At 42.2% G+C, this 108,581-nt stretch overlaps 3 protein-coding genes across 10 annotated transcripts; 2 read left to right on the top strand and 1 right to left on the bottom strand.

Moving 5' to 3' along the window:
* Positions 1–19,244: 19,244 nt before the first annotated feature.
* Positions 19,245–54,111, top strand: WDR26 (WD repeat domain 26). Of its 6 annotated transcripts, none has more exons than XM_083434492.1 (15): positions 19,283–20,400; positions 22,220–22,319; positions 22,531–22,587; positions 35,412–35,459; positions 36,985–37,121; positions 38,247–38,344; positions 38,951–39,107; positions 39,915–40,053; positions 42,008–42,148; positions 42,615–42,734; positions 43,622–43,767; positions 44,062–44,140; positions 44,636–44,765; positions 47,493–47,678; positions 49,606–54,111. In XM_083434492.1, the coding sequence occupies exons 1-15, from the start codon at positions 20,027–20,029 to the stop codon at positions 49,629–49,631; spliced, it is 1,938 nt and encodes a 645-aa protein (XP_083290618.1). In that variant the 5' UTR covers positions 19,283–20,026; the 3' UTR covers positions 49,632–54,111. The 6 variants fall into 6 exon arrangements, with proteins under 6 accessions (XP_083290621.1, XP_083290620.1, XP_083290618.1 ...); XM_083434490.1 differs by having other exon boundaries at positions 19,292–20,400; positions 53,554–54,111; XM_083434495.1 differs by lacking the exon at positions 35,412–35,459 and having other exon boundaries at positions 19,245–20,400.
* On the top strand, positions 19,875–108,314 carry NVL (nuclear VCP like). 2 transcript variants are annotated; one of them, XM_083434434.1, is made up of 24 exons: positions 19,875–19,885; positions 69,108–69,175; positions 69,994–70,067; positions 71,754–71,806; positions 73,427–73,523; positions 74,247–74,295; positions 76,337–76,603; positions 79,891–80,002; positions 80,209–80,285; positions 81,139–81,273; positions 82,128–82,229; positions 83,678–83,795; positions 84,691–84,835; positions 86,069–86,339; positions 87,600–87,818; positions 91,207–91,311; positions 92,709–92,771; positions 93,321–93,440; positions 94,602–94,701; positions 96,368–96,474; positions 102,042–102,118; positions 102,652–102,740; positions 106,336–106,406; positions 106,795–108,314. In XM_083434434.1, exons 2-24 carry the CDS (start codon positions 69,113–69,115, stop codon positions 106,837–106,839), a joined length of 2,559 nt encoding a protein of 852 aa, XP_083290560.1. In that variant the 5' UTR covers positions 19,875–19,885; positions 69,108–69,112; the 3' UTR covers positions 106,840–108,314. The 2 variants fall into 2 exon arrangements, with proteins under 2 accessions (XP_083290560.1, XP_083290559.1); XM_083434433.1 differs by lacking the exon at positions 19,875–19,885 and having other exon boundaries at positions 68,585–69,175.
* On the bottom strand, positions 51,966–68,561 carry CNIH4 (cornichon family member 4). 2 transcript variants are annotated; one of them, XM_083434591.1, is made up of 5 exons: positions 68,402–68,561; positions 65,671–65,739; positions 62,409–62,521; positions 59,145–59,285; positions 51,966–57,265 (listed from the first exon to the last, which is right to left on the bottom strand). In XM_083434591.1, exons 1-5 carry the CDS (start codon positions 68,468–68,470, stop codon positions 57,238–57,240), a joined length of 420 nt encoding a protein of 139 aa, XP_083290717.1. In that variant the 5' UTR covers positions 68,471–68,561; the 3' UTR covers positions 51,966–57,237. The 2 variants fall into 2 exon arrangements, with proteins under 2 accessions (XP_083290717.1, XP_083290718.1); XM_083434592.1 differs by lacking the exons at positions 65,671–65,739; positions 68,402–68,561 and adding an exon at positions 64,797–64,820 and having other exon boundaries at positions 57,081–57,265.
* Positions 108,315–108,581: the final 267 nt, after the last annotated feature.

Raw genomic sequence — 108,581 nt, 5'->3', positions numbered from 1 at the left:
AGCCCTAGGCGCTGAGGCTTTAACCCACAGCGCCACCCGCGTCCCTTAAATAGGTAGTGGGATAAATAGGTAGTGGGAAGGTAAACGGTGTTTCCATGTGCTCTGGTTTCCATCACGGTGTTCCATTGCACCAGAAGCAATTTAGTCATGCTGGCCCAGAAAGCTGTCTGTGGACAAACACCGGCTCCCTCGGCCTGAAAAGTGAGATGAGCGCTGCAACCCCATTGTCGCCTTTGACTGGACTTAACCGTCCAGGGGTCCTTTACCTTTTTTTTACCTTAGCATTACTACTATTTGAAATGCATTGGTAAGACAGAATAATCCTATATTCACAATGTGATGAGGGGAGATACGCTGCCACTGTGCTGGTGGAATAGCTGGTGGAATATCCAATTCATGCTCATCCCAGGAAAAGAAAAAATGCACAAGCAGAAAACACAAATAAGTCATAAAAGCAACAGGCATCCCATTCAGCCCTGGACACTCAGTTTCAGCAGCAGACCGAGATAATGGAGCATTTTTCTTCCACCAAAAACTGTTAGGCGCACAGGGGATATTGGAGGAACCCTAGCTGAGTGGAGCAGCTCATGTTTTAAATGCAGGCGCTCTCAGCTTAACATCTCTAGGGTATAATTCTCCAGGTCCAGCTGACCCAGGAGGTGGGTAACACATACCGATAGCCCTGCTCCTGCATGGGCCAACTCACCCTTTTGGCTTTATCCATCACCCTGGCAACACATGTGATCCCTTCTTACTACATTTTAGTTCTAGTGTAGACAAGGGTATTGCATGCACTTGTAATAAATTTTCACAACCTCCTTTAGGGATGGGGAACCTGTTGTGACCCTCCAGATGTTGTTGGACTGCTCCCAGCCAGCACACGTAATGGATGATAGGACATGGAGACCCAAGACATCTCAAAGGCCACAGTCAATAGGCCACCCAGGAGGACTCGTTGCCTCCGCCCCCATCCCTCTTTGCATCTGACTCATGCACTCTGACAGCAGCACCCAACTCACCTGTATACCCTGAGGGCTTCATTAACTAAAAAACCCCCAAATTTGGGATCTCCTCCAAACAGGTGCCAAAGCTGTGTAATAGTTTTCTAACAGCCCCAAACGTGAATAACTGATACATCAAACCAGGGTTCATTGTTAACACCCCCAAACCCACCATGCTCTGATTCACGCCAAACTGGTGCCAAAGTTTTGCAGTAGTTTTGCAAACTTTTTGTAGCGAAACCCCCGCAGCTGAGACACAACATAGTAATAACATAGCACAAAGGAGTGGGGAAGACACTCGCAATTCTAATTTGCAGCAAATGTTTATCCTTCCCTTGCTTATGTGGGGTGCTCCATCCTGACATGGCCAATTGTTGGAGGGGAGGTTTGGTGTTTGTGTCCTGAGTCTCAAGCAGTACCGGATTACCGAATAGGCAGAGTAGGTACTGGCCTAAGGGCCCCACACCTTTTAGGAGCCCCAAGACAACGGATCAAAATAATATTGATTTTATCTTGAAAGAAAAAATTACAATCAAGTTTTCTTAGTTTTAGCAGATAATTTGAGAGCCCCTCACCCCGAGATTTCAAGGGACAAGCTATCTCCTTGCTAACAATTCTGTGCCAGATGCTAGGCACTTGCAACCATCGCTCCACTCCCTGATCTGGCCAGAGCACTGTTGGGCTGGGGGCAGCAGGAGGCCCTATACCATAAGGGAATCCCAGCACAGCTGGCTCTTGCAACTTGGAGAAGAACACGCTCACAATATTGGCCCCGCCTGCTCTCAGTGGAATAGGGCACACAAAGGGAATGACAGAATTCTGCAGTTGGAAGGGACCTTGGATGTCATGTAGGTAAAGCCACTAGTCCAACAGTAGAACATCTGCTTTGGATTCAGAAGATCCCAGGAACAATCCCCAACATTTCTAGTTAGGGCTAGGAGATTCTCCTGCATGGAACCCTGGAGGAGAAGAAGAAGAGAAGAGGAAGAGTTGGATTTGATATCTCGCTTTATCACTACCCGAAGGAGTCTCAAAGCGGCCAACATTCTCCTTTCCCTTCCTCCCCCACAACAAACACTCTGTGAAGCGAGTGGGGCTGAGAGACTTCAGAGACGTGTGACTGGCCCAAGGTCACCCAGCAGCTGCATGTGGAGGAGAGGAGACGTGAACCCGGTTCCCCAGAATACGAGTCTACTGCTCTTAACCACTACACTACACTGGATCTGCCAGTGAGCTGCTGCCAGTCTGTATGGACCTGTGTCACCACTGCAGTATGCACCCACTTATGCCCACAGACATGCCCCATGTCCCTGTACATGCCAGGCCTCACCTTTCTCCCAATTCCTAGTAAATGTTCCCAGCAGAATTTAAACTCAGATTTCTAGGTTCTTCTGCATTCGGTGGCCCATGACAACCTCCTGAGCATCAAATGGGAAAGCAATCGAGCACAACTCCGTGTCTGCTACTCTTCAGCACATTACATTCATCTAACCAATAATTATTAATTGCTATTAGTTGTTAAGAGCTGTGATGGAACAAGACATTTCTGCCTCAACTACTTCGACTTTTGCTTATGTGTCAGTTCCTGCTGTTGTTACATAAAAATGTTCTAGTTTTTTCATTTGTACTGTTTGACATAACAGTTGGAACAAAGATAGCATTTAATAAAGGAGGGATCAATTGTACAGTATGTCTGGTCCTTTTAAACAACAGAAGATGTACCAGACTGGAAAGGAAAGCTTATAGAATTCTCCTATAATAGTAGCAGGTGCTTCGCTAGGTATTTAAAGACTCAGGGTGCAGGACCATGAAACAAATTTGCATTAAATTTGCACATGATGATTTATATGCATAGCCACAAATACTGCATTCTATCCAACACTGCTGTTCCGACACAAAAGACTTCCGCTTACACAATAGAACAGTCCTCTTCTGTGCCCTGAAGCCACCTGTGCACCTTCAATTTCTGCTCCAGAGGATTGGGAGACCCTCTAGAGCAAATATTTATGGGATGGGGCAAGAAGAGGTAGTGGAAGTCCCACTGCATTAGTAGATACATCATCCCTGAAAATGGAGTGGTGGTGAGGAGCCCACAACCCAACATTTTAATTTGAGGGGGAAACCCTGGCCAAGAGAATGTCATTCAAAAGTTTGGGTATATGTACAGGAATGACTAATTTTGTAATTGCTCAAGCAATTGTCAGAATTTGTTGCTGTTGTTTTTTTGTATAGTAAAAGCTAAAGTACCTGAAGTAGAAAATGCAAAATTTTCATTTTTCTGCTTTCAAAGGGAGTCGAAACAAATGAATCCCCAGCTGCTAGGCTGCAATGACTAAATTATTTCAATTTGTTGCTGACATAATGCCATGATCAATTTTGATTTCCAAACAGAACTAGCATCTACAATTCCCTGTGAAAGTGGTACAGAAAAAGAAGCCAGGAAATGGTGAATTGGAACAAGTTTATTTGGAATTAAACCCAATGACTTACCTGTTTTGGACATATTTTCATGGGACTTTTGCCTCTATACTCTTAAATACCATGGTTATCCAGTAAAAGAAATTGAGGTGCAATCCTGTGCACCTGTGTTCAATATGGCTTACTCACTATTAAATTTTTTTTAGGATTGCAATCTTACCCAGCTGCAATCCTGTACACACTTACCTGAACGCAGTAGTGATTATTGTGATTATTGTGATTATTGGGATTATTATTATTATTATTATTATTATTATTTTACACCCTGCCCATCTGGCTGAGTTTCTCCAGCCACTCTGGGCAGCTCACAACAGAATTAATGACAGTAATAATTAAAAAGTGATAAAACATCAGACATTAAAAGCTTCCCTAAACAGGGCTGCCTTCAGATGTCTTCTAAAAGTCAGATAGTTGTTTATTTCCTTGACACCTGATGGGAGGGTGTTGCACAGGGTGGGTGCCACTACCGAGAAGGCCCTCTGTCTGGTTCCCTGTAACCTCACTTCTCGCAGTGAGGGAACCGTCAGAAGGCCCTCGGCACTGGACCTCAGTGTCCGGGCCAAACGATAAGGGTGGAGACGCTCCTTCAGGTATACTGGGCCATATATGATTAGACATATATAGGATTGTACTTAAAACCTAACTACATATTATGTTAATAAAATTATTAACAAGGCCATGGTTTTTAAAAAAGTACCAGCTATAGGGGAAGCATTAGCCATTGGCACTGTAGCATGTGGGATGGAGAACTTTCCTCCTCAGATTTGATGTCAATAAAAATCCGCCTCACCACATAATTAACATGGGAAGCAATTCCCATTGGTACTAGTGGCAGTTCGGGAAGGTAGCTTAAATCTCTCTTCCCCAAATGTTGTGTTGTTGATGAGTACTCTCCCCACCACCCGACCTAGTATTTCATTTTTTAAAAATATGTAATTATCACATCATTAATATAATGTGTAGTTCAGTCAGTTATTTTTTTATAAGTTTTAGCTGATGAATTAATAGTCTGCAAAATTTTGCATTACAATTGCACAGCATAAAACTGTAAAAAGCAAACTTCCTGTGTTTTTTAGAATATGAAAGTATCTCTGCATCTTAGAAAAGCTGTCCCGCCTTCTCTCACAAACCAGAGGGAATGTCTCTTTTAAGATTGCGCTTGCCATCTGCAGGTTTCATTAAAGCGTATTAGTAAATGTGCAACTCTAAGTGGGGTTTGGAGGAGTGAAATGACAGACAGTTCACCAATTCTAAAGTCTGTTGTTTGGTGTCACCAGGCCAGAAAGTGTGGAACAAGACTTTTCCATCCCCCAGCAGCTCATTATTATTATACCCCCCCCCCAATTGAAATTACTTATACCAGCTCTAGGCTGGCATAGATAGTGAACCCAATTTTGGGGCCTCTCGGGGTTACAGTGTTGCAGATATTAATATTGTGCAGTTTGAAGTAACTGGATGCATGAAAACTGACTCCTTTTGGAAATGAAGCATTGTCCAGGCCCATAAAAATATTATTCAAATTTTACTAGCAGAACTCTTCAAAACAACACAGAACCATCAACCGATACATCCAAAATATCCATGCAATGTTGTCCAGCACAGGCTCAGAATCTTACAAAATATGAAATAATTCCAACAGACCTAGAAGCAGAGGTCTGTCTCTTCCCACAGCATTCATTTTAACCTGTTTTCTGTCTCTCAGCCAGACAGTGTCATTTACATGTCCTTACTTCATAGAACCTTGAGACAAAAGACACAAAGGTAACTCTCTTCAAAATGGAGATTTGCAACCCAATATCTTCTTCACATGATCTAAGGTTGCAACACTCACATGTTAGCTACCAGAGAACAACTAGTTAATGATCAACTCAGCAAGAGCTCAGAGTGCTCTCCTTAGTTTTAATATAACCCCATGTATAATCTCTATATTAAATCTTCAGCAATATATATTTAGCCATTTTTCATTTTAAACCTTCATTAATGCACATACATTTTCCATTTCTGTCTCAATTAAATTTATTATACTTAACATCCAGGTGGGCTTTGGATCCAGTGGATTCAATGCCACATCTCTCTGACTTCTCCAACTACTTAAGACTGTTCCAGTCTTAACGGTGGTGATCTCACCATGGAGTTTTCTGCTGGCGTAGTAGGGACATCTGTGGTGGACATGGTCCTCCTGCCAGCAGAATTACTCTGCACAGGTGGGAAAGGATCTCTGCCCCTTTATCCAACAGATCTAGGATTTCTGTCTATGTGTATAAAAATAATTGACAATCTGATGCCTGGTTAATAGAAGTAGGCTTTTAATCAAGAGTACCCCAACCTGGGTGCTCTCATCTGTCCCAACCAGCATGGCCAATGGTCAGGATTAATGGAAATTGGAATCCAAAACATCTGGAGGGCACCAGATTGGGAAAGGGTATTTTAGTCAATGAAAATGCTTTGCATCTAGGTTCATAAGTGTTCCTTATGTTCCTATTTATGACCTCACCAATGGTGCAGCAATGCTAGCACATTTGCAAAGCTATATGGTTCTATATGGTTTCAAATTGAATGGGGGACCACATGTTGAGATTCCTGCATTGAAAGGATTTGGACTAGATTACTCTTGGGGTCCCTACCAACTCTACAGTTCTATGATTCTATGATAGCAGGACTAACACCATCAGTAAATAGATCTTCCTTGCATAAGTTATATTCATGAAAGATGCATAAGTTCAGACCTCCCAAGAGAAAGTAAGAGTTTTTCCCATTTCAGATATATCTATATTTATTTTTACTGTTTTAATCTTAAAACAGATTATGGGGAACATTTTGGGAGCTTTATTTAAAACGGCTGCATATTTAAAAGCAGCTTGTTGATTTCATCGAGAATTGGTTAAGACATATAACACATTTACACAAATCTGCACTATTTGTAGGAGGAAAATAATAAAGGAAGACAGAACTTAACCTAAATTAGGATTTTATTATTTTCTATAAATCTCTTTAAATCTGTCAAGATATTGGGGGTCTTCTACGAAGCCTTGTCCACAAATGTTGGCTCAGTCAGGAGATTGGACATTTCTCTCTCGGCTAGTTGTTAGCACTCTCATTAATTGCACCTGTGTTATCTTGCCTGTGCCAGGAATTCGAGGCTGAAGATGGCCAATCTGTTAATTGGGGAAAAATCCACAGCTGTGGAGTCACACATACATACATCCTAACTCTTAGCTCTGGAAAGTTACAGCTTAGACATCTTCCGATTGGCTGGGGAAATTCCAGTTGGTTACTAAGCAAAAGAGTATGTTACTCATATGCCCGGTATGAGCTGCCTCACCTGTGTAACCTTCCTGACTAATACCAGCGTTACATCTATATGGGGTCATGGATTTGCTGGTAATGTGCTAAACAAGGTTAACTTTATTTATTTTTTTGTTGTCGCTTTGTGATTTCCCAAATGGTCCTATATTCGGAACAGAGTTTCTTTCCTTGTTTTTCTTGGTTGGTAGACAGGTTTTGCGCTATGCTGCTATTTTAATTACATATTATTTATACTATATATATATATCTTCATTTTTAGGTGTTTCTTTGAATTTAACCTGGGTTCTAAGCCAGTTCCTTGGACCTCTGGGGTCACAATGGCTGTGTAATTTAGCTTCTTTTGCCTGTGGTCCCTGAAGAGTGGTTCTTTAGCTCTTGTTCCTTGGAGTCTTGGCGGTGTCCACACTACAGTACAGCCTGAGATGTCCTGGTTCAGGCTGGCTGGCAGGATTGGTTTTACTCCCTGGGTGCATCATCAGAACCACCAAAAAAACACTGGCCTGGGTTTTGGGTCAGGTTTGTTTGACAAATCCAGTTTCATAATCTTCAAATCTCAAATATCTGAAATTAAACATCTGTTAAAGGTAAAGGTAAAGGTACCCCTGCCCGTACGGGCCAGTCTTGACAGACTCTAGGGTTGTGCGCTCATCTCACTCTATAGGCCGGGAGCCAGCGCTGTCCGCAGACACTTCCGGGTCATGTGGCCAGCGTTACAAGCTGCATCTGGCGAGCCAGCGCAGCACACAGAACGCCATTTACCTTCCCGCTGGTAAGCGGTCCCTATTTATCTACTTGCACCCGGGGGTGCTTTCGAACTGCTAGGTTGGCAGGCGCTGGGACCGAACGACGGGAGCGCACCCCGCCGCGAGGATTCGAACCGCCGACCATGCGATCGGCAAGTCCTAGGCGCTGAGGTTTTACCCACAGCGCCACCCGTGTCCCGCGTCTGTTAATTTCTCCTATTATTTAAACGAAGAAGATTGAATGTTTAGATTAATTTTTTTAGTTAACTGTTCGTATTTTCTCCCAGTTTATCTACTTAAACTGCAGAGTGTGGTTTTTTTACAAAGGAAATTTGTGGATATCTGTTCAAAGAACCCAAGCAACCATACTTTTGCCATTCAGCATTTTCATAAAACTATAGTTTATGAGTGGAGGTGTTCGGGTTTTTCTTTTCTTTTTTTTAAAAGAAGAAATAATTTCAGAAGAATTATGCAGATTTGGTGCCCCCTGCTGTCCTTTTTAACTATGGGAGCATCGACTAACAGAAATGGTGCACTAAAGATTTCTAACTGCACAAAACAACCCGTTGAAAATCTTAGGAAACATTTGGCACGTAGGAATAAATTGCCACAGAAATGATCCCTGCTTTGCCCTCTTTTGCAGTCTTCCTGCCTTCTCCTCCAGGTCCATAAAACAAAATGTCCCTTCAAAAGAAAAATCCAAATGCTTCCAATTAGGACTACCTATTGTTAGGTTTACGCATGTTCAGTGCTATTTTTCTAGAAAAAGAGGTGCCGGAACTCACCACAAACACCTCCCTTGTTCTCTTATAATGGCTATGGGGCCCACCCAGAAGGTGTCAGAACTGAGTTCCAGCTGGGGGTAGGGGGGAAGCCCTGATCCTTAAAAGTTATTTTCTGCTAGGGCCCAAAAGTTATGGGTTGGGAAATAAAATGTTGGACTTGACTGAATCTTTGAACTAACTCAGTGAATGAAAAACTCTCTCTCTCTCTCTCTGTGTGTGTGTGTGTGTGTGTGTGTGTCTGTGTGTGTGTGAGAGAGAGAGAGAGGGAGAAATAGGAGCATGGCAGCATACCCCAACCTTGACCCACGTGCATTCATTTGAAAGTCTGCATAGGAAGTACAGGTGTACACATGTATAGGCACCTAGGGAACGATCTATGCAATAAAAAGCAGGGGATCTGATTCCATGTACTGCATAGAGTCCTATAGGGTGCAGACTTCCAAAAGAATACATGTACTCTAGGGGGCAGGGATAGTGCATATGATCCCACTACCCACACCCACATTCATTCAATTTGGATACAATAATGGAACTGGAGGCCCCTTGAGTGTCTTCGGGTCCAGTATCAGACCACTTCAATCAGATACTCCCAGCCGATGTGGACAGATTCCTCCAAGCCGGAAAGCCCACCACTTGCCCTCTGGACCCGTGCCCGTCCTGGCTGATTAGAGCGTGCCCAGACGAGGTGCGGGTCCCCCTGGGTGACATCATCAATTTGTCCCTTGGCACGGGGACATTGCCTGGGGAGTTGAAGGAGGCAGTGGTGCGTCTCTTAAAAAAAAATCATTAGATCCTTTAGAGCTATCCAATTACCACCCAGTTTCGAACCTTTCGTACCTGGGTAAGGTGATTGAGAGAGTGGTTGCTGAACAGCTTGGTGGATTCCTGGATGAAACGTCAGCTTTGGATCCATTCCAGTCCGGCTTCCATCTTGGTGATGGGACCGAGACGGCTCTGGTCGCCCTAACAGATGATCTCCGTGGGCAGCTGGATCGAGGCGGGGCAGGGCTGCTGATCCTTTTAGAGCTGTCAGCAGCCTTCGACACGGTCAATCACAAACTTTTGGACAACCGCCTTGCTGACGTGGGGATTCAGGGCAGTCCTACAATGGCTGCACTCTTTCCTTTCTGGTCAGGGACAGAGGGTGGCGCTTGGGGGGGAATTGTCATCCCGCCACTCCTTGGTGTGCGGAGTGCTGCAGGGTGCAATTCTCTCCTCGATGCTTTTTAACATCTTTATGCGCCCCCTCGCCCAGCTTGTCCAGAGTTTTGGTTTGGGCTGCCATCAGTACACTGACGACACCCAACTCTATCTGCTGATGGATGGCCATCCTGACTCGCCCCCCCCCCCACACTGATCAGATGTTTGGAAGCTGTGGCTGGATAGTTACGTGGGAGTCGGTTGAAGTTAAATCCTTCGAAGACAGAGGTTCTTTGGCTGGGTTGGGATGATATGGGGTTGTGGGGCCAATGCCCATCTCTTGTGGGGGCGCAATTAGTGCCAGACCTTCTGTCAGGCGTTTGGGTGTAATAGACGCCTCCCTTTCTATGGAGGCACAGGTTGCAGCTACAACAAAGGCGGCATTTTCCCATCTCCGCCGTGCTAAGCAGTTGGTCCCTTACCTCTCTCGCCCTGATCTCGCCACTGTGATCCACCGGACAGTCACCTCCAGGCTTGATTATTGTAACTCACTCTATGTGGGGCTGCCCTTGAAGCTGACCCAGAAACTCCAGCAGGTGCAGAATGCCGCGGCAAGACTCCTTATGGGGCTTCGCCGCGGGATCGCATTCATCCAGTGCTGTATCAGCTGCACTGGCTCCTGGTGCAGTACATGATCAGGTTTAAGGTGCTGGTTTTAACCTTTAAAGCCCTATATGTGCTAGGACCCTTGTACATACGGGACCGCCTCTCCTGGTATGTCCCACAGAGGACCTTACAGTCTGCAAATAATAACAGCTTGGGGATCCCAAGTCCCAGGCAGATTAGGCTGGCCTTGACCAGGGCCGAGGCCTGGTGGAACGCTCTGCCACAAGAGATCAGGGCCCTGCGGGATTTGACATCTTTCCACAGGGCCTGCAAGATGGGAGTTGTTCCGCCAGGCCTTTGGTCAGGGCTCAGCCTGACTCCTCTTCTTGTATAAGAACTAGTATGAAAGAGGCCTCCCAGCATTCTCACAGGCCCATATAAGAACAGTGTAAACAGTTGGGCCTGATGAACATTTACTGTTCCCAACCCTAATCCTGTGGAAAGCCATTTAATTAGATTTAAATTTGATCCTGACTTGTTTTTAGGAGGTAATTTAATTATTGTTTGATTTTATACTAATGTTACCAGTATATATTTGATGTTAGCCACCCTGAGCCCGGTTTCGGCCGAGGAGGGCGGGATACAAATAAAAGTTGTTTATTGTTGTTGTTGTTGTTAACTTCTGAAAGGGAATAAAGTATATGGGGTGTGGTTGGGAAGAGTCCCCAGGGACTGTTGTAGGGAGTCACATGTATAATAGTATGTTTTGGGACTTCAGGTGGGCTTTGATGTCTTTCAGGTGAGCTTTGGGATGCATGGCCTTCCTCCATCTCCACTTCGCAGGATTCCTCTCGAATGACAAGTTCTTCCGCATGGCTTTCCTCCATCTCCACTGTGCAGGATTCCTCTTGAATTTCAAGATCTTCCGCATGGCTTTCCTCCATCTCCACTGCGCAGGCTTTCTCTCAAATTTCAAGATCTTCCGCATGACTTTCCTCCATCTCCACTGCGCAGGATTCCCCTCAAATTTCAAGATCTTCCCCATGGCTTTCCGCCATCTCCACTGCACAGGCTTTCTCTCAAATTTCAAGATCTTCCACAAGACTTTCCACTATCTCAACTGCGGAGGATTTCTCTTGAATTACCAGATCCAGCAGAGAACCACACTTCGAACAAGTAGTTAGACTCTCACCTTTTACTGCACTTCCTGGGGTAATCACCACTACAGTTTCTATCTGATATGTATCTGCTGCGATTCTGATGCAACATCTCTCCATCCCAACCAATGCTGCACTCAGCAGCTGGAAACCTGCAGCGATATAGCCTAGATAAATAGAAGGTCCAATATGCTGCTCGCTGGGAATTTGAGGCAATTCAAAAGTTTCTGGGAAGACCATTTCCCCATTTTGCAAGACAGCAGACATGTTCCATATCACAGAAATCAGGACCAGTATCCCTGCAAGTAAGTTCAGGAGAGCTCTAAGCCTAAAAAAGGTTAAGACAAAATCCTTATGTTTTCTGGGCTTGAACACACTGTACAAGGCAAATGATATTAATCCTAGGGCCGCTGAATTCATGTCTGCCATGTCTACCTCTCCTCTCCTCTCCAAACGCCCCCTGCGGGTGAAAGAAGGCTCCCTGGTGGTGAGATGACTGAGCTTGGTTTCTTGCTTCCAGTTATATGCATTCTTGATGAGTATTTTGGCCTTGCTGATGTGCATTGCCTCAACAGTCAGTGTCAACTGGAGAGTGTGGCATGTGGAAAACATCAAGGGAACCGGCTCTGGAAACGTCTGGATTGGAATCTGGGATGTCTGCTTTTGGAAAGACCCTTTTAACAACTTTCCTGAGCCTCAAGAAGACTGAGCTGCTGGCCACTGAACTGACGTTCGCCTGAACGGCCGGCCACAGCAGCAACTGCTCTGCAGCATTCTTAGGTCAGTTACAGTCCAGTTAGAATCCTGACAGCAACACAAATCATAACTCCAGGGTACTGGTCATTTGGAACATCAGGAAAGTGGAAAATGGGAGGGAACTCAGTTCCCTTCTTTCCCAATACAGAGTGTCTTTTCCAGGACACTTTGCAGTTAAAACACATTCTTCCTGATGTCATATTCAGACAGAGTGTCTCCACCCCCATCATTTTGCCCAGACACTGAGGTCCAGCGCTGAGGGTCTTCTGGCGGTTCCCTCGCTGTGAGAAGCCAAGTTACAGGGAACCAGGCAGAGGGCCTTCTTGGTAGTGGCACCCGCTCTGTGGAACACCCTCCCACCAGATGTCAAAGAGAAAAACAACTACCAGACTTTTAGAAGACATCTGATGGCAGCCCTGTTTAGGGAAGCTTTTAATGTTTAATAGGTTATTGTATTTTAGTGTTCTGTTGGAAGCCGCCCAGAGTGGCTGGTGAAACCCAGCCAGATGGGTGGGGTATAAATAAATTATTATTATTATTATTATTATTATTATTATTATTATTATATATATAGTGTGTGTGTGTGCGCGCGCGCGCGCAGTGTCAGATTTACATATAAGCTAAACAATCTATAGCTTAGGGCCTCACTCTCTTGGGGCCCCCAAAAAAATTTAAAGGGAAAAAATTGTATGTACATTTCCAAAATATAAGATAAAAAACAAATAAAATAAAACCTACAATTATTATTTCATGTTATAGCAAGTTTCTAGACACTAGATTATGAGTCTTTGTAAATTGTGTTTCTAAAGGAACTTTTGTTCTTGCCAAATGCCAATGTGTTTGCATTATTAAGCTTGTTATGAATAAAAAATCATTTTAAGTTAGACCTTAATAATTATTTCACTATTAATATACTTCTTCTTAATTGTATTTCACTATTAATATACTTCTTAATTGCATTTCAGTTCAACAATTACTTTGATAAATTACATATTTTGTTATGTGCAAATGGCTTTAGATACCTATTAGGTCCATAAATTACCGTATAGCATATATTCAACACACACACAAAAGTGACAATTTGTTGTTGACAAAGGACAGCTGGACATATAAAGGGCCCCGTTACCTTCAGTAGCTTAGGGCCACATCAAACCTAAATCTGGCCCTCTGTGTGTTTGTGTCTGTGTATGACCTTGGGCTTCCCCCAAGTCTGCTGACGCATTCCCCTTTGTGCATGGTTAGTGCCACTCTTTGGCTACATAAGCAACAGCACTCAAAGTGCACAAAGCCAGAGCAAATGATACACAGCAGATGTGCTTGGTGCAATAAACCCACGTTTCTGAACATAACCCTAGAGAGTTCAGTGCTAACATTCATGGACTCTCGTTTTCAGTCATGTGAATGTTCTCTCAGATTTATTTTTTGTCCAGAAAAGTCCAGAAAGTCAGAGATATATCAGTGAATGTTGCCTATCACTGGGATGAGATCACTCACATTCATCAGTGTACATCCTATAAGCAGTACCATGCATGAGGAATACCAATATTCACAAAAGATGGTCAATATTAACATGTGTTGATAGACGACAACGGGGAGGTTGTCGTCTGGGTGTCCCAGGACCTCTATACACATTGCCCAGGCTTGAGACCCTGGGAGGTCACTTTGGTGCCACTAACAGACTCCAATACTTTGGCCACCTCATGAGAAGAGAAGACTCCCTGGAAAAGACCCTGACGTTGGGAAAGATGGAGGGCACAAGGAGAAGGGGACGACAGAGGACGAGATGGTTGGACAGTGTTCTCGAAGCTACGAACATGAGTGCGACCAAACTGCAGGAGGCAGTGGAAGACAGGAGTGCCTGGCGTGCTCTGGCCCATGGGGTCACGAAGAGTCGGACACGACTAAACAACAAACAACAACAGACTGGTTTGATTTCACCGCTGGAGGTACACTCCATTCTCTTTTGAGACAGACAGGTGCCAACAATTTCTTAAACTAAACTTCCACTGCCACTTGTTCATCACTGGATGAGGATTTTCAATCAATTTTGGAAAGAGGCCGGTTTTTAAGGTTACATATGATCAATTTGAACCAAAACATTACCATCCTGAGCACCATTTTGTATCATGCATATTCAGTATAACGACCCACAGCAAATGCACAATAAGATGGTAGTGGGTGGATAATGAAGTTGAGCTGTAGGTTTGTGTCAATGGCAATGTGTCATGATTCTCATGGCTGTTTCTCCTGCTGACATGTCTCGAACTCCACTGCATTTATAATTTTCTGCTCCTGCTTTCATCCTTCTATTCTTTCCTTTGTATCCCCTCCCCCCTTCAACAGAACCATCCATTTCTTATGACAGGTATCAAATCTATAGTCAATTATATCAGTGTATGAAAAAGAAAAAGGTTCTGACCTCCTTTTTACTCCTTTGCCTAGTCCTCAGACCTTAGTGGGCACAAAAGAGTCTTTGAGAAAGAGGATTCTTGCAAAGTATTGCTGCTTTTATTCTTAAAAAGTCTTCTTCTTCAACCATGACCGACAGCTTTTACACACACCAAACGCAAACAGCTTTCTACCATCAAACCAACACACACCAAACACTAGCATTGACCACAGGTACAATTTGGTGCATGAGCCATTGTAGGCCGCTGACTCATGCTGACTTAGTTCTTTTAGCATTAAAGAAACAGCGGCCAATTTTTAGCTGTGACAAATTATTTAAAAAATTATAAAAATAAAATATGTAGAAATAAATAGGTTAAGCTAACAAACAGTGACAGGTCCAAGATCACCAAGTGCTCTTCATGGGTGAATGGACATTTGAACCCTGGCCTCCCAGGCCCTAGTCCAACACTCTAATGCATCAAACAAGAGTACAGTTGTACCTTGGAAATCAAATGGAATCCGTTCCGGAAGTCCGTTCTACTTCCAAAACATTTGGAAACCAAAGTGTGTGTGTGTGTGTGTGTGTGTGTGAGAGAGAGAGAGAGAGAGAGAGAGAGAGAGAGAGAGAGAGAGAGAGAGAAATTAGAATCAAACCTATGGAGCTTCCTAGTTCTTCTCATTTCTACTGTGTACCATTTTTAACTTATAAGATACCTATTTTGAAAATTAGCTATATGGTACTACTCAGGGCTTTTTTTTCAACTGGAACTCACAGAACTCAGTTTCGGCACCTCTCAGGGGGGCACCATTGCCATTCTAAAAGAACAAGGGAGGCGTTCATGGTGAATTCCGGCACCTCTTCTTCTAGAAAAATAGCCTTGATGTAATCATAGAAACCAAAAAAGTTGTTCTCAATTGATGTTTATCAGACAAAACTTTTACAATTCTATTTTCTATATGAATCCAAGAAACCATGACAATCCCAGTTTATAGGCGAATAAAAGTTAAAAGGAGTGCCAGGATGCACTGTAATGCCAGGGCAGGCTACTCAGGTTATAATTGGATCTAATTAACACCTTACAAGTTGCAGCATTAACGACTAGTTTGTGCATCATACCAAAGAGTGAGGCACACTTTCCTGTCTTTAAAATTAAAACTTTTTTTTTAAACTGTCTTTGATGATTGCTACTCTAAGCAACAGCTCTGATCCAATATTGGTATATGTGAGTAACAAACATTAACTGAAACCAGTTTTGAAAGGAAAGCTGTAGTGTAACACAGAGAGAGAGAGAGAGAGCGCGTGCAAGAGCATTTCACTGACAAAACCACAATATTTGATGATTTTAAAAAATATATTGGAAAGAATTCTAACCCTAAACATTTCTGTTTAAGAGGTTAAATTCCTCAAACAGATGCAGTTACAGTTTGACTATATTTGAAAGTACAGTGGTGCCTCGCAAGACGAAATTAATTTGTTCTGCGAGTTTTTTCGTTCTATGAGTTTTTTCGTCTTGCGAAGCACTGCTGCGTATTGACGGTTTCCCATAGGAATGCATTGGCGGCTTAAAAAAAAAAGGCGCAAGAAGTTCCGTCTTGCGAAGCAAGCCCATAGGGAAATTCGTCTTGCGAAGCAACTCAGAAAACAGAAAACTCTTTCGTCTTGCGAGTTTTTCGTCTTCCGAGGCATTCGTCTTGCAAGGTACCACTGTAGTGGAATGTGACTAGGAATACAAAGATATGTTCTTAAACGGTAAAGGTAAAGGGACCCCTGACCATTAGGTCCAGTCGCAGAAGACTCTGGGGTTGTGGCGCTCATCTTGCTTTATTGGCCAAGGGAGCAGACGTACAGCTTTTGGGTCATGTGGCCAGCATGACTAGGCCGCTTCTGGCGAACCAGAGCAGCGCACGGAAATGCTGTTTACCTTCCCGCCAAAGCGGTAACTATTTATCTACTTGCACTTTGATGTGCTTTAGAACTGCTAGGTTGGCAGGAGCAGGGACCAAACAACGGGAGCTCACCCCATTGCGGGGATTCGAACCGCCAACCTTCTGATTGGCAAACCCTAGGCTCTGTGGTTTAACCCACAGCGCCACCCGCTGTTCTTACCCAGGGACTAAAAGAGAAAAGAGGATCTCACCCCTGTTTTAGAGAAACTGTGAACATCTTCCTTGTTGAAAGCTATGTGATCAAGTACAATAATGTCCTTTCTTCTGGTCACATCTCTACAGATCTTGAAAGAGCATATTTTTAGGCTGCAGTTAGGAAAAAATTGTGTCATTCTCAGCACATTTGCCACATTCAACTTACTTTTTTGTCACTCACTGGCCTGAAGTGATAGTGCAACTTTAACCTTGCCACACCCCTAAAAGAAGGGAAGACGCTCTGATAGTGAAGGAGGGATGGGACAACAGTCAGGAAAGAGTCAATATTACATTCCGTATGCTCCAGTCACTCAAAATGTTTTCCTCTCTAGTGAGATACACATTTTTGCATGAAAAACTGAAAAGTGGAGAAGTATCAGCATTTGACTGTGTGAACACCTGAAACTGCAGTTAAAGTCAGAAGACTTTACCCACCATCAACCTCAATAAATACTCCTCTAATATTTTATGAAGAAAATGGATTAGGTTAATTTAGCAGGACATAAATGGTATAATAACAAATGTGTATTTAACAACAACGGGCACAGTAAGCCCCTTCAGTGAGGAGGAGTGGCATGCTTTAGTTAAACAATATTTCAATATTAACCTTTATACTGTACATTTTTATCTCTGATAGTTGTGAGTGAAGTGCTCTACCAGTGCAATCTAAAGATATATACTGAGGTAAATACCATTAGAATTGCAGCCTAAATGTCTGCTGTTACCTGAAGAACTGTGGGGAGGGGAAGCTGCTGCTTCATAGCATTTATGGGTGGTCTAGAAATTAAATCAATAATATTTTAATAATAATAAATTTAATATGTGATAAATTTTAATAAATAAGAACTTTAACAAATAATAATGCTGTGTTTTTGTTTGTCACTGTGGTACACATTTATGTGTTTTTCTGTTGTAAACCACACTCTGATCTTTGGATGAAGGGTTGTATAGAAATTTGATAAATAATAATAACAATTTATAGTGAGAGACCATAGGCATTTTGAATGTAATTATTGTTCATTATGTATAGACATTGGCTGTTCACTGCTACTCAGTGACATTACACAACAATATGGCAGGAAGTGAGAAATAGCATTGTATTCGTGGTACTATTTAGGTAGGATGCTTGGATAATTACATTTTATAAGTTGGAATTAGGCACGGCACAAGGCCAACGCCCATGCCTTGTAAAAAGTACCATAGGATATTTGTTGAGAAGGAGTAGCATAATTGTTTTCTGATGTCTCTTCCAAAAAGATGGTAACTAAACAAGACTCACCTGGTGCAGCTGGGAGGTCAGCATCATATAGAGAAGCTTCATATCTGAATCACCAGTCACCAGCATTATCAGGCCAAAGACCATAAAGATTATTGTGGCACCTTCAAGACTTAAAAACAAATTTATTATGGCAAAAGTTTTTGTGAACTGGAGTCCATATAATTAGATGCATGAATTGTTACCCTGAGTTACATAGGTATAGTTGTAGGTAGGGGATGGCAAGGGTTAGTTTCAAGACGCCTAATGGAAAGGCAGACCCAGTTGTAGTTGGGTCCTTTCGAGACAGTTTTCAGCACTATCAATAAGCAGTTGTTATTCATTCACTGTGTGGATTTCTGCAAAATCAGTAAGATCCATACATCAAGCTGCAATATTTCTCCATACGTCAAGCTACAATATTTTGTCACGGAGAAAAACACAATTCCTGCCCACAGTATATCTTTTTGTGATTGTTAGTGCTACTTGGAATATATTGGCATGAGAGCCACAAGCATCTACTGGATAGTGACTGGGCTGTCATGGGGTTTACTCCCTCCCTCAATGTTCTGTTGCCCTTGAAATACTTTTAATTTTAATGCATTTCACAACATTTAGTATTTTTAATAGAAAGCAGTACTAAAGCTAACCCCTGCTCTTTAGGGGGGGGGAAGTAGTTTACTATATATATTGTTACTCAAAGGCTATACACAACTGCCGTCTAACACCAGAGCCCCATTTCCCCCCATTAAATGGGAAATGCTGTAATTCCTGCGGTAAGGCAGGGCTTGCCACTCCTACTCTATTGTGTGGGGGAAATAATATTGAAGTTCTACCTCAAGGCAGGGGCACAAAAACAAGGGGGAGGCATATTTTTCTTAGTCTGAAAACACTTTATGCAAATATGTTTGTGTTTCTTACAAACACCTGTTACTTTGATGTTAAAGGTATATCCATCTATCTATCATCCACTGCTTTTTTTTCCTTCTTAAAAAATGTTTAGGGATAACTCTCATTTTCCTACTCATATTGTAATTCTGCCCCTCAATGAGGCCAAACTTAGATTCAAAAAATGTTTAGGGGTATGCGTACCCCTGCATCCCCCCCAGAAAAAGCAGTGGATCTACCTACCTACCTACCTACACATACATATATATACATACAAGCCAGAAAGGGAAGAAACCCACTCAGAACTGAAACAACAACTTCCAGGACAGTAGCCCTATTAGTCTTGCGGAGCCTTAAAAAAGAACACAACGGCCACAGGGCTCTTTTGCTGTTTTGAATACAAAGATTCAACTCACTTCCCCAAAAAAAAAGAAGTAATTGGTAACTATAGAACAATGTTTTCGGAGCACATCAACATGCTAGTTCCCGTTTATGTGTGCCATTTCGGAGCACGGGGAAATGAGGGGTGTGTGTATATATTTACATATACCTCCAGCCTTGCCCTATATGGGCATATGAGATAAGCAAGGTGGAAGCATAACAAGCCAGCCAGCCTCACGCAAACAGTCAGGTGCGGTGACAAAGCGCCCACCTCAGCCACCCCGAGCAGGGTCTGTGCCCGCCCAGCGGGTGGTGCTGTGGAGGCCAGCCGGAGCCCCTCACGCCACTGGCCCTAGGCTGCCCCCTCTGCACTCTGCACCCCCAGAGCCTACCCCAGGCGGCGGCGGAAGTGAGTGTAGGGGGCAGTATAGGAATTTCCTGTGACGTCCCGGCCCGGACTCCATTAGGCTGCAGCTAGGCAGAGAAGCCACAAACCCAGCGGGCTAGTGGAGAGGAGTGGGCCGGGCGCCTGGGGCTGCCAGGCGGTGGGCTTCGGGCAGCGTTAGCTGGAGGGACCCTAGAGCGGGCGGCGGCCGCCGCTGCTGTCTGAGGGGCGTCGAGGAAGAGGGACCAGGGCTCCCCCCCACCCCGCTCCTCACCCCCGCCACCTCCCCCACCCCACTCCCACCCCCGCCTCCCCTTCCTCACTCCCCCCCCCCCCCGGCTTCCCACCACGGCCGCTCTCGGCGAGGAAACTCTGGCCTCCGCTTCCTCCTCCTCCGACTCGGACACCGGCGGAGCCTCCCCGCCACCGCGGAAGAAAGCGCGGGCCTCCCCGGCGGCGGCGGCGGCGGCGGAGGGAGCAGGAGAGCCCGGGGCTTCCGCGGGCAGAGCAGGCCTCACCTCGTCCCCGTCCCCCTCGCTCTCCGCCGGGCTCGCCCCCCCTGCTGCCAACCCCCTCAGAGCCAGCGGCGGCAGCAGCAGCAGCAGCAGCGCCATGCAGGCCAACGGGGCAGGAGGGGGTCAGCAGCAGCAACAACAACAGCCGCCGCCGCCGCCGTCATCGTCGCAGGGTCCGGAGCTGGGCTGCCTCAGCGCCCAAAACGGCGAGGCCTCTTCGGGCTCGAGCGCCGGGGAGCAGCTCGCTCACGCCAACGGGCTTCTGCCGTCGGCCAACAACAACAACGGCGGCGGCGGCGGGCCGAGTGTCAACAACGGGGTTTCGGCCCCCGGGGGGTCCGCCGTCGAGATGGGGGGAGGCAGCGGCGTCGGGGTCGGCGGCAGCGCCCTGAAGAAGAAGAAGCGGCTCTCGCAGTCCGACGAGGACGTGATCCGGCTCATCGGGCAGCACCTCCACGGGCTGGGCCTCAAGTAAGTGGGGCAAGCTGAGGACGACAGTCTCCATTAATGCCCTTCCCAACTCAGCGCTGTGTGGGGCGCGGAATCTTCCGTGGGGTGCGGAAGTGGGCCCGAAAGACGAGATTTCACACACACACACACACACACACACACACACCGTTTTGGCTGACCCCATCTCCAGAAACCTGTTTTGGCTTTGGCTTTCTCGTTGTTGTTTGTGCTTTCCCCCCTTTTGAGTCACTGCGAGGCTCGCGTTTGAGGGAGACCCAGCTCTTGGGGTGGGGTCGGGGGTATTGCTCTTGTAAAATGCCTTTTTATTTTTTATTTCCATCCAAATCTTTGAGTGGGGGGAGGAGGATACAAAATAGACGAGGGTTTGTGCTGATGAGAATAATAGCCATGGCCGACTTGTTTATTTTAGGGCACATTATATGCCCAAGGGAGAGAATCCAACACTTTTGTGTGGCTGCCTTGGCCCATATTTATCCTAAGGAGGGGCACTTTTTGTCAGATTATTCTGTCGCAGTTTAATATCAAAGAGAGAGATGGGGGGAGAAGAGATAAATCCAGGGAATGAAGGGATGAAGGCAGTGAAACTCTGGGGCCTATTTTTTCAGGCCTAGTCCTGTGTGGACTTCCTACTCGGAGAACAGGTAGAGTCTTCTGTCAACTATGACAGTATGAAGGCCCAAGAACATAGTAATAAAGGTGAATTGGTGCATAGATGGTACAGATAAAATAGCATTTTCAACACAACAGTGTACGGAAATCTCTTTGTCTATAGTCTTAAAACAAGTATATTGAGTTAAAAAAGCAAACCAGTATATCAAAATACTTATGTTTGTACAGTCTCTGTCGTTGGCTAGGTGTTAAAATAAACAGTATGTTTAAAATGTAATTTGGATATAACTATGTCTAATGTAGTCTTTGAATATACTCTGTGTATAAGTACTTCAGAAAATTAATGTCAAATGTGTTGACTCTTCTGTTGCTTGCAGCACTGCAGTACTTTGAGCTGAGTAATAGGCATGCAGCTGGGGTGGGGGAGGGTGAAAAGCAAATAAATGCAGGACATCAGCAGTTGGATTAACAAAACAAACCTAACAATAGTACAATATAATAGCAGCTAGAGAATATTGAGATGTAGGAATATGTACTATAGGAAAATTATGGCCCCTTGTATGCCAAGAGCTTGTGTTATTGTGGGAATGGATTGGTTTTAATTAACTCGGTGCACGAAACAAGCACACCACTGAAATAGGGCAAGTTTACAGCAGCAGGTGACAACTCGTGACTGTTCATAGACTACACCATAGTAAATGTGCTATTTTTAGTTTAAAATGTGAAGGGGAGGGTTGTAGGTTATAGAATAGTCTATTTTATTTTATTAAGATCCCAGCCTAATGGACAACTGACTTGAAGGCAGATAATATATTGGTAGGGAATAACACTATGCTCGCTGCATCAACAAAATTCCAGTTGCTATAGGTAGTTCTAATCCCGTTATAATCTAATGTCAGTGTTTGTGTTTTCATATGAATAACATGTTAAAACAGTGTGTTTTTATGGAGCCATGTTTTTCTTGATCATCAAAATAGTTGAGGAAAAATAACTTTGTATTTGTGAAGTTTATGCTCCATATGTAACTTGTGGATCTGAGGGCACAAGTTTGTTTGCTGGAATTCATTAAAACACATTCCAGCATCTTATTTTTCTTAAGGTGGAACATATTTTTTTAAACAATATTTTGGATTTATGGCTACATGGATGGCTTCACTGTAAGAATAAGATTGGTCAGCTTTTTTTAAAATACTGTACCTCTCTCCTGCAGCCAGACTGTTGATCTTCTAATGCAAGAGTCAGGATGTCGTTTAGAACATCCTTCTGCTACCAAATTCCGCAATCATGTCATGGAAGGAGAATGGGATAAGGTAATGGAAGAGGCATGCAACTGCCTAATTATCACTAGAACTGCAATCCTATACACAGTTACTTGAGAGTAAATCCATTGAACGTAGTGAGATTTAACTTTGAATAAGCTTCCATAGGTCTGAGTTGCAGATTTGTTGGTTGGTGCTGTTCATAATCCTTGGTTTATCTCTTTTTTCTCTCCCTTTCTATTTTAAAAACTGCTACTTGTAGGCTGAGAACGACCTGAATGAACTCAAGCCTTTAGTGCACTCTCCTCATGCAATTGTGGTAAGAGAGATTCTTGAATTGTTTGATATAGTTTAGTTTATTTGTAGTAATACTATGCCTCCCCCTCCCTCCAGATTTGTGTTGGGGTACACATGTGTCTTAATAAAATAAGTATATACACCAGCCTACCTGATATTTGTAATGAAAAGCCTAAAAAAATTAAAGTGTCATGTCTCTCTCATGTCATGAGTGTATTTGAACATCCTGCAGCAGTGTGGGCATAGATATATAAGTATCTCTTGTAAGTCACTGATGAGAAATGTGTACATTTTTGTGTTCAACTCTTTAATCTGTTCTTGAGTGAAATTGTTCTGGGTATGCCTTTCAGGGGATGATATATGGTCTCTATGAAGTGGCATATTTGAATAAACATTAGTGAAATGCAATGACTGACAGCAAACAGTACTCTTTTCAGTTGACTTTTGCATTTATGTAGCTGTCTAGAACTTGGGTCATTCTCTGTAGTGTTCTGTTTAATTAAAACAAGGCAGTCTTCTGATCATTTCATTGAGATGATATAGCTCAAATTTATACATTGGAACTAAAACAATTGTGTGCGTACACACACAAAATAAGGGAGACAATGTATTGTGTTTACGGGAAACATGAAATACTCTCTTAACCACTCCTATCACCTAAACTCTTCTGTACTGAGGGTTGCATGCATCTAAGTCATACTCTGAGTAGACCCATTCAAATAAATTCAAATTAGTAATGTAACGTAAGTACTTTGATTTCAGGGGCTTTCCTCAGAGTATGGTTCAGTTGGATACAACCCTGATTTTTTTTTCATACATTCAGCTGCCCTGTCATTATAGTGGTGTATTTTTCCTCTTATTCAAGTGGAAAATACAGCATTACTACAAAAGTGACTATGAAAACAGTGAGGAATTGGTTGATGTTGGTTTAGCTTTCTTCTGGTTGATTTATTTGTTGTCAAAAGGATATTTTCCTGTTCTCTCTTCCCTTCCCCCATCAGACAGGAAATGAAGTATGGAAAAACAGATGTTTTGTTAAACTTCAGTTGCTGCCTGAAAGTATTTGTATCTTGTTCTTTTTAATCAAATCAAAGTCTAATCATGCATAAACTTTTCCTCTCAGACAAGTAGAACTGTGTTACTTTAAGAATGGACAGCTGATAATATGATAGTCAGCACTTAGATAATATAACCAAACAGAACAAACAAATGCTATAAAGTGCAAGAGTTGTGTAGGAATAAATAATGTAACTGAGGTGAATATAAATTGAGGTAAAATCTTGTGCTTTTATTGAGCACATTGCATAGAAGTGGACTGGCATTCTTTGGAGTATTACATTTATTGGAGCAAGGAGTGTTTTCACCATTCATATGTCAAAAAAGCAATTTTGGGAAAGTGTATTGAAGTAATTGGGAGAGACTGGTATTTCCATTTATGTACAAATATGGATAAGATGAATAAGAAATACATTAATACATTTTCATTTTTTTAATTAAAAGACCTGTACTGTAGTACCTTTGTCCCCTTCAGATTTTTGAGAATAAAATTTATCCTTAAATCTTATTCAGAACATTTCACAATGAACTTCTGAGAATGAAAACCAGAGTATTTTTCCTAGAAAATAGGTGTTTGCCTTTATATTTTGAACAACTGGTTTCTCATTAGAACACACAACAAAGACATTTAATTTATTGGGATTTCAACTGATGCCTCTGGTGATATTTTATGGGTCATTTGGGGGGGGGGGATCCATAGGTGTTAAGATGAGAGAGAGAGAGAGAGAGAGAGAGAGAGAAGTTAAGGGGTGGAATACTTCTCACCTTAGGTTTTTATGTTTGTAATAGGAGACCCAAAAGATATACATGACTAAGTATTTATATTTGGATTATATTTTGGTCAGTCCAATTTAAAACTATGTATCTGCTAGATGCAGGCAACAGGGGTGAAACTGCTAAAGTAGCCATTTTAGCAAATGCTGCAGTTAGACAACGTTATGGTCTTTTTTGATAATATCTAGTATATTGCTTTCATGATGGCATATTTTGATTTTACATTGTGCCATCACTTTTCCTTTTGTATACATCTTATGTGTTGCTTATTTGTTCTGACAGCTAAGCCTTCACAATAATTTGAAATATGAAATAACTATGAGAAGCATATAACTTACAAATGGGAGAGATGCTCCAGGTACCTCAATACGTTGATAAAAGAATCTATGAATTTGGAGTGTGTTTTCAAGCTGGACCTTTCTTTGAACAGTCCTACTATATAATTGCTGGTGAATCAAAATAATAATTAATATGGGAAGATGTATAGTAAACTTCATTTTAAAAGTAGTATTTAGGAGCTGTATTTTTTTCTCTCCTATATTAAATTTGTACACACCTCATCTAGAAGACTATAGATTATATATTTGCAAAATATAAAAGAAAAATGAATGATGAAGTATTAACTCCTCCTGCAAGCAAAGTTAGCATCAGAGCCTGTGTGTGTGTGTGTGTGTGTGTGTGCGTGCACATGCATACGTGCTACATGTATACACTCACAATACTTTCGAAAGATGTTTAGGGCTGGGCGATAGTAGATCTTCAGGAAAGGAATCCTAAATTAGAGCAATTACAGAGAAATCCCCTGTATATGCAAACAAATCTGATAATAAACAAAAAGGTATCATGATTAATAGCTTGTGTTTCTGTTGACCTTTCACGCTAACAATCTCACGTGAGATTGGGAAAAATTTATAAATAGGGACCGCTTGCTAACATCCAGCATCATGAAGAGAGCCACCCCAGAGCAGGCAATCAGGCCAACATCCTATTTCTAACAGTTGCCAGCCAGAACTCCCTGGACAGTATAATAGTGAGACATGAATACAGCAGTCGTCCTCCTGTTAAACATTCAAAGTATCTGGTATTCAGATGTATACTACTGTGTGTGTATTTTCAGTCATGGCCAACAGAGCAATAAGATTGCAGGTTCCTATTTATCTACTTGCACCCGGGGGTGCTTTCGAACTGCTAGGTTGGCAGGCGCTGGGACCGAGCAACGGGAGTGCATCCCGCCACGGGGTTTCGAACCGCCGACCTAACGATCGGCAAGTCCTAGGAGCTGAGGTTTTACCCACAGCGCCACCCGCGTCCCTGGAAAACTTCTAAGGGGATAACTAATACTCCTTTCACCTTCCTACATGTTCTTATAAAAACAAAAAGGAAATGGAACACTTGAGCAGCATCACAGCACTAATCAGACCCCATAGTCATGTCAGCAGTGATCACTTGGTATCAAAGGCTACAGAAAGGACTAACAAGATTGATGGAGTTCCATTTCTCCTCTTGATCTCTAAGCAAAGCAGTGCTTATCATTCACTCTAGTGTTTGTCATACCCAGGCTGAATGGTGGATTGGGAGAGACTCCAGAAAAAATGATAGCTCTTTCCATTTGTCTTTTTGGATTAGCTGAGTGACCACTTGTTCAACAAATGACTTTGAAAAGCAAGACTGCAGAGAGGGCAATACATGGATCAAGAATCTAGAATTAATCAGCTAGGATGATCATGGGTCTATATATAGTCACCTATATATATGCCCCAGTACATCTTCTAGTGATAGAAAATATTATCTGAAGTTTAATAACTTCCTCTGTTTCTCTGAATAGTTATTTTAATATTTTGTTTTAAATCCTATATTGCTGTTGGAAACAGGATTAATCCAATAAGTAGACAGTTGAAATTATTGACTCAGACTAACGAGTCTATTCTGAGTATGACTTACTTGGATGCTACTTGATGGATATGGCATGGCAGAAAAGGGGTAAAGTAGCCATCTGTGTTCATCATTTTCAATGTTGTATTAAGTATCGTATATTATTTAGCATATATGCCCCTGAGGTTGATCATTGCTATCTGTGCATTTAACATGGATAACTACTACTTGCCCAAAGCCACCTCATGGGTCTATGCCTGATCTGGATATTCAGTTATACCACTTTGATCCAAGTCTATTAATTGGATTGCAATAACAAAATAGAAAATGCATCATTCTTATATTAAGATGTTACTGATACAATATTGATAATATCTTAATTCTATTCCAATCCACCATTGATAATCTTTCAGATATAATCTAATAATTATCGCAAATTAAATAATTTCTTCTGAAAGACATTGTGCTTTATTGTGTATAAAACTAATAAACTTGTAATCAATGCTGAACAGTCTCCCCAAGTGTATTCCGGGGTATAGTGTGTTTCAGGGATGTAGGAGACTAGTTCCAAGCCAAATTTAGGTGGCGACAAAAGTCCTGTGCTGCTTGCTCATTTACACATTATTGTAGCGGCTGTTCTTCATGGTCTTCGAGTGTGAAGTGAAGTGAACTGCACTAGAAGAGAGGTCATTGGGACAGCCACAGGTTTCTGACCCTTGACATATGCTGCTTCCTGTGCATGGTGACAGTATTGGGAGAGATTCTGTAATGGGTGTGCCTCCAAATGCAGTGACATATTAGGTTGGATTACCCTCATTCTTTCCAGACTTTTTACTTCCTTGATGAATGGCTATAATTATAATGGATATTGGGGAGGCATGCACTCTCATACCTCACCTGCCATCAGATTTTGAAATGGGAATATTATTAGCTGTTTCCACTTCCTCCAGGTTATTGTTATTTGAGGGCCTGCAATAAGAGCACCAATTTCTGTTTTATTGCTGAAATATTCATGAGAGTTTGAGTTTTGTATTCCTGTTTTGAAGTTGAGCTTTGGATGTGGGAGGTTTTTGTCTTAATTTTGAAAAACAGGCTTTCTGTGTGCTGTGGGATAAAGCCCACATTTTAAAATTCCTTATTATAGAAAGGGTAACATCTTGAGGGTCAACATGGCACCCTTCAGATGTTGGTGTATTGCAGTCTCCATCTTCCCTGACGATTGGCCATGCTATTCCAACCTGATGGCCTCTAATAACATCTGGAGAGCACCCCTGCATTGGCTGCCGCTGCTGTAGAAGGTTAGTTAGCACATGTGGACTAAAGGGGGCCTGTGTTGTCCTTGTTTGCATTTCATTTGTTTCAACCTTGATTTGACACTTGGTCATGGATGCTTTAGTTGAGATTCCTGCATTGCAGGGGGTTGGAGTAGATGACCCTCAGGGTCCCTTCCAACTCTGTAATTCTATTATTCTATGTAACTATTCACAGGCTGAAGTGTTTTTAGAGACTAAAGTTGTAATTGCCAAGAGATAATTTTAAATATATGCGTACCATTTGGCACATACTTCTTTCTGATTTATGCTTACAGAACAAGTTTTTAAAATTCCCTGGGAACCTATAGGCATTTTTAGGCCCTGACAGCACGCTATTCAGTGTACACAAGGCTTTAAAATGGTTGATATGTATCCATATTTTAAAAATTATTTTTATTAGTTTCTCAATTATTAGGGAACCACAAGCAATTTACAGAATTTAGTAATGTATCTAACTAAAGGCAGGGCAAATAAAACATAACCATATTAAATAATACCCAGTCTGAAATGGTAATCATATTTCTGTAAATGGTTTGGGGAGAGATACCTGTAAATCTGTAACTAAACTATTTGAAATAAAATCCCAAGAAACTACAGGGGTACCTCGGGATGCGAATGGGATCCATTCCAGAGCCCCGTTCGCATCCTGAATGGAACGTAAGATGCGATGACGCGTCTGCGCATGCGCGGGTCGTATTTTGCCGCTTCCGCTCATGTGCGTGACTTCATTTTGAGCGTCTGCACATGCACGAGTGGTGAAACCCGGAAGAAGGATGTTTAAGCGCAACCCGAAAGTGCTCAACCTGAAGCACATTCAACCCAAGGTATGACTGTACTGTATCTCTGGGGCCAGCTGAAGGATGCATGGAAAGGCGGCTGCTACACTACTGCACACATCAGCTGTTAGGAGGGGAGCCTGAGGAGCCTAAACAAAGCCCTGCTGCATTTCCAGTCTCTTCGAGGCTTCCTCTGCCCTCATTGATGTCCCGCACCAGGCTCCAGGGAGGGTCTCCTTGCGAGCCACAAGGACTTTCCATCTCTCTCCCACCATTTCCAGGTTTGAATCAGATTATTTATTTCCCGGTGCCGTGTGTCTATAATGCAGTTGCGTGTGAGTTGATCATGTGTGAATGAGAGGGCGCCTGTATTCAATTTTGAATAATCACTTCTGAATTCACACAAGTGCATGTATATTGTGTAATCATTTTAACCAGGTTGGACCTCAAGGATGTTTAATTTTTGAAGAGAGACTATACTGTTCTGGAATGAAGGGCGGAGCTCTTTCTGCCAGCAAAGGAAATGGGGGAGAGGATACAGTTAGTGACAACTGTATCGTTCCAGTTTGAAGAGCCAGAACAAATGCCCTTCGACTCACACAGGAGTCAGTCAGAGGAAGGGAGTTGTAGAGTGAGCTGTGTGATGACATTAGCCACTGGCTGTCCCTTTGGAATGCAACCCTACCAGGCCTTCCCATGAGTCAGCTGATGAATTTGAATTTATATAAAGAAATCAAGTTTCTCTTTCCTCATAGAAATTCAGATACAGTCATACCTCGGGTTACAGACCCTTCAGGTTGCTTTTTTTCGGGTTCTGGACCCGCCAAAACCTGAAAGTACCGGGTTACTTCCAGGTTTTGGCAGTCGCGCATGCGCAGGCGTGCCAAATCGCAACTCACGTGTGCACAGACGCACCGCTGCATGTTGCGAGCATGCATCCCGCACAGATCACCTTCGCAACCCGAGCATCCACTGTATTTCCTGACAACATACACACAAATGGCTTGCTTTATGCATATGTTTGTAACTAAACACTTTTATATGGTCACAAAGCCAAATTCAAAACTTCTGTTTGCATAATTGCCATGACTTTTTCCCTACTGGAATATTAATGATTCCTTGCCTTGTACAAAAAGTCTTAAGGAGAAGATGAAATAATACAATACAAAAATTCAAATTCAAAAATAAACAAAGTAATAAACTAAAACACTGCAAATGAGCATATGATGGTTTTCAGTATAGTGATAAAAACCCCACCTTCAAAAACATGAACTACTAAATAATTCCCTTTCAGTAATGGCAATATTTGTTAAGAATCAAATATTTAGAATAAAAGATGGTAATGTTGGCACCTGGTTTGTCTCTTTAGGGGGTTAGCACTTGCCACTCTGAATGTCTAAGGGAAGGTGCACTCTGAGAAAGGCCTCTGAAGCTGACCTCTGAGTCTAGGTAGCTCATATGAGATGAGGTGTTCAGTAAAGTATTGGGGTCTCAAGCAGTGTAAGGCTTTGAAGGTTAAAGCCAACCTTTTACATTGGTCTGGGAATGTATTTGGAGCCAGTACACATGGTCCAGAATTTATTACTGCCCAGAGACAGGAGATCAATAGTGAAATTAAAAGATTTCTGTTTGGCTTACTCTTAGGACTTGCAAGGATACGAAGCAAAAACATTCAATGGCAGTTATCTGGCTTTTTTTTTTTTTAAATAAGAACTGCCAGTAGCTAGGGAGTGCAATGTTGTTTCCATGTGTTGGGAAGCAAACTATACTAGACCTTTGCTGGTGCTACAGCTGTGATCTCATTAAAGAAATCTTAGTTAATTTTAAGTGTTGATTGAGCAATTAATTTAATCTGCATATGAGAACAAAACACAATTGTTCTAAAGCAGGTGCATGTTTTTTTAAGGCGATGCACACATTTTATGTAGCAATAATATTTTTTAAAAAATTAAAAATCAGATTTTTAGAAAATTGCTAACCAGGACACTTTTTAGTCTATCAAAATCTGCCTGTCAATTTCTCCTACTGATTTCAACAATAAATGTTGCAACTCTCATTAATCTAAAAATATTCATGGTTCATAGCTTGTACAATGATAAAATCCATTGTATATGACTTTTGTATTAAAACTGACTTTCGATTTGTTCTCTTTCATACAAGAGGGTTATGGGTGTAATTTTTAGCAATTATCAGTGTTAAGATGCCTTACTTTTGCATATAAAATCTTTCCTTCTAATCAATTTTATTTGTTTTCCTTTTTAAAAAAGAATTCTATCTTACCTCCTGCACTTCATTTGTCTATGTATTCTCTAACTTCAAGCTTTGTGGTTAGAATCCTAGCAGCCTATACTGTTTTAAGCCTTCCTCGTTTTGTGACTTTCTCCCCCCTCCCCATTGCACCCTCCGCTGTCTTGAGTTTGAATGGCATATCAGGCCTTGTCTCAGTCTTGGACTTTGCTCCCTTGTGTTGTGCTGCTGCGCCCCCATTTCCACCTTGATAAATGAGATCATTTGTACATGTCGCTGCAATAATTGCACATTCCTCCCCTGTTTACTTTGTACTTGTTTTAATTGTGACATTCCTCCATTTCCTTCCCTTTCTTCTGTAGTTTATTTAGTAAAAAAAGTCACAGTCAAAACAAGTAATGGTTACATTGAAATCATAAAATAAAACCACAGAACACGCAATGACTAGATAACAAAACAGCACAGAACAGCAATCTGTTGTCTCTTTCGTGGTGTTCTGAAACGCTAGGGGTGTGCAAAAATTAGATATTACACATTTCAGTGAGTATCTTAAAGGAAAGGATATCTGCTTGGATTGAGTTTGACTTTACGGAGGCAGAAATAGTATCTTGAAAAACTACTTCAGTATTATAAAAGGATGATAGGAGACTGGGTGTAAGGTAAAGGGAGATGCAGTGTGTGTGTGTGTGCTCTCTCTCTCTCTCTCTCTCTCTCTCTCACTCTCACACACACGTGCGCACACACACACATATACCCCAAGCCTGCCTGTGATTTGTCAGTGGTAGAAAGCAAGCCTGGGCTGTTGAAGGGGACATTTTTAGTGAATATTCTAAAATGGGGTGTCAAAGCTGTCTGGTTGTCATACTTAGACACCTCTAAACATGAAAGATACTCTTCTTGATACCAGACATAAGGAGGCTGGTTATTTGTGTACATGCTCTGTGGGTATTTACATTTCCAAGATGGAGCTTTGACATTGAAATAGGATCTAATGCTATACATCCTGATTCAGAGTATACCCTTATTTTTGTCCATGTGACTGAAATAATTAGTTCAGTTTTAGGGGAAGAAGTGGTTTGGAGTTTGAGAGTCTGCATGATGGTGGTTCTTGAAGTGGGTGTTCCCTTTCATTTTAAAGGTGTGATAGATTTGATTTTCAGCAATATGGCATATGTATGTTTGCCTAAAAGCCCATACATTCAAGAACGTATGCCATATGCTATGGTTTAACTTGTACATGAGAAGTTTAACTCTTTATATCACCAGCTGTTCCATGAACAGAAGGCTGCATCAATAGGAGTATAGCATCTAGATCAAGGGAAGTAATAGTGCCACTGTATTCTGCTCTGGTCAGACCTCACCTGGAGTACTGTGTCCAGTTCTGGGCACCACAGTTCAAGAAGGACACTGACAAACTGGAACGTGTCCAGAGGAGGGCAACCAAAATGGGTCAAAGGCCTGGAAATGATGCCTTATGAGGAACGGCTAAGGGAGCTGGGCATGTTTAGCCTGGAGAAGAGGAGGTTAAGGGGTGATATGATAGCCATGTTCAAATATATAAAAGGATGTCACATAGAGGAGGGAGAAAGGTTGTTTTCTGCTGCTCCAGAGAAGCGGACACGGAGCAATGGATCCAAACTACAAGAAAGAAGATTCCACCTAAACATTAGGAAGAACTTCCTGACAGTAAGAGCTGTTCAACAGTGGAATTTGCTGCCAAGGAGTGTGGTGGAGTCTCCTTCTTTGGAGGTCTTTAAGCAGAGGCTTGACAACCATATGTCAGGAGTGCTCTGATGGTGTTTCCTGCTTGGCAGGGGGTTGGACTCGATGGCCCTTGTGGTCTCTTCCAACTCTATGATTCTATGATTCTAACCCTTCTGTCTTTAGAATAAACTGATTCTGTGTTTTTCTCACTGTGATACACATAAGACATAAAGCAAACAGTGGGATGTTTTGTTTTTAATGTAAAGGTTATGTGTCTGGTGATGTTAGCACAACAAAGTATGTAAGGTGGAGCCTTTTTGTTTTACTGATTCAGGAACTAAACAAAACTCTTGCACAAAGTTCTGCAGTTTCATCATCAAGGGCCATAGTGTAAACAATGTGGGAGTTGAAAGGCAAATGATCATAAGTTTATGGGCTGCCAAAGTAAGGATGACATTAGTTAGCATTGATCAAATATGCAATTGTCTTTAATCTGGGGGCATTGTGATTCTTGCAGGTTTGAAGTAAAAACTGAGGTCACCATTTCATTTTAAAAATAATTAGTTGCTAGTAGGATACAATTGGTGGTTTTGTAAATAGAAAGAATAATAGCAAATTACATTGTTGGCTTAATAGTTAAATTCTGCTTTGTTTCATTAAATTATTGAAATACTGATATTCCTTTTTATGTTAGTATATCATAAAAATAAGCATGTAATCTTCCTGTGAGTATGTCACAATCGCTTGACAATCTGAAGGCAGCCCTGTTTAGGGAAGTTTTTAATGACTGATGTTTTAATGTATTTTTAATCGTTTATTGGAAGCCACCCAGAGTGGGGAAACCCATCCAGATGGGCGAGGTAGAAATATATTATTATTATTATTATTATTATTATTATTATTATTATTATTATTATTATTATTGCTGCTGCTGCTGCTGCTGCTACAATCGGGGAGCAGACCTACAGGAAGACTAAGCAAAGAGGGACTGGCTGGCCCTTTCTGGTTTTTCTCCCAGACAGCAAGACAGGGAGAGGGAGGGGGAGTTTTGCCTGCATCAGTTTGTTTGTCCTGTTACATATCTGCCTGCAGGTAAGAGAGTGTTTGTACTGATTGCAGTGAGTAGTACTGCTTGATTGCTGGCTGAGTGCATGCAGCTAGGGTGTGGTTCTTAGCCTGCCTTATTGCAGCAGATTCTTGCCATATGTGGTGCGGTTGTCCCCAAATGGGTTGACATAAAAAGGAATCTCTCTCCCCTTTAGGTTATCACTGAGCGGGGGGGTATCTCCTGTCAATCAGGATATGAAATTGTAGGCCATGCACTGTGGGAGACAGGCATGTGACCATTACCTAGGGTGAGAGCCTGGGAGAGTAGAGGTTTGGCTTGGTGGATTCCCCCTGAGATCCAAAGAGAGAGATGGTGAAATTACTGTCTTTCACTTAACAGTAGAATATGCCTACAGCTGGGCCTTTGTTTATTACCTGTGGCCCTAACCTCAAAGCTGTATAGTGTGATATTGGATGGTAGTTCTAGAAGGTGTTGGGAGGGGGGAGGTAATAGGGAGTTACAAAGATATTGTCCCACTTCCAGAAATGGTGTTTGGCAGGGGAAGGTATAGTTGTAGTGGAGTGGCTGACCACATTCTGGGATGGAGACCTAGGAGTTTGGTTTGTAGATCCTTCTGGTGTGGCGGTGCTGTTATTGTATGCCAGGTCCATCACTAAAAAGGCCATGTTCATCCACAACTTGATCATGGATGATCAAGGGATGGCTTGGCTGCTGTTGGACTGGCTCAGAACTTCAAGGTCTTCATGACAACCATGGAGCTGTCTCAAATACTCATTTGTCAAACTCATTGGGAAAGGCACACCCTTAGTCTTTACCCCCCCCCCAACTTTATTGCGGTCCATAGACCCAAAGATAGGGGGAGCAGTGCACTCCCTTGCAATGCATTTCACCAGCTAATGATGAAGCCTGGAATAGTAGTGGCAAATTCCTCTGTTAGGGTGGTGGGCCCATTTGGATGGCCCTCCCTTAGAGATGGATGGAACTTGATGGGTTCCAGCAGAGAAAGCTGCTGATCCTGTTGGAGCCCTGGTCTTGCTATGAAATCACGAGATAAATAGGGTGGTTAACAGGATCATTCACAGACCTACTTTGACCAACTGGCTGCACGTTTTGAGGATAAAGTCGCTCAACTTCAGAGTGACCTTGACTGTGCAGTTATTGCAGTTCCAGACGAAGTATCCAGCAGCACTGTCAGTGATGTGTTGTGGGATTGGTTTCAGCTTATGCAGTCAGATGACATGGATAAAGTGCTTGCAGCTATACGCCTGACCCCTGTGCCTTTTTGACCCCTGTCCCACCTGGTTTATTTAAACCTAGCAGAGGAAGTTTGACTGCTTGGGTCCAGAGCAAGGTTAATACTTTGTTGCATATAAGGAAGTGTTGTCTTTTGCCTTAAAAGAGGCAGTGGTACAGCCTCTCCTAAAGGAACCAGCCCTGGATCCCTCGGACTGGAAAAACTATCAACCAGCTGCAAATAACCCTTTCTTGGGGAATGTAGTAGCGAGAGTTGTGGTGGGGCAGCTGCAAGCATTCTTGGATGATGGAGATTATTTAAATTCGTTTCAATCTAGGTGCAATCTTGCTGCTGTTTCTTGATCTCTCCATGGCTTTCAATACCATTGATTATGGTATCCTCATGGACCAGCTCTATGGATTGGGAATTGGGGGCACCGTGTCACAGGGATTCTGGTCTAACCTATGGGACCAGGTCCAGAGAGTAGTACTGAGAGAGTGCTTTTTGATCCCCAGGCACACTAATAGATAGATAGATAGATAGATAGATAGATAGATAGATGAAGCTGCTGGGAGCGGTCAGAGGTTTGGGGGCAAAGTGCTTTTCATTGCACTGATGATACCTGGCTCTGTTTCTCCATAACATCTGAATCAAGAGAGGCTGTGTTTGGTGCCTGAATGCAATGGTGGTATAGATGACAAAAAATATGCTGAGCCTGTATCCTTGTAAGACAGACAATGTGAGTGGGTAGGTCCCATGTCCGGAAAATGTATTATATTTGTTACGTCACTTTTCTCACAGGGGGAACCAACGCAACTTAAATGGGAATGCACTCCTCTGAAGGAACAGGTATGCAGTTTGGGAGTGGTTCTTGATCCAGCTACTAGGTCAACTTCAAAGCATTACCATTAGTATATTCCCTTAACAGTTTGGGAACAGTCTACTTGCCTAACCCATATATGCACTCTTATCTCTTCAATCTGCAGAACTGGCAATGTTAACTGGTGCCACATAATACTGATTCTACACTTAGAAAAAATTGATCTTTTAGTATGATAGCACTTACCATTTGGAGTTCCCTCTCTATTGACATCAGGCAGACGCCTTCACTATAGTCTTTTTGGCGTCTGCTTAAAAAATAAAAACCATTCTTGTTTAGGCAGGCCCATCAAGACACGTAGAAGTTACATCTTTTTCTAACTACTATTGATTTTTATAATCTTCTGAATGTTTTAAAATACCTGTTCCTGTTTTCTATTTTGATGTTTCATTGTATATGTTTTTGTAAACCACTTAGAGATTTTCTTACAATCAAATGATGCATAAATTTCGTTAAATAATGGAAGTTTGAATAAAAAGAACAAGAAACTGTTTGTAAGGAATTGTTTCCAATAACTTAAAACACAAACAGATATTCAAAAATTGATGCTTATCACTACTGGTATCAAAGCCTAAGTATACGTAACAGAATAAACTCCTTTGTCCCTCACACCTCATGTTCCCCACTCCTTGCCCCTGGGACAAAAGTGTAATTCAGCAGTTCTTCTGAGCTGAGACTTTTTTGGGGCATGAGGGAGGACATTGCCTGCTACCAGGTGAGAGACAGGCACAATACATTGCAATGCCATGCTACAAATGATATACTACTGCCACTTGAGCTTTCGATAATCTGTGCCAAATATTTTTCTCCTTCCTTCCCCCTTACCTTAAATTCATGAATTTGTTATGTTGGTCATGGCTATCAATGAGAGGTCCAATTTTTAAAATATATGAAGGTAACATTGCTGCTGAAGGTGCATATATTTTCCATGGACATGCCTGCTAAGTGAGTTCTGAATGTAGAGAGTGGATAATCTTTGCTTTCCATGAAGACCAAAATATATACATCAAGTTAAGCCGGGTCTGTGTTTTGTTTTGCAGACAAGCAATGTTTGCTTTTGCATATAATATATTTGGAGGTCCTACATGCTCTGTATAAATCTAGTTTCTGGGCAGATCCCTACTGGGCTGGTGTACTGTAGTGTCATTGTACCTAGCGTGATAATCGGGGGGGGGGGGGTTTCCCATCCCTAGCTTAATAGGATTGTTTGAGAGTATGGGTACTTGGTATAGGAAACTGGAGGAAGATTGAGAAGATAATTTGGGGTTCCATCAAGTGTGTATTCTTGCAGCTTGATGACTTATAGTAAACAGCACGAATCAGTGTGTCTTGCAAATGCTAAAAGGCTGTTCAAAGCATTCCTATGTCATGAGAGCAAATGTATTGAAAAGGCAAATTGGAATGGTGTATACTCCCTTGTTTGGGCTCAAATGTTTTCTGAAATTTCAGTCATCCTTTTCTCCCCACCTGACCTGCTGCTTTCTGTCATGTCAGAGGATGAAGTTTTTGCTGCTGCAGCAAAAGTACCTAGAGTATCTTGAGGATGGTAAGGTTCTGGAGGCACTTCAAGTTCTGCGTTGTGAGTTGACACCACTGAAATACAACACAGAGCGCATTCACATTCTCAGTGGGTAAGTACTTAGGGTTGCAATCACATGTTTACTCCAGAGTAAATCTCATTGAACTAAATAACTTTTGACTTGAATTGCATAGGATCCTACTACCAGTTTTACACCAGTGCTAGTGTTTTCTGGGATTCTTGAAGCAGAGGCATGCCAAAAGGATATGATTCTACATTATTGAGTATATCGCAATAGTAAACTTATTATCCAAGCATTGATCCTTGCATAACCGAAATAGCATCACCCACATACAAGAGGCTGAGAGGAACGTCCATATTTGCAGAAGTGTCAAAGAAATTTATTTTCTCTAAAGGAAAGGTGAAACCCTCAAACAGCTCTCTGAAGACTGAGCAGAATGCTAATTGATGAGGTGAAAGAAACAGAAAACTTGGGCGGGATGGGGAGCATGTCAGCACTACAGTGTTTTGTTGCAGGTTCTACTATATTAAAGTAAACATCCACCTGGGAAAACGCCTATAGAAAGAAGAACTTCCTGGATGCCTCCTTTCAGAACTCTCACATTATTTTTAAATTAAACGTGAAATTAATATATTCTTATTAAATAGAATTGCATTTTTACTTAGTAAAAATCTTTTGCATTCTGAGATTTTAATGTGCTTTTATCTTCACATCCTGACATTTCTCAAGGAGATTCAAGGGGAAAATGTGTGTACCAGAACACAGACTGATCAGTTGTGTAGACAGAACATCTGAACTGATCAGTTACTGATTGGTGCTGGAAGTTGAACTCCGTGGGATTTTTTCATTGATCTATATAAGGGAAGTCCTGTCAAACAGTTTTTAAAAGCAGTTTCAGGAACATGCCTTTGAATTCTCATGGCTCTGCTTCCTTCCCACCAACTGCATACTTCAGCAGCGTCTTTAATTAGATATGCTAAATTCCTTTAAAAAAATATGTATTAGAGCTTTATTAAACAGTGAAAGCAGAAGTTTAAGCCATATAGACTTAACATAAAGTCTGGTGTTAATAGCTTTTCTACTAAACCCATCTCCCTTTTTCTTGCTCCAAAGAAGACTAAATATGCTCTTTTGGTTCAAATGCTGTTGCAGTTGGGGAAGGTCAATATTTCTGAAATATGTAATCTCATGTGTTTCTCTTTTATATACAAACAGATATCTGATGTGTAGTCATGCAGAAGACCTGCGTGCAAAAGCAGAATGGGAAGGGAAAGGCACAACTTCCAGATCTAGACTTTTGGACAAACTCCAGAGTAAGAAAAAACTTAGTTTCCACTGGGCATACAATGTTTGCTCATCTGTTTATCTAGTATATTTCACTCTAAATCTTCCTTCCCTAACTGGGTGCCCGTCATATGTGTTGGATCCTTCCTGGCTGAGGTTGGTGGGATTTGTAGGTCAAAACATAGGAAGGGTAGTAGGTTGGGGAGACCTACTTTTAAGGGGGAAATTTATGAAGGGGGAAATGCAATGATTTAAGAATTGTTAGCTGTAATTAGGTTAGCATAATTCTGCATAATGGTGACTTAAGTGTCTCATAAAATCAAAGTATAATGTAGTCTGCTATTTTCTGTGTTTTACTTCCATATCGATGACACCTAATAAGATACCATGGCGCTGTGTGATAGAGTTTAGGAACTGACTTGTAGTAACTAGCATTTTCTTAATACTTTTATTGGCATTTAAACAATCGTGTGCTTCTTTGCAACAGCAAAGGTTGAGTTAAGGTCAATGTGAGAGGATTTTATTAATTTCCCAAAGTTATGGGTAATTTTTAGCTTAAATTAGATCTGATACAGATTTCTTACATGCTGTTTCTTATAAGATTGCTCTGAAATACTCTCTTTAATTTTTTGAAGCTTACCTACCACCATCAGTGATGCTCCCCCCAAGGCGTCTGCAGAATTTACTGCGTCAGGCTGTGGAACTACAACGGGACCGGTGCCTCTATCACAATACCAAACTAGATAATAATCTAGATTCTGTATCACTGCTGATAGACCATGTTTGCAGTAGGTAAGAGAACTGCTTCATTTTAATGAGAATGGAAATATGTTTTAATGTAACAACATTCCTTTAAATAATTTTTACTCTCTCATGAAGGCTTTAAAGAGCAGTTTTCTTAGGCAGCTGTCTTGTTAAGAATGTTGTATTTTTGCAGTGTTAGGGGGTGTTTGGAACGTTTGTGAAAGTACTTGGTCAATTTAGAAACATGTTAACAATATGAACAGAGAAGTAGTCTTTATATAGCAGTAAATCTAAGTGTAAGGATCCTAAAATAGTCAAAATAATTTCAAATCTCTGGCAGTTTTTTCAGTTTCAGAACTTAATGCTGATGGTCTTGGCTTCAGTCCTAATTGCAATCCTATGCACATCTATTCAGAAGTAAGCTCTGTTCAGTTCAGCAGGGCTTACTTAAAAACAAGTGTGCATGGGATTCAATATATTTGGTAGCTTGGACTGCCATTCTACACAGTTATTGTGTTGAATCCCATTGAACTCTGAGATCTAAGCAGACTAGTTATGTGCAGGATTGCAATAATAGGTTCCAGTATCAGACTGAATGATAGTCTTTAATGACATGAGCTCAGCCCTGTGGAACACCCTGTCAATAGACATTCAATCAGCTCCCTTCTATAGTCATTATGCAAATAGGAGCCAGCATGACAGCTTCAAAAACTAAGGTGCTATAGCAACAAGAAGTTTCATATTGTATGTTTGTAAAATCCTACTCTAGAATCCATGCTTTATTGGGATATGTACTAGCTCAAGTAAAATGACTATGATTTTACTATATAATCCTTTCTTTGTTTGTATTTTTAGGAAACAGTTCCCATGTTACACACAGCAGATACTTACAGAGCACTGTAATGAAGTGTGGTTCTGTAAATTCTCAAATGACGGCACTAAACTAGCAACAGGATCTAAGGATACAACTGTTATTATATGGCAGGTTGATCCAGTAAGTTTGTAAATTTGTGCGCCAGAATCTTCTGACACACAGGCATAAAATTTGGCACATCACTCCTTAGTCATTAAGCTTTAATTTTTAGTGCATTACTTTATTTCCTAAATGCCTTGGTGTATTTCTGTTTACATCAGTTTTGTGTTTTAGGCTATGTTTTGCTCAGTTGTTCAACCAATACTTTGATTAGTTTCCTGAAGCGGGTTGTATTGGAAATAAAGCCTGTTTAGAATAGGAGATACCTATCTCAGTCAGTCTGTTATAATCTTAAAAGTCAGTAAGTGTCTTGCATGGTGAGACTTGTCAATGGTCTTGGATAGATGTGTTGTTCTTCCCCGTAATGTAGCTCCTTTTGTGTCCTCTGAAATTCTGCTAAAGTGTCAACATTCCCTTTTTACTTTGTCTCTGCTTTTTGCACTCTGTATAACTTAATTGATGAAGCCTGTTGATGAATGGTTATTTGACTGAAATGTTGGATAGTGTTGCTGGACTCAGACTCCCATCATCTCTAACTATTGGCCATGCCGGCTGGAGCTGATGGAAGTTGAGTCCAGCAACATCTGAAGCAGTGTTTCCCAAACTTGGGCCTCGAGCTGCTTTTGGATTACATTTCCCATCATCCCTGACCTCTAGTCCTGATGGGATTGTAGTCCAAAAATAGCTGGAGACCCAAGTTTGGGAAACCCTGATCTGAAGGATTCTTCGCCACTGGACTAAATAGTAGCTCCTTCCAAAATCTGAATTACATTACCTAGACTGAAATCTATGCATCCCAGACCAAGAATCCATCAGATCCTGCTTTTTGTTTTCAACAGTGACTAGTTAGGTGCCTTTAGGAAGCCCACAATCAATGCAAGAAGATAATACCCTGTTCTGTTGTTACTTTTCAGTAATTGGTACAAAGAGGTATACCACCTCTGAATCTGAGGTTGTATATAGCCTTTGTGACTATTGGTAGACAAATTAATAGAATATATGTCTTTAACTCCATTTTAAAGCTATCTAAGTTAGTGGCCACCACAATCGCTGTATTGTCACTTGCCTCTAAGTAATCATGCATAGAATGGCATTGTACAATTCCAGTCCTGATAGTCTCTGTGGGCTTGGCTACTGCCGCCTGGTCCGTCTTTGGGGAGTGGGGCGAGCAAGCGGGGTAGCTTGCCTGCCCCCCAAGCCAGCAAAGGGAGCCTCAGAAAGGTGCTCTGAGGTCCCTGCTGCTCGCACGCAACCAGCAGGGACATTGGGGCTTGCTCAGCTGGGGGCAGGAGCCTTTCCAATGCAGCTGGCCCCAGCCTGCGAGACGCTGGAGTGAAAGCGACTCAGCTCCCGCTGTTGACAGTTGAGGCAGTTTCACCCCACACCTTGCTGGCTGGTGCCAATGCAGCTTGTTTCAACATTGTGGTTTATCGCCAAACTGTGCTGTTCAGCTAGTGATACATTGCAGTGTTGAAAACCTAACATCGCCCAGCCCTAGAACATACAAAAACTAGGCAAAAATCTTTGAGGAGCAAAAGGTGCAAACAGTTATTATGCCCAAGGTTTACATTTGCTAGTCCATATCCTTCCTTTCACTAGTACTTCTGCTTATCGCCCTAATGTCTATCTATGTTTGAAAGTATTTTGCTTTTCATTAGTTGGTTTCCAAGAATGTTGTTAAACCAGAATGGGGAGGCGGTTCTGTGTTGCTTTGTATGGCTTCCTGTGTACCTCCTTTCTTGGTTTGCCCTGGTACAGCCTTTCCTACACTGTTCTGTCAAGTAGGCAGAAAATGAGTGTGTCTCTACCCTGAGGTAAGGTGGAACTGGTAAACAAGCCCTTGGTATGTTGGTTTCCTAAACTGTTTTGGGAGGAGGCAGCGAGAGATTAGGCATCAAAGACAACTGCTTAAAACTGCAGGTAGATCTCAGTAACAACCCAGATAGCCATTGTTGCAATATTTTCTTTTTTAAAGGATACACACCAGCTAAAACTGCTCAAGACACTGGAAGGCCATGCATATGGTGTTTCCTACATTGCTTGGAGTCCAGATGACAACTACCTTGTTGCCTGTGGTCCAGATGACTGCTCTGAGCTTTGGCTCTGGAATGTACAAGTAAGGGTTATTAATATGAAGTTCGTTGATAGAGTGTCTTAATAGTGTTGTCACAGGAACCATAATTGAAGTATTGATATTATTGAAGGGGAGCCCCTGCTATTCTTGGTGTTTAGTATGGAGATGAAAATCTGTTTAAAACATGGTTATCTATATAGAATAGATTATTGATTTCTATTCATTATTACCAGCAGTATTCCAATGATGTTGTCAGTTACTATGTATGTGTATGTGTATATATCCTATATACGTAACAATGTAAGGCTGTTGTCACATTGCAGTTTGTGTGGCTGCAATGAGCGTGAGCAGGGGTGGCGGCCCCCACTGTATGTATGTTTATTTTAGTGTGTCTATTCTTTATTTGTAAGCTGCCCTGAATTTATGGAGCAGGTTAAATTTTTTAGTAAATGTTAGAAATTTGCTTTCTTAAGCAAATTTTCCATTGGCTTTACTTTATACCCTACAGACAGGGGAGCTGAGGACAAAGATGAGTCAGTCTCATGAAGATAGTTTAACAAGTGTGGCCTGGAATCCAGATGGAAAACGTTTTGTGACTGGAGGGCAGCGTGGACAGTTCTATCAGTGTGTAAGTATTGTTTTTACAATGCAAAGTGCCATCAGTTTCTTGTAGACTTTGCACTTAATGCTGTCTCTGTGGTTCTATGTTCTGCGTGGGTAGCTGTGTACTAGAATATATTTTGTAAGGGTTTCTTTTCACAGTGAAAAGCCTTGCAAGTATAAGCTGTTGTAGAAACCTACCATTTGGAATTTGCTGAGTGTTTTTCTTCCTGTGAAATACTAAGCATACTTATCTGAAGTAAAAATAATGCCTCTTTGAAAAGATCCCCTTCTTGCTCATGTGTGGTGCCATCGTTTATTAGGTTTTGGTAAGACATAGGAAACAAAGGATCCTTCTGCAAAGTAAAAAAAAAAAAAGCCAAAAGAAAAATTCAGGGAAAGATCTGTACCCCTGTTGTTATGCTGGACTAGGTGGAGAGATTGAAACTAGTGTGTTGGAAGTCTACAGCACTGCCTTAAAAAAGGGAAGTTTTTAGATGAAGATACAGTGGTACCTTGGATTTTGAATGTAATCCGTTCCAGAAGACTGGAGTTCCAAAACGTTCGAAAACTAAATACGGAAGTTACGTGGCATGTACAACTTCCGAGGCGTGTTCGAAAACCGAAGCGTTTCGGCATTTGAAAACCAAAATGTTTGTCAACAGAGACGTTTGAAAACTGAGGTACCACTGTATATAGAAAACCAAGTTAGCGGTCAAATTGTTAAGGGGCTCTGAAGTCTGCCAGATATGGACTGCAGGTTCACCACCTTTGTCTTGGAATATATTTTCCCTTGTCTGCAGCACATACTTACATACTGCTAACTGCTTTTATAACCCAAATTTTTCATGTTACACTTTGCTTTAAATGAAGACAGCCTTTCTCATTATTTCACCCCATGCATTTCCTGTCTAGGATTTAGATGGTAATCTCCTTGACTCCTGGGAAGGAGTGAGAGTGCAATGCCTGTGGTGCTTGAGTGACGGGAAGACTGTGTTGGCATCAGACACACACCAGCGAATTCGGGGCTATAACTTTGAGGACCTTACAGACAGAAACATGTAACTACCTCTTCTTCATGTTGTGCTACATAAACAGATCATTGTAAACTTTGTCAAATACTGAAACTGAGTTGAGATGCCTTAAAACTCCATATGGTGTCTTGTTCATACACCTGCTTTAAAGCTGGGCCCCCCCCCCTTTTTTTAAGGCCCTAATTAGGCAAACGGTGTGGATGTGATTGGGCCTTATGGGTCTGCAAGGCACCGTATAATGAGACCAGTTAAATTGGGTAGAAATGCTAATTTTGAATACAAAGTCATGACTCTCATCTTATATGTTCTGTTCTTTTTCAGAGTACAAGAAGATCATCCAATTATGTCTTTTACGATTTCGAAAAATGGCCGGTTAGCTTTGTTAAACGTAGCAACTCAGGTAAGTGGTCCAGTTGGCCTTTCGCTTTATGCCTTTCATACTCATAAATGAGAAGGAAAGTCCTGCCTACATTCTCCATTGCATTGCCATGGAAACTGTACAAGCACATGCTCTCACCCCCTTTCCTCCCGGATTTTAAAGTCTATTCTTCTGGGAGGCAGAAGAGAAACAAGTGCCCATTAGCGCTGCATATCACAACCTCCGTATCCTCCTTTGTGTAAATGGGAAGTTGCTTGTACACCCTGCAACTCTTTCCCACTTGAGCTTCAGGGGCCTTTTCTGAAGGTCCCTCAATGCCAGGCAGAGGCGGTCTAGAGGTGCAGGCAATCTGCAGTGAAGAGGAGTAGGCAGGAAATCTCTGTTGAGCAAGCGACCTTCTGCTCATGTAACTTTGGGGTGTAAACCATTGTTTGTGCACATAAAATGGATTGCTTTTTCTGTTCTGAATTTGTTTGTGTAATGTTACATTACCTCCACCCTGCTCTTTGTTCTCAGGGAGTTCATTTATGGGACTTGCAAGACAGAGTTTTAGTGAGAAAGTACCAAGGTGTTACACAAGGTTTTTACACGATTCACTCATGTTTTGGAGGCCATAATGAAGACTTCATCGCTAGTGGCAGTGAAGGTAACCCTTGCTTTTAAGATCTGTTTCTGTGTGTTATATATATTTCAAGGACATTCTTCCTACATAGGGGAATGATGTAGTATTCTACTTAACAAGTAAGGTAAATATGCTAGCAACAATTCACACAAACATCAGAAGAGTCTTGCTGGATCAGACCAAAGGCCTATCTAATCCAATTCTCACAGTGACCAAGCTGATCCATATAAAAAGTTATTTCCATAAAAATGATTTGTTTGCTGAAAGAAGAAAAATCATCTAGTAGCACAGGAGGTTGAATGTACGAGGCTATTGTTTATGGCAACAGCTGTAGTCTTGGTAGAATGAGCGTGGTGTACAGGGATACAATTTTTATTTGATGTAGGCTTGTTTTTCCAAAGGTAGGTGCGCTTATGTAAATCCAGATGAGTTCTGACATCTCAAGGATAATTACTAATTACAGTGAGAGAAACAAGTTTCATATCCTGTAGCAGACCTAGCATGTTCAGTAACTTTGGCTATCAGCAACCTGACTGTCATCTTAGCGTTTTCTATTGTTGGTTCTGTGAGTGGCCTGTTTGACAGCTTTTCTAGGCATTAAGGAGCTTACTCTCTGTGAGGGTAATAGTATGGTGGTATATACAGTGTGGACAACAGTACTCCTGTCCTGTAGCTTATAGAAACTTTAGGAGAAGGTGGTTTTGGTCGGAATAGGAGGTCAGTTCTAGTTGGGCTCTGCAATAAAGTATTTTGAAACAGTGTTTCTTCTTTACCACTAACTGGTGAATTTTTCACCTGAGAACAGCCTGTTTATTGATGCCTTGTATCTTAACTGTATTGCCATTGTATGTAGTTGTGCCACTCCTATTGCATGCATTAATCCCCTTCCCCTTCCAGATAATTTCTGGCCCCAGGAATGTCTAATCAACTGTATTAACTCCCTGGTGTATCAGTTTTTCAGTACACCACACAGGATTGCATAAACAAATCACTTAGTTACAGCCTACTGTTTGTTTGACATGAATGTGAATTTAATTTATCCAGGTCAACTTAGAAAAGCTTTTTATTTTTTTCATTTTCAGTGTCTAAAAACTACCCAGCTGTAGTTGAAGCTGATGGCACCTAATTTAGATTCCGACTGCCTGAGGCTGTTGCCTCTTTGCACTGAATTGTTGCAAATATGGCTGCTGTGAAAGTCTCTATGTACAAAAAAAGTAACAGATTTAAATGTCATAAGCTCTTAAGTGTAAAGGTATGTTCTCAGCTAGGTAGGCTTTCCACCTACCAGCCCCAAACATCAAAGGGTCTTCCCTGGGAGTAAAATTCACGTCTAACTCGTGTGTACATAAACATCCATAAAGTAGAGGGGAAAATACCTTTCTATGAGCAAGTGCTGTGCGTTGCAGCCTTACAGTGAATGTGTGATGACTTTAAGCTTATACAGTATAGTTTGAAATTGGTAAGTTAAAAATGGAAATTCGTACAAGTAGGAGTCTTTGATACCATTTAGATGTCATGGTAATTTGATTTTTTTAATGATACAGACAGCACTTCTATAAAATACTTTAGCAAGTAGGTCGCAGCATGATTTATAGGGGTTGGGAAATAAGTGAGTACTTTTCGAAATGGACTGTCATATTTTAGTTTTCAAACATTGTAGTTTAACTTCTAAAACTTTTAAAATAACTCTTGTACTACCTGATGTTCTTCATGTAATTGCTTCTGCCTTATCAAGTATTTAACTCCAAGTCAAGTTTGCTTCTATGGAATATTAATATTTAGCAGAATTCTCTCTTTTTGGTAGTCATTGTGACTTGTGGTTTTTCAGTAGTGCAGAGAGTTGTACATCTGAACTGCAGCCATCTCTGTATAATCTACAGTTTAGATGGGTGCAGTCAGTACAGCAATCGGCGCAAGAATGGCACAAAGTTGTCTCATGTCACATTGCTACTGTTCAGATTTGTACACTTTTTATGTGGATATGTTGTTCTGTAGCAACACAAACATGGATGTTTTGGAGCCTTTGAAATGGAGTTTGTGCCTCCATTGATAGAATTGTTCGGATAGGATAAGATACTTAAAGGCAACACTGTGGTTGTTGCTACTCCCTCTCCCTTACCTGTACATTTGGAAAGATGAAGACAGGGCCCTGCAGTTTGCCCACTTCCTTCTCTGTTCTTAGGCAAAAGTTAATCAGTGAATAAAGAGTTTCCTGCAGTTAATTGAATACAGAATTTTCATAGCCCTACATATTGAACCGGTTACAGAAAGGGATTTTAATATCCAGTTTTAGATTGGATCCCACACTGAAATAGCTGTGTTCTTTTTGGAAGTTGCCCATACCACCTGTAGAGGTGGAGGGGGGACAGAAAGAATATGGAGGAAGTGTGAGAGACCAGAGCTTGATTCCAGTCTTGATGCCTGTAGAAGTCTAGGGTAAGGAGTTAACACCCAAACCACTTGCACTCTTACTTGGATAATATGAAGCCTACTTAAAGCTGTATTATGTTCCAGTTACCTACAAATATTTTCAACTTGCAGAGAAGATCAGTGCTTGTTGTTAGTTTAAATACAGGATTCTAAATGCCATAAAAGAAGCTTCTTGAAGCTGTTGGATGCATTACTGAGCAGATATCATTCTTGGACATAACAAGGAATTTTAACATGGAAACAGTTAATACATGGATAAGTGCCGGAATATGTTTTAAATTTGGGGATGCTTCATGTTTCTTCCCTCCTGTCTCATCTTAGATCACAAAGTGTATATTTGGCACAAACGTAGCGAGCTGCCAATTGCGGAGCTGACGGGGCACACGCGCACAGTCAACTGTGTGAGCTGGAACCCACAAATTCCATCCATGATGGCCAGCGCCTCTGACGATGGCACTGTTAGAATATGGGGACCAGCACCTTTTGTAGACAACCAGGATATTGAAGGTAAATCAAACCTAATTTTTATGGAAGAGGAATTTGGTAAGCTGCACTTACTTACTTGTGATCAGGTAATCCCCGCGGCGGGGATTCAAACCGCCGACCATGCGATCGAGAAGTCCTAGGCACTGAGGTTTTACCCACAGCGCCACCCGCGTCCCTCGCAAATAGTTAGGACTGGGTAAATAGTTAGGACTGGGTAAAGGGGACTTTGGTCAAATTCACATCATACTGTGTATTAGTCCCTCCTTTTGAAGAGTCTGCTACCTTGTGAAACACCAAAAAGTTCAGAACAGGGTGGTAGTACCTGTTGGCTTGAACTATAACCTCTCACAAGATGCCTAAGGACTGGGAAGAAGTTAAGTTAAGGGATAAGGAGCACAAAGACAAGAATGATAAGTGAGGTGCAAATATAGCCCAGGGAACCAAGAAAGAAACCTCAAGGAAGGGTAGGTAGAGAATGAGACTTGAGAGTAAATGACAGAGGAGATAAGTTACTGAAGTACGGTGTGGAGTTTCTGCATTTTATCTGTAAGCTGCTTTGAGTACAGGTCTGGAAAAAATGTGGGCTATTACTACCACTACTAATAATAAAAATAATATTGGGTCACGCACATAATGAATTTTATTATCTCCTCTCCCTGTGCCCCCTAAAAAGTCTCTTGAGAGTCAAAGGAAGCATCTTGAACAATATGGATTGCAACGTTAGTGGAAGGGCTGCACAGAGAGGCAGGGGATTGCCAAAAATCAGATGGAGACACCTTGTGTGAACCGTTAGAAGCTGCAGCAAGCTATTTTAATGTTACTGAACCTGGTAGTTAAAATTTTTTTAGTTGGCATGAAATGAAAAGAAATCTGGACCCTAGCAAACTAGAATAAAGATCAATTGAAACCGATGATGTAGCTGTTTCTTTGCTTTGAAATGAAAGGGTATCTTGCTCATTTTGTTAATTGAAGCTGTATCTGTTACATGAGGAGAGAGCTTCAATAGCTGAGACAAACCTGAGCTTCAATTCTTGACTGCTTCTTAGGTATCACCTGGAACCTTTTACTGCCAGTGGTTCTGCAGGTTGTGAATTAATTCCAGTTGATATCTCTGAAATGCAAAAGTCCTATCTGGCTATTAGTCCAAGCCAGGACTAATTTTTCCATTGCTCTGTCAAGATGCCCTTCTTTCACAAAGCTGGTGCAGCATAAAAAGAGATACCATCATATGTGAAAACTAGACTGTAGTAAACAAGTGCTTAGCAAATAGGCTTTTGTTAGATGTATACACTTTCTAATATGCAAGGCTGTATAAGTTTTTGTGTCAATACATTGCACCATGGTGTGAGCAAAAATAATGTTATTTTCTTAACAATGTATCAAAATTTTAATTGGGCTTCCAGTCTGCAAAACATTTTCAATTCTTTTAGAAATGCTTGCTTTATTCTGCTTTAGAATACATTTCCTGAAGTTGCTTGCAAAGTAATCTTAGGGAAAATTAAAGCCCCATGTACCAGTTCTTATTCCTTCCATCTCAATATCTAAAATAGGTTTTACTACAACTTTTCTCAACCTCTTAATTACTTTATCACACTGTGAAATGTGTGTTCTGGCAGTTGTCTGCTCCTGCAGGGGAAGTTTCAACTCAATCAAGGAAGTCTCTTTTGCATGAAAAGCCCCTGTTCCCACTGGCCCTGTATTAGAAATGACTTCTGTACCTCCCAGAGTGAAGCAAGCTGTTTAAAAGCCCCTGCTGGACTCTCAGAACTAGTGCAATGGCGATTGTAGATGCACAGTTGGGTTGGGTTGCCCTAAATGGGTTTGTGTGTATGTCTTTTGTAAATCTGAAGATGCATATGTATATCGTGGCTGAGGTGAACTATGATTTTAAAGATATTTCTTATTTTTTCTTTTCTTTTTACATTCCATCTCCCTCTCCCCCCCTTAGAGGAATGCAGTAGCATGGATAGTTGATGGTGAATTTGGAGCAGACGACTTCTGTTTAACTTAAATTTAGTCGTATTTTAAATGGCTTGGGATTTGGTGCAAACAAACATGATTGATAGCTGGACAGACATGCTCGTCATGAAAAAAAAGAACCATTTCTGAAGCCCAACTGGGGCCAAACATTTTACCACCTTGCTTCATAGTAAACAGTTGAGATGAAGCACGTCGTTAGAACGTTGTTGGACACCATGTTGAAGTAACCCCCCATCGGTTGTGAAGAACTGTGCTACATTCAGGCTAACCATTGAACTCCGTATATACATTTTCCCTTCTGCCATTTTGTCAGGCAGACTACTGTTATTGTTGCTCTTCTTCTGTGTAATGAAGTTTAAATGCTTGTTTGGAAACCTTTTATTTAACAGTTTAGAAGGCTTGATAGAAAGAGTGCTTTAGTCTGAAGAGTACATGTTGGATAGGAAAGTCTTTCCTTCTCTTCTTTCTCTGAGTCTCTCCGCCTTATTTAGCTTGAGATCTTTGCAGCTTGGTTCATGGATTCTAAGCCTTGCCCGTTGCACAGTATATCTAAACCCAGATGTTTAAACCAGTGAATGACATGAAAAGCACTCTTCAGTATCACACTTGACAAAAGGTTTTGTACTTTTCACCTAGCTTGTTGCCCTGTAAGTGGGTTAACAGCACAATCTTCTTTTTTAAGAAAGAAAAATAAATAATTTATAGCATTAAAATGACTTCATTTGTATACATTTGGAATTGAAACCAGCTTAAAAAGTGTCATCTACAAGTAAATGCAGTATAATTGGTGCTCCTCTGGAGTGTTGTGTAAGACCATTTGGCTGGCAACAGTTTTACACAGGCTATATAAAGTATTATTTTAAAAGGAAACTTTGTTTACCAACATAAAAGAATTTGAGAACTTTCAGAATCGCCAACTAAACCATTACAATGTAATTTCTGAAATTTAATAAATGAAAATTCTAAATTGGCCTTAATGTGCAATGGTTCTTATTTAAAACATAGTAAAGACCTAAAATGAGAATAGTACTTTATAGCATTATCTTAAAAATAAATAAATCAGTGAGTTGACTGTCTGCTGTGAATTAAATACATACCTTGTACAAACTTTCCAGATCATTCTTTCTCCAGGAACTGTTTCTGAGTAGGTGCTGTTAACTATCTTTGTGCAGAGGATACATACTAAAACTCAGAGAACTAACCAGGTGTTTGACATAGTTAGGTGGTTTCATAATTTCTCTTATAGTTAAAGGGTGAAAATGCACTTAGGGCCATCCTTAAGTTTAAAAAGAACTGAAAAGAAAGCAACTCATAATAAAAGAACAGTTAACACACCCTTGTAGTACCAGCTAAAATAGAAGCTACAGGTGGGAAAAGGTCTTAACATTAGGAAAGACACAGGACTAGAAGGAAATTTGCTCCCTTGTGCATGGTTTTTTTTTTTTAAAGGCACAGATTCTGTGATAAGGAATATGAGTTATTGCCATTGCACTTGGCATGTATCCCTTAACTCAGACTTGCTACAGTTTTCCTTCAGAGCCTTCTAATTTGATCAGAAATTCATGATTGAATTTCTTTAAATACCTCCAGACTGGAACAAGTGGTGTTCCAATCAATGTAGTAATTCAGTTGTTTAACTTTGATTGTCTCTGAATAAGCACACAACACTATTACAATTATCCAATTCGCTTAAAATGTATGTGCAGACCAGGTTTCCAGAGAAATCTTTAAACAACAGAATGCCGCTGCCTTGCATTCTCATGGATTTAGGAGCAGCAAAGAAATTTACATCCAGTCTTTAATACATTTAAGCTGTTCTGTCGCAGCTTTTTATATGTAATTTTACCTTACATTTATTACAATTGTCCATTGACATGTATTCTGTTCATTTGACATTAAGGTTTGCTTTTGTAATTGGAACATTTTTGTAGTCTTCCCTCTGAGCCTGTATAAAATCTTACTTTTGCAGATACCCTCATTCTGTATCTTTAAAAATTCACAGCTGTATTACTGATATGGTGCTGGTGGTACTGCTTGCAAACTCAAAACTACCCTAGGAGATTGGAAGGGAAATTGGAAGGGAATTATGAAGAGTGCACTAAAATCAGTTTGATTTGGTGCTACTAGATTTCTATAGGTTATTCAATCTGATGCTTGTAGTTAAGACTTCCTGCAAGGACGCTGTTGTGAAAAAAAATTGACCAGTTTGTTTCCTTTTCTTTGAAACGCATAACACCAGCAGGAAACCAAATTAAGAGCAAAATTAAGTGGACACACTACTGCTTATGCTTCCTCACCTCTTATGAAAGAGTTCTTGGATTTTTAAAAAAATAAAAAAGCACTTGAGTGTGGAGCTGAACGAGAAGCATGTGTTTTGAGAGTGCCATTTCTAAAGTCAGTTGCATAATAGAGACCACGCAACTTTAAGAGGAAGTTCTTCAGATTGAGGTGGTTTTAATTTCTGCTTCTTGACACACAACTGAACCAAATAAAGTCAAGATCTGTCTGGAAGCAAACTTTTAACTGCAATAACAATGCTAGGATTTCTTGTGAGTGATCTTAAATAGTTGAGCAGCCTAAATTGACTGATATGTAGATTGAAAAGCACGTCAGCATTTCAGATAAAAAAGAAGAACCCTAGACTGTCACTGTTATTAGGGAAGAAGTCAAGGAATAGGCTTATCTCAACATTCTTTTTTATATATGACGAAGGCATTTCTACTCTAGGCTAGAGCAATCACTGATTACTGGCCATATCTTACCATGAGCAGAAGGCAATGAGTGGGAAAGAGGATACAGTAGTTTGCATTTTGCCTTAGGTTTTGTACCCATCAACTCCAAAATATGCACACTGGCTATAAATCACTACAGTATCTTGCCACAGTGCTTCTCAGATCAGGTAAGTGATTTTAAAAGTAGGAGCACAAAAGAAGGAACAGTTTTTACATAGCCCTTAAAATCGCCTTGTAAATGTGTGGCTTAGTTCCCTCATTTAAGTTTTTAGTTTTAAAATTAGGGGATCATAATACAAGTTTTGATATGAAGTCACCAGTGAAAGCTACCCAACTTTTGCCAATAGTCTCATTCTGGATTCCGAGCAGATACTGTTGAATGTAATTTAATACTAGGTATTTAGTGCCATCTTAATTAAAAAAATTAATTCCCACCCCAAAGGGAAAAATGGCTTTAAGTTAAAATGTTTTCTTAAACCAGTCCTGTGCTGGCAAAAGAGACATTGGGAGAGTTCTTGTAATTTTTATTTTTATTTTAGTTAACAGCAGAAGAATGTCTAGTTTCTAATTTTGGGGTAGGATCAGAAGGGGAAGAGAACCAATTTTCAGTAAAACTTGGTGCCCTTTGTCAATACCCCCAAAGCACATGTTGCCTCAATTTGATGCATTTCAAATGAACTGTTAAAACTGGAGTATCAATCCTATATATGGTTAAAATGTATATTGCATTGGCTTGAGTCCATTTTCAGCTGCCATAGAACAAACCGCTCATTTGACAATTAGTAGAATTTTGGAAACACTTTGACACTTTTTGAACAGGGTGGACTTGACTTGTGCAGTGTTGTCTGCAGTAGCTGCTCTAGTTGCTGGAACACAAACTAGAACCCCATTTCCTGTTTGCTGACTTTGGATGATCCGGATTCAGCAAAGTGTGTGTGTGCGTGTGGTATGAATGTGTGTGCGTGAAACACAAACAGTCATGGAACCAACTGTTCTAGGTACATGTCATGTTTTACTGCATACTTTAAGTCATGTTGTGTGTATGTGAAGTGTCCTCTAACTTTAAGATTTTGGTTAATACCAATATATTTTTATAAATTTGAAATTCAGTGTGCTCCATCTTTTAAGTGTTTCATTGTTAGGATAAATGTACTAGATTTAATTCTTAACACTTCTCGGCACAGATGGAAAAAGTTGTCGGCTCCTTGAAAATGTATGAGGAAGAAACGGATCCTCAAAGCATGTGTGTACTTACAAACCAAGCTGTAGAGATCAAGAAAAGAACTTTTATTCTCAAATTTCTAAATTGTCAAGATTTATATGGAGTTGTGGTGGAACTAGTTAACACTTAGAGCTTTTGGTATGTAATGACTATTTGCTATGGACTGATATTAAATGTTTCAAAGGATTGCGTTCTTAAACTTTCTGGATTTTTGTTACTCCTCTTGAATTATATTAAGTAGTTTAAAGTTTCTTTACTATATTACATTAAAACATAAGAACTTTGGGTCTCCATATTTATTTTCACTTGTTTTACTAATTATTTACAGAACACCTTATTTTATAAATATGTAGTATATTAAACATATCTTTTAAAATGTTCATTCAAACTACATTAATTACTGGTTTTTGTTTTTATTGGGGTTTAAAAAAAAATACACTTTTCCATGTCGGTGCACAGCACTTAACAAATATTTGTATTCCCTTTCTTTCCAATTCAATAAACAGAATGAATAACTGGACTTGAATAGTTCTTAGCTTTCTAAGCTTCAGTGCTATTTCTGGCCAACCCTGGTATATCCCATGAGCATTTGTGGTCTTTTTATGCAGGAGCAGCAGGCCCCGGGCTTTAGGCTATGATGGTTAATCCTCCAGTGCTACTCTTGCTCATTACATAAGAGCAAGTTTACAAGAGTGATCCACAGAGCAGAAAAACAGCTTAGCAGCCATCCGTTATGGCTTGACAGCCATTCCTGCTTTATAACCACAGATGGGACTCAAGGCCAGGCTGTTTATGCACAGGGCTATATTCAGCTTGGAGGATCATACATTGTGCTGGGCTGCATTATAAACTAAATGACCCCCACAGCTGGTATACGTGTACAGTCAAACCTCGGTTTTCGAACGTCTCGGCTGTCAAACATTTCAGATGCCGAATGCCGAAAACCTGGAACTGACTGCTTCCGTTTTCGAATGCACCTCGAAAGTTGAACTGCTATCAGATGTCAAAGAGATAAACTACTACCTGACATCTGAAGGCAGCCCTGTTTAGGGAAGTCTTTAATGATTGATGTTTTAATGTATTTTTAATCTCTGTTGGAAGCCACCCAGAGTGGCTGGGGAAACCCAGCCAGATGGGCGGGGTACAAATAATAATAATATAATAATTCCGAGGTCCATTTTTCCTTTTTTCCCATTGACTTTGCAGCCAGCCCTTTCTCGGTTTTCGAATGTTTCAGAAGTCGAACCGACTTCCAGAATGGATTACGTTTGAAACTCGAGATTCCACTCTATATATTTTTCCCAGACTGCCTCTCTGTACCCTGGAGTGACACTCAAAAGGTGGCCACTAGTATATAGTAAAGGTTGCTTCAGCTGCAACAACTTAACACCTTTTACAGGGATACTCTTGCATCAAGTACATATAGAGCAAGCTACTGAAGGATATGTGCACCTCCCTTGACCTTTTTTTCAGTTGCACCAAAGGAAGGTAGAGATTTCCATGCATTTTCGAAGAATAAGTGTGCCTAGCTCTCTAGAAACTACTTTAACCTCTAACCACACTATAGACTAACCTATACAGTGGTACCTTGGGTTACATACGCTTCAGGTTACATACGCTTCAGGTTACAGACTCTGCTAACCCAGAAATAATGCTTCAGGTTAAGAACTTTGCTTCAGGATGAGAACAGAAATCATGCTCCGGTGGCCGCAGGAGGCCCCATTAGCTAAAATGGTGCTTCAGGTTAAGAACAGTTTCAGGTTAAGAACGGACCTCCAGAACAAATTAAGTACTTAACCTGAGGTACCACTGTATATGCCACCTGTGTGCTATGTGACCAGTAGCAGAAGGGGAGCAATATGTACCAAGCCAGTTAGTGAAACTATTGTGAGAGCAGTTGAGGGAACCACCTGCAGAACAAGACAAAAATGTGTTTTGCTCTGTCTTCTAATAGGAGGAAAAATTATACCTGATTCTAAACCAAGGAAAATCAGACGCAGGATAGGGAGTAAACTCCATCTCTATAGCAAGCCAGATAACAATGCAATTAACAGTTTAGGTGGAGAATAGCTCCTAAAGGTGCATAATCCATTTTAAAAACTAATCTAAAAAATTTAAGTGGTTTAGGCTAGAGTGGTGTTGAAATGAGCCAAACAGACTGATGTAAGCCCTTAAGGCATATTTAAAGTAGGTAAGGATTGTGAGATGTGTTTTCTTAGAAGCAGCCCGTAATTACCAAGAACCAGCTTCAACTGCAGAAGCCTGATGAAAGAGGACACTTCCTGCTCCTATTAGTGATCAGATTAAAATACCATCCGTGAATGAGCCGAGACTGCCTGATCCTGTAGCATTTCATGAAGCTACCTTGACATGAGTCACAATAAGCCATCATGACCAAACCAACAGCAGCTTTGGGCATGAGGAAGATGGATTGGGCTACTTAATCCTCTCCTTTACACCCTTCCAACAAGGTTATTAGTATCTCTAAAAGGGAAGATTCACACAGAAAACTAGGAGAAAAGGGTTGAATTTATCCTACCATAGGGAACTCCTACTATGTCAAGGGCAACTACAGTAGAGATATTGACAAGAAGCTGTTAAGTATTCTAGTCTTTGATTGATAGCCAACTTTATTAGGCTTCAGGTCTTCTCTTTTAGCCTGCTACCCAGTGTCTTTTGCCCAGATGCATTTAGAAATAGCTCCAGTATTTCAGATGCGGTTTCACAGCCTCAGTACATCTCCTATGACCCACGGCAGTTTGTTCATGTACTGGTGGAAATTTGATTTTACAGGGAACTACTCCAGGGCCCCCCAGATTGGGGTAAGAGCAAAAACACTGCAGGTGTTAGAGGCCGCTCCATATCCCATATAGGTAACATCCAATGCAGTTCTTGGGTTGAAATGGTTTGTCACAGTAATATCTTGTGATTAGCCAAGCTCTAATGATCTTTATCAACAGCACTTCAACGCTAGCACAGCTCATACAAAAACTACCATTTATTATGGTATAAGTTTTCACTCTATCAGATGCATTAAGTCAGTAATGACCAGACTTGGCCCTCCAGGTGTTTTGGGACTACAACTCCCATCATCCCTAGCTAACAGGACCAGTGGTCAGGGAAGATGGGAATTGTAGTTCCAAAACAGCTGGAGGGCCAAGTTTGGCCATCACTGCATTAAGTGCTATCCTGATTTATAGAGGGGTGTGGGTGGGTGGGTGTATACACACACGAGGAGCGAGGAAGTGAAAGATTTTAAAAAATTAGGTTCAAGGGAAATAAAATTCAGTAAAATACATGAAGTGATGGTCATGTACTTGTAACTGTGGTAATTCACAAAACAATTCTTGATGGTGACATCCTGGCATTGGTGCCATCATCTGACTCCATTCATTGGCTAGCTGGCATTCTTGAGAAAAATATGAATTGGATATAATAGGAAAATCGACTGGAGAAGGGACAAATCAACGGTTCCAGAAACTCAGTATGTTGGTTTTTTAAATATTTTTTATGTTAAAAAATACAGCAAAAATATTTTTTGTTCAAAGAGGAAAAAATATACTGCATGACGACACTGGTCTAGGTTTACTTGAAAGCTGTGAGTGACAACTCAGAATTTGGCAACTGTAACACTTCGACTTCGACTTCAGTCATTTATCAGCGCCAAGATCATACTGCAGAAAGAAGGAAAACATATTAAAGGTACAATTTTAAATAGATAACCTTAACACGCACACCCTGCAACTTGCATCTTTATTATGCTAGCAACATTGGCAAAGTTGTTTCCATTTGGTTCATTTGCATTACTGAAGAACCAGGCATCGTGATGCAAAGTGGCAGCATATGTGATTGTACAAGGCTAGCCGTTACCACAGCAAGTCACTTTTAGTCCAGGATATCCTCAAGTTTAAAGCTGCTTGATATTGAGGCTTTATAAGGCATGTCTTGTGCTAGACAAATTCCAGAGTTTACAAGGTATGTATTATGCATAGCTGGTGTGGCATGTAGGACTGCGTCTTAAACAGGCCTGTCTTGTCAATAGTTCACCACCCACAGTTTCAAAAGCATTTAGCTCTTAAGCCTTCAAATAAAGGCAAGGGCCACTTTCATCATCGGTTGCAACATCCCCAGCACAGATGGGCCAATGATTTCCATCTCTGGGAATCTCAAAGAAAATCCTTGTAACTTAAACCTGTCCAACCTCACAGCCTGAAATGATCTCTAAGTGAATGGTGTGAACACCACATAGTGTTACTTCCCATCTATGAGCACATGGCATTTATTCCAGAAACCATTCCACACATGCAGAATAGCCACCCTGGAACTGGGCCTATATTCTAGGGCAGGAATGGGACACTTTTGTCATATATGTATGACAACATCTAAATATATGACAATTTACATATATGGAATCTTCTATATATGGAATCTTCTGAAGGTGTGCCCTGAATGCAGACATTTAAACAGAATCAAGGAACAGCTCAAAAACTGAGCCTGTAGTACTGTATACAGGACAAACACTTTATACTACAGACTTTCAACTTATTAAACACAAATTCCCTCTTCCCAGAGAACTTTGGGAACTGTACTTCTGATGCAGCAGGAAAGAGAGTAGGGATCTCTTAGCAGATAACACCCAGCTAACCTACAATTCCTAGGATGTTTTTGTATAAAGCCACAAGAGTGAAAAGAAATATCCAGCTGGAAGAACAAAACATACCGCATCTAAACAGAAAGTGTAAGTTAAGAGTGGACTCGCACCTCATTGCACAGTGAGAGTGTCGCCACAAATAAACTTCACCCACAGAGAGGCTCTCAAAGAAAAAGCCAGCAGTGATGGAAGTCTTTGTGTGACAACCAGTCACCATACAACAAACATGACCAGGTGAATCCATTGATTGATTTGTATACCGCCTTATACCCACAGGTCTCAGGGTGGTTCACAGGATAAAAATAAAGAGCTATTAACAGCTAAGGAAGCGCAAAGGAACCATGCCCTTGTTTACTTGCCTTTTTACACGAGAACCACAAGATCAGTTTAAGTTGTGTGACAACCTCTGCTGTTGCTTTGTGAGGATTATGTGTCAGCAGTAAAATTTGGGAATGTGTTTTCAAAAGCAATGCAAGGTGCCTTTCTGGTTTGTTTTACATTAGATATATCCAGGTCTTGAATCTCTTTCCTGGATGAGCTGTAGTGTGATATCCCAGAGGGTCACGTGATGTGCTGGGCTCCCAGTCTAAACCTAAACCCAGTTACAAACAGTGTCAGTCAGATATTCCCAGATACCCTCACGAAAGCACATGAGCATAGGAACATGCAGCAAAACTGAAAGGCAACTAGTATTTTTTTTTACTAAAAGAAATAAATGGGGAGGGGGGGTTGAGGAGAGAGGAAAAACTAGCATTTGGCTACTATTACGAATTGTGAATGTAACAGAAAGCTTAAACAGCACAGCAGATAGATGAACCCTATTAAGTTCAGAGCTGGTGTGGCGGCAGGTATTTTAAATATGCTGCTGGCCTTCTTTCCAAGTTGCAAGACTTGAAACTTACCTGTAAAGATACATGAAAAAACAAAGGAGGTGAAAGCCAAGCTTAATCATGGCTTCCTTCATGTGTGATTTCAGCTGCCCTCGATTATGGATCTCTGTGGGGTCAAATACTCCCATGTTTCCACTAGGAACCATAATGTACCTGAAAAGGATTAAGGAAAACATGTTTTAATGCCAACAGCACTCCATCACAGAGGAGACACAATTCAGGCTTAGTGTGCTCATAGGACCAAAATGTATCAAAGAATGAAGAAGGGTCTAGGCAAGCAGAGCAGCGGCAAGACAAGTTTTGAAGCAGATTTTGTAGAGAAAACTTGATTGATGGCTGGTGGAAAAACAGGGTTTGTCCCAGAGAGAATACGTAATGTGATGGAAGGCAGATAATCAGAAGGCTCAAACAGGAGAGCAAAACGAAAAAGGGACAGAGAACATGGAAACCTGAATACTTGCGGGGCCAGATGGAAGCAGTGAAACTGGAAAGAATGAGGGCATATGGAGACTGTGCCTGTGCAAAGGGGGACAGTTGTGGAGAAAGCGTTTGCACAATATTAGTTTCACTAGACAAAGAAATGCTTTCAAAATATGGTGCAAATTCATTATCTGGAGAACCCTGGGAACTCCCCCAATCTGAGAAACTGGAATACTGCAAATGCAGGGTTATATATTTCCTTGGAACATGAAAGAATTTAGTTAGGAGCTTAAGAACATGGCCAGTTGAAAGCTGTCTTTCCAGTGTGTGTGTTGAAACCATGCTATTTAATTTGGATGCTACTTCAGCTACTTGACCCTTGCAAAGAATTGCTCATGCTCAGAACCTACTCATGTGAACAGCATTATCTGAGAGACTTCTGTGAGATCACAGTGTCCCCCTCGGCAATGAGAAAAAACAAAACATGGCAAGTTGTCCTGTTTACAGAGGGAAGGGCTATGATCTTTCATAAATCACCTTGTTTTGACTTTATACTATTCACGGGAGTAGATCCACACAAGCAATTTATGCGTGAGGGAAAGCTGGCTGAAATGTTCTCTGACCCAAATTTCAGACCGTACAATGGATCTGCAATCCACTTGTCAATATCAACTGTACAATGCAAGCAGCTTTCTACAGGGAAGGGGGATGGGAAAGGGAACCAAATGAATGCTTACTTTCTTGTGATCAGCACATACAAACCTGCATCAATGTACAAAACAGGTTCACAGACAGTAAAAAAAAAACCCCAGCTTTGATATGGTAAATGTACTTCAGAAACCACTTTCACATTTAGCTTCTCTCTACTGGAAGCACAGGCAAGTTACTCATTTCGACATCAAAAAGGTCAGTGGTTTTCTTTTAAAGAGAAATGAGTTAACAACCGAGCACCTACAGCAATGCCTACAAGACTTATTTGGCTATATTTTATTTTGAGGAGACATGCTTATTTAAACAATTATTCATAAGTCCACAAAAGCTAATGAATCTATTTAAAATTCAACAATAAAAGTATGAATACAGCAAAGGAGTAGTTACAGAAAATAAAAATATTGCAAGCAAAGACAGATCAAAATGCTTGGAAAAAGAAAAAGGTCTTGCCCTGGCAGCAAAATGACAACCATATAAGTCGAAACAAAATAAAAAAATTCCTTCTAGTAGCACCTTAAAAATTCCTTCCAGCAGCACCTTAGAGACCAACTAAGTTTGTTATTGGTATGAGCTTTCGTGTGCATGCACACTTCTTCAGACACTACTTCTGCACACGAAAGCTCATACCAATAACAAACTTAGTTGGTCTCTAAGGTGCTGCTGGAAAGAATTTAACCATATAGGTGTCAGATGAGTCTCTTTGGGGAAGGCAATTCACAGCCGGGGCGCAACCAATGAAAATGCCCTCTGTCCTGTGGCCACCAACCACACCTCAATCATCCAGGGCACTTTTGAGAAGGGCATCTAAGATGATCAAGTGCAAGAAGATGGTCCTTAAAGATCAAAAGCAACACCTGGAATTCTGCTCCAAAACAGCTATGTCAAGGATGGGAAATCTCTGTCTTCTAGATACTATGACTACAACTCCTATTGTCCCTGTCCATTGTCTGAGATGACTGGGGCAGTTGGGAGTTTGAGTCCAATAACATTTCGAGGGCCACAGATTCCCCATCTCTCATCTATTATGTTAATTTCCCTCTAATGTGTCATACACACATTGAAGTCATCAAGAGGAGCATGAATGTTTGACCTAATGTGCTACTTTTTTTGTTTTTTTAAAAAAATTCTTTCAGATTTTCTTGGTTTACGAAAGTACATGCATTGTCTCTTCAGGTTGCAGAATCTTTTTCACATTTGAAGTGAGACATTAGTGTTGTGTACAGAATAAAGTTCAGGAAGAAGAGGAGAGGGAGGGGAGGGTGGAAATACTTGCTGTATGTGTGGGGTTTTTGTGTCCGTGTCACATGGGCAGGTTCTCTTTCTATTTGTTTATTATATTTCCTTGGTAGCCAGAGGTTAGGAGGGACAGAACATGGTTGGTTGTCTCTAGTTGGCTGCAAACAAATCTCACTGCAGCCAACTATAGAAAACCAACCATGTGCTAAGTTCACCACAATATTAGAGGAATATAAATAAGTTACTCTACCAGCAGTGGTGTCAACTGTTATCAGCAGCACTTGGCAGAGCACCACAGCTATTGGAATTAGTGGCTCAGTATGTGCATCACTTAGGACATTATTACGTAATGCCAATAATAATGGAAGAACACAAGGGGAAAGCAATTATACAAACCAATAGATTATTTCACAGTAGATAGTGCCCACAGTAGCAATGATGTGAGGGTATAGAATTTTATGTAATGGAAAAAATTCCCACCATATATTTTCCCGTAAAATAAACTTTCCATCCATCACGAGGGAGGCAGGCACAAACAAACAACATCAGGGCCTGCTTCAACCCATGGATCTTTTTATTCGGACTGGAATAAAGAAGCTCCAAGATGCAGTTAGTGAGCTTTCTGGCCCTCCCCCCCTTCAAATGCCCTCAAGGAGAGAAGTCACATCAGTCCTCAGGAAAAGCAAAACACACTGACAGATTTAAAAGTTAAGAGAGTAGAGAAAGCAACATTGCTGTTCAAGCCGTTCCCGCCGAGGATGGTGAATTTCATAAATTGTGGAACAAGACAGACTGATGGAGGAACAGCATGATCGGCATCAAGTCAATAACAGCATTCCACATCTGAAACACATTTTCAATAAGTGGTAACAGTTATAAAGACCCACAAACAACCCCACTGGCCCTTACCTATATATATTCCAGGTTGCTACAGGTAAATTGAGGAGGAAGATGAACCAGTGTAGTGAAATAAGCATTAATACAGTGACAATGGTATGGCCAATCAATTCAGGGATCACCCACTGGAAAAGAGAAATTTTTAGAAAAATAAAAGACTTATACAACACTCTGTGGGAGTGTACAAGCAAATGGGATAAAAGTACACTGTCAACACTATTACCAACTGATCACAGAACTGGCACAATTCACATGACTCCAAGTGCTTAAAAAAAAACACACCACCACAATCATGTCAAAGTGACCAAACTTCTTTTCAGGATCTAGCCATGCACTTCAGAGGCATCACTGAGAAAAGTCCTGCAGACAGAAGCAGTTGGGTCTATTTGGGAACATATCCAAGTCCAGAGTTGTGTGCAGGATTTGGAAATGGTGCATAATTTAGCATTCCAAGGATCTTAATCTTATTTTTTAAGTTTCTAAGCCTTCTGGCTGAGCTCAGGCTTCAACATGCGGCCTGTCGCATATCTTCCAACATTTGTCCAATGAAAAGAGGGATATTCTAAGGAAAAGCCGGAAATTCCAGGATCAGTTCAGAAACTGGGACGGCTTCTGTAAATCTGGGACTGTCGCTGGAAAATAGGGACACTTGGAGGGTCTACTGTTGAGATTTCAAAAGCAGAATGGAGAAATGTGCCCAGGCTCTGAGGCATGTATATCACCTTGCAAGCAAGCGCTCGCTCTTTCTTTTCTTTCTTTCTCTCTCTCTCTCTCTCTCTCTCCCTCCCCCCCCCTCTCTCTCTCACACACACAAAAGCAAACATTGGCATTATTTTTTTTCTGCTGAAACCCCTAATTTTGACCTCAAACAGTAACATTCCACTTGCACCAGCTTTACTACTATGTTCCTTTCTACTTACTTTTGCACCTGAGTGGTCTGCTAGGCTCCCTCTACAGCATGGGTAGGCAAACTAAGGCCCGGGGACCAGATCTGGCCCAATCGCCTTCTATATCCGGCCTGTGGACGGTCCGGGAATCAGCGTGCTTTTACATGAGTAGAATGTGTCCTTTTATTTAAAATGCATCTCTGGGTTATTTGTGCGGCCTGCCTGGTGTTTTCACCTGAGTAGAATGTGTGCTTTTATTTAAAATGCATCTCTGGGTTATTTGTGGGGCATAGGAATTCATTTTTCCCCCCAAAATCTAGTCCGCCGTCCGCCCCCCAAGGTCTGAGGGACAGTGTACCAGCCCCCTGCTGAAAAAGTTTCTGCTCTACAGGAACAAATTATAAATGCTTGCCTTTAACTTCAAGACTAAAGTTCTAGTGAGGGCTCCTCAGAGGGAAGAGGACTTTCCAAAAGGGCAGGGCTGCATGTGTTATGTTCTTAAATTCTTAAGACACAGTAATCCAAACTGTGCCATAAAAAGGATGACGTTGACAACACACATATCTTTGCTATTTGTTACTAGTCCTCGGCAAATCGTTAATGAGAAGGATCCTTTAAAACCATTGATGGTAACCTGACTGCAGAACTAATGCAACTGAACAGGAAACAAACTGTAAAGGGAGTGGATTCGAAGAACAGAGGAGAAACCAGGTGGGAAAGGGGACTGAGCCATGGGATGCAAGCAGTGACAATACTACAAGGGGAGAGCAAGGAGGAATAACACAGGAATGGGCTAGAGAGGCATACTTTGCGGGAAGTTGCAAAAGGCCAGGTCTGGGCAAGGAAAAGGAAATGGCCTGCAAAGGACAAGAAGGTAGCAGAATGCGGGTATACAAGATGAGCTATGGAACACAGGAAGCCTTATATTGAGTCAGAGGACTGATCCAACTAGCTCAGTAGTGTCAGCATAATACCCTCCAGGTCTTCAGACAGGAGTTCTTCCCAGCCCTTCCTGGAGATGTCAGGGACTGAATCTGGGACCTTTAGCAAACAAGGCATGTGATGTCATGGCTCTTGCTTTCCCAAAGCCAGGAAACACAAGGAGAAAAATACTGGAGTCATGAGTGTGGTGGAGGAATTCGAGCAATGCAGGTTCTGAGGATCAGGGGAGATCCAAAAGGCCCATTAACTGAACAACTCATATGTTGGCACCAGGTCCCAAAGTTAGTTAGTGGGGCGGGAAGAGGATTCCTTTTCCCTCACAATGACAAAATACTATTAGCATAGTGCTAGGGAAATCCCTGCATTAAAAGTACTACCAGAGGAATGCATCTAGATCTAAGAGGGTGAATTTTCAAATAAGCAAAAGGCAGCAAACTATCCACACATGAAGGACTCATCCCTTAGTTATTCCATTGTAAGTCAGAATAGGGATTCAAGATGACCTAAACAGGAGAACTGGGCCCAAACGTAGTAGTAATAATAATAATAATAATAATTTTATTATTTATACCCTGCCCATCTGGCTGAGTTTCCCCAGGCACTCTGGGTGGCTTATAGCATATCTAAAAACATAATAAAAACATCAAACATTAAAAACCTCCTGCCTTCAGATGTCTTTTAAAAGTTTCAATAGGGACAAATGTCAGGTTCTACACTTAGGCAGGAAGAATCAGGTGTACAAATATAAGATGGGGGACACCTGTCTTGTAGGTACAGTGGTACCTCTGGTTACAAACTTAATTCATTCCAGAGGTCTGTTCTTAATCTGAAACTGTTCTTAACCTGAGGTACCACTTTAGTTAATGGGGCCTCCCGCCACCGGCATGCGATTTCTGTTCTCATCCTGAGGTAAAGTTCTTAATCTGAGGTACTACTTCCGGGTTAGCAGAGTCTGTAACCCAAAGTGTTTGTAACCCGAGGTACCACTTTATAGATGCAAAAAGGATCTAGAGGTCGTTGCAGACCACTAACTGAACGTGAGTCAACACTGTGATGCAACAACAACAAAAAGCTAATGCTATTCTAGGCTGTATTAACAGAAGTATAGTGTCCAGATCAAGTTATGTAACAGTACTATTCTGCCTTGGTCAAACCACACCTGGAGTACTGTGTCCAGTTCTGGGCACCACAGTTTAAGTAAGATATTGACAAGCTGGAACACGTGCAAAGGAGGGCAACCAAGATGATCAAAGGACTGAAAACCAAACCATATGAGGAATGGTTGACAGTAAAAGATATTTGACAGTGGAACGGACTCTATCGGTAGATAATGTTACATAATCCTGATTATTTCATATTAATAAGATGACACCCCCACACACACCACTTCTAAATCTAATTCCAGAATCTCATCACTTTAAAAAGAGAAAAGAAAAAAAACTTACTTTATTTAGTTTTGAGCAGCAAGATCTAGCATTAATGTAGTCACATTCCAAATCTGATAATGTAATTATCTGAAGGTCAAGATAAGGAATTACTATGATTTTGGAAGCGCTCTACCCTGTGACACAAGAGCCATAAATGCCTTGCACCACTCCTGAGTATTACAACAGAGCTAAACAGTTCATATAAACATCTGACTGCAAGGGATTCTACTAATGTAACAAAGGTTACAGAACAAGCAGAACGTTCACAAGCAAGAGGCTATTTCAGAAGATTCATCGATTAGTAACAGCAGAATTCACAACCCTGCTGTTACGCTGATAGACTTAACAACATCAGTGCACACAGCCAAGCCCCAAGCTACAACACACTTGGCATCCTAGGTAGTGCAAGCCCCAGCATCCACACAACCACGGTGACTGGCCACAGCAATCATAATAGTTATAAGGCAGAAGCAGAGAACCTAAGATGCCAAACTAAGCGCACACACCCAAGACTAAGTGCAGGCTTCCCTGGCCATTGTTGAAACTACTGTGCTAGGTCACAGCAGCTTTAGCAATAGCTGAACAGTGGCTTGGCCACAAAGGGTTCCAGTTATAGCTGGAGTCTGCAGGAGCCTGACAGGTTTTCTAAACTGTTTTTATATAAGGAACTGTTTTTTACACTTTTTAAACTTCCCTTGTTTCGTGGTTTACCGTAACTGTTTTCTTTGTTTTATAATTGTAAATTGTAACCTGCCCTGCAACCATATGATAAATGGCAAGAAAGCAAATTAAATAAAGAAAATAGTTGCATCTTCATCGCAGAGCTATAGATAACACCTCTCTATCAGCTTGGGTTCATTTCTGTTATTGTACAACTATTTTATATATTGAACATTTACGGCAGAATAGCTGCTGTAACAAAAGCATACAACCACACACCGGTCACATTCATATGCTGCAGGAAACCATGGGGTTGTATTCAACTAAGTTTACTTAGAGTAGAACCACTGAAATTAATGGACCCATCTCAGCCATATCAATTTTATTGAGTCTACTTAGTTGAATAAAACCCATGGTTTCCCTTTATGTGAATGAGCTACAATGAGACTTACACATTCCTCCCTCTCTTCCCTTCCATCCCCTTTTGTGCACTGGCAGCTGTTGTTGAAATTCAGAAGCAAAACTTTCAGATCCCCTGCCTGGAGGCATGCAAAGGGAACGGAGGGAAGGGTAAGCTGTTAATTCACATAAAACAGAAACCTATGGTTTCTTGCCACAAGGCTACTATGGCATCACACTGAACCCATAACAGATACACCCTCTTTGTGCTGTTACAATAATTTTTTGAGCTAGAAATTTAGACCCAACTACAGGTTGTGACCTACAGAAGTAAGAGCTAAGTATGCCACTTAATACACTGAATTTAACTGAAGCAGGGCATAATTATACTGACATGTTCAGTGCTCCATAATGCCTTACTTATAATGGATGCATGAAAAGGAAGCAATTTTAGTTAGGAAATACTAGTCATGTAATCAACCATTTAGCATAGCAACATCTTCAGCAGCATCATGATATTTAAGAAAAAACTCAGGATATCACACAATTCTTAACTAAAATGCATGAATATTTTCTTGGAAAATGAGAGATATCTAAATGTTAATCTTAGGAGCAGGCACACTTAAGGTACGTACTTTGGCCTTCAGAAAAAATCTGAAGGGCATGTTTAAGGCCTTTGTAACCTAAGAAGTCATAAAACAACCACAGAAGTATTCTTGCAACAGTCTGAATGATAAAACAAAGGGCACATATACCTGGAAGTAAGCTCCCATTCATGAGACTAAGTAAGTTCCTATTCATGAAATTTACTTCCAAGTATACACATCTAGGACTAGGGGGGCAACCCAAGTATAAACAGGCTCCCCAGCAGAACTCTCAAATATCTCATATGAGGTGTACAGCTAAAATGCCATGATAACAATAACAGTTTTTAATATTTTATATATTTGTAAGTTGCGAGTTCTAGGCAAAATTTAACCTATCCATATAAAACAATGCGCAAAAAGCACTGCCTGAGTGCCATACCACAATTTACAGAGCTACAATAAAACAGGGTTTTTACACAGTTAGGAAGACTGCGTGTGCATTTAAATTTCTGCTGGAAATGCTGCCATATTACCTCCATGTCTCCTTGGCCACAACCATGGATAGTACCATAGCTTAGCAAAACTGGGTGGCTGCCAGGGCCCAGCAGTGGTGCCCTCTAGTCTAGGCTCTCCATGGCCAATGGACCCAAAGGGGTAAGAGGCTAGCACTAATGTCCCTTTTGCCTGGGCCAGGATACCAACCCTGACTGAAGGTGCAAGGGTCCGCGGATTCATTCCTTTTTACCCCTCGTTAGCCACACCTCCATTTCCTCTCGCCCCAAACACCTGAAGGCAGCGTTCAAAACAGTCGCACCCCACTTTTCTTCCCCTTAAACATATTCTCGAGGCCGCTCCCCCAAAGCCCCTCGCTGCCTCCCCGCGGTCTCCTTCCCAGGAGCCCCTTCTTTCTTCGTTCTCCCGCAGCAGCACCTTCACGGCCCCCACGGCCGACGGTCACCGACGCCCCCGGCCTCCCAGAGCCCCTTCGCTGCCCCAACGGTCCTTCCCAGCCCGCCCACCCACAGACCACGGAGGGCTGCCTCTCCCGCTCGAGCCTCCCTCTTCCCAGGCCGCCCGCCAAAAAAAGAGAGACCGGAGGATACGAAATAAACGGAGAGGAAGATCAGGGCGCAGCAGTCAATGAGCGAGAAAATGAACACCACCGACTCCATCCCGCCACTGACAGTGCCGCCTCCGGCGCGAGCCCCACCAGCCACCGTATATCGCCACACCCCTCGCGTCCCTTCGCAGCCACCGTACAGCTCCAGCTCCCGCGGCTTTGCCGCATTGCACGCTGGGAATTGTAGTCTCTTTAGCCAGTCGCTCAATAGAGGTGTGGCAAACATGAGGCGCTCCAGATTTTTTTTTTTACTGCAACTCCCATCATCCCTGACTGTTGACGACGATGGCTAGGAATGATGGGAAATGGAGTTCAAAGGCATCAGGCGGGCTGCGTTTTTCCCCCCACACAGGACCCAAGGGATACGAAATGCTTCCGTAGAGAGAGAGAGCTGAAGCTAGAAAGTATCATAGGCGCCGGGAATGGAAGAGTTGGAACGGGGGGCTTGAATCAGGAATGAGACCAGAGGGTGACGCCAATTTGGGCCTTCATGAGTCGGGTGGGTGTTAGGCGTCTAAAGCAGTGCCTGCACGGGGATCTCAACCCGCCTCTTGGCTCTGCCTTTCCCTTTCCCGAGGGGGTCGTCGTGCCTCAAGGCGAGGCCGATTTCCGGGGTCTTCAAGGAGTCTGAGGCGGAGGGAGGCGGAGCTCCCGCTTCGTTTGAGGGGCGGAATTCGGCGGCGGCGGAGCTGCCATGCGGATTCGCGGAGGAAGCAGCCCCGCAGGGGATCCTCGGCTGAAGCATCGGATTAAGCAGGTACCGCTTCGTTTCTCTCCCTTGGTCCTTCGCTTATGGGGTGGACTCCCCATAAGCTGAGCTGCCTGGGCTTTCTTTTTGCACCCTGGGCAAGGAAAAGCGTGCCTCTGAGCCTACTTAGATTGCTTTTGCCGCACTACGCCAACCCAGCAGCCGTAGCCAGGTCTGGCACATCCAACACTGGGCGATCAAGTCCGTACGTTTTTGTTCTGCAGACCAAGTTGATTTTTTGATTTATTTTTTTTACCTTGAACTGAATTAATATATAGTTGCGGGATAAATTTAAAGCCCCATCCTTACCATCTTCGGTTTGGAAATAAGTCCCAATGTGTCTGGCGGGATTGATTTGCGAGTGTATTTTGGAGTCATGCAACCTAGATGTGTTTATCATGTCTGCCGAGTTCAGTGGATTTTTAATCACATTGAACATCCTCCTCCTATGAAATCAGGGGGCATATTGCTATACCTGCAGTGAAACAGGTAGGGATGTCCTTGTCAGATAGCATAGGATTGGGCTGTTGGTCTTTAGTGTGAGATGGACGAGTTAAATGTTGATGGTAGAAGATATTGTGCCATGCTTTTATCCCATGGGCTTCCAAATGGTTGAGCTGAGAAGGAGTGACTAAAGAAATCCATTACTTCTCTTCACATATCACAATTCACATTTTTTAAAAGCAGTGCTGGAACCTGTATACAATGAGCAATTGTTTATTTGATGTTTGTCTAAAAACTAAAAAACCACAACTGAATTTCATAAACCTATCACGTATGCAAATACTAAAGGTATTTTTTATATTAAAAAATTGTATCAATTACAGTACCTGAAGAGTAACAAATGTGGCAAGTATGTTGACATTGGAGTTTTAGCTGCTGAGCTACAGAAAACATACAGGTAAGATATTGAATTCTTACACTTGCTTGATGATAAACACAAGGACCGGGCTTATACATAACTATAAAGTGTGGTTTAGTATTATGTACATGAGCATCAGGGACTCACATGCTTCTCCATTCCCTGCTCCTATTTGCAGTGATGCCAATGGAGGAGCAGAGAATGGAGATTGGAAGCTTTTGTTTCCATTTTCAAATAACCACAGTAGTTAATTTCTTCTAATCACCATTTGTCCAGCCTCAGTGTTAGGGAAATAAGCCAACTTCAAGTCATGGTTTAATATCCTGGCTTTTTTCACTAATCCATAGGTAGGCAAACTAAGGCCCGGGGGCCAGATCCAGCCCAATCGCCGTCTAAATCCGGCCTGCGGACGGTCCGGGAATCAGCATGTTTGTGCCCTTTCATTTAAAATGCATCTCTGGGTTATTTGTGGAGCATAGGAATTAGTTCATTTCCCCCCAAAAAAATATAGTCCGGCCCCCCACAAGGTCTGAGGGAGAGTGGACCAGCCCCCTGCTGAAAAAGAAAGCTGACCCCTGGTCTAAACTATAGTAAACACTAACAATGACAGATTGGATCATAAAATTCCTAGGCACTCTGATGTGTCCTGATGAATAGCAGAGTCCCAGAAGTGTATATTTGTAGTGAATGTAGTAATAAAACATGCAGAGTTAAAGGTCCATCAGTAAAAGAAAAACTTAGTAAAGGCAAAAAGGCTTTGTTACAAAAAAAAATCAGAGAAAAAACTGCAAACACGTGAGGTACAAGCAAAAGTAAGAGAGAGAATGACCAGCTTGCTGAGCGTACAAATTTATCTCTCCTGGCTCAGCGTGACCTTGAGATAGGCAAAACAATATTTGCAACAGAAATGAATATTCTAGAATGAATTAGAATCTTCCAGCATTTTCCAGTTTCTGCCATCAAAGACTTTAGCCATGACAAACAGTAGTTCCAGATTTGGAAAAATAAATAATTTCCATTAGTTGGAAAAATAACAAAATGTTCCAGTCACCTTTTCAGGACTGTGCTGGAAAGGAGAGCTCAGGACTCACCCAGGCTTTCGGGCCATTTACATATCCTCCCTCTGCCAGCAAGTTACTTGTGCTCTGCAGCATGGATACCTTATACTGGACAGAAAGGCTGGGTTGGGGATAAGGAAAAGGTGAACCAAACTCTGTCTCATAAGGAGAACCTTATACCTGTGCACGGTTCTGTTGAGTCTAAAGGGCCTCCCATGGTAGAACCTATGGCAGACTGAAGAAGGATATGTTATTTCATAAAGAATGTACAGTTGAGTCACAACTTACGTGGGGGTTACGATCTGGGGTTAGAGCGTAAAGCAAAAATCGCATATAGTCAAAACACTCTCCCTGCACCTCCAAACTCTCCTGAGGTGAGTGCAATGGCGGGTGAGATTGCTTACGTTCCCCCCTTCCTTTCCCCTGGCCAAACTCTAAAACCGAATTCATGCAAGTTAAGTACACATGAATTGCAAGTCAATTGTAATTTGGAAAACAGGCCACTTTTGTTAAATATTGGTCCCAATCTTTCCCTGTGTTTGACCTGAATAACACAGGATATGGCTAATTTTCTTCTTACAATGGTTAGATTATGTGTCTTTGCTGGAAATGCAATATGTGCAGAAGAAGACCTTCACTGAGACTAATTTATAAAATTGATTTCCAGTGCTGATTATGGACGAAGAAAAAGAAATGCCTTTAGAATACAGGTAGAGAAAGGTGAGTCCTTTTTTAATATTGAATTTGAAGTGAAAATTCAGTCCTCGGTTGGATGACAGCCAACAAACTGAAGCTCAGTCTAGATAAGACTGAGACACTGCTGTTGGGTAGTTCCCTAGACTAGATGGATGGGACGTTGCCTGCTCTTGAAGGGGCTACACTTCCTCTGAAGAAGAGGGTACATAGCTTGGGGGTACTTCTAGATCCTTTGCTGTTGCTTGAGGCTCAGGTGACCTCAGTGGTGTGGAGTATCTTCTATCAGCTTCAACTGGTAGCCCAGCTGCACCCATATCTGGACAGGAATAGCTTAACTTCTGTCTATGCTCCAGTAATGTCTAGAATTCCTGATTGACGGTATATGTTTTGACTCCACAGTGGGAAGTGACGGAGACAGGATGTTTGTGTTACTGTGTTCTGTGAAGTGGGACTATTGTCCTTTGTTCTTTTTCCCTTTGCTGTCTGATGCTAGAGAGAGAGGGAGCCATATTGCAGTGCTCCATGTGTGTTTATATGTAAATAAAGTAGATTAGCCAAAATGCTGAGTTGCTGAGGCCTGTCACGCAAGTTACGCAAACTCTGCAGATCCCTAAGTGTGCCCATGTCGGTTGGCATCGGTCGCTGTGATGTTCGGGCTGAAGAAAGCTTTTGAAGCTCCCGAATGATCGACCAGGAGGAGGGAACATGCCAGTTGAGCATGTGTCTCTGCCAGGGTCCTACTCGAGTGTAGGCTGAACTCCTGACAGGTTATACGTAGTGCTGCCTCTGAAGATGAAGTTGGAAACTTCAGCTGGTGCAGAATTCAGTGGCCAGGTTGTTTACCAGGGCAAGACTGTTTGAGCATATTACATTGACCCTGTCCTGACTGCACTGGCTGCTGCTTTGTTTCTGGGCCCAATTCAAAGTGCTCGTTTTGAGATCTAAAATGGCTCATGACCTCAATACCTCATACACTGCCTTTCCCCATATGAACTGACCCAGATTCTGAGATCATAATCTGAGGACCCTCTTCATATGCTTCCATGAGACGTCTGGAGGGTGGCAACACAAGAATGGACATTTTCTGTGGTGGCTCTCCATTTGTGGAATGCTCTTCCCAGTGAGGCTCTTCTAGTGCCTTCATGGCATATCTTTAGGTGACAAGAGAAAAGGTTTCTATATAACCAGGACTTTGGCTGATTCTATGGCCTTATAAATGTGTTTGGGGGGTGTTATTGGTTTGTTTTTGTTTTATTATGTATTTTGTTTTCTCATTCTGTATTTTTATGTTGTGAATCGTCCTGTGATCTACAAATGAAGAGTGGTATACAAATATAATAAATAATTATAATAAAAAATCATTGCATCAAAGGTAGTTGTGGGAAATCCAAAAGTATCTTAAGATTCTGTCTGCTCCTCATCAAAATGGATCTAGGCCAGATTCACTATGATTTGTGGATCCCAGGTCGATCTAACACTTACTTAGGCTATGGTCTTATTCAGGAGCTTTGAATTCATTGAGACTTAATTAAAAGTAAATAGGATTGTGCTGTTCAAAGTGTTTCTTCTTTTTGGTTTCACTATTGCCAAACGAGATTATGGGGTTCTGTGCTTTCATCTATGTTTATTAATTTTCTTCAACAGTTTTTGGGATAATCAATGATGAGCTGAAGTCTGAAGATTTAGCTGCTCTAGAGGATGAACATTTGGCGAAGAAAGCAAGACACAAAGGGGAGGAAGAGTAAGTTGAAATTACTTAATTCCAAGAGTTAATAACTTTTTATAAAGCCATGGAAATTAATTGGTCCAGTCAGATGTATCACTGCATGATCTCGGAACCATAGTCGGACAATTCTCTCCTGCAGAGCAGATACTAACCCCTCTTTCTGTTTCCGAGCAAACTATGGGTAGTATTACAAATCATGTAAGAAACAGAATAGGGACGCAGGTGGCGCTGTGGGTTAAACCACAGAGCCTAGGACTTGCCGATCAGAAGGTTGGCGGTTCGAATCCCCGCGACGGGGTGAGCTCCCGTTGCTCGGTCCCAGCTCCTGCCAACCTAGCAGTTTGAAAGCACCTCAAAGTGCAAGTAGATAAATAGGTACCGCTCCGGCGGGAAGGTAAACAGTGTTTACGTGCACTGCTCTGGTTCGCCAGAAGCGGCTTAGTCATGCTGGTCACATGACCCGGAAGCTGTACGCTGGCTCCCTCGGCCAATAAAGCGAGATGAGCATCACAACCCCAGAGCCAGTCACGACGGGACCTAATGGTCAGGGGTCCCTTTACCCTTTATCTTAGGAAACAGAATGCTGGACTAGATAGACCTTTGCTTTGATCTAGCAGGGCTCCTATGTCAGGGATGATGGCAGTTGCCATCCAACAGCATGTGAAAGGCCACAGGGTCTCTGTCTTAAAGAATAATGTCAAACTTATTGTTGTTAAAACATCCTTTCTTTCTCCTAAGTGATTCAGAAAGCTGCATGGATACTTCGGACACTGACACAGGACTCCCAGTAAGTGTGTCCGTGTTGGACTGTTTTCTGATGAAGTGTATCTGTTACTATGTGTTCTAAGAATAGTTTATAGTTCTGTATGCAGTGGATATACCGTATTTTTCGCTCCATTGGACGCACCGGACCATAGGACGCACCAGACCATAGGAGGGGGAGAACAGGGGAAATTTTTTTTTCTTGTTTTCTCCCTCTAAAACAAGGTGGGTTCAAGGTACATTCACCAGAGCTTGTGGGGCTGGTGGTGGGGGGAATCGCTGCTTTCCCCCACCGGCAGCCTCAAAGATCCCTGAAGCCTTTGGAGCGCAGCGCCCCGCTGCCCTGCAGAGGCTTTGCGCACAGCCATCCCCAAGCTAGATCAGCGAGACGGAGCCCTCCGTCTCGCTGTTCTGGCTTGGGAACAGCCTTGCTAGCCTCTGTAGGACAGCGGGGTGAAGACACCCCACTGCCCTGGAGAGGCTGTGCGCGCAGCCGTCCCCAAGGTAGAACAGCGAGACGGAGCCCTCCGTCTCGCTGTTCTGGCTTGGGAACAGCCTTGCTAGCCTCTGCAGGACAGCGGGGTGAAGGCACCCCGCTGCCCTGGAGAGGCTTTGCGCGCAGCCATCCCCAAGCTAGAACAGCGAGACGGAGCGCTCCATCTCGCTATTTTGGCTTGGGAACAGCCTTGCTAGCCTCTGTAGGACAGCGGGGTGAAGGCACCCCACTGCCCTGGAGAGGATTTGCGCGCAGCCATCCCCAAGCTAGAGCAGTGAGACGGAGCGCTCCGCAGTGCTCCGTCTTCCTCTTCTGGCTTTGGGCTTAGTGGCGCAGCCTGCATTCGCTCTATAGGACACACACACATTTCCCCTTAATTTTTGGAAGGGAAAATGTGCGTCCTATAGAAAGAAAAATACGGTAGATGAAAAGCCTTCAATCAGTAGTGGTCAGCCTTTTCTTCAAACCCACGTGAGATTCAGCCATGCATCTGAAGAAGTGTGTGTGCACACGAAAGCTTATACCAAGAACAAACTTAGTTGGTCTCCAAGTTGCTACTGGACAATTTCGTATATATATTTCAACTACGTGAGTTGGACAGCGCCACTCCTGGTACAGTGCATGATCATACATACGTAGCTCCTGCCATCTAGTGGCTTGGGCTGGTTTGCCTCTTATCTATTGAAGCAGGATACCTGGTTTTGCCATAATCCAAACAATAACGCTCCTGTCAAGGTGTGCCACATACTGCTGCTTGTGTGACTTCTGACACTCACATTGCAAATTGATGTTGGAAAAGGTGTGCGAAAGCAACCCTTAAAGAGAAAGGCATCGCAGAGAACCAGAAAAATAATAATCCAGAACATTAGAGATATATGAATTAAAGAAGCATTATAATGGACTTCCTGAGTGATAAAACTAGGGTGGGAGGTCTGGGAGGGCGATTGCAGGAAATATCCAACAGAAATACTGGATACTTTTTACAGCTAGAAATTTTCTGAAGTGCAGGTGTCAGATATTTTGAATGATTACTTTATATATAATTGGCAGATAGAGAAGCGGACCTTCTTTTTCTATTTCTTATTATTTTTATTATTTTCTTCTTGCCTTTCTTTTTCTTCTTTCTAGTCTTCCTTTTTCTCCTTATTCTTTTTCTTCGATTTTTTCTTTGTTAAGATATTTAATGTTTTAGTTGGGGGGAGATATTTGATAATGTTCTGTGTTTTCCTTTATGTTCTAATAAAATTTATTTTTAAAAAAGGTGGGTGAAAGTCAGCTACATATGTGCTTGTCCCAAGTCTGCCTTCACCTGGGCAGAAATAAGAAGTGCATGTGTGACTAAAATGCATAAGTGTTATTTGTTAAGTCAGTTACTTGCTGAGGAACTCTTGCCTACCTGTATAAGCAAGAAGGCAAGGGGTTGGTTACAGATCTGGTATATTTATAATGTACCATTCAGTATTTTATGCATAATGTATTCTGTAGGAATACACTAGGAAAAATAACTATGGTTTTAAAAAAATCATAACCTTCCATTGATTCTTTTATAAATATATATTATATTTTTCAGCCCTCAAATCACATGAACTCCTCCTTGTTGACCTTATACCGGAAAGGAAATCCAGATTCTCTTCCAGCATCTCCCAAGAGTTCACAGACAATGTCCAGCACTCCTTCACAGAAGCCTGGATCGAATAGGCTTCCCACTCAAGCTCCATCTGATACCAGGATCTCAGAAGGTGGCTGGTTTATTGATAAAACCCCAGACAGGAAAGAGGAAAACTTCTTTATCGACCTTTGTGCAGAAGAAAGCGATGGTTCTAAACAGATGGTTGAGGTAATATCTTGACATTAGTGAGAATTTCTTCCATCTTTCCTGTCCCATCACAAAAACTTAGGGTAAATAACAATAAAGCATACATCTAAAACGTACTATAAAAATAGTTTTAGGAAGCTATGTTATTGCAGAAACTAAAACTCCTAAACTAGTATCACCTTCACCAGCTGAAGGCAGTTCTAATGTTGTGTTGTTTTTAGCCCATTTCAGATGTTTTCAAAAACACATGGGAATGAAAAATTATTTTACAGTTCAGTGCTCTTGGAGTTCAGTGAACATGCTGAGTCATTGGTTTATTTTTAAAAGAATATTCTGTATTTCTGCATACCGCAAGATTCATCTGAGCGCGGGGATTTTTCCCACTTGTTTCTCAGTGGCCTGGTTTTGGTTCCATTTGTGTTCTCCTGAGTTTGCAGTGAGAGGGAATATCCTCACCCAAACTGAGACCATTTACACATCTTGTTGCATTGTATGATGATGATGCATAGCTTTGAGTAACAAGTTCCATGTTATGTTTTGTCATAGTGTTGGCACAAACCCTGTTCTTTGTTTTCAGCCTTGCCTTAGTATATGGCTGGCTGCACATCTAGAAAACATCATTGTTTAACTTTTGACACACGTTCAGACTTTCTTGGCCTTAATCCCTCTGTTGGCACATGTAAAATGCACCCCAAGGCTACTGGGGGGGGAACCATATAACCTTTTTTGTGCCTGTCTCCCACACCTCGCATGTTCCAGGTAGTCCTCAGCCTAGATGAGATGTGAATGGTCATGTGGTGTTTCAGGGTCCCTCTTCCTTAATCCAATGGAAAATCCGTGTTTTTACAGCTTTTTTGCTCAATTCTCATCCTGTTTGAATGACTGAGAGAATTAATCAAAAAAAAAAAAAAAAAAAAAAAAAACAACCATGCACATCAGGTTCTGGGGAGTCAACGGGCTTTTTGCAAAAAGTTGTTTAAGGTTGTTAGTTGCTCATTATCTACAGCTGCTTAGCCCAGAACCTGTTCTTCTCAAGTTGCTTGAGAAAGCAGCACATAACGTGTAAAACAATATCTTGTCTATTTTATGACAAATTACAGTGGTGCCCCGCAAGACAAATGCCTCGCAAGACAGAAAACCTGCTGGACGAAAGGGTTTTCCATTTTGGAGGTGCTTCGCAGGACGAATTTCTCTATGGGCTTGCTTCGCAAGACGAAAATGTCTTGCGATTCCTGGGGGGGTTTTTTCGCTCCCCACCCCCTTTTTCTAAGGCACTAAGCTGCTAATAGCCTTTTAGCAGCTAATCCGCTAATCCCTTAAGCCTTTAATAGCCGCTAATAGCCGCTAAACCGCTAATAGCGCTAATCCGCTAATGGGCTTGCTTCGCAAGACGAAAAAACCGCTAGACGAAGAGATTCACAGAACGGATTCTTTTCGTCTTGCGAGGCACCACTGTATAATGTTATTGGGGTCGATAGGACCACACAGGTTTCCAGACACCCTTATCTAGCTTGCATTGTTTAAACATTCACCCTTAAGAAAAGCCTTCCTTGTGATGCACTAAGACTGTGTTTGTCTAATCACATCATTTTGTGTACAACTTTCTAATCTAGTCACTGACACCCCAACTGTTTACAGACAATCAGTATCCTCACTTTGGCAGGTGGCCAGACTTAAGGGCAGCTCTCAGGGTCTTTCAGTGGCTCACCTCACGAGTTACTAGGACTCACAAGTTCCTTGAGCTTTGAGCCATAGGTGCAAGACAAGTACGCTTAAATGACTGTGTCTTGGCTTTCCCCCCTGCAAGGATAAGCTTATACACTCTTAACATACCAGCCAAACCCACAAGGTATGGCATAACAGTTTGGCTGTGCTGCGATTCCAAAGAAGAGAGAGAAAGGGATAGAAAGAGAGAGAAAGGGAAGGAAGCTTCCCAACATCTAAGCCAAACAGAGAGCTGGTAAGTTAGTCATCACTTTGCCACCCACCGGGAAATAGCTAATAAAAGATTGACTGCAGTTGGCATGTTATAAAACAAACCAGAAATGCCTTGCTCACAAATCCAGAACGACCGGAGGCAGTTTTTATAGTTTTTAAGAATGTTTGGCACTTGAAATGAAGTAGATCAAGCAGATCAAGAGAAAGGGAAGGTTTGTGAAACCTGCAAGCAGGATTTGAGCCCAAGAGCACCCCCCCCCTCCTGTAGTTCAGCAACTGGTCTTCAGAAGCATTACTGCTTCCAATTGTGGAGGCAGAACATCGCCATCCTGGCCAATAGCCTTTCATAGCCCTCTTCTCCCTGAATTTGTTTGATCCTCTTTTGAAGCCATCTAGGTTGGTGGTGGTCGCTGCCTTCCATGGGAGCGGGCATCACAGTTTCACCATGCACTGCAGGAAGAAGTGCTTTTACTTCTCCTGAATTTTCCAACTTTCATTTTCCCTGGATGTCTGGGCGTTTCTTGTGTTATGAGGGAGGGTGAGAAAAATATATATCTCCGTTCACTTTCTCCATACCATGCATAATTGTATCAACTTCTATCATGTCTCCACTTACTCACCTTGTCTCTAAACTTAAAAGTCCCAAATGCAGCATCCTTTCTTCATGGGGGAGTGGCTGCATCCCTTTCATCATTTGGGTTGCCCTTTTCTGAACCTTTACCAACTCTACAATAACCTTTTGGAGGCGAGACAGTCACAGGAACATTATGCTTAAGTAAAAGTATTTTCTGCCCTCATTGTGCAGTTGTGTAATGTGGTTGTACGTAGGCTATTTGTGTTATGTAGCATGTGCTGAGATGTGTTGTTACCAGCAATCCACAACTCTTCATATTGCACTTCATATTGTGCAGCTATTGGTGCAGTCCAAACCGTGTCTTATCGGAAGTAAGTCGTACTGAATTCAATTGGGCTTTCTTCCCAGGGGTTAAGATTGCAGCCTATTAAATGTATCTTGATGGTACTATATTATTAAAAACGGGGGAATTAGTCAGACCCAAACTACTGCTTGTGTCGTTTTTTGTCTCTGTCGGGGTAACCCACATGACTTGTGTGCAGCTATATTTTTTGCTAGAAAAGGGAAAGTCTAAATGAATATGTTTTTTAAAGCTTGCAAATGATGTCATACTTAATAACTTCCACTGGGTATTTTATTGGCATTTCCTTCTTGGGGTACATTTGGCTCCAGTACCAGTTCGTTTTTCTATTGATTGAGTTTAAAGGCTTTTAAAACAATTTTTACTGCTTTTGGTGTGGCTTACTGGATAAAGAATGTCAGCAGACTAAATAGAAAAATCTTATTTGTACTCTAGGATTCAAAAGACATTTCCTTTCTGGAGAAACCCAAGAGAAAGAGAAGTAAAAGGAGGAACGAATCTCAGGAAGTAGATGAAGAAATAGAATCTGCTTTGAGAAAACAGAAGAGTAAGAGACATTGCACTAAAGAATATTTAAACAAAGAAACAAGAAAGCCACTGCTTATTCCTCTGGCTCTTTTGTAAATGAAATACCTTGAAATGAAATATCTTTTTTTAATTCACACCCCCCCAAGTGCTTTCCTTGTAGTTGATAAGAATATCTTGCACATTGTGTTCTTTCTGTCCTAGTAATATCTCCACCTTTCCTTACAGTTAAACAGAAAGGGTTCGAGCTGAGAACTTCTTCTGTGAAGTTTGAGGATATAGGAGGCAATGATGACACTCTGAAGGTTAGAGTTAACTAAACTCTCTGGGCGGGATTCAACTAATGAGTCCCATAAGTGGAAGCCCTGCACAAAGACAGTGCTCTCCCTCAACCCTGCACTTCGCGAAAATGGCTTTGAGTGGCTCAGGAGAAACCCACAGGGTAGGAGGAGGGGCTGTTGTGACTGGCAAGTTGAAAAGCTTGCCATAACAGAACAGTCACCTTAGCTCAGCATTGAATTCCTCCCTCTGACCAGATAAAAGTTGTCAAGAAAATCACTTATACAGTGAAAGAGATGATCATCTACATAATGCTGAGGGTTGTTTCATGCAGCATTATTTAGGTGTAATGCTATTTTTAAAAGCTGTAATCCACAAATCCTGAATCAGTGCTTTGCCTCACAGTAAAAGAAATTAAAACTCTATTCTGAGCTAACCTCAGTTTAGCTGTAAAAAAACTAAATTCTACAGACTTGCTTTATTGCATGAGTTTGCTTTTGCTAGCAGTAGGAGGGTAAACTGAAGCACTAGCCTTAAATACCTTAGGAATGCTATAATTGCGCCAGGCATTGTTCACAGACTTTCAAGCATATCTTCAACCTTCAGGGTTCAAAACTTCCGTGTCTTAATATGAAAGGTGCGCTCTGACCCAAGTGCTATCTCTGTGCTTGTGATAAAGACACATAGTGCTGTTAATAACATTTGCAAAGATGAGATAATGCAGAATTTACTTATTTGCATTGGTCGGAATCCATTTCCTGGTTGGGTGTGATCTCATATGGTGACAGGGCAGGAGAACACAGATTTCTGGGAGGATGTGGAAACTGTTAACTGTTACAAAAAGTAAGATAGGACAATTTTTTCCCATTTTCACTGTAGGAAGTGTGCAAGATGCTGATACATATCTGTCATCCTGAAGTATACAACTATTTAGGAGCTGTTCCACCTCGAGGATTTCTCTTGCATGGACCACCAGGGTGTGGGAAGACGTTATTAGCTCAGGCAATCGCTGGGGTGAGACTATTGGTGTATACTTTTTCTTTCTCTGCCTTCAAACCTCAGGTGTATTTGTATTTTTAATGCAGGCAGAGATGGTTTTAGGCATGTCTAATATGTATGTGACTGCGGGCATGCACGTCGCACCAAACCTGGAAGTGACCCCAAAAATCACAAAAATGTCACAAAAGGGGCAGGGGCAGAATGGGGTGCTTGCAGGTATTTTCAGTGGTGTTTCAAATATGCGTGGTTTCACTTAAACACGTGGTGCTTTGGAACATAGCCTCCACATAAATGGGAAGTTCCTGTATACGAGTACTTCTGCTAGTTCTTGCATTCAAGATGTTATAGAATACATTGCAGAGTAATAGCTGGTGAAGCTCAAAACCTGCATGAAAAAAACAAACCTCCGTACAGCATTTCTGTAGCTTCTTGAATGACAGTGCTAGTGGAAGCACTGCGAAAAACACTTTAAAATGTTGAAGCTGCATGGGCCTCTTCCTGTTTTGTATGTCATGGTGCCCAGTACTTTTTTGAATAGAGGGGAAAGAATTTTGATACACAAGTTCTCTCTTCTCTTCCTGCAGGCCAGGCCTCCCAGGAGGTCATTGGGCTGCAGTCTAGGGTCTCCTCAATGGTTGCCTTTCCTTGTCTTTTAAATGGTACTGTACAAGGGAGTAGTACACCCTGGATAACTGCAAAATCTCATGACACTGTTATCTGTTAAAGTCTTTTTGTTCAAGGTGTGATATTACTCTCCCTTCCACCGTTCAGTCCTCCACGGTAGAGGCCTCTGTAAAATGCCTGAGCCTTGGTAAGTGTCTTTCCTACAATAATCTTGTTTTGTGTTCATTTGTATTTTATTTTTCTAGGAGCTTGAACTGCCAATACTCAAAGTAGCTGCTACTGAGATTGTGTCGGGAGTGTCTGGTGAATCGGAACAGAAGCTAAGGGAACTGTTTGAGCAAGCTGTGGTAAGACCAGCAGGAAAGAGTCTTAAAGCCTTTTATTAATTCACTTGACTCTGAATCATTTCTACACACAAATTTAAAAGTGGAGAAAGGTGCATCCTCATTTAACATCCTGGCAGGAAGGCAAATTTCCAAGTATCAGAATACTAACTGTGGGTTGGCTGTAAAATTGTCCCACTTATTTTTGTAAAAAAATAAATAAATAGCTGAAACCCAACCTCTTTACAGCTTCTATTAAAAATCTCCACTCAATAGAATCAAAACCTTTTTCTGCATTAAAATTAAAACCCAAATATTGCCTTTGCTGCCAAGTGTAGTTTTTCTAACATTCATTCCATGATGGTTGTCCTCCAGCTATAAATTTTGTTCAGTATGGTCTCTAAGAAACTTATTTGCTAAATAATATTGCTGCCAAAATCAAATGATCTGCATTCAGCAGGTATGTAGATCTTTATGATTCTAGTTTCTCCAGGTTCTTTTCTACTTTGAATTAGGATGTGTCTGTTTCTTTATATAGTCTGTTATGCAAAAGGTTTTAGAGGAAGTTGTTTTAATGTGTGTCATATTCTAGCTCTGACAGTACAATAACTTCTTTTGAAACTATTCAGACAATACACAGTGCTTATGAGTTTCAAGGTCACTTTCTCTTTAGTTTAATGCTGGACATTTTGTATTGTCCAAACATAGTGGTGTGTTTTGGTAATTGGAATCAACTTCCTTTTATTGACTCGATCCACAGTCAAGCAACTCTAAAAGTGGTGCATATGCTAGTTCAGCATTGCACCATCGTGTTCCTTATTAAAACCTGTATTTTCCTGCAAAGGAGAAAAGCTATTTTGGTTTTGAATAGTAGTTTTTTCTCCATACAGTAGTAGTAGAAATAAAATGATGGCTTATGAATAGACACAGAAAAGGGTGCAGTCCAAATCCATTAACTCAGTGGGGGTTTTTTGGGGGGGAGGGATATTGGATTTGACCAATACTGCATCTTTCATTTTTGTATTAGTGCTGCTGTTAGTCCATGCAAAAGGGGGGAAACTGTTTATTGAATGGATTTGGTAAAAATTAAAATAAGGAAGCACGTGCAATTATTAATTGTGGCTCAATGTGTTGGGGAAGCAGAAGGTGCAAGGGGACATTATTTTGATAACTCTCATTCATTCTGTCACACCCCGACTCCCTTTTCATGTGTGTATGTCCCGTTCAATTTTATTACGCTTATACCTTTGGTTAGATACCCTATGCAGACCTCTTTCCAGCACAGAGCACTTGCCAATATATATCCGATTGGGTGAAAAGTTTTGTTTTAACTTTTAACAGTTGGTACCTTGCTGTTCTTTCAACAAGTATTTATTTGAAATTATAAAACAAAAAAATCATAATATGCTAAGAGTTACTTAATCATTTTCTGTGTTTGTGCTGATTTCTTTTTTTATCATTATTATTTCTAGGCCAATGCTCCATGCATCCTCTTCATAGATGAAATTGATGCTATCACACCCAAGAGAGAAGTTGCCTCAAAGGACATGGAGCGGAGAATTGTAGCGCAGCTTCTGACTTGCATGGATGGTCAGGGCCTTTTTATTCTAGTAAAAGTGCTCTATCAAACCTGCTTTTTAAATTGGATCTTGCTCTTTAGGTGAAATTTCAGCTGAATATCATGTCAGCTGCAGATTTCCAAGTACCAAATCAGCAAATTACAGAGGGGTAATTTGTCATAATCTTTACCGAAAGCACAAAAAAGTGGGGTGTGTATCTTGTGGCACCTTAAAGACTAATTGATCTGTCATGGCAGAAGCTTTCAAAGGCCAGAACTCGCTTTGTCAGATGCATTAGATCCATTTCAGATCACAACCGTGTTTATACATGCTAATAGGCCCAGTGTTGAAACTCTAATCTTCCACATGTTGAAGGACTCTAAATTCAATCAGCCACAACCAGCATGATCAGACATGCTGGGAGCTGAAGTTTACCAACATCTGTATACCTGGTATAGATAGAAAAATGTTCCAGGAGACCACAATGTCAAGCAATGTAAAAGGCAACAGTTGGGTGTGTCACAGTATTCTAAACCACAGAGCCTAGGGCTTGCCGATCGGAAGGTCGGTGGTTCGAATCCCCGCAACGGGGTGAGCTCCTGTTGTTCAGTCCCTGCTCCTGCCAACCTAGCAGTTCGAAAGCACATCAAAGTGCAAGTAGATAAATAGGTACTGCTCCAGCGGGAAGGTAAACGGTGTTTCCGTGCGCTGCTCTGGTTCGCCAGAAGCAGCTTAGTCATGCCGGCCACATGACTCAGAAGCTGTACGCCGACTCCCTTGGCCAGTAAAGCGAGATGGGCACCGCAACCCCAGAGTCGTTCGCAACTGGACCTAAACAGGGGTCCCTTTACCTTTACCTCTAACACCAAAGCATACTTTCCTTTGCCAGTTCCCTGTGAGTTTATTGTTTTTCCTTCATCTTTCAGACTTGAATAATCTGGCTACTGCTGCTCAGGTCCTAGTAATTGGAGCAACCAACAGACCAGACTCGCTGGACCCAGCCCTGCGACGTGCAGGAAGATTTGATCGAGAGATTTGTTTGGGGATTCCGGGTGAAGCAGCCAGAGAGAAGTGTGTGAGCTTTGCTTTTAAAGTTGTTTTCTTAAAACAAAATAATAATAAATGTTCAGTTTATGGCTTGCTAGCTCGTGAATCCAAAAGTTTTTCTTAAACTTTTAACTAAAAAAAAGCAAATATAGCTGCTGCTTCTGTTGTAGTACAGGAAAAAGTCTGCGTCAGATTTTTCCCTGTAGCATAGATGTCCCAATCAAGGCCTTCCCTGGTAACCCCAATTCAGACATTTGGCCAATAAAACAGTAATAGGGAAAGAGTAGCATGACTTGTTTAGGATTTTTTGAGGAGTTGATGCCTTCTTGCTATGTTTTCTCATAGATTTGTTTATTTTCTATTCAGATGCTTTGGTTTTGGTTCACCTATTACAGGAGTAAGCAGATTAAGGGCTTGTGGGATCTGCTTTGCTTTTTATTAGGACCTCGAGACTCACCCTGGTGCAAAAGACAATAGAATTGAAAAACTCTGAGCCCAGGAAACTTGCTTTGAGTAGCAGACTAAAAATCTATTCAGCAGTCTAATTTGGGACACTGGAGTGGGAGGGAGAACAATAATTCTGTTACTGGTATTGTTTAAAGTTTAAGCAATGAAAAAATGGAGCATTCCTGTGGATCTTCTGCAAATCATGCAGAAATCCACCAAAGTTTAATAAATTATAAATATCTCTGCCCCTTTCATAAGCTCTGGGGACAAATAATTAAATAACTTGCTGTCAGATGCTGTGTGGTGGTTGCTCGTGAGTCAGGAGGCAGGACTCCGACCTGTCTTTTACAGGTTTTATTGTGCAAACTATTTACAGTGCAGATACACAAGTTTCATGTCCGTGTTAGTCACTTGCAGAATCCGGGAGTGGCCTCTTCCGGCTTTCCCCCCAACGTAAGAACTTAGATACCCCAAATCTCCGCCTCCCCTCTTTGCGTTTCACCCCTCTGCACAAGCTGAGCGATGGAAGTGGCATGCGCTCCTCCTGGCCAGCCTGGCTAGGTGAGGCGCTGGGGCTCTTAGCAGTATCTTCAAGCCTTTTCCCACCTTGGCTGGCCCCTTCCCTCTCTTCTCCATTGGAGGTGTGGCTTTTCCCCTCGCTGGAAGAGGAACTGCTCCTCAGAAGCTTTCTGTATCCCAGACGCCCCCTGCCTCCCTCGCCTGTTCCGAAGGCAGTCCCCTGACACTTATGATCATCTTTCTTTCTTTGGTAAAGACTAAAACTGTCGTAACTTTTCTTCCCTTTGCCAGAATTCTGAAGACATTGTGTCGAAAACTTAGACTGCAGGAATCTTTTGACTTTGGTCATTTGGCTCATTTGACCCCTGGCTACGTCGGTGCTGATCTCATGGCACTGTGCCGTGAAGCCGCAATGTGTACTGTGAATAGAGTTCTCGTTAAGCTGGAGATGGAGCAGCACAAAGTCCTGAGAAGTAACGAAAGGTCCTCTGGAGAAGACATGGAAAAGGATACTGAAGAGCTTGTAAGAAAGGATATCAAAGAGCCAGATGTTCCCACTATGGTATGTATTTTCTTTGTATCCTTTCCCTGTATCCTACTATAACTCTTCCATAACTTTTAATATTTCCCACTTAGTATATGCAAGTATTTCTTTCATTGGGGCAAACTTTGCAAAAGCCTCACAATGGTCTATTAGGATATGCATGTGGTCCTCCATATATTGCTGAACTACAATTCCCATCAGCCCTAGCCATCATGGCCAAAGGTTAACCTTGCTGGGACTTGTAGTCCAACAATGTTTGGTGGGCCAAAGGTTTCACAGCCCTGAACTATAACATCACAAAGTAGCAAGCAAACTTTTGAGTTCCCCAGAACTCATTTTTGGACTGGATGTTCAGTAAAATGATGAGGGAGAACCAGATATACTTCGCTGAATTCGTTGGAACAAGCGTGGGATTAAAATGTAGTAATTATAATAGTTTTTTTAAAAATCCTTTAACCCTCTCCTTGTAGTGTACAATTTTCAGAGCTGGAGGGATCAGTTGATGATGAATAAACTTTTATTTACTTGTTTACTTCTTTTATTTACTTATTTAGGAAGAATTTATGAGCCACTTGATTTTTTTAAAAACCTAAGCAGTAATAATAATCAATAATATAAAAATAAAATTACATACATTTATTTTTAGAAGAATAAAGATGTGTTAAATTGAAGGGCAAGAATTAATAAATGGCAAAACCTAAAAGTACAAAGAGCAGTGCAAACATGTTCAATTAAAGAGATTTTTTTCCTTTTTTAGAAAAGAGCCTTGGCTTCTAAGGGTCATGCATAAGCAAAAAAACAAAAACAGAACCATAAACTTTTATTGCGCTAGCCAAAGGCCATGGCATCTTCCAAAGAAGGGGGGAAAAACAGCAGTAGCTACACATGCAGTAAAACCATGATCAAATCCACAAGAATTCCTTACTACGCAGAATAAAAAGTAATTCTCAAAAGAAATATGCAGATTAGATCTTGGCGTCTCCTTCATAAGCCAGTAAAACATGAATCTCTGGCATTCTCTTGGAATACATAAACACATTAATGGAATGCAAGACAGTGAATTGCCTACTAAAGTTAATTAGTTTGTGCTTGTCTTGAACTCAATTGTTCCTGCAATATTTCACATCGAAAGGATTCTGTAGTCTTTGGCCAGTTTCAAGCATGTTGTAATCAAACTCCTGCCTTCATTGTTATTTATCCATACATGATTAAACTTTAGGGGATTCTCCCTCTAACCTGTTCTTGTATTTCCTGCTACTCCTGATCTTTCTTCTCTAGGATGAATTGCAGAGGCTCCTCCAGTTGCTAAAGGAACCAGACCCCCTTGGGGAAGATCAGCTGCAAAAGCTATGCATTGAGTTGAATGATTTCATTGTTGCGCTCTCTTCGGTGCAACCCTCTGCCAAGAGAGAAGGCTTTGTTACAGTCCCCGATGTGACGTGGGCGGATGTGGGCGCCCTGGAGGATATTCGGGAGGAACTCACCATGGCAATACTGGTAGGGGCTGGACAAAGTCCTGTTAATGCACGCGAGGCTGAAATAGCTTCTGGAGGTTAAGCTGTGCGATTCTGCCAGGGCATTTTTGTGGGGTATTTTTTGCTTGAAAGAATATGAAAGGAAACGAGCTGCATTCTTGGCCTATCGAGTTTGCAGGAAGCAAGAAATTGTGTAGTGGTTTCACTTGGAAATGGAGGCTTATTGACTAAAGTGCGACATTATAATTAGTCAGCAGCTTCCTTTTCCAGTCAAGTCAGAATGTAGTTTGAGGAAACAGGAAGAGGAAGCAGTACATAGAAATGAGACATTGCAGTTCCAAGTAATTCTTTCTGTCGGACTAATGAGTCTTGGCCAGGCCTAGCTAATGGTCAGAGAGACAGGAGCCATAGTCCAGCAGCAGTTGGAAGGCCACAGGTTCCCCCATCACTTGTCTGTAGTATAGTCCTCTTGAGAAATGAACTGTTCCTTTTTTAAAAGGAGAAACAAGTGCTATAAAGAGTAACTGCAGTGTGCAGACAGCTGTTACCAGAGATTTGGATGGAGACACTCCCTGAGTTGGTAATGCATACAAACAAACAAGTCCTTTTTTAATTTAAGCTTGAGACGTGTAGGTGTAACACTGGCTCCCTATATCCTATGGTTTACAAATTGGGGGCCAGGCTCAGGAGTAATAATAATAATAATAACTCATTATTTATACCCTGCGCATCTGGCTGGGTTTCCCCAGCCACTCTGGGCGGCTTCCAAAAAAACACTAAAATACAATACCCTATTAAACATTAAAAGCTTCCCTAAACAGGGCTGCCTTCAGATGTCTTCTAAAAGTTTGGTAGTTATTTTTCTCTTTGACATCTGATGGGAGGGCGTTCCACAGGGCAGGTGCCACTACCGAGAAGGCCCTCTGCCTGGTTCCCTGTAACTTGGCTTCTCGCAGGGAGGGAACCGCCAGAAGGCCCTCGGTGCTGGACCTCAATGTCCGGGCAGAACAATGCAGGTGGAGACGCTCCTTCAGGTATAGTGGACCGAGGCTGTTTAGGGCTTTAAAGGTCAGCACCAACACTTTGAACTGTGCTTGGAAACGTACTGGGAGCCGGTGTAGGTCTTTCAAGACCGGTGTTATATGGTCCCGGCGGCCACTCCCAGTCACCAGTCTAGCTGCCGCATTCTGGATTAGTTGTAGTTTCCGGGTCACCTTCAAAGGTAGCCCCACATAGAGCACATTGCAGTAGTGCAAGTGAGAGATAACTAGAGCATGCACCACTCTGGCGAGACAGTCTGTGGGCAGGTAGGGTATCAGCCTGCGTACCAGATGGAGCTGATAAACAGCTGCCCTGGACACAGAATTTACCCTCGCCTCCATGGACAGCTGTGAGTCCAGAATGACTCCCAGGCTGTGCACCTGGTCCTTCAGGGGCACAGTTACCCCATTCAGGACCAGGGAGTGCCATGTTGACCCACACCAGAGAACCAGCAGCTGCTGGGAGCTTGCTTCTCTTCCTAATAAAAATCCCAGCAAAACTGGCAGCTTAATTTTCTTCTTTTGGAATAGCCTGGTTTCTGTGGTTTTTATAAGACCTTCCATATCCCCATTCAGGCTTCCTATCTATCTGAGTGTTTGTGTCTTGTGTTGTGCTTCCGTCAACTATTGGTATAGGCTGTCCTGCCTTAGAGAGGGCCTTTTGAGAGCTATATATTTTATGTAAGTTTTGAAACCCCTTTCATATTGAGTGGCCGCCTCCAAAGGCTCCCGTCGAGTTGGGAAGCAGGACCATTCCAGAAAGTTCTGTTTGGCTCTTCCTCTCTCGACTGTTTTCATCCCAGCTGATCATTTTCATAAGGACTGCTATTAAATTAGTGTCTGAGTTTATATCTTTGTCCTCTTCACTTTATAATCCTATTTAATCTTTTGTGCAATATATATTTTTTCTGCAGATTTTAAGCCTGTGGATAGGGACTGTCTTATGAATGCCACCCTGGAAGCCTTTTTCAGCTAAATAGCTGGGTAAAGAAGTTTTTAAAAAGCAGACAGAAAGGCCTAGATGGGGCTGGAGCAGAGTCTACTTCACCCAAGTTTCCTCAGCACTTGCTGCCACCTCCCCTTGTCCTTGACATGTTGAATGCTGAAGATAGACCTCTTTGAGACCCAAGAGAATTTTTTTTAGGACCCACCCTCTTGTGACTGTATTTCTTTAAAACTGCCTTTAATGTCGTCTTTTAAATTGTTACCTACCCTGGGACCTAATGGCAAAGGGATGTTGAGGATGATGGTGCTACTACTACTATTACAAATAATTAAGCTGATTAATTCCACCCACGCCTTGGCCAAATTTGCAAGCATTCTTTATAGATAATGTCGGAGCCCAGATGCCTCTCCCCTGCCCCCAGCCATGTAAATGAGGATACCAGAGTTTACGCTGTTGTTTGGGTTGAGCGCAAGGAGTCAACAACAGAGGACTTGAATCTGGGCTTCCTTGCTGCTCGGTATTCCACCATGCCATCTCTGGAGCAGCCGCATGTTTGTGGCCTGGTAGTTGGCTGCTTGTATGTGCAGGAGTAGTTATGCATGCTGTGTTGACTTACGCTGGTTTGATGGTGCTGGGGCCCAGCAGCAAAAGTGTGGGAGGTTGACTTTTCAAAGACTTTCTTCTAAGCAATATTCCTTTCCTTTGAAGACACAGCACAATCATTTGCAGGCCTCGGTCGATACTGCTTCTTATCAGTTGTCACTATGCTTGAGAAGACAGCAAGTGCTGTGAACACAAGTTATCTTTAAGCTCTTTTGGACAACTTTAGCAGGTCGTTTCTTTTTTCATGTAGGGCAGGAGTGGAGAATCTTTCTGGCCCAGCAGGCCAGATCTTTCTCTCCCACGCCCATGGGCTAGCTTTGACAGCTGGGCAGAACCATCTACCTGCCAATCATCTGAGGTCATTATGTGGGGGGAAATAGTGACCAAGCAGGATAGAACCCCTGGACAATCAGCTAATGAGCTGCGGGGGGATCGGGTCAATCATACTTTCTGCCATATCGAAACTGCCCATCAGCTGCCCATTGAGGTGATATCACCTTATTGTCAGGTGGGCGTGGCTTCAGAAAATTGGAACTCTGGTGGACCAGGATTGGTCCGAGGTTCCCCAGCCCTGATGTCCTGTTGAGACTTTTCAGAATCTTTCATCTGTACCAAAGGTGTGTCTCCCTCGGGAGGTTGTGGACTCTCCTTCCTTGGAGGGTTTTAAGCAGAGGTTGGATGGCCGTCTGTCATGGTTGCTTCACCTGAGATTCCTGCATTGCAGGGGGTTGGACTAGATGACCCTTGCGGTCCCTTCCAATTCTATGATTCTATAAATAGCTGACACTTCCATTTTCACCTACCAGCAACTCTTCTTACAGGCACCCGTGCGGAATCCTGAGCAATTCAGAGCCCTTGGCCTCTCGGCTCCAGCTGGTGTGCTGCTTGCTGGCCCTCCTGGTTGCGGCAAAACGCTACTTGCTAAGGTAACGTTGATATAATCATAGTAACAGCTTGTACTAAGGGATATGGAATCACATTAAATGGGTGTCTCACATCTGGAGCTCCACTGTGTCTCTTGCGTCTGAACCAGCTTGGGCCTCTTGAGTATGCTTTGGACTTATGGGTCTCTCCTGAAGATCATTTTGCACTTGTTTCTGTGCTGCAGGTGTAAAGCAACCAGGCATCGCTACGAAGTAGTTGTGTGAAGTACTCCTACAAGATGCACTGGTGGCCACTAATTTGTGTGACTTGGAAAGGGTATTGCCAGGCTTCAGGGACTTGGCGTCCTCCTACCCTTTGGCAGTAGATAAGCAGAACAAAGCGAGAGGAGTGTCCTACCAGTTAGACATTTTAATGATCATAGCAAGAGAACAAAGAATCCATCTCTAGGAATGAAGGTGTTCACCCAGTTAAGGATTCCACCCACTTCCCCCCTTGTCACTTCTGTGTCTTGCAACCTGATCTCGCAGCCACTGTGCTTTCTGTGCTGCCGCCTTATCTGCTCTCCTTGATCTTGGACTGAGCAGATGGATGCTTTCCAGCAAAAGGGAGTATGTTAACTCTCTCTCTCCCAGTTCTTCTTCTCCTAGCTGTTCACCACCCAGTTCTTCCCAACTTCGGTCTTCTGAACTATGTCCCTCTGCAAGCCACTATTCCAAATCTATACTGTCCTCCTTCTGGGAAGATTCAGGATCCTGAGCAGGGGGAGGCTCCCTCCATTCCTCCTCAGTGCAGCCCTCCTCAGCATGATCCCTGACATGTCTTGAGTAAATTCATGGAGGATAGGGGTCTCAGAGGATATTGGTCCTGATGGTTAGAAGGGAAACCCCCATTCTTCCTCATTCGCATACAGTGATGTGACCTGGTTTTCCCTAACCTGGTGTCCTCTAGATGTTTTGGACTGGAGCATAGCCAAGTAGCCAGGGATGGCACTTGGTTGTACCAGGTCACACCATTTTTAACCAGCTCGGTCTGCAGAGCTTTTGGTCATGTAAGTGGTTTGCTGCGCCTCTTTCTGAATTGTGTTACTCATTTTCTTGGTAGGGAGATGATAGTTCAGGGAAAGGACTCTGGCTCCATGACAAGAGTACCTGCTTTTATGGAGAAGATCCCAGGTTCAGTCCCTGACCTTCCCCTCCTATAGGGCTGGGGTAGATTCCTGGAAGCCACTGCCATCATTGTTAATAACACTGAGCTAGATGGACAAATGTTCTGATTCTGTATAAGGGAGCACCCTGTGTTCCTGCGTTATATTTTTGTGTGTTTTTAATGTTTGGTGTATTGTTAGATGCCAGAAGGGTCTTCAGGGGTGCAAAGTGAGGGCAAAATATGTTGATAAAATTAGTATATGCATCTCTTTATTTCCTTGCCTCTTCCCCAGGCTGTGGCAAATGAGTCTGGACTGAATTTCATATCCGTGAAAGGCCCTGAACTGTTGAATATGGTAAGTTCTGTTTGTTGTGCTCAGTTGTCACTGATTTGGGGTTTGCAGGGAACGTGAAATGTTTTGATGCTCAGCCCAAATTGACTTTACCAAATCCATACTATTAGAATGCGTTTTTACAGTGGTCTGTTAGAGCTGCTGGCCTGCAAGTGAAATGACAAATTGAATTTGGTAGTTTAATTCTAGCCTAATTCTATGCACCTCTAATGGTTTAGGGTGGGAGGATGCTTTCGGCATGCACTCTGGTTAGAGAGGGCTTGCTTGAAGCTCACAAAAGTCAAAATCTTAAGCGTCCTTCCCCAGCCTTCTGTTTCAGATGTTTTGAACTGCAACTTCCATCAGCTGCAGCTGGCATGGCTAAGATGACTGAAGCTGAGGGAAATTACAGCTCCAAATATCTAGAGGGCACCTGGTTGGAGAATACTGATATTGAGGGTAAAGCAATATCTGAACAGGCCTTTTTGACAAGCCTGTTCAAATGATTGGGCATATGATACTTATCTTAAAGATCTTACAGTGATTTCCCCTCCTTCCTCTGTCCTTTTCCAGTATGTGGGGGAAAGCGAACGTGCTGTACGTCAGGTTTTCCAGCGTGCAAGGAATTCGGCGCCTTGTGTCATATTCTTTGACGAAGTTGATGCTTTGTGTCCCCGGAGATCAGACCGTGAGGTGAGCCTAAAAATACTTCCACCAATAGCTTAGATCCACTGGAGGACTGGGGGAATATGTAAATAGGTGTCTTTTGTCAGATTTATTTGCTTTCACAATAATCCTATGAACTGGCTGTTATTCCTAGAAAAGAAATTAAGTAACCTGCTCAAAACGCCATAATTACTTTCTGGCACAGTCAAGGTCTCAGGCCACATCACCTAAACCTAAACCAACCTGCACACTGATTCATTTATCCCCTGCTTTAAAGTTGTTAAATTTTTAAATAGCAGCAACTTCCTTTATTTTCTCCTTGCCAAAGTAACATCCCAATGCAAATCCTATGGGAACCAAAGTTCTGGTCCAGTGGTCTCGCACAAGATGCAAAATATTCACCATAGTTAGTGACTGGAAGACCTAAAAGTGTGATCCTGACCTGAGGGCCTCAACCAGAGACGCTCTTGTTTATAAGACTTGCAGGTTCTCTGTCACATTGTGACTCTTTGCACCTGGAAGACAGCAAACCTCCAGGACATCCCTTTACCTCTACAAACTGCTGCCCTTGTGCCCCTCAGTCAGGAGTCATCTACCACCACCCCATCTCTTTTTCTCTGGGAAGTGGCAAGAATCATTCCATACATGGTACCTTCCACAGCCATCTCGGTGTATTCTGAGGTCTGCAACTGCTTAGCACATTCAATCTCAAAGCAGGCTAACTTTAACCCACTGGTTTTGAAGCTCTGTTGTGTAAACTAACCATAGTTACTGTAAACCAGATAAAAACAGCAATCTGCATTTAAGAGAAACAAAAAGGCTCATTTGTGAGGGGATGGGCTAGCAATTCATTAGTTTACCTGGACAAACAAGAGCTTAAACTAGTGCTTAGTATTTTTTACTCCATCTTTCACTTGAAACAGCTCCCAGAACGTGTTACAGGTACCAGTAATAATATTAACAAGGCTATGGAAATGCTGGATGACCCTAGAACGTGGATGGTGGACTGCATCCTTAGGACCTCCCCACTTCCAAGTTTGACAGAAGGGTGGGGCCACCCCTTTATGACACCGTGACTATCTCAGTTCCTCTCTGCTGGTCAGCAGTGTGAGTCAGCTAAGATGCGCTGTCAGCATCAATCAGTTTCTTTTTAACATCTTTTTGTCATCTTTTCAATTCACTGCATAGTCAGGTGCCAGTGTCCGTGTAGTGAACCAGTTGCTAACAGAGATGGATGGCCTGGAATCTCGTCGTCAGGTTTTCATTATGGCAGCCACCAACAGGCCAGGTAAGAATGGTTAAATAGTTGTAGCTCCACCTTAGGAGCCTTGTGTGGGTGTCTGTTCTGCCACATGTACACCTGTCTGGAATAAGCAGCTTAAGTAGGGCATATGTTAATTTGGTTTTGTTTTTATTTTGATTATACATAGATTATGATTTTTTATGTTGATCTTGTTCTGCGAGCTGCCCTGAGACCTCCGGGTATAGGGCAGTATATAAATTAAATAAATAAGAATAAATAATCATAATGTACCTGGTTTATACACACAAACACAGGGAAATTGTGTGTGTAAAGCAGCAGTTATTTTAGGGATTTGAGAAGCAACACACTGTGTGCATTTGAATTTTGGTGCCTCTGCTTAAGAAGCTGGGATCTGAGCTATGGTCAACAGCTTTGGAACAAAGCCAGCAGCTTAATATTGTGACTTGTTCCGAAATCATTAACCATAGTTTCCCAGCGTGGATGAAATGTGAAACCATAGTTAATGGAATGTTTCCTGGGTTGTTTGCTGGCTCACATAAAAAGACTGCATGTGCAGTCAGGAGGAAGGACTGGAGATTGCTTGACGTACCCATGGCCTCTCGGGTTGCTGGTCTACCTAATGAGCTCCCTGAGGTGGGGTGTCTCTAGGGAAGCTGTCCTAGGTTGTCGTCTCGAACCCAGATAATAGTCTGAGGGCAAGCTGATTTTATCTTTTCCCTCCTCTTCGATAGTCTGCACTGTTTCTTGCTGGTTCATTTGCTGAACAGAGGCAAGTTTTCTCAAAAGCCTGATGGTCTTTTCCAGTTGACCCTGCTTTGCCAGAGAGGTGCAGGTCGTCTTCTTATTCCACGAAGAACCATAAAAATGAAGTCAGCTCAAAGCAGAAATTCAGTGATCTGACTAAATATAAAGAAAGTAATTTCATAGCTTATGCAGGTTTAACCTGGCAGCAGTGGCAAGGGAGCAACTCAGTGGCCATACCTAGAGGCTGTCTGCTGTGATTAACTCATGTGACCCAGTCAAGAAACAAGGCTGTTCAAGGTCACAATATTCCCTAATATAAAATCTACCCTTTCCTCTTTTTGTTTGTGCAGAACAGCCATTCCTAAATGGAATTAAATCAATTAAATTTAAATTCCTAAATGGAATTAAATCAACGGGCATGAAAGGGGAAGGTGGGGGAGCAAACAAGTCCAAGGTTCACCATGAGTCCTATACCTAGGAGGGAATTGTTTCCTGTTACAACAGAACTGGGCCACTGTGTTTATGCCATATTTATCTTTACCAAGCTATGAGGGGACTCCTTTCAACATCTAGGAAGGCAGAAATGAGTGGTCAGCCATCTGTGTCCTGCTTTTGACTTCAAGATTCTGAGTTATCAGATGTCTGCTACTAATCTAGAGTCTTTTTTTTTTAAGAGTTAACTGTGCCAGCTACCTAAAATTAAACACACCAGTTGCTTCTGGGTAATCAACATAATATGTGCATAAACCCATAATTTCACAGTAAAGAAGAGCTATGTAGTTGTGGTAAATGATGGCATTCCTTCTTTCTGGAGAGAAGGCACTTTGAGAAATGTAGTTTTCTATTCTCAAAAGCTTCCTGTGGTCTGCCTTCTGGGTGTGTCTTCCTTGTGTGCTTCCAATTTTGAATCTAGAGTCTAAATAGGATTTTATCGTTTCTCCATCAGATATTCTAGATCCAGCTATTTTGCGCCCCGGAAGACTGGATAAAACACTCTACGTCGGTTTGCCACCACCTTTGGATCGCCTTGCCATTCTAAAGACTATTACTAAAGTAAGTGTGTGTGTGTGTGTGTGTGTGTGTGTGTTTAAAACGATGTCCTTGAAAGTTGCATGAAACAAAGTAATTTTCCCTAGAGCTTCACCGTACTCGGAATAGTTAAACCTAAACTGAATGCATAAGAATAGCATTGTTCAGCTGCTAAAAAAAGAAATAAATCTTTTAAGCTCCTTAGTCTAATTTCCATTATCTACTGCTCCTTAATCAATGATGCATAATCTGGTACAAGATTATGACATTCTTCATCTCATAACGTAAAGATGGGGAACCTATGACTCTCCAGATACTGATGAACCACAGTTCCCATTTATCCCTGACTATTGCCCTTGTTGGCTTAGACTGATAGGAGTTTGAATCCAACAACGTCTGGAGGATCACATAATTCAAGAGATGCATTACAAAAGCAGCACCATATCTCCCCCCCCCCCCCCGCCAATACATTTCATACCAGTTTGGAACAAATTTGGTTTCTAAACCTCCATTGATGCTTCTCAGCTGGTTGGATTCCCTCCTGCTGCCTCCTGTTCCTCATGGCTAACCAGCTCACATCTAATCAGGACACACTTGTAGCAAACCATATTTGGTATGCCACCTGGCGAAGGGACCAGTGCCCTCTTTGCTTTCCTTTTTTTTTAAAGGCGTGCTTATGCTAGGAGGTAGTACTGTGAGCCCAGGTAGGCAACCATCAAGGTAACTTTGGAAATGATATAGATAATAAAAAATTCTCTATCGTAAACTTTTGCAAAATAGAGCTTCTCTCCCTTTTTCCTTTTCTTACACACACAGTTCCGTTTGATGTTATATTCCATATCTATAATCCAATTTCTTCCATCCTCACTTGTTCAAATATGAGTTAACATTAGGAGGAGGGTTGCTGAAACATAAATGTAGAGAAGAAAACTTTAAATAAAGAAACCGTAGGCTCCCCTCCCCATCCTGTCTTTTGCATCGAATGAAGTCTTATCTCAAGTTCAAACCTTAAAGTCCTTGCAGTTGGTTTGCTCCACGGTTTGTGATCTTATCTCTTCTAGCATGTGCCTGTACTTTAGTCCAATTAAGATCTAGTTAACAGGAAAACCTCTGCTTCTTAATGGCGGCATTGGAGGGTTTTCGCCAGGTGAAGTGCTTTTACACACAGTGCCTCCCTGCCCCCTGCATTCTATGCCAGAGCAAGAGCCAGCTACAGAGATGAACTGCAAGTGAAGCCCGCCACCCCACCTTGTCCCTGGGAGGGAATTTGCAAGGATAATTGCCCTCAATCATCCTTGTTTTTCCTTTGCCAATGATCTTCTGCTGTCATGGGGGCTGCCTCCACTAAAGCAGAGTGGAACCAGAAGCCCTGAACAACTTGTACTTTAAGGACCACCTTTGTCCTTCTTTTCCAGCATGATCACTGAGATTATCCAGAAAAGCAGTGCCCAGCATTAAAGAGGCCTAACTGGCTTCAGCTAGAAGAGGATTTTGTATTGCTAGTCCCATGCTGTGGATGACTCGTTCAGCAGTCACATCCTTGCTTTCAGGTGTCTTCTACAGGCCTATGCAGTTATTTGAAATGTTCTGGATTAGACGGTCCTTTTAATTATTATTTTTTTGTGCTGTTTTTAATCATTTTAATGGTTTTTATATTGCTGTACACTACCCTGATATTTTATGAGGGGGCAGTAGGCAAATCCTTTTATAGATAATTATGTAGAAAAGTTATGCAGGTTGACATGGAAGGATGTGCCTCCTGCTGGGAAACATCATCCCAGTTTCTCCCCACAAACTTCCACTGAGGGATTTAGCCCTGTTTAGCTCTGAAACTCTTTCAGCCTAACCTGCTTTACAAGGTTGCTGCGTAGATAAAGTTGATGGTGGAAAGATGGGGTTAAAAGATGATGAAATAACTCCTGGGAAAAATGGCAGTATAGCGCTGTCAGGTGTAAATGGAACACCTTGCCCTTGTTGCTAAAACTTGGAGAGAGGTGAAGAACATCACCATTTAAAATTTATTTAAATTCAATTAGCTATTGTGAAATGAAATGTTTGGTCTGCAGTCTTGCATCACATGCTGATGTGTAAGAATGCGAGGCTAAAGGACTCCAGTAAATACTGTCTTTTGGAGTACTTTCAAGTACAGTCATACCTCAGGTTGAATATGCTTTAATTGAGCGCATTTGAGTTGCGCTCTGCAGCAACTGGGAAGTAACGGAGCATGTTACTTCCAGGTTTCGCCGCATGCGCAGACGCTCAAAATGACGCCACGTGCATACACAGAAGCGGCAAAAAGCGACGCGCGTGTGCGCAGACGTGCCATCACTAGTTATGTTTGCTTCTAGATGCGAACGGGGCTCTGGAACGGATCCCGTTCATATCTAGAGGTACCACTGTAGTAAACTGTGGATTAAAAAGGTAAAGGTAAAGGACCCCTGACAGTTAAGTCGAGTGGCGAACGACTCATCTTGCTTTACTGGCCGAGGGAGCTGACATTTGTCCGCAGACAGTTTTTCCAGGTCACGTGGCCAGTATGACTAAGCCACTTCTGGCGAAACCAGAGCAGCGCACAGAAACACCGTTTACCTTCCCGCTGGAGTGGTACCTATTTATCTACTTGCACTTTGACGTGCTTTTGATCTGCTAGGTTGGCAGGAGCAGGGACCGAGCAACGGGAGCTCACCCCATCGTGGGGATTTGAACCGCTGACCTTCCACATGGTTCTGCTCTCGATTTTATCCTCATAATAACCCTGAGAGACTGAATTCAGTGGATTTCACAGCTACTAATGGTTAAGCTTGAGTTTTCATAGCATGTCCACATGGAGCAAATTACTTCATGTGGCCATATTATCTCAACAGTTTGTGATCTGGACTCCTTTGATCACTTCTTCTGTGGAAACTTGAAGAAAACAAATCTCTGATGCAATTTGTACTTGTGTGCAGGAACATTATGTGTTGTGCTAGCAACCCTATTAATTGCTTTTCTGTTCAAAATGCTCTCAAGTCGTAAGTGAAAAATGATTAAACACCACTTTGCAAGTAACTGAATTTGTTTAAACACAATGTGCACATATTTGTTGCTTTCAGAGCTGACACAATGAGTGTGTTTTGTGCATTCTGTATCTGAGTACAGAATGGTGTTTTTTAAAGCAGGTTTTGGTTCTAGGACTGAGCCAACTTTGGCCTAGAGCCAAACTTAGACTGGTAGAGATTAATGAAATGTTTTCCTGGAAAAAAGTGAAGAGATTAGGTTAATGAATGTGGGTGCTGCTCTTTAGCTCAGGTTGTGTTAAGGAAATTAGCAAAACTGCATACAAAGCTGGTTCTGTGCAAGATTAGAAGAAGACAATGCTTGTCTTGCTGTAAATGGAATAAAGCGTGTTTTGGCTTGTTCCTACATATCTAAATGCAGGCTTGAAATTTAGTCACTGAAAAATGTTTCCCAGGCAGGCAATTTGCCAAACAATTTCTCAAGCTGCCTTTCTGATGCATAAGTATATAAGTAGTTGGTGCCTGGCTGGTAGAACTTGTTTGTGGACTGCCAAATTTTTTCTTCCTTATTGAAAGTCTGGTGATTGTATTCTTCCCAATGCTGTTAGGATTTTTAGCTGTTGCCTAAGCCAGTGCCCTTTATGTCTGCAAATTTAGATATGTCATGCATGTTGACAGAGGGCTCTTTGATGCAGCAGTCGCTTCCTTCAGTGGGAAGGGAGACAATCTTTTTCCCCAGTTCATACTACCCACTCCAGAACCACATGCCACATTGTTCCACAAGTGTCCCACCCCACCCCCCTGGATTCAGGGTCCGAAGAGGATGAAGGATTTGCAAAACTTGCCTTCCTCCCTGTTACACAGCTTGATGGTGGCCTCCACTGGGTCAAAGTGCCTTCCATCAGCAGAAAAACACTGCTGAATAAAATCCCATGCTTTCTCTGTTTTATGTGGAAACAACCAAGCAATGTTTCACATAGTTCTCTCTTTAGTCATGCCATTTGGTACTAGTGTTTGTATTTTTTAAAACAACATTATAGACTTGTTAACTTGTTTGTGAGGCTTTTGATTCAGTGTTTTTCCTGTTGTATATTTCTTCTTTAAAAGTATTTTAAATCCTTGAGGACAGTGAGTACAGTGGTGCCTCGCAAGACGAAATTAATCTGTTCCACGAGTCTCTTCGTCTTGTGGTTTTTTCGTCTTGCGAAGCACGGCTATTAGCGGCTATTAGAGGCTATTAACGGCTTAGCGGCTTTAAGAAAAAGGAAAAAAACTCGCAAGAACTCGCAAGACGTTTCGTCTTGCGAAGCAAGCCCATAGGGAAATTCGTCTTGCGGAACGACTCAAAAAACTGAAAACTCTTTCGTCTAGCAAGTTTTTCGTCTTGCGAGGCATTCGTCTTGCGGGGCACCACTGTAATTTAAGAACCTCATAAAGCCCTGGTGGCAAATAACAACATCTTGCTGGCATCGAATCAAGAAACCCGGGTTAAGAAACTGTGAGTGCCCCAAGCCAGCCGTGGGTGTTCCTGAGAAGCTTACTGAATAGTTTGTGTGATTGATTAGTACCGTATTTTTCGCCCTATAGGACACACTTTTTCCCCTCCAAAAATGAAGGGGAAATGTGTGTGCGTCCTATGGGGCGAATGCAGGCTTCTGCTGAAGCCTGGAGAGCAAGAGGGGTCGGTGCGCACCGACCCCTCTCGCTCTCCAGGCTTCAGGAAGCTATCCCCCCAGCCCGGCAAGCTCCCAGAGCGATGCCAAAGCTGCGCGCAGCTTCGCCATCGCTCTCTGACCCGTTCTGGGGGCTGGGATCTGGGGAAGCTTGGGCTTCCCCCGCCCGCAGCCTCGCAAGCTCCGAGAGTGATGGCGACCGTGCGCGCACCTTCGCCAGCGCTCTCCGACCCGCTCTGGGGGCGAGCTTCTCCCGAGCTTCCCCCACCCCCATCCCCGCAAGCTCACCTTCGCCATCGCTCTCGGACCCTTTCTGGGGGCTGGGCGTGGGGGAAGCTCGGGCTCCCGTTCACTCTGGCTCCCGTTCTGGGGGTTGGGGTCGGGGGAAGCTCGGGCTTCCCCAGCCCCGCGCCTGGGGGGGGGAAATACTTTTTTTCCCCTTTATTCCCCCCCCCAATCTAGGTGCATCCTATGGACCGGTGCGTCCTATAGGGCGAAAAATAAGGTAGCTTGGAGGGAGGACTTGGGAAAGCCACTCCCTCCTTGACAGTTTGGTTTCTCCATTTGGCTGTTGGGAATCTTGCCAGGCCACACCCTTTGCTAGTCCTGATTTGCATCCTCCTTGTGTTTTCCCCCAGGTGTGATCATGCCTCTTTCTTGCCTGGGTGGAGGAGCATGGGAGTGTGTGTTGAGACTGGCCTACCGTACAAACACAAAATTCACATTCATTTCTCTCTGCACTGTTCATCCTGCCCCCACCAACCACCTGCCGTATCCACCCCTGTCCCCAGAATGGAATAATGCAGTCCTTGGGCTGAAAAATGTACCCCATCCCTGCTGTAGGATGAAACGATTGCTCCATGGGTGGTTGCAGTTGATGCCCTATGTCTCTAAACATTTCCCCGCTTGTCACCTTTTATAGGATGGAACCCGACCCCCGCTTGACACTGATGTGGACCTTGAAGAAATTGCTCATAATCCCTGCTGTGATTGTTATACGTAAGTAAATTTCTCTTTTTTATCTTCCATTGCCACTTGTAGGTAGTGTTGGTCCTTCTATGATACCGCCTTATCAGTAGTAGAAAATAAACACATCACTCCAAATCCTCATCTTCTTGCCTTTTTATCTCCATTAACACATCTGCCTAGACTAATGTTCCAGATTTCTTTGAATCTTCTGCTTTATGACACTGAAATGCATTAGGTTCTGCATAGCAAAAACTTCTGTTCCTAGTTTACGTTTATTTTGAAAGCAAGTGTACTTCTGTAAAATGTGTCAAGAAGGGTTACAGCATATGCTTACAGAATCTAAATTAACACATGTTAATCCCAGTTTGCCCCCAAAATATATAAAAAGAGCACATCTCAGACTAACCGGCACACCTTGCTGAATGGAAATAATTTTATTTAAATGTCTGTTCAGTGACATTTTAATGCCCATATTCGTTCCACTTCTGCTGTTACAACTCTCCTTTGGGATAAAAAATGCGCCCTAAAATGACTCATTGGCTTTTTATTGTTTCTTTTTATAGGGGAGCAGATCTTTCAGCTCTAGTGCGGGAGGCTTCTGTCTGTGCCCTGAAAGAGGAGATGGCAGTGCTGAATGCCACAGACAGGAAAGGTAAGGAAGAGGATAACTTGAAGAGAGAGCAAGTTGAAAGATTTTCTTTCTTCTTTTTGGGGGACATAATTTCTTTTTGAAACTTTTCATCATACAATACTGTAATGGTTCTAGGGGTTGCTCGTGCGTAAGCCGGTGCCGACACCTGGCTGGGTTGCCTGAGTGAACCTTTTCTGTCCGGACAGCCACTCACCCGTGGCTGTCTCAGTCGCTGGCAGAATCCGTCAGTGGGCGTTTCTTAAACTTCTTCCAGCAAAGAAGCTCTTTGACGCCTAGTCTCCTCCTACTCTCTCTGTGCGGAAGCCTTCTGCGCAAGGAGGGCGTGGGCAGCGGAGGACCCCTTCTCTCCCCGCTGGTCCCCGGCAAGGAGTCATGAGACCGCCTCGCCGCTTCCCCCATCTGCCCCCCTTCTCCACTGGTGCTACGCTGATTCTCTTCCCCAGAAGATGGGCTGCCTCGCCCAATCCCGGGACGCTCTCCGGAATCCCTCTGGATTTTGCTCTCTCCCTCCGGCACTGATGGCAGTTCCCTGACAAATACAATACAAGACAAACTAAATAAATAATCTAACCAAAAGAGAAAGAGAACGGTAGATTTTAACCCTTTTCTCACAAAGAAGCTCTCCCCTTTTGGCAGCTCCATTACTGTCACTGTGTTTACTATTATGAGAGGGAGTGATAATATAGAACTCTGAATCCGGAATAACCTCTACATGCCGACTCTTTTGGGATTCCCGTCTATACTGACTGACCAACTATGCTGAAGGGGCTAGCTGGGAGAGCAACTCGAGCCATTTGACTCTATCCTTGTCTATACAGAAAGGCTGCTTCACACACAAGCAGCTGTAACAATTATTTCAAGTGGCAGTGTACGATCGAGCAGCAAATATTCTCCGCCCTTTCCTCTGCATGTGGTTAGAGGCTTTGTGAAATGAGACTGTGAGACACATCACAGCAATATCATTGTAGCCTTTGTTCACTGACTTTGTAGAGAAGCCAAGAATCAATGGCAGCTGTTGCTCTCACCTAAATGCTTTGTTTATACCAGGAGTTTCCTCTCAAAATAATATGAAGATTTCAGGTTAAGGTTGCTTTCGAATATTTAAGCAGATTTAAGATTTTTAAATTGGCAATCTTCAAAATTTTTAAACTACCATTTAGATTAGCTTAGTGAACTATCAGGAAGCAGGTGGGAGGATTTTTTCCCTTATTTTTGATTGGTGCTTGCGCAGAAAGGTAGAATGAAGTCCTTCAGTGCTGATGCAAATATGTCAGATGTTATGCTGGGAGCTGAAACAAATAAAATGAATTATTGCATGTTTTTGGACTATTTTACGAGTCCCAGCTTCCCTCTGTGATTTGGCAGAGTTTGATGAGGAACAGCCAGTTACAACTAATTTGTGTTAGTTTGGAATGTTCTACTACTCATGGAGCTTGTTCTGTTGTACCTTCCAAATGTTTTGCAAGAGAAGGCATGCGATGGAGATGGTAGCTGGAAAAGCTGAATCAGATTAGATAAATCAATAAGGATCCGTTAATTGTTTTGACTCTTGGAGCCTTGTCTGGACTTCGGCAATGATTAGCTGACAGAGGCTATTGCTGGTGAGAAGTTCTAGGCTCGGTAGCCTCTAGCCCGGTAGCAAAAAAAGGAGAGCAATGCAAGATTGAAAAGCCAAATGCCCCTCAGTGGACACCAAAGCCCTGGTTCACACATTTTAGCTGAGGGTGGTGCTGAAATAGCATGGCGAAGCTGAGTGATGCCTTCTGTCGCATTACCCTGGTAAATTAGAGATGCAGAAGTCAAGCCAAAAGGTTTGTGCTTTGATCTCCCTGTGGCCCGTGAAGTTGACAGTTCAGAGAAAATCCTTGCATACAGCAACGTACACAGAGTTTGTGGCTGGATGCATGGCTCCAGAGATGTAGACCATTAGTTAGTTTCATAAACGTTTCAAGGCAGTAGGTTTACAAAACTGTTCTTCCTGTTAGCAGAATACTGGAGTTGGACCATTCTTCATTTTAAAAACCTATTTCTAAAGAAGACCTGGGTGGGCCAATTTACTTGGTGTTAGATACCAACGATACATCATTTTCATATAATTTTCTCTTCAACCATAACATGCTGTAAATTTTATATCCAAATTCCACAATTGTTCCCATGCTTCCTTATCTATATAATGACCGATATCTATCGCCCGTTGTCTTTGTCCATGGAGTTTTCTTGGCAGTGATACTGGAGTGGCTTGCCGGTTCCTCCTCCAGGTGGATCACGTTTGGTCAAAACTCTCCACTATGACCTGTTCATCTTGGATGCCCTCCTCGGCATAGTTCATAGCTTCTCTGAGTTATTCAAGCCCCTTCGCCACGGCAAGGCAGCGATCCATGAAGGGGTAAAAGCTATGGTTTTCCCAGTAGTGATGTATGGAAGTGAAAGCTGGACCATAAAGAAGGCTGATCGCTGAAGAATTGATGCTTTTGAATTATGGTGCTGGAGGAGACTCTTGAGGGTCCCATGGACTGCAAGAAGATCAAACCTATCCATTCTTAAGGAAATCAGCCTTGAGTGCTCACTGGAAGGACAGATCGTGAAGCTGAGACTCCAATACTTTGGCCACCTCATGAGAAAAGAAGACTCCCTGGAAAAGACCCTGATGTTGGGAAAGATGGAGGGCACAAGAAGAAGGGGACGACAGAGGAAGAGATGGTTGGATAGTGTTCTTGAGGCTACCAGCATGAGTTTGAGCAGACTGCAGGAGGCAGTGGAAGACAGAAGTGCCTGGCGTGCTCTGGTCCATGGGGTCACAAAGAGACGGACACGACTAAACAACAACAATCTATCGCCCAGTTTATCATTGTGGGAATCAATCTCTGGGGAAGCTGTCCTAGGTTATCTTCTCTAATAGTCTGAGGGCAAGCTGATTCTATCTTCTCCCTCCTCCTTGATAGTCTGCACTGTTTCTTGCTGGTTCATTTGCTGAACAGAGGCAAGTTCTCTCATGAGCCTGATGGTCTTTTCCAGTTGTCCCTGCTTTGCCAGAGAGGCGTGGGTCGCCTTCTTATTCCACGAAGAACCGTAAAAATGATGTCAGATTTTGGGTGGGCTTCAACACTGCACTAAGGAGATTGTTCCTTTGGGCAAGCATTTCTCTTCACCTGGTGGGACAGTCTCCCCCTCCTCCCCGAATGCTTTTCTGGGGGTTCTCCAGACCCTCCAGAGTAGATTTTGGGGAGCCATGGGGTAAAGGGCAATAATCCCATTGTGCTAGTAGGAGCCCTTATTCTGGCTCCCGTCAGAGGAGCAGGGTAGTTGAATCCAGCCCTTTGTTTATAAAAATTTGTGCAATCTCTTCCTACTGTTGAGAATAGGAAACGTAGGAGCCTTTTTATCCATTTGAGCAGAGCACTTGGGAGTGCCTAGAAGGCAAGTAGTGGGAAGCTCAATCTCTGGGCAATCCTCATTGTTAAGGGCGTTTGATGCTTTCATTATACTCTTCCCAAAACTTATTTTATTAATAGCCTTAAGTTTCATTTCATTACAGTTCATTATGTATACTGTGGAAGCATGTTAACCTTCTCCTGTTGCACTGTATTGTTCGCAGGAGAAATCAAGATTGCCAGAAAACACTTCGAAGCAGCTTTCAAGAAAGTTAAATCTTCTGTATCGAGAAAGGTGAGAGGTGCTCTAGGCCAGCTGGTGACTTAAGCTGGGAGTGGCACAGAAGGCTAAGGATTGTGCAAAGGAATATGAGGCAACCAAATTCCCCTTCACTCTTGTCCAAACAAGTCTGATCTGGGGGAAAACCACGCATCTGCCTTGGTTAGTGGGAGGGAATCTTACTGGCACATGGAGAAGGAAGGCTCTGGACGCTGCCTCCTCAGCGGCTGGGATCTTTAAAAAGCCAGTAAATTAGCCGCTTTGCCTTTCCCTAGGTTTCTTTTGTAAATGCTGAAACACAATCTTTGGCACTAGGTAAAAGTTTTCCTTATGGTACAGTCGGCTCAAAAGCCTTACTGAATGAGTTTGTTTCTGTTTTTCCTCCCTTCACCGGCATCCTTAGGACCAACTAATGTATGAAGAGCTGCGCAAGTCACTGAGCAGGTGATAGCTGGATCATCCCTAACACCCAACATGTTGCTTAGCCTGAGGACCTCTCCCAGTGGACTATTTTCCAGAAGCATCTTCATGGCTTGGATTTAACCTTGGTTTTGCTTGCTTCAACATTGCTGGACTCCGTTTCTGAGAGAAGTTCTATCACATTGTATAGTAATTAACATTTGGCCACAACCTTTCAAACTGGTCTCCAGGATATGGCCAGAAGATACATGATGTGGCCATCTGGCTGAAACTAAGCAACCCTGGATCTGGTCAGAAACCCATATATGCCATGGATTCTGTGATGGAAGAAAGTACAAGATGTAAATGTTGTTTTAAAAATATGCTGTCAGCTGTCATGGGCTTCTCCCCATCACTCTTCAGACGTTAAATTTTTCTTTCCGCTATGAGACATTTGATTAATCTTGTTAGTGTCCTGCCTGTAAACTGAACCGGTTAATACACAAAGAAGCAATAGCAAGTCAACCTACCGCATCAAGCCTAGCCCAGATAGCAGGGATGGGGGACCTGTGATGCTCTAGATGGTGGGACTGTAGTTTCCATCAGCCCCAGAGAGCATGGCCAATTTCCAGGGATGATGGGAGTTGTAATCCGACATTGGGCTGCAGGGTGAGCACAAGTTCCCTATCCCCGTCTTACCCCACAGACAGGAAAACAGCCAGGCAGGTAATAGGAGTAATGTTACCATGGGGGTAGTTACTCTGCCACCTACCACGCCTTTCCATAAAAAAGTGGACAGCAGGGCCCAGCTGAGGAGAGGGGAAATTGTGCTGTTGGGCAAGCAGAAATGCTTTCACTGGCAGAAAAATATCCTTAAAACTACATTTAAAACTTAAGGAAAAACAGCTTTTTCTCTGTGGGGAAGCTTCACATTATTTAAAGAAGTCTGATTGTTTGCTTTAAAAATACCACATTCTTTCCCATACTAGTTTTATGTGTATGACTTAAAACAAGGGAATATTAGGAAAAATTGGGTGCAGTGGCTGAAGAAGCAAGACTAAAGCCAAGTGTTTGTAGGATCTGTCATCTGATCCACCCATGACCAATCCAGACAATGCAAAGGAGATCCTCACAGCAGTGTACAAGGACTTTTAGATAGCAACCATTAATCAGCTGCATAGGTGTCCTAAGAACATGGCTTTATTATTGCAGAATCCTCTGCTTCCCACACATAGAAAGCACACAGACTTTGCTTTTCCATGTGGTCTGGTGTGAAAGTCAGATATGATTGGATTTTTAAAAAATGCATTTGTTTTCAAGCATCAGCAAAACAGTAAAACAAAAAAAGTAACTCGAGAATAAATAATACAGAGCTTGTATTACAGAGAAACATCCATCTGTAATGTGTTCCTCAAAGAGGTTCAGTGTTCAGCTTAGGATGTATTTCCATAGATTACTGGGTGTTAAGGAATGCATCCATATTCCAATGTATTTGTGTACATAATAAAGCACATTTCATAAAAACTGCTCCCTTCTACGTTGTTTTAACTTTATTCTTAGGTTTTTTTCATGACTGCTATATTCCATACTTCCCAACGTTATTTGTCCTCACATCCTTCCAGTTTCTGGTATAATGCTAGCTGTTGTTAGCAGGAATGTTATGAATTCCTTAAGTATTGGTGTTTTTAGTGCACCATCAGTTATCATTAGGGCCAGGTGTTGAGTTTGTTGAATAATTTGTTTAGGGGTCATATTTATTTCCTGGAAAATACCTTTGGTACTGCATGTTCT

This window comes from Podarcis tiliguerta, assembly GCF_965153285.1.
Source record: "Podarcis tiliguerta genome assembly, chromosome: 3".
NCBI classification, from domain to species: Eukaryota; Metazoa; Chordata; class Lepidosauria; order Squamata; family Lacertidae; genus Podarcis; species Podarcis tiliguerta.
This window is presented reverse-complemented; position numbering and strand designations above follow the sequence as displayed.

Bases quoted from the DNA above. Each gene is read 5' to 3' on its own strand.
- WDR26 (XM_083434490.1), top strand. From the start codon at position 20,027: ATGCAGGCCAACGGGGCAGGAGGGGGTCAGCAGCAGCAACAACAACAG. The intron at 42,735-43,621 runs GTAAGTATTGTT...TTTCCTGTCTAG, and splicing joins GTGGACAGTTCTATCAGTGT to GATTTAGATGGTAATCTCCT. The intron at 44,141-44,635 runs GTAAGTGGTCCA...CTTTGTTCTCAG, and splicing joins TGTTAAACGTAGCAACTCAG to GGAGTTCATTTATGGGACTT.
- CNIH4 (XM_083434591.1), bottom strand. From the start codon at position 68,470: ATGGAGTCGGTGGTGTTCATTTTCTCGCTCATTGACTGCTGCGCCCTG. The intron at 65,740-68,401 runs GTATCCTCCGGT...CTTGACCTTCAG, and splicing joins TCTTCCTCTCCGTTTATTTC to ATAATTACATTATCAGATTT. The intron at 62,522-65,670 runs GTAAGTTTTTTT...TCTCTTTTCCAG, and splicing joins GCTGCTCAAAACTAAATAAA to TGGGTGATCCCTGAATTGAT.
- NVL (XM_083434434.1), top strand. From the start codon at position 69,113: ATGCGGATTCGCGGAGGAAGCAGCCCCGCAGGGGATCCTCGGCTGAAG. The intron at 74,296-76,336 runs GTAAGTGTGTCC...TATATTTTTCAG, and splicing joins ACACTGACACAGGACTCCCA to CCCTCAAATCACATGAACTC. The intron at 102,119-102,651 runs GTAAGTAAATTT...TTCTTTTTATAG, and splicing joins CCCTGCTGTGATTGTTATAC to GGGAGCAGATCTTTCAGCTC.